We start from the raw sequence: 144179 nt of genomic DNA, 5'->3' as shown, positions 1-144179 counted from the left end.
CTGTCCATGTATTGTGGAGATTCTGCAATTCCGTCCACAACCATGTTGTTCCAACTTGATTGTCCCTCAAGATAGATCAATCAGACTGTCATTGTTATCATGGATTCACACACAGAACTGATGTCCTCTCTCAATGACTTACTGATTGCTGTCATCTTGCCATTCTTCTGTTTCAACTCATCGAGCTGACCCTGGGATAACTGCAAACTGTTATTCAGGTCCTGGACCTCTCTGGTCAGGCCGTCCATTCTTTTATTAGTAGAATCCACAAGAATTTGGACAAAACACTTGAAGCTATTTTATTGTTGTTGTAACAACTTCTTGTTGGTCTCTTTTTGTTCGTTTTAAAAGATCTTTCACGTGTGATAGAGAGACACCACTGTCCTCAATGGTACTCCTGCCCGGCTTGGGTCTTTGCCATGGTAGCTTGCAATGTAGGTTATGCTGTTACTCCTTACAGTTCCAGACAGGGCAGGTCATAGGTTTAATTGAAAACAACAAACAAGCCTCCCGGGTGGCGCAGTGGTTAAGTGCGCTGTACTGCAGCGCCAGCTGTGCCACCAGAGACCCTGGGTTTGCGCCCAGGCTCTGTCGCAACCGGCCGCGACCGGGAGGTCCGTGGGACAACGCACAATTGGCCTAGCGTCGTCCGGGTTAGGGAGGGCTTGGCCTGTTAGGGATATCCTTGTCTCATCGCGCACCAGTGACTCCTGTGGCGGGCTGGGCACAGTGCACGCTAACCAAGGTTGCCAGGTGCATGGTGTTTCCTCCAACACATTGGTGCGGCTGGCTTCTGGGTTGGATGCGCGCTGTGTTAAGAAGCAGTGCGGCTTGGTTGGGTTGTGTATCGGAGGACGCATGACTTTCAACCTTCGTCTCTACCAAGCCTGTACGGGAGTTGTAGCAATGAGACAAGATAGTAGCTACTAAAACAATTGGATACCATGAAATTGGGGAGATAAAGGGGTAAAAAAAAAGAAAACAACAAACAGCGGGGATCTAGACAGCCACAAACCCAGGACAATCCGCGCTCCCAGCCACAATGGCTAACCACGCCACAGGCTACGATCAAGAAAACCCCAATAGCTTGATATGCAGCTAGCTAGCAGCCAGGCTAGCTGTGATGCCAAATAGCTCCTCAGACCCGTCCTCGGCAGGATCACTGGAAAGTGACAAGCAGTCCCAGCAACTGATGCCAACTGCGTCGTGGGATCCAAACTAAGAAGCTAGCTAGCTACCAAGAACTTTCAAGATGCTCTAGTCTTGTTGGAGCTTTGATCATTCAGACCTGGGTATTATTTGTCCTTTTGCCCAATTTGCAATACCTATGATGTAAGTCATATTTTTTAACACAGAAAGGCAACATTGTATAACTGTTTTGTTGCGAAAGAGTGTAATGTTGTCCATAATGTTGTTACACAACATGTATTGGCCTGGGTTTGTCTGCAACCGTCATTGGCACACAGGAGGTTAGCATCCGCTTATGGTAGGTAAATGCATGCAGGCACTATTCAGTTACTATTATTGATTTGGGAATGTCATCAGGCACCAGCACGGTTCAACATCCAATAAAAATTGATTGGCTCATGTAAGGCTGCTACAAACCCTCTTCTTTCTGCTAGTACATGTACAATGAGCTCCAAAAGTTTTGAGACAGTGACACACAAATATCATACCCCCAAGACATGGTAACCTTTCACCATTACAATAACAGGAGAGGTTTTTTTTTGGGGGGGGGGGGGGGTATGATATTTGTGCGTCTAACTTTCTCACTCATCATTATTCACGATTCATTCAGGATTGTCTTTAATCATGGTAGCATCCACATTCATTTGAAAGTGTTTAGAAATATTTTCTTATTTACAATAGAACTCCAAAATTACACAATACATTATTTACCATTCATTTCTATTAGGCACAAAATAATCTGAAAGACAAACAAAACAAACAGCAAATGCATCCAACAAAGTTGTAGTCACAAGCTTGATGTAGTCATTGAGTGCTATAAATATGGGTTCTGTAATTTCTAAACAGTTCACCCGATATGGATGAAAATACCCTCAAATGAATGCTGCCAGTTTGCACTTTAACCTCATTGTCATATCATTTAAAATCCAAAGTACTAGAGTACAGCGCCAAAACAATACTTTTGGAGCTCACTGTACGCCTCAATCCAATTGGACCGCCCATTACCGAGCCTATGACACAACATCAAGTCTCAACATGCTGTTTCTGCTGCAAAGCACAGCAAGCGCAACAGTACAGCCACAGGCCTCAGTGGAAGTTAATGGCATTATTCTCTTGCTGAAAGTCAATGACAGAGAGCACCGTAAAATAAAAAAATTGCTTATCATCTTGCCGTCCGACCATGCTTCCCTCACTCTCTCCCCTCTCTCTTTAATGATATTTCCCAATGCAACATCACTGTATTGGTGTTTACATTCATGGTTTTTAGCATTGATTGGCATCCAGCCATAGTGAATTATTCATAATTAGTGATCTGCTCCTCTGCCACAGTCCATTGGTGGTTGGCTGATTGCACTTTCTCCACCATTGAGCAGCTCATTAATTTGCTCTCGGCTGAAACCCTCTTAAATGTAATCTACATAATCCCCAAAAGTAGTTGTTTATCATGAGTGCCATAAACGATCATTAGTAATGTTTTGCAAGACCGATGCAAATCTCACCTTTCTGGTAAAAATAGTTATACATTTCTGAGATGTAGTCGCGTTTGAGGACAAGCTCAAGTACACAGTACAAATATGAAATATTTTATGATGTAAGGCTTGAAATTACTTTTTTTTCTCAATATAGTATATTCAATGTATTATTGTGGAAAACTTGATCCAAAGATTAGGCAGAGACTAATTTTTAATTATAATCTGTGAATCTTTTAATGCATGCGAGCAGCTGCATAGGTAGACCCCTCTGGTCACAGTCAGGGAAGGTGACTGCAGTCAGAGAGGGATCTACCTTGCAGCTGCTTGTATGTAATTTAAAATATTCACTATTATAATTATATATTAGTCTCTGCCTAATCTTTGGATCGAGTTTTCACTACATTATAAAACAACTAACTATAAGATTAAAACTTCCTTTATATCTGTAAAATACATATTTGTATATTTATTGTTAGAGAAAAATGTAGGTCTCTCTTGATCGAAACCACTCTCGCCTGCTGCGTTATGATATACGGATTACAGGTATGTAGCATTGTTAGTGGCTGTGAGGTAGGGTTCAGCCAGGAGTTGATGGACTGTCGGAAGAGCAAATTAAATTGTAGGAGGGACATTCCAGCTTCAAGCGGTGTCAGATTTCCCATCCCGCTTCACACAGGCAGAAGAGAAAAAACATAGATATTTTTAACTAACCCAAGATAGTTCATCTGCGTCATTTACAGTGGGAGCAAATTAAGCATTTTGGACAGAACAAGGAAGGAGGTGGGCAAAGTCAAGCACGAGCAAGCAAGATCCTATTGGCGCATTGTTGCATGTATTTTTATATTTCCGTTAGGAAATGCCTCCTCTGTGAAGTGCGCTGTGCACTAACTCAATTCGACCTTGCACTCCTTCCAAACAATGTTTTTTTGTGCACTGTGTTCAAAACAGATTCAAGTTTTGGGAAGATGAAACATCTGATCTTAATAAAATGTTATCGATGAGAAAATAAGCAGAATGTCGGCCCAGTTTCACGTAGTTCCATCCTCTCTTCTACCCGCGACTGGACTTCCCTCACTACCATATTTGGTGGTGAGAAAACATACTAAACGGATGCTTCAGTTTTATAGTCCATGTGATGTGTCTGGGTTACCCCTTCTGTCTGTAGAAATGCTCATGTGTCCGTGAGGATTAGGGAAACCTCTCAATGCAAGCCATTTTGATCTACGGTGTCCACAGATCGATTTATTAGAGAAAATGTTGTTCGGGACCGGTACCAGAACCACGATGGTCCCCTAAACAGGGGACTTTACATCGAAGAGTTTTAAGAGAGCGGTGACGCCCCGCGTGACACATCTGCTGCTGATTGAGTGGGATTCAGACGAGTGGAAAGTACACTTCCTGGATATGATTGATGTGTTTGGGTAGGGATGTGTTTTTAAATGTTAGTTTATTCGCCACGTGAACGGGATACAACAAGTGTAAAACTTTGAAGCATTTAATCGTCATTTAAATTCAGTGGGCTATCTTTTTGAAAGACTATCTAGCCCTACTATCTCTAAGAGTGGGCTAAGTACTGATTTGGGAATTTTGCAGATTAACTCGGAAAATGTTAGTTGAGTTTTTGCATTTTGGCAATTCACAAAGAAAAGGCCTCAATGCCTTATAAGGTGGGGAGAACATGTATTTGATACACTGCCGATTTTGCAGGTTTTCCTACTTACAAAGCATGTAGAGGTATGTCATTTTTATCATAGGTACACTTCAACTGTGAGAGACGGAATCTAAAACAAAAATCCAGAAAATCACAAAATCAAATCACTCTCCACAATGGCCAAGACCAGAGCGCTGTGGAAGGACATCAGGGTTAAAATTGTAGACCTGCACAAGGCTGGGACGGGCTACAGGACAATAGGCAAGCAGCTTGGTGAGAAGGCAACAACTGTTGGCACAATTATTAGAAAATGGAAGAAGTTCAAGATGACGGTCAATCATCCTCGGTCTGGGGCTCCATGCAAGATCTCACCTCGTGGGGCATCAATGATCATGAGGAAGGTGAGGGATCAGCCCAGAACTACACGGCAGGACCTGGTCATTGGGGCGGCAGGATAGCCTAGTGGTTAGAGCGTTGGACTAGTAACCGGAAGGTTGCAAGTTCAAACCCCCGAGCTGACAAGGTACAAATCTGTCGTTCTGCCCCTGAACAGGCAGTTAAACCACAGTTCCTAGGCCATCATTGAAAATAAGAATTTGTTCTTAACTGACTTGCCTAGTTAAATAAAGGTATAAAAAAAGAGAGCTGGGACCACAGTCTCAAAGAAAACCATTAGTAACACACTACGCCGTCATGAATTAAAATTCTGCAGCGCACGCAAGGTCCCCCTGCTCAAGCCAGAGCATGTCCAGGCCAGTCTAATGTTTGCCAATGACCATCTGGATGATCCAGAGGAGGAATGGGAGAAGGTCATGTTGAGACAAAAATAGAGCTTTTTGGTCTAAATTCCACTCGCCGTGTTTGGAGGAAGAAGAAGGATGAGTACAACCCCTAGAACAGCATCCCAACCGTGAAGCATGGAGGTGGAAACATCATTCTTTGGGGATGCTTTTCTGCAAAGGGGACAGGACAACTGCATTGTATTGAGGGGAGGATGGATGGGGCCATGTATCGCGAGATCTTGGCCAACAACCTCCTTTTCTCTGTATATATCAATGATGTTGCTCTTGCTGCGGGCGATTCCCTGATCCACCTCTACGCAGACGACACCATTCTATATACTTCCAGCCCGTCCTTGGACACTGTGCTATCTAACCTCCAAACGAGCTTCAATGCCATACAACACTCCATCCGTGGCCTCCAACTGCTCTTAAACGCTAGTAAAACATCATCCTCGGCTAGCTCTTCCACCCACTTAGCCTGAAGCTAGCCCCGCCAGAGCACCTGTGCTACCACCGTAGCATACTCCTGGGCTACAATACCTACCACCGTAGCATACTCCTGGGCTACAATTACCCGGACCCACGACCGGTCTATCGATGTCACCGCATGAAGAGGAATAAACAGACTCACCCCATCGCGACGTCCCCCAAAGGCTAACTCTCTAGCCCTTGCTATCTCCTTGCTTGATATTTCGTCCTGCTAACTGCCAGCTTGTTTAGCCCCGGTCCGCTAACTGCTACCTTGTTTAGCCCCGGCCTACTAACTGTTAGCTTGTTAACCACCTGTTAACCACCTGTTAACCACCACTAACTGTTAACCACCAGGCCTGCTAACCGTCTGAATCGCCTCGTCCCAAACACTCACTGGACCCATATTTACTCTCTTATCTCTTTTCGATTTTTAATTTGTATATACCTTCCGGTAACCTGCCTCACCCAATGTGATACGGAATCGCTATTATTTTTTAATTTTTAGAACACACTCAAGAACCTCCAGAAGCTAACTAGCTACAAGCTATTTAGTCATTGTTATTTTTTTTTACCTTGATAACACTCACTAATCCAGCTTCCCTGCCCCCTGGACACTGATCACTTGGCTACATAGCTGATGCATGCAGGACTGTCCATTAATCACGGTACCTCATTCTGCTTGTTTATGTTTTATCTGTCGGCCCCGTTGCCTAGTCAACGCCATTTTACCTGCTGTTGTTGTGCTAGCTGATTAGCTATTGTTGTCTCACCTACTGTTTTAGCTAGCTTTCCCAATTCAACACCTGTGATTACTGTATGCCTCGCTGTATGTCTCTCTCAAATGTCAATATGCCTTGTATACTGTTGTTCAGGTTAGTTATCATTGTTTTAGTTCACAATGGAGCGCCTAGTTCCACTCTTCATACCCCTGATACCTCCTTTGTCCCACCTCCCACACATGCGGTGACCTCACCCATTACAACTAGCATGTCCAGAGATACAACCTCTCTCATCATCACCCAGTGCCTGGGCTTACCTCCGCTGTACCCGCACCCCACCATACCCCTGTCTGCGCATTATGCCCTGAATATATTCTACCATGCCCAGAAACCTGCTCCTCTTATTCTCTGTCCCCAATGCTCTAGGCGACCAGTTTTGATAGCCTTTAGCCGCACCCTCATACTACTCCTTCTCTGTTCCACGGGTGATGTGGAGGTAAACCCAGGCCCTGCATGTCCCCAGGCACCCTCATTTGTTGACTTCTGTGATCGAAAAAGCCTTGGTTTCATGCATGTCAACATCAGAAGCCTCCTCCCTAAGTTTGTTTTACTCACTGCTTTAGCACACTCTGCTAACCCTGATGTCCTTGCCTTGTCTGAGTCCTGGCTCAGGAAGGCCACCAAAAATTCTGAGATTTCCATACCCAACTATAACATCTTCCGTCAAGATAGAACTGCCAAAGGGGGAGGAGTTAGCCTGCAAAGTAATGTCATACTTTCCAGGTCCATACCCAAACAGTTCGAACTACTAATTTTGAAAATTACTCTCTCCAGAAATAAGTCTCTCACTGTTGCCGCCTGCTACCGACCCCCTCAGCTCCCAGCTGTGCCCTGGACACCATTTGTGAATTGATCGCCCCATCTAGCTTCAGAGTTTGTTCTTTTAGGTGACCTAAACTGGGATATGCTTAACACCCGGCAGTCCTACAATCTAAGCTAGATGCCCTCAATCTCACACAAATCATCAAGGAACCCACCAGGTCCAACCCTAACTCTGTAAACAAGGGCACCCTCATAGACGTCATCCTGACCAACTGGCCCTCCAGATACACCTCCGCTGTCTTCAACCAGGATCTCAGCGATCACTGCCTCATTGCCTGTATCCGCTACGGAGCCGCAGTCAAACGACCACCCCTCATCACTGTCAAACGCTCCCTAAAACACTTCTGTGAGCAGGCCTTCCTAATCGACCTGGCCCGGGTATCCTGGAAGGACATTGACCTCATCCCGTCAGTTGAGGATGCCTGGTCATTCTTTAAAAGTAACTTCCTCACCATTTTAGATAAGCATACTCCGTTCAAAAAATGCAGAACCAAGAACAGATACAGCCCTTGGTTCACTCCAGACCTGACTGCACTCGACCAGCACAAAAACATCCTGTGGCGGACTGCAATAGCATCGAATAGTCCCCGCGATATGCAACTGTTCAGGGAAGTCAGGAACCAATACACGCAGTCAGTCAGGAAAGCTAAGGCCAGCTTCTTCAGGCAGAAGTTTGCATCCTGTAGCTCCAACTCCAAAAGGTTCTGGGACACTGTGAAGTCCATGGAGAACAAGAGCACCTCCTCCTAGCTGCCCACTGCACTGAGGCTAGGTAACACGGTCACCACCGATAAATCCATGATTATCGAAAACTTCAACAAGCATTTCTCAACGGCTGGCCATGCCTTCCGCCTGGCTACTCCAACCTCAGCCAACAGCTCCGCCCCCACCGCAGCTTCTCGCCCAAGCCCTTCCAGGTTCTCCTTTACCCAAATCCAGATAGCAGATGTTCTGAAAGAGCTGCAAAACCTGGACCCGTACAAATCAGCTGGGCTTGACAATCTGGACCCTCTATTCCTGAAACTATCCGCCGCCATTGTCGCAACCCCTATTACCAGCCTGTTCAACCTCTCTTTCATATCGTCTGAGATCCCCAAGGATTGAAAGCTGCCGCAGTCATCCCCCTCTTCAAAGGGGAGACACCCTGGACCCAAACTGTTACAGACCTATATCCATCCTGCCCTGCCTATCTAAGGTCTTCGAAAGCCAAGTCAACAAACAGGTCACTGACCATCTCGAATCCCACCATACCTTCTCCGCTGTGCAATCTGGTTTCCGAGCCGGTCACGGGTGCACCTCAGCCACACTCAAGGTACTAAACGATATCATAACCGCCATCGATAAAAGACAGTACTGTGCAGCCGTCTTCATCGACCTTGCCAAGGCTTTCGACTCTGTCAATCACCATATTCTTATCGGCAGACTCAGTAGCCTCGGTTTTTCGGATGACTGCCTTGCCTGGTTCACCAATTACTTTGCAGACAGAGTTCAGTGTGTCAAATCGGAGGGCATGCTGTCCGGTCCTCTGGCAGTCTCTATGGGGGTGCCACAGGGTTCAATTCTCGGGCCGACTCTTTTCTCTGTATATATCAATGATGTTGCTCTTGCTGCGGGCGATTCCCTGATCCACCTCTACGCAGATGACACCATTCTATATACTTCCGGCCCGTCCTTGGACACTGTGCTATCTAACCTCCAAACGAGCTTCAATGCCATACAACACTCCTTCCGGGGCCTCCAACTGCTCTTAAACGCTAGTAAAACCAAATGCATGCTTTTCAACCGATCGCTGCCTGCACCCGCATGCCCGACGAGCATCACTACCCTGGATGGTTCCGACCTTGAATATGTGGACACCTATAAGTACCTAGGTGTCTGGCTAGACTGTAAACTCTCCTTCCAGACTCATATCAAACATCTCCAATCAAAAATCAAATCAAGAGTCGGCTTTCTATTCCGCAACAAAGCCTCGTTCACTCAACGTCGCCAAACTTACCCTAGTAAAACTGACTATCCTACCAATCCTCGACTTCGGCAATCTACAAAATTGCCTCCAACAGTCTACTCAGCAAACTGGATGCAGTTTATCACAGTGCCATCCGTTTTGTCACTAAAGCACCTTATACCACCCACCACTGCGACTTGTATGCTCTAGTCGGCTGGCCCTCGCTACATATTCGTCGCCAGACCCACTGGCTCCAGGTCATCTACAAGTCCATGCTAGGTAAAGCTCCGCCTTATCTCAGTTCACTGGTCACGATGGCAACACCCATCCGTAGCACGCGCTCCAGCAGGTATATCTCACTGATCATCCCTAAAGCCAACACCTCATTTGGCCGCCTTTCGTTCCAGTACTCTGCTGCCTGTGACTGGAACGAATTGCAAAAATCCCTGAAGTTGGAGACTTTTATCTCCCTCACCAACTTCAAACATGTGCTATCTGAGCAGCTAACCGATCGTTGCAGCTGTACATAGTCTATTGGTAAATAGCCCACAGGTTTTCACCTACCTCATCCCCATACTTTTTTTATTTATTTACTTTTCTGCTCTTTTGCACACCAATATCTCTACCTGTACATGACCATCTGATCATTTATCACTCCAGTGCTAATCTGCAAAATTGTAATTATTCTCCTACCTCCTCATGCCTTTTGCACACAATGTATATAGACTCCCCTTTTTTGTACTGTGTTATTGACTTGTTAATTGTTTACTCCATGTGTAACTCTGTGTTGTCTGTTCACACTGCTAAGCTTTATCTTGGCCAGGTCGCAGTTGCAAATGAGAACTTGTTCTCAACTAGCCTACCTGGTTAAATAAAGGTGAAATAAAAAAAATAAAAAAAAATAAAACCAAATGCATGCTTTTCAACCGTTCGCTGCCTGCACCCGCACACCTGACTAGTATCACCACCCTGGATGGTTCCGACCTTGAATATGTGGACATCTATAAGTACCTAGGTGTCTGGCTAGACTGTAAACTCTCCTTCCAGACTAATATCAAACATCTCCAATTGAAAACTCACTCTGAGAGCCCCCACCTATCCACTTACGCAATGTGAATTTTCTCGCTCATTTTTCAAAATAAAAAAACTGAAACTATGTCTAGACTGTTGACAACTTAGGGAAGCCATAGAAAAAGGAATTGGGTTGATATCCCTTTAAATGGAGGATAAGTATGCATAGGAACAGAGAGGTTTCAAAATAAGAGGCACTTCCTGATTGGATTTTCCTCTGGTTTTCACCTGCAATATCAGTTCTGTTATACTCACAGACAATATTTTGACAGTTTTGGAAACTTTAGAGTGTTTTCTATCCTAATCTGACAATTATATGCATATTGTAGTTTCTGGGGCTGAGAAATAGGCCGTTTCAAATTTTTAGCCAAACATCAAAATACTGCCCCCAACACGCAAAAGGTTAAACAAATCAAAATATATTTTATATTTGAGATTCTTCAAAGTAGCCACTCTTTGCCTTGATGATAGCTTTGCACACTCTTGGCATTCTCTCAACCAGCAATGGACTGATATAGACTGATATAGACGAGAGAACCTTCTGAAAAGCATAGACACTAAATGATCAGCAGGCCAGAATTCATTCAATGATTATTGAAAACTATTAAACTTTTTATTTTTCAGTGTCAAACATTTACATTTAATTTCTTTATAACAGATACCCTCAGTATTGGACTCGCGGGAGCGCCGTAATGCAAGCTAGCGTATTAGCATGATTTGGGCCTACCCCCACACCAAAGCTAGTTAGCGTTGCTAGCTAACGACTCAGAATAATGACCATACTCACCCCTGCATGTGCCAAATGCCAACAACTGACCCAGAAAATCGCTGAATTGGAGGGTAGAGTGTCTATTCTTTATCAGATTAAATAAGATGAACAGCTGATTGACTCTTTGCTTGAGTCCGCCAAAAACATGGTAAACGAAGCCACTTGCCCATGGCTTGTCACCGCGGCCTCGGAAGAGCCTGCAGCTGTGAGACATACTTTGATCCTGCTAGAAGAACCCTGGCCATTACCGGGAGCTATACTCAAGCACCCTTTCTGCTCCACTCCCTCTGCTTCACCTCAGGAGCCATGGATTACTGTACGGAAACCAAAAAACCTTGGCAGGAAACCGCCAAGACAAAGTGATGCCTTGGAACTGGGAAACCGATACCAGGTATTGGAAGAGTCTGAGGTTTCTGCTGCTGGCCCCAATGGAACAAACAACTCTGCCCGGAAGCAAGTGGACCCCTGCCATCTAAACAATTTACAACGAAACAGCCCTACAACTAGCCCCAAACAACTTTCTAGGACGAAGATCACTCAAGAGAGACTCAACTTAAAAATGTTACCAAGCAGCAGTCCCACTGCCCTCATTGTGGGCTCATCCACGATACAAAATGTTTCTATTAGGAAAGCAGAGACCATCTGACATTGACTGTATGTTACCTGTATGTTACCGCTACTCATTAGTGAACACCCTACTGCCTCAGCTATCACTGTCCATGTAGGGTATGATATTAAACTACAGCAATCTGAGCAACTTAAAAAGGACTTTAAATCATTGATTCATACTCTACTTAAATCAGGTAAACAATGCATTATTTCAGGTCCACTCCCGTCTCCACGCTCTACGGATAATACTTTCAGTCGTATACACCAGCTACACATCTGGCTTAAAGGTTATTGTTGTTCAATAAGCATACAATATGTGGACAATTTTCCAGCTTTCATACATCGACCAAATGTATTTCTCCGGGATGGATTACATCTGAATAGGTATGTTACAAGCATTCTCTCCTCAAACCTGGCTCTCACTATAGCCTCATAAAGAGCATTTGAGAACTGACTAAATTTTGCCATGGTGGTTGATTCCCGGAATTGGTCAATTCCCCATCAGACTATACTCATTGCCCCCCCCCCCAGTTTTAAATAGGTCTACAGGTGCTGCTAAAATGGATGAAACTTTTGATGGGCTTTGTTATTGTGACACTACTGTCGAGGTACCGTGTGGCCACTTCCTCACACAGGCAGAAGGGTATTGTTAGAAGTAATCTCGTTTCCATCCAACTCAGGCCTGTCAGTAGCTACACAAGGAAGCTTCGCTCATCTAATATTTTCTTGAATGCGCCAACTGATATGAGCTCTCAACAGTGGCCTTGGAATTATTCATTTGAATGCTAGAAGCTTGATCCAAAAGTTAGATTTGATTGAAATACTGGTCTCACAAACACATGCTGACATATTGATTATATCTGAATCCTGGCTTTGTGTCTCTGTTCCAGACTCAGAGGTTCTGTTCGCTGGGTACAATATCTACAGAGCAGACAGAGTGGGTAGACATGGCGGTATTGCCAAATATGTTAAATGCAACCTAGATGTCACTGTGTCCATTTCAACTTCTGTTCCGAAACAGTATGAATGCTTTGTTCTATATGTGGTCCTAGGTCACCCTCAGCTCTGGTATCTGCTCTATGCAAATTGTTTGAGTTAATGTCTAATTATGCAAACTCTGAATTATTGATTATCGGATATCTCAATCTGGACTGGCCGATGCCAGCGTTGCTTGAATTAAAAGACATTTGTAAAACTAAATCTTACTCAACTAATAACTATACCTACCCGTCCTAATCCAAAATATATGAAAAAAAATCTACATTAAATAGACCTTATCTTAAAAAAATGCACCTCACAAATACAGTGGGGAGAACAATTATTTGATAACCTGCCAAATCGGCAGTGTTTCCTACTTACAAAGCATGTAGAGCTCTGTCATTTTTATCATAGGTACACTTCAACTGTGAGAGACGGAATCTAAAACAAAAATCCAGAAAATCACATTGTATGATTTTTAAGTAATTAATTTGCATTTTATTGCATGACATAAGTATTTGATACATCAGAAAAGCAGAACTTAATATTTGGTACAGAATCCTTTGTTTGCAATTACAGAGATCATACGTTTCCTGAAGTTCTTGACCAGGTTTGCACTGGGCAATACGGACTTTCAGCTCCTTCCAAAGATTTTCTATTGGGTTCAGGTCAGGAGACTGGCTAGGCCACTCCAGGACCTTGAGATGCTTCTTATGGAGCCACTCCTTAGCTGGCTGTGTAAATCCTTGGTTCTCCTGAAAATACTTTTCCTGCAAAAAAAATCAAGTTTCGGCCTTGGTGAGGAAAACTGGTGAAATAGCTGATTGGCTGTGTTTTAGGCAATTGAGAAATAAATGGACCGGAGGAACAAAAATGGCAAAATCTATGTATTTTCTTTCTTAGTGCTATGTCAGTCTGCTGGTGATCCCTCTAAATTCTGGAAAACTGTTAACTCACTTAAATCAGGACACTCATCAACGTCCCTGCCGACGCAAATAACATCAGAATCTGGGATCATCAGGGACCGAACTGAAATTTGTGATGTTTTTAAATAAGCACTGTATTTCTGCTGGTTTTCTTTTTGAAAGAAAAAATGGCCAACATGATCCTGACAGGTCGATTGTTTCAGCCCCTCGGCCTTCAGCTGATTTGGAAAATAGTAAGCCGGTTTTTAATTTCCAAAACGTCACAGAAATCGTTAGGCGCTGAAAAACTGGATCCATATTTACTCAAGTGTGTGGCAGCTTGTCATGTCTTGTTATGTCTGTTCCTGTCCTTTCTCTTCACTCTGTCTCTCTCTGCTGGTCTTTTTAGGTTACCTTCTCTGTCTCTCATTCTTCAGCTGTTCTACATTTCCCCTAACTAGCTCATTCACTCTTTCCCCACCTGTTCTCTCTTCCCCCTCTGATTAGGTCTCTATTTCTCTCTCTGTTCCTGCTACTTTCAGTGTCTGATTCTTGTTTGTGTTTTTGATACTAGAAGCAAGCTGTCGTCCCGTTTGCTTCCACCTTGTCCTATCCTGTCGGAGTCTGCCTGGCAGGTGCTTCCTGCATTATACTACGTTCTTTTGTTCCATTGACTACGTTGGAAGAGGATTTATGCCATTCCTGTTTTTTTATTAAAGAACTCTGTTTTCTGTTAAAACCGCTTTTGGGTCTTCACTCAAGTACATAACAGAAGAATCAGACCAAGAATGGACCCAGCGGCTCCGGACCCTTTTCACTCCGCCGTCGAGATCCAGGGAGCGATGCTAGGCAGACACGAGGAGGAATTGTCTGCTGCTCGACATGCTGTTGAGACCCTGGCCGTCCAAGTCTCCGACCTCACAAGACAGGTTCACCAACTCCGCCTCGATCCACCGCCCACTTCCAGGGTTTCCGAGTCTCCGGAGCCCAGGATCAACAACCCGCCGTGTTACTCTGGGGAGCCCACTGAGTGCCGCTCATTCCTCACTCAGTGTGATGTGGTGTTCTCTCTCCAGCCCAACACTTACTCCAGGAGCGCAGCCCGCATCGCCTACGTCATTTCTCTCCTTACCGGACGGGCGCGTGAGTGGGGCACGGCAATCTGGGAGGCGAGGGCTGAGTGTATTAACCAGTATCAGGACTTTAAGGAGGAGATGATACGGGTTTTTGACCGTTCTGTTTTTGGCGAGGAGGCTTCCAGGGCCCTGTCTTCCCTATGTCAGGGGAATAGATCCATAACGGATTATTCTATTGAGTTTCGCACTCTCGCTGCCTCTAGTGACTGGAACGAGCCGGCTTTGCTCGCTCGTTTTCTGGAGGGTCTCCTCGTCGAGGTTAAGGATGAGATCCTCTCCCGGGAGGTTCCTTCCTGTCTGGACTCCTTAATAGCTCTCGCTATTCGCATAGAGCGACGGTTTGATCTTCGTCGCCGAGCTCGTGGAAAGGAGCTCGCGTTCTCCGTTGCTCCCCTCTCCACATCACTGCCACCCTCCTCCGCCGGCTCGGATGCTGAGCCTATGCAGCTGGGGGGTATCCGCATCTCGGCCAAGGAGAAGGAACGGAGAATCACCAATCGCCTCTGTCTCTACTGCGGCTCCGCTGGTCATTTTGTCACCTCATGTCCAGTAAAAGCCAGAGCTCATCAGTAAAGGGAGGGCTACTGGTGAGCGCAACTACTCAGGCCTCTCCTTCTGGATCACGCACTACCTTTCCGGTCCATCTCCGCTGGCCCGGTTCATCTGCTTCCTGCAGTGCCTTGATAGACTCTGGGGCGGAGGGCTGTTTTATGGACGAGACCTGGGCTCGGGAACATGACATTCCTCTCAGACAGTTAGGGGAGCCCACGGCCTTGTTCGCTTTAGATGGTAGTTCTCTCCCCAAGATTCAGCGTGAGACGCTGCCTTTAACCCTCACTGTCTCTGGTAATCATAGCGAAACCATTTCTTTTTTAATTTTTCGTTCACCTTTTACACCTGTTGTTTTGGGTCATCCCTGGCTAGTGCGCCATAACCCTTCTATTAATTGGTCTAGTAATACTATCCTATCCTGGAATGTTTCTTGTCATGTGACCTGTTTAATGTCTGCTATCCCTCCTGTTTCCTCTGTCTCTTCTTCACAGGAGGAGCCTGGCGATTTGACAGGGGTGCCGGAGGAGTATCACGATCTGCGCACGGTGTTCAGTCGTTCCAAGGCCACTTCTCTCCCTCCACACCGGTCGTATGACTGTAGTATTGATCTCCTTCCGGGAACTACTCCCCCGGGGTAGATTATACTCTCTGTCGGCTCCCGAACGTAAGGCTCTCGAGGATTATTTGTCGGTTTCGCTCAACGCCGGTACCATAGTCTCCTCCTCCTCTCCCGCCGGAGCGGGTTTTTTTTTGTTCAGAAGAAGGACGGGTCCCTGCGCCCATGCGTGGATTATCGAGGGCTGAATGACATAACAGTTAAGAATCGTTATCCGCTTCCTCTTATGTCTTCAGCCTTCGAGATCCTGCAGGGAGCCAGGTTTTTCACCAAATTGGACCTTCGTAACGCCTACCATCTCGTGCGCATCAGGGAGGGGGACGAGTGGAAGACGGCGTTTAACACTCCGTTAGGGCACTTTGAATACCGGGTTCTTCCTTTCGGCCTCGTTAACGCTCCAGCTGTCTTTCAGGCACTAGTTAACGACGTCCTGAGAGACATGCTGAACATTTTTGTTTTCGTTTACATGGACGATATAATGATTTTTTCTCCGTCTCTCTCGATTCATGTTCAGCACGTGCGACGCGTCCTCCAGCGCCTTTTGGAGAACTGTCTTTATGTGAAGGCTGAGAAGTGCATTTTTCATGCCGCCTCTGTCCCTTTTCTCGGTTCCGTTATTTCCGCTGAGGGCATTAAGATGGATCCCGCTAAGGTCCAGGCTGTCATTGATTGGCCCGTTCCTAAGTCACGCGTCGAGCTGCAGCGCTTTCTGGGCTTCGCTAATTTCTATCGTCGTTTCATCCGTAATTTCGGTCAGGTGGCAGCTCCCCTCACAGCCCTTACTTCTGTTAAGACGTGCTTTAAGTGGTCCGTTTCCGCCCAGGGAGCTTTTGATCTTCTTAAGAATCGTTTTACATCCGCTCCTATTCTTGTTACACCTGACATCTCTAGACAGTTTGTTGTTGAGGTTGACGCGTCAGAGGTGGGCGTGGGAGCCATTCTTTCTCAGCGCTCTCTCTCTGACGGCAAGGTCCATCCTTGCGCGTTTTTCTCTCATCGCTTATCGCCGTCAGAACGTAACTATGATGTTGGTAATCGCGAACTGCTCGCCATCCGCTTAGCCCTAGGCGAATGGCGACAGTGGTTGGAGGGGGCGACCGTTCCTTTTGTCGTTTGGACTGACCATAGGAACCTTGAGTACATCCGTTCAGCCAAACGACTTAATGCGCGTCAGGCTCGTTGGGCTCTGTTTTTCGCTCGTTTCGAGTTTGTTATTTCTTATCGTCCGGGCTCAAAAACACCAAGCCTGATGCTTTATCTCGTCTCTTCAGTTCTTCTGAGGTCTCCACCGACCCCGAGGGGATTCTCCCTGACGGGCGTGTTGTCGGGTTGACTGTCTGGGGAATTGAGAGGCAGGTAAAGCAAGCACTCGCTCACACTCCGTCGCCGCGAGCTTGTCCTAGGAACCTTCTGTTCGTTCCCGTTCCTACTCGTCCGGCCGTTCTTCAGTGGGCCCACTCTGCCAAGTTAGCCGGCCACCCCGGCGTTCGGGGTACGCTCGCTTCCATTCGCCAGCGTTTCTGGTGGCCCACTCGGGAACGTGACGCGCGTCGATTTGTCGCCGCTTGTTCGGTCTGCGCGCAGACTAAATCTGGGAACTCTCCTCCTGCCGGCCGTCTCAGACCGCTTCCCATTCCCTCTCGACCGTGGTCTCACATCGCTTTAGATTTTATCACCGGACTGCCTTCATCAGCGGGGAAGACAGTTATTCTTACGGTTGTCGATAGATTCTCTAAGGCGGCTCATTTCATTCCTCTCGATAAGCTCCCTTCTGCTAAGGAGACGGCTCAGATCATTATCGAGAATGTTTTCCGAATTCATGGCCTTCCGTCTGACGTCGTTTCCGACAGAGGCCCGCAGTTCACGTCTCAATTTTGGAGGGAGTTTTGCCGTTTGATTGGGGCTTCCGTCAGTCTCTCGTCCGGCTTTCATCCCCAGTCTAACGGTCAAGCCGAACGGGCCAATCAGACTGTTGGTCGCATTTTACGCAGTCTTTCTTTTCGTAACCCTGCGTCTTGGTCAGAACAGCTCCCTGGGCAGAGTACGCCCACAACTCGCTTCCCTCGTCTGCTACCGGTCTATCCCCTTTTCAGTGTAGCCTCGGGTACCAGCCTCCGCTGTTCTCATCTCAGCTCGCCGAGTCCTGCGTCCCCTCCGCTCAGGCTTTTGTCCAGCGTTGCGAGCGCACCTGGAAGGGGTCAGGTCGGCACTTTGCCGTAATAGGGCGCAGACTGTGAGGGCCGCTAATAAGCGTAGGACCAAGAGTCCTAGATATTGTTGCGGTCAGAGAGTATGGCTCTCCACTCAGAACCTTCCCCTTAAGACAGCTTCTCGCAAGTTGGCCCCGCGGTTCATTGGTCCGTTCCGTATTTCTCAGGTCATTAATCCTGTCGCAGTGCGACTTCTTCTCCGCGCTATCTTCGTCGCGTTCACCCGGTCTTCCATGTCTCCTGTGTTAAGCCCGTTCTTCGCGCCCCCGCTCGTCCCTCCCCCCCCATCCTTGTCGAGGGCGCACCCATCTACAGGGTTCGTAAGATTTTGGACATGCGCCCTCGGGGCCGTGGTCATCAGTACCTAGTGGATTGGGAGGGGTACGGTCCTGAGGAGAGGAGTTGGGTTCCCTCTCGGGACGTGCTGGACCGTTCGCTGATCGATGATTTCCTCCGTTGCCGCCAGGTTTCCTCCTCGAGTGCGCCAGGAGGCGCTCGGTGAGTGGGGGGGGGTACTGTCATGTCTTGTTATGTCTGTTCCTGTCCTTTCTCTTCACTCTGTCTCTCTCTGCTGGTCTTTTTAGGTTACCTTCTCTGTCTCTCATTCTTCAGCTGTTCTACATTTCCCCTAACTAGCTCATTCACTCTTTCCCCACCTGTTCTCTCTTCCCCCTCTGATTAGGTCTCTATTTCTCTCTCTGTTCCTGCTACTTTCAGTGTCTGATTCTTGTTTGTGTTTTTGATACTAGAAGCAAGCTGTCGTCCCGTTTGCTTCCACCTTGTCCTATCCTGTCGGAGTCTGCCTGGCAGGTGCTTCCTGCATTATACTACGTTCTTTTGTTCCATTGACTACGTTGGAAGAGGATTTATGCCATTCCTGTTTTTTTATTAAAGAACTCTGTTTTCTGTTAAAACCGCTTTTGGGTCTTCACTCAAGTACATAACACAGCTATCATTGCTAGTGCAGTGATGCACATCTTCAATCAAGCATTCGTCGAAGGAAAGATTCCTAAAGCTTGGAAAACAGCTTTGTTTTACAACTCCTCAAGGGAGGTGATGGTAGTGAATTGGATAGTTATTGGCCCATCTCTATGCTCTCCTGTTTGGCTAAAATTATAGTCATTGGTGAATAGGCAACCACAATCATTTTTAACTGTTAACAATACTCTTTCTAGCAATCAATATGGCTTCAGACCTAAACACAGTACCACTACGACCACTGTACGTGTTGTAAATTATATTACTATTGCCCCAGATAATAGAAAGTACTGTGCCGCCTTGTTCATAGATTTGTCTGAATCTTTTGATACTGTAGACCATGCGATACTTTTGGGTAAGCTGTCGTTAATCGGACTGGGATCGGAAGCCTGTCGTTAGTCATGAAACCATCTGAAGGACAGAAGTCAGGCTGTTCGAGTCGACGGCATTCAGTTGGTTAAAGGAGTCCCACAAGGTTCTATACTTGGTCCATTACTGTTCACTCTCTACATAAACAATATTGGTGTTGAGGTAAGAGTTGGGTATGGCTGTCTTTTCCTGTTACGCTCCATACTTATGGAATAGCCTGCAGCCAAAACTTCAACTTGAGACTCTTGGTCCCCTTGCCCATTTTAAACCTTTATTGGAGGATTTTTATTTTTGTATTGCTTGCAACTGCTTTGCGTAATGCAAGTTCTTGTGCTATTAGGGGAATAACCTGTGTGTAAATGTGCCAATCTGCTGCTGTATTTTTTTTTGTGTTATCTGTGATAATTTTGTTTGTCTTGTGTAATTTCTTAATCATTGTACCTAAACTGTATGTGTAAACATGTATACGCAGGGCCCAGCTTTAAAAGAGACCTTGGTCTCAGTCTGTGTTCCTTGTTGAAATAAAGGTATAATGATGAGGTAGTCACCTGGAACGCATTTCAATTGACAGGTGTGCCTTGTTAAAAGTCAAATAGTGGAATTGAGCCAATCAGTGACAAGGTAGTGGTGGTATACAGAACATAGCCCTATTTGGTAACATACCAAGTCTACATTATGGCAAGAACAGCTCAAATAAGCAAAGAGAAACAGCAGTCCATCATTACTTTAAGACATGAAGGTCAGTCAATCCAGACATTTCAAGAACTTTGAAAGTTTCTTCAAGTGCAGTCACAAAAACCATCAAGCGCTATGATGAAATTGGCTCTCATGAGGACCGCCACAGGAAAGGAAGACCCAGAGTTACCTCTGCTGCAGAGGTTACGTTCATTAGAGTTAACTGCACCTGAGAAATTGCAGCCCAAATAAATGCTTCACAGAGTTCAAGTCACAAACACATCTCAACATCAACTGTTCAGAGGAGACTGCGTGAATCAGGCCTTCATGGTCAAATTGCTGCAAAGAAACCACCATTTATCCGATCATCAAGAACTTCAAGGAGTGGTTCAATTGTTGTGAAGAAGGCTTCAGGGCACCCAAGAAAGTCCAGCAAGCGCCAGGACCGTCATCACCGCCAGGACCGGCACCACCTGTACAGAGCTTGCTCAGGAATGACAGCAGGAGGTCTTTGACCATTTTTAGAGCCTTCCTCTGACACCGCCTGGTGTAGAGGTCCTGGATGGCAGGCAGCTTTGCCCCAGTGATGTGCCTTGCGGTCGGAGGCCGAGCAATTGCAGTACCAGGCAGTGATGCAACCGGTCAGGATGCTCTCGATGTTACAGCTGTAGAACCTTTTGAGGATCTCAGGACCCATGCCAAATCTTTTTAGTTTCCTGAGGGGGAATAGGCTTTGTCGTGCCCTCTTCACGATTGTCTTGGTGTGTTCGGACGATTCTAGTTTGTTGTTGATGTGGACACCAAGGAATTTGAAGCTCTCAACCTGCTCCACTACAGCCCCATCGATGAAAATGGGGACGTGGTCTGTGCTCCTTTTCCTGTAGTCCACAATCATCTCCTTAGTCTTGGTTACATTAAGGGATAGGTTGTCATTCTGGCACCACCCGGCCAGGTCTCTGACCTCCTCCCTGTAGGCTGTCTCGTCGTTGGCGGTGATCAGGCCTACCACTGTTGTGTCGTCTGCAAACTTAATGATGGTGTTGGAGTCGTGCCTGGCCATACAGTCGTGAGTGAACAGGGAGTACAGGAGGGGACTGAGCACGCACCCCTGGGGAGCTCCAGTGTTGAGGATCAGTGTGGCAGATGTGTTGCTACCTACCCTCACCACCTGGGGGCAGCCTGTCAGGAAGTCCAGAATCCAGTTGTAGAGGGAGGTGTTTAGTCCCAGGATCCTTAGCTTGGTGATGAGCTTTGAGGATACTATGGTGTTGAATGCTGAGCTGAAGCCAATGAACAGCATTTTCACATAGGTGTTCCTTTTGTCCAGGTGGGAAAGGGCAGTGTGGAGTGCAATCGAGATTGCATCATCTGTGGATCTGTTTGGGCGGTATGCAAATTGGAGTGGGTCTAGGGTTTCTGGGATAATGGTGTTGATGTGAGCCATTACCAGCCTTTCAAAGCACTTCATGGCTACGGACGTGAGTGCTATGGGTCTGTAGTAATTTGGGCAGGTTGCCTTTGTGTTCTTAGGCACAGGGAAAGCGAGATCACACAGTCGTCCGGAACAGCTGATGCTCTCATGCATGCCTCAGTGTTGCTTGCCTCGAAGCGAGTATAGAAGTGATTTAGCTTGTCTAGTAGGCTCGTGTCACTGGGCAGCTCGCGGCTGTGCTTCCCTTTTGTAGTCTGTAATAGTTTGCAAGCCCTGCCGCATCTGACGAGCGTCGGAGCCGGTGTAGTATGATTCAATCTTAGCCCTGTATTGACGCTTTGCCTGTTTGATGGTTCGCAGGATTTCTTGTAAACTTCCGGGTTAGAGTCCCACACTTTGAAAGCGGCAGCTCTACCTTTTAGCTCAGTGCGAATGTTGCCTGTAATCCATGGATTTTGGTTGGGGTATGTACATACAGTCACTGTACGTACAACACAGCCATGAGTAAAGAATGACACCAACACATCCTCGGAGAGCAACTTCTCCTAACCATCCAGGAACAGTTTGGTGACGAACAATGCATTTTCCAGCATGATGGAGCACTTTGTCATAAGGCAAAAGTGATAACTAAGGGGCTCGGAACAAAACGTCGATATTTTGGGTCCATGGCCAGGAAACTCCCCAGACCTTAATCCCATTGAGAACTTGTGGTTCAGAAGTTAATTGACAGCATGCCAGGGCGGATTGCAGAGGTCTTGAAAAAGAAGGGTCAACACTGCAAATATTGACTCTTTGCATCAACTTCATGTAATTGTCAATAAAAGCCTTTGACACTTATGAAATGCTTGTAATTATACTTCAGTGTTCCATAGTAGCATCTGACAAAAATATCTAAAGACACTGCAGCAGACTATTTGGAAATTAATATTTGTGTCATTCTCAAAACTTTTGGCCACGGCTGTCCTATACTGAACTCTACTGTAATGTATGTACTAAACTATACTGTTCTGCACAGAACAATGTATTTTTATTTTACTAGGTAAGTTGACTGAGAACACTTTCTCATTTACAGCAACGACCTTGGGAATAGTTACAGGGGAGAGGATGGGGGATGAATGGGCCAGTTGGAAGCTGAGGATAATGTACTGAGCTCTATTGTGCTGTACAATAATGTCCAAACGTGAAACATAGACGTCTATGATTGGTTCAGATTTGGTCATTCAAATAATAACCAGTGTGTAGAATAATACCCAAGTATGCAAAGGAGGATTTTGCATATTTATTCCTTTATGTATTTATTTAGGATACATCCCTATGAAGAGAATAACGTTCATATCCATAATTATGCATTTCTGTGTAGTACAGATCAAGGTCCCATGATGAAATTCAGTTACCGCAATTCCGTTACCAGGTGTAAAAAGAACTTCACTTACTGTAGTTTAATAACCAAAAGTGTTTGTTTTTTTCAAAGTCAATGTGTCATGTCGTAGAAGTCACTCCGTTATTTCTGCATACATCATTGAATCTTAATTTGGAGCAGATATTTAACAGGGCTTTTGGAAAATGTGGACACAAAACATTTAGGGGGATTTTAGTGAAATTCTGTTACCGAACTTTGCATCTGAACAGTTCTTCCAGAGAAATTGCCAGTATAAATTGTTAAAAGTAGTTATTGTGCATAGAGTTGTATGGGTCGTTAAACTTTGAAATCAATGGTGTTTGTTTGGCAATCATTTTAAGTGAAAATTCCGTTACCATGGAATTGCCCCTCTATCCTCATTTCTCTTGCTATTCTACCCATCACTGTGTCTCTATCCACCATGCTTTTCATCAATGTCAACTCCAATTGAAAATTAAGTTAAATAATAATGTCAGCTTTGTCCCGGTTATCATTCTATCCAATTTGCAGACCGCTGTTTTTGGACTCAAACCTGCCACTTAGTCTGTCTCAGTACTCAGTCCAGACATCATGCACTAGTCCCATCTCAGAGAATCTGGGCTTAAGGCAGCCACACTCTCTCTCTCTCACACACACACATGCATGCACACAAACACACTCTATCTCAAACACAAACACGCATCCACACACACATGCCACCACACACACTCTCTCACTGTTTCACACATGCACACACAGCAACACACACAGGCACACACACACACAACCCCTGCTCCCTCCTACCAGGGTGTTCCCTGGGTTGCCACAACTGGCCTTCACCTTGTGATGTCACCACCGCTATGCAGAGACAGAAATCCCAATGGGGGGCAATTCAGATCTATGTTGTGTGAGTAAATGGAACTTAATTCCCTTTTTATGCAGTTTTGATGCATATTCTGACCTTGATCTTAAGCATGGGGAAGACGTGCCAGCCATACGTTTGGGGTGGAGATCACAGAAATCGAGGTGAGGCAGAGTTGTATTCTGAACTTGACTAAATTCCTGCATGATTCCACCACCTTTACACATGAGGGGACTATGAATAAGGTTGAGCTACGTATTTTCTCAGATAAGAATGACACCATTATTCACTAGAATTTATAATTTGATAAGAGCTATTATGTAAATGGTTAGTTCTAATCAGTTTGGCGACAGGGATGATAATACTCAGAAACACTGAGAAAGCATAGCGATATCTTTAGATTATCTTATGATCTTTTTTTTTTACCTTTATCTTTCACATTCATGGAGATGAATGTGAAATCAGTCAAATGGAAGAAAACTGAATATTTTATCAACATGACAGGTAAATATGTTGGCCTCTTTTCCACAGTAAAGTAGGCTATAAATAGCTGTGCTGTTATTCTGAATTGTAATTGTATGGCCTTCTAAATTTGAGGGGATGGAATTTGGAGACCCAAGCTAAATTTGCTACTGTGGAAAGACTTGCGCAATGATCATGCGAACTTACTGAGTTGATTTGTGCGCAGAATGTTTTAATTATATACAGTTGAAGTTGGAAGCTTACATACACCTTAGCCAAATTCCCTGTCTTTGGTAGGCCAACACCTGCGCCAAACATTGTGAAACAGGTAATTCATGTTTACCTAAGTAGTTAGATGGTTTGTCATTAAATGTATCAGATAGACATGCTTCTAATAACCGTACATTATTGACCCGTGACTGACAATTTTGAAGTACATTAGCTAAAACCCTAAAATACATTTGAACTCAGTTTTTCACAATTCCTGACATTTAATCAGAGTAAAAATTCCCTGTCTTAGGTCAGTTAGGATCACCACTTTATTTTAAGAATGTGAAATGTCAGAATAATAGTAGAGAGTGATTTATTTCAGCTTTTATTTCTTTCATCACATTCCCAGTGGGTCAGAAGTTTACATAAACTAATTGAGTGTTTGGTAGCATTGCCTTTAAAATGTTTAACTTGGGTCAAACATTTTGGGTAGCCTTCCACAGGCTTCCCACAATAAATTGGGTGAATTTTGGCCCATTCCTCCTGACAGAGCTGGTGTAACTGAGTCAGGTTGGTCAGACCTCCTTGCTCGCACATGCTTTTTCAGTTCTGACCACAGGTCAGGGCTTTGTGATGGCCACTCCAATACCCTGACATTGTTGTCCCTAATTCAATTCAAATGTATTTATATAGCCCTTTGTACATCAGCTGATATCTCAAAGTGCTGTACAGAAACCCAGCCTAAAACCCCAAACAGCAAGCAATGCAGGTGTAGAAGCACGGTGGCTAGGAAAAACTCCCTAGAAAGGCCAAAACCTAGGAAGAAACCTATAGAGGAACCAGGCTATGTGGGGTGGCCAGTCCTCTTCTGGCTGTGCCGGGTGGAGATGATAACAGAACATGGCCAAGATGTTCAAATGTTCATAAATGACCAGCATGGTCCAATAATAATAAGGCAGAACAGTTGAAATGGGAGCAGCAGCACGGCCAGATGGACTGGGGACAGCAAGGAGTCATCATGTCAGGTAGGCCTGAGGCATGGTCCTAGGGCTCAGGTCCTCCGAGAGGGAGAGAGAATTAGAGAGAGCACACTTAAATTCACACAGGACACCGAATAGGACAGGAGAAGTACTCCAGATATAACAAACTGACCATAGCCCCCCGACACATAAAACGACTGCAGCATAAATAATGGAGGCTGAGACAGGAGGGGTCAGGAGACACTGTGGCCCCACCCGAGGACACCCCCGGACAGGGCCAAACAGGAAGGCCATTTTGTCACAACCCTGAAAGTATGCTTAGGGTCATTGTCCATTTGGAAGACCCATTTGCGACCAAGCTTTAACTTCCTGACTGATGTCTTGAGATGTTGCTTCAATATCCACAATTTTCCTCCCTCATGATGCCTTCTATTTTGTGAAGTGCACCAGTCCCTCCTTCAGCAAAGCACCCCCACAACATGATGCTGCCACCCCCGTGGGATGGTGTTCTTCTGCTTGCAAGCCTCCCCCTTTTTCATCCAAACATAAGGATGGTCATTATTGCCAAACAGTTCTATTTTTGTTTCATCAGATCAGAGGACATTTCTCCAAAAAGTACTATCTTTGTCCACGTGTGCAATGGCAAACCGTAGTCTGGCTTTTTTATGGCAGTTTTGGAGCAGTGGCTTCTTCCTTGCTGAGCGGCCTCTGAGGTTATGTCGATATAGGACTTGTTTTACTGTGGATATAGATACTTTTGTACCTGTTTCCTCCAGCATCTTCACGAGGTCCTTTGCCCTTGTTCTGAGATTGATTTGTACTTTTCGCACCAAAGAACTCATCTCCTTCCTGAGCGGTATAACGGCTGTGTGATCCCAGTGCGTTTATACTTACGTACTATTATGTCAATTAGCCTATCAGAAGCTTCTAAAGCCATGACATAATTTTCTGGAATTTTCCAAGCTGTTTAAAGGCACAGTCAACTTAGTGTATGCAAACTTCTGACCAACTGGAATTGTGATACAGTGAATTATAAGTAAAATAATCTGTCTGTAAACAATTGTTGGAAAAATGACTTGTGGCATGCACAAAGTAGATGTCCTAACCGACTTGCCAAAACTATAGTTTGTTAACAAGAAATTTGTGGAGTGGTTGAAAAACGAGTTTTAATGACTCCAACCTAAGTGTATGTAAACTTCTAACTTCAACTGTATATGCCTGGACTTTTCTTTTGTTTTTTACAATTTGTAGCATGTTTAATATTAGCCACTATTGGTAGCCACCCTCAGAAATACCCACCCACATTTATAACTGTCACTTTAGTGTTGGTTTCTTTCAATTTGTAGCCTACGTTTGTAGCCTGCATTGTTCCATTTCATTTTGTTGAACTTTCTTTCCTTTGACTTGTCCGTGTGGACAAGTCAACCCTTAATAACCCTTAATAATTATTAACCCTTAATAATCTACAATATCAGATAATTTTTTGATCTAACAAAAAAAGGTGAATATGCATATTTTGATGGCTTTCTTTCATTGATCCCTAATATTCAGAACCTGTTCTCTCGATATACTGTAGGCTATTCTTGTGAATTTGTCAAGAAAATTCCAGATGAATAAATACACCGTATTTAAAGGGATGGGTTTAGATGTACTGAAACCCCTATTGAATGAAAACTCCATGAGGAAATCTGTCGGCCAAAAAGTGGGAAGGTTTTCGGAGGTTGAATGACATTTTCTTCAGTGTGCATAAGGGAGCAACACTCAAAGAGTTCATGACGCACCTGTATACTGTAAGTCTGAATACCAAATACTGAGAAGTGCTAAAATCAAAACATGTATAAAAGGAATAGATTTTCTATGTGTGAAGAGGGCACCATAGTCCCTTATGGCTACTACCACTGTACACAGATATGTTGCTTTAAAATGAACCATGACCTTCGTTGAGCTGTTATACAAAAATGTATAATTAGCCAAAATTGAATCGGGAAAATGAATTGCATTTTTTATTAGGATTAGCTCTGAGATTGAAAGCCATAGTCTCTGCTGGTTTATACTGTAAAGACTGATAGATCAAAGAATCAAACCTACTTATTTTTTGTTACAAAGTGTGCTTCTCAATGCACAACCACACTGACACTTTATTTGATTAGATTAGTGGGTGTTAACTGGCATGTTGTCATAGAGTAAGATGTGACATTCAGCTTCACATCCCTTTAGGCAGGTGTGTGCGTGTGTGTGTTGCACTTTGGATGCCAGACCAGGGGGAAATAAAGACTGATACAGTAACCGTTTCAACAGAGTTGTGTAGTGAGGGAAAGGTAGACCACTGAGGGAGTGCCTGTGGGATTCCCTTGACGTCTGTTTCTGCTCTGTATCAATCACTAGGACAAATTAGTTCATAAGAGTTTGGGGAAAAAGTTGAATGTGATTCAGCCTGCAATTTATTTTTCTTCCAACAAGACAGATCCATTACAATCACCAAAGATGTTGGATAAATGAAGATGTCTTACTTATTGAAAGAAATGGTCACAGTTCCTGTCTACTAACTGTAAGGGGTAGCTCTCACACAGACACCAATGCAATAGCAGCTGGTTCTGATCCACTTAGTTAATTGACTGTATATGAACCAGAAAAAGGAGGCCAGTGAGATTTCTTGCTACCTTTTCCATCTCTGATGTGCACCCCTTTGGGGTCCCAAGTTTGGGAAACCCTGGAGGGGATTGTCATATTTAGGAGGCCTTGACAAATGATTGAATAATTTGTACCATGCTGTATCAATTGTTGTGATTTTTTTTCTTCCAAAGCTCTCCGACACATCTTAGAGTAAGAAGAGTTGAATACAAGAAAATCCTTTGGAAACTATAGTTCAATGGTTTTGTACATTTAGGCTGCCTCTTGAGACATAACAGAACAGAACTGGACAATCTGCAATAAAATGCTAATTAATTACATAAAATTCATACAATGTGATTTTCTAGATTTTTGTTTTAGATTCCGTCTCTCACAGTTGAAGTGTATCTATGATAAAAATTACAGACCTCTACATGCTTTGTAAGTAGGAAAACCCGCAAAATCGGCAGTGTATCAAATATTTGTTCTCCCCACTGTATTTCACAGCGGTTTAGATGGTTCAGTTATTCTCTACACTATACTTCCTTGTTTTTACACAAACTTTAATTAGGCAAGCTAGCATTTTAGGATTTTGAATGGGAATTCATTGTGTGTACCCACAAGGATAGTTAAACAAGCCTGTGTGTGTGTGTGTGTGTGTGTGAATGGCTTAAATTGAGAATATATTAATAGTGCAAGTATTCATCCAATTTTTGTCATACTGTAGATCTAGCCAGCACCTGCCTCTATGGTAGATGTTGTCTGGTTGCCAATAGTAACCTAATTCAACCAGGAACAATATCCACTCAGCCCAGTCAATGGAGTAGATGGAGAGGGAAACACAGCAGAGCACTATTCTCTCCGACCTGCACTCTGCATGAAAACGCTTTGTGGCAAATGTTGTTGGTTTCCAAAGAACCCACGGGGCACAGACGTCAAGTCAACATCTATTCCACGTTGGTTCAACGCAATTTCATTGAATTAACGTGGAAACAACGTTGATTCAACCAGTGTGCCCAGTGGGAAACAAAGACCTAAACAAATGCACATAGGCCTATACATTAACACAATGGACCTCGACGATGCACAGATCAATTGATACACCACACTCAAAGAAATTGTATTGAATTTTTATGTTTAAATGTAAAGTATCGATCTGATTTCCTTCAAACCCAAATGCATCATGTACCATGTCTTTTTGAAGGGACATTGATAGACAAATGCAATATCTTTAAACTCATTATATGACGCTATAAATGAGTAAAATTGAGAAGCAACGTTTAGGGTTAGAATTATGGTTAGGTTTTGGATTAAGGATAGGTTTTGGGGTTAATTTTTTGGCATGATACCTCTGTGCATAACAATGTATCACCATCATCGCCCTCTTCTTCTTGTTCTCTTCCTCTTCTTCCCCTTCTTTTTTTAGCATCATACTGAACAAAATTCTCTTCAAGGTCTTATTACGTTACCAACATTTTATTTGATTAATGTAAACAAGCGCAAATGGTGGGCTTTTGGCGCATTACGTAGGCCTATGCATAATTTGCAGTTCAACCAGCATCCAGGGGATGGCGAAAATACGGTTGGGCGGACCGACCGAGAAGGGGCTGGATGAAATCCGTCTGGAGTCTAACAATAATTGGTCGAGTTGATACGCTACATTCTGGAGGATGAACCAGCGGACAGAACGAAGTCCCGCTCCGAGGAATCTCTCAGAAACACAGAGGAAAAGAGAAGCTGTATGCCTATAATATAATAGGCTGCATCGTCGATTAATCAGGTTACATGGACACAAGAGAAGGCTAATTATTTCGGCGGAGGAATATAATTGCATAGCGATAGCCTATTAAGCGGCTTGGAGCTTAAGCGCTACAGCCAGCACCTCTCGTCAAATCTGAACGTAGGCTACCCGTGTAAAGGGATTCGTTTTTACTCAAAGCCTCAACTTGTTATTATCGTGCTTATTGCTGTTGGAATTGCTTGTTTCTGAAGAGGTGATCATTATACGACGTCATTTTGAAGCGATTATATTAGTTTGGAGTCGACGGCTGCGGAGTGCGACTGGATGCATGTCTTGCATCAGGGATTGAAGTGATAGGCTACATCTCAACGGACCAGACTTCAAATTGTGAATTAACAAGACCTTGTCCAGGGCAACGCAACCTCAATCTAAAACCCAATAAATCTGGGCAAACTCAACTTGTATTTCGGCAGCAGAGGGATAAACTAAAAACCTGCAGAATGCCTCTTGCACACCTTGCGGAACCCTGGCCTCAAATGGAGCTAGTTACACTGGACTCCGAGGTAAGGACACTATTGAACAGTTTGTTAAAATTACTATTTTCATTCTGCGTGCCAAAAACATCAGTAGGCTAAACTTTTCCATTCTGATTATTGTTGCTCGTGGAAATACATTTGCCAATGAATGCCCAAAATGCAATATGTTTTTGACGGGCAATTGCAACATACTATTATGACCAGTTGTTCATTAATCTGGTGGTTAAATTGGGGATGGTGTACTTGCTTGCAAAGCCTGTCTCATGGTTCGTAGTATAAACAGTTCGCTCATATATTATGACGACGTTTGTGTTCGGCAAGGTTGTTTGTTTTTTTCCTGTGAGGTTGCACACTACATTTTTGTTGAGACAAGTCGAAGTTCCGAAGTGCCCCGTCGGTGATCGGTCAACAGTACTAGTGGGAGTGAGAACTATGGATGGGATTCTTCAATTAAGTGTTTGTCATTAAACAAGAGATGACTAGTTTAAATGCACATATTTTTTTAAACACTTGAAATACTGCACCAAACATTGCTGAAGACCAAAAACGTCAAATCAAGAAGTCTGTCATGTTCGACTAATTCAGACTTTTGAGGAAGTGTATACTGGCTGTTATGTTATTTTGTCTCGAGGGACAAACAGTAATATTGCTGGGTTTTTTTTCTAGTTTCAAGTGAATATATTTTAAGGGCGTATGCGAGGCACGGACGTTCAGTTCGCCTCGCCGAGTTTTGCTTGGAGCAAACCAAACCTAACATGTGGACGCAGTTATTGCATTCGCTCTGGAGCCGGGTTGCCTATCTGGGTGTGAGCCAGCCAGGTGCCCCGTTTTGGCCGATGGCGCAGTCGGCTAAAGGTGGTGAATAGATGTCTCACTCAGGACTTTAATTGTTTAAAAAAATGGGTGGCTCTCCCATAGCCACCAATGCAGTAACAGCTGGGTCTCATCTGCGTAGTTTATTGGCTGTATATGAACCAGAAAACATGAGGGAGTGGGATGTCTCGCTATCTCTTCCGTCTCTGAATCGCTCCAAAACGAAATGTGACGTAGGTTAAGCACGTGGAATAATAGGATTCTGTGTTCACATGCAAAAGTAATTGCCTTCCAATGGAAACGAGTTACAACATTCAAACATATTTTATGGAAAACAAATGTTGTACATTTCCAAACAAAGCGTAACAGGCTGACCGATGCGCGCTTGCAAAATGTTATTCAATTATTGCACCCACGCTGCGAGCGTCTGCGTTGCCAAGGGCTAAAATAGAAATCAGTTCTATTTCTGAAGCAGATCACGCTGCAAGTCCTGCCTCTCCCATCTCCTCATTGGTTATACCCACTTGGGTGACTGAAAGACGAACCAAGTCAGTGGCGGTAATGCACCTAATTTAAGAAAGTTGCCAATAGCAATATAAAGTCAAGAGAAGGAAGAGGGATGACTTTAAACAATTCGGTTGACTGTTTTATGTGTGGATTAATTGTCGGAGTGGAGGTATTTGTGCATTTCAGGTAAAATAACCACTCAATGTTTATATCCCAGGACAAATTAGCGGCCGGCTGCGACACGGCCCGGGATCGAACCTGGATCTGTAGTGACACCTTAGACCACTGTGCCACTTGGGAGGCCTGATGAATGCCTTCTGAATGTAATTATGTACTATACCACCACAGCATGTCTTCCCTGCACCACGGATCAGGGCAATTTTAAATTAGAGTTTTGCTTTTTTTACAATAAAATCTCTATTTGTGACGTAAATGGAATGGTCCAGACACTTTTTGCTATTTCACCCGTCTTTGAGAAATTTACCCCAACCAGTGATTGACTTAATCATCTTTGTGCATTATGGGGACTCGGGCAAAAACATGATACATTGTGAAAAAACCCCCACCTAAAATATGTCCTTTTTAGAAAGAAAAGAAAAAGCTCTCAGTATAGTGTTGCAGGTATGTTGTACACATGACATTGTAATTCCGAACTTCATCCGCAGCGTTATATTCTATTTGTTTGCGACTTGAGCGATACCGCAGCCATCCATTCTAACAGCAGAAATAGAGAATTGATTAGGGAAAAAACAAAATTCTGCTTTAATTAATACACCTCGCTTAATCCATTTTACAATTGAACCTCCTCCCATGGAGGCTTCCACGGCTATAGATCGTTCAGAAAAAGTCTGCTCCCTTGACAAAGCTGAAATATCTGTTCTATTTCCTCCAACAAAACATGTTTGAATACAATTCGTTTCGGGAGGAGCAGGAATTGTCAATGAGTAGTAATGTAGAGAGAGATGACTGATGTCTTTTGAATGCATCACACTGGGAACTTTCTCATTTTAGCTTGAGGCTGTAAGTCACTGTCACACCACAGCTCTCATCGGCACCTGGCTCCACTCCAACCTTGTAACGATAGGCAGACGAGGACAAGGTAGATTGATTGAGATGTAAAGGGAGAGCTCTGCCCCTGCTAGACAGACAGTCGCGGCTGGGTTTGGAGAGCTGGGGGTTTATTGATTGAACAGTTGTGCTTGGGTTACTTTCTGATGGGATAAGCCAAGGTCAGATTCATGAACAGCTTTATGGCAGGGTTGCCACGGCACTGACTGTCAAAAGTACGAACTCTGTTCAGATTCTACCATTGGTCCTTTGCTATACTATAGCTGATGACTATGTCAGTTGTTTACTGTTGACAACTGATGTCTACACTATACAACTGCAGTTCTAAATAGTAGGATGTTAAATCTGCAAGCCTATTGTTGTGAGTGTTTAATCGGAATAGAAATGTGACAATCACAACATGCACTGAATACATCCACTCGGTGAGAGGAGATACTCTCTATCAGGTAACAGCTGATGAGCTGCTTGTTTCCTGTCAATCTGTGTTTTGAAACCAGAGACTGTGCAACAGCTACAGATTCAGCCCAGGGTTGTCACATAGCAATTGAGGGGCAACATACAGTAAGTGCTATCTCTCTCCCTTCCTGTCTCTCCATTCCATGTGCTGTCACTGGATCACCACCAGGCTTCTTTAGGTCCCCTTCTCATCTTTGGAGCAACGAAAAACATGTACTGTATAATTTCATCTCCATATGCTGTATCTGTGTTCACACTTTCCCAACAACTTGAATATTTTTTACTGTGGAGTCATTTAAACATTAGCAACAAGCTCCTCCCATCCTCTGCAGTACACTGCTAACATGACATAGGGAAATGCGTAGTTCATTAATGGAAATTGACATCTCATGTACAGTACAAGTAATCTAACAATTCCACAACAGCTCTCTAATACACACAAATCTAAAGCGATAATATATATATACACTACCGTCAAAGTTTGGGGTCACTTAGAAATGTCCTTGTTTCTGAAAGAAAAGCTTTTTTCAGACGGGGGCGGGTGGTTAGGCAGACAGGTGCGCAGGAACTTACGTGCAGGAACTTACATGCAGGCAGGCTCACGCACAGACACACATAGACAGATGTTTTGTGGGCTCCACAATCACCCAACCTCAACCCAATTGAGGTGGTTTGGGATGAGTTGGACCGCATAGTGAAGGAAAATCAGCCAACAAGTGCTCAGCATATGTGGGAACTCCTAGAGTGTTGGGAAAAGCATTCCAGGTGAAGCTGGTTGAGAAAATGCCAAGTGCGCAAAGCTGTCATCAAGGCAAAGTGTGGCTTCTTTGAAGATGTGAAATATGTTGATTTGTTTAACACTTTTTTTGGGTTAATGCATGATTCCATATGTGTTATTTCATAGTTTTGATGTCTGCACCCATTTTTTACGATATAGAAAATAGTAAAAATAAAGACAAACCCTTGAATGAGTAGGTGTGTCAACTTTTGACTGGTTGTCAAGATCGAAATCGGGCAGAAATATTTTATATATATATATATATTATTTATTATTATTATTTCGATCTTGTCTCATCGCTGCAACTCCCCAACGGGCTCCGGAGGTGAAGGTCAAGTCATGCGTTCTCCAAAACATGATCCGCCAAACCGCGCCTCTTAACACCCGCCCACTTAACCCGGAAGCCAGCCGTACCAATGTGTCAGAGGCAACACCGTTCAGCTGACAACCGAGGTCAGCCTCCAGGTGCCCTGCCCGCCACAAGGAGTCGCTAGATCGGACCCGGGTCTGTAGTGAAACATTTAGCACTGCGATGCTGTGCCTGAGACCGCTGCGCCACTCGGGAGGTCTGAGTGTATAGTGTTAATGTGCATATGTGTGTGAGCGCTGTGTGTGTTTGCTCTGATTGGAAGCTCAGGGGAGAGCGTGGTTAACTGCCTGGGCAACTTGGATCAGCCATGTGGAGCTAATGAGGCTGAAATTCTAGCTCCAACATCTCCTGAACACCCAGTGAATATTGCTACATTACTGCACACCTCACGGGGAGGGAGGGAAGGAAGGAGAGATGTAGAGGGAAGAAGTGAGAACGAGAGGGAAGTCAACACAGAAGTTAGGGAAATGCATTCTTGAACTGGAAGAGTGCCAAACCAGTAGGCTTCCTCCTCAAGGTGCCGATTGTTTGTGGATAAACCCCTCCTCCGATTAGATTTTTATGTCAGTGTTTCAAAACTACGTTTTGCCTTTCAGTTTTAGTTTTTTAAAGGAATAGTTCACCTTAGGCTTGGACGTTATGCCTTGCATACCGGGGTATTTGGACAAAGCCGCAGGATGGTGTTTCAATACTGTCAACTATTAAGTTTTTCAATGAATGTGAATATTTGTAGCTACTGTTTAACACTTTACACTCCTGGTAATTGACCTGTATGGATAGGGTAAAGTTGAAATGTTTCTTACAGAACTAATATATGAAATGCATAAGCATAACCATGGTAGCAAATGAAAGGGAATATTATTAGACTAAATGTAAATGCCACAACAGTTAACCTGACACGAGGCTGAATCCAAATGTTACGCTGTTGATTTTATGTGTATTTTATTTTTAATGTACTTTTCGCTTCATTTGTTTTATATCGAACTCTGAAAATACTTTGGATTCATTCAGTAACATAAGAGTATTCATGAACACAATCCGGCATCCCCGTCATCACACAATTACTTTTTTCACGTTCGTTTTTTAATTAGGGGGTAGATCAGCTTTAATATTGCAGATGGATTTTGGCTTCCATCACTGTAATTGTCTGCATAATTTTCAATCCCACACTACCGTTTAACAGTTTGGGGTCACTTAGAAATGTCCTTGTTTTAAAAAAATAAAATCAGTTTTTTTGTCCATTTATAAAATTGTTTAGATATCGTTGATGTTGTTAATGACTATTGTAGCTGGAAACAGCTGATTTAAAAAAAATAATAATAATAATTAAAAAGGAATATCTACGTAGGTGTACAGAGGCCCATTATCAGCAACCATCACTCCTGTGTTCCAGTGGCACCTTGTGTTAACTAATCCAAGTTTATTATTTTTAAAAGGCTAAAAATGGCCAGAAACAAATCCCTTTCTTCTGAAAATTGTCAGTCTATTCTTGTTCTGAGAAATGAAGGCTATTCCATGTGAGAAATTGCTGTGTCGTCCTCCCTTCACAGAACAGCGCAAACTGGCCCTAACCAGCTTTTATTTTTTTCATCGCATTCCCAGTGGGTCAGAATTTTACATGCACTCAATTAGTATTTGGTAGCATTGTTTAACTTGAGTCAAATGTTTCAGGTAGACTTCCACAAGCTTCCCACAATGATTTGGGTGAATTTTGGCCCATTCCTCCTGACAGAGCTGGTGTAACTGAGTCAGGTTTGTAGGCCTGCTTGCTCGCACACGCCTTTTCAATTTTATAGGATAGAGGTCCAATGGTGTTTATACTTGCGTGCTATTGTTTGTACAGATGAACGTGGTAGCTTCAGGCGTTTGGAAATTGCTCCCAAGAATGAACCAGACTTGTGGAGGTCTACAATATTTTTTTCTGAGGTCTTGGCTGATTTCTTTGGCTTTTCCCATGGTGTCAAGCAAAGAGGCACGGAGTTTGAAGGTAGGCCTTGAAATACATCCACAGGTACACCTCCAATTGACTCAAATGATGTCAATTAGCCCATCAGAAAGCCATGAAATAATTTTCCAAGCTGTTTAAAGGCACAGTCAACTTAGTGTATGTAAACTTCTGACCCACAGGAATAATGATACAGTGAAATATTCTGTCTGTAAACAATTGTTGGAAAAATGACTTGTGTCATGCACAATGTAGATGTCCTAACCGACTTGCCAAAATTATGGTTTGTGTATAAGAAGGTTATAGAGTGGTTGAAAAACTAGTTTTAATGACTCCAACCTAAATGTTTGTAAACTTTTGACTTCAACTGTATAGATTAATGTGTGTGTGTGCGTGCATGCATTAATAAATAGACTGGGCGGTTTGAGTGCTGATTGGCTGACATGTGGTATATAAGACCGTATACCATAGGTATGACTTTTTTTTACTGCTCTAATTACATTGGTAACCAGTTTATAATAGCAATAAGGCACCTCGGGGGTTTGACCAATGTTTATGTCCTGAGGTGTGGTATATATTTTATTTAACTAGGCAAGTCAGTTGTGAACAAATTCTTATTTACAATGACAACCTACTGTTCCTAGGTCAACTGCCTATGATAGATTTTTACCTTGTCAGCTCGGGATTCGATCTCGCAACACTTCGGTTACTGGCCCAGCGCTCTAACCGCTAGACTGCCTGCCTAATATACCATGACTAAGGGCTGTGTCCAGGCATTCCGCGTTGCGTCTCCGAACAGCCCTTAGCCGTGGTATATTGGCCATATACCTCACCACCTCGGGCCATGAACTTTGACACTGTATATGACATCAGATTTCCATATCCTAAAACTTAAGTGCACATTTGGACTCACTGGTGTTTTTGCTTGCTTGTATGACACAAACTGTATTTATTAGAATCCTCAATGTCTCATCTTTCAAAATACATTGATTCCTCTTAATTTACTGCATTTCCCTCACTCGGACAACCGAAAGTTGCCCAATTTAGCAGGAGGGATGGGGGCAACTGCAATGGCTGACTCTGTAAGATGACACATTTTACGGTGTTTATCTAGTGTATGAAACAAAATGTTTGTTTTATATAAAAAAATAACTTTCTGCGCGAGTTGCTCAAGTTTAGAACGGCTGTCAGTCAAACCCCATACTGACCTGTGAAGCGCAGAGCCTGAGATCTGGCATCATGTACAGCATGCTACTGTCTTCCAATGGAGGTGTTTATTAGTGCCCAATCTGCCATTTTCGACCCGTATACAGGCGTTAAGGGCAAGTTAGCTGAATAAGTGGCTGAATTAATAAGGTGACGGGCGTCATGTAGGGGTAGCTTTCTGCCGTGTTTGAGAAGTCAAATTGCTCTGGATGAGTTACAGGATCTGTACAGCTGCCGCTGCCATCTTGACATCTTTGCCATTTCTTTTTTCCTCCTCTGTTCTCGGCCCCTCTTTCTGCTCCTCACCCGTCTTCGCAGAGCAGGCAGGCCCGTTGCCCTACACAGACACAGCGTGTACGTACACATGCTGCTCCAGAGCCAGTGCTCTTCTTCCTTCAGACAAGCTTTTTGTCAAAACTTTGTTCATTTGCACAATGTCTTTCACTCAGACCCAAAAATAACATTCGGTAGCTTCTACCTATACTTGTATAACTTTTGAGCTGGATTGCCTGTCTTTGCAATTAGTTTACCTTAGGGCTGTCAAATGATTTTAAAATAAATAATCAAGTTAATCGTGATTTTAATCACCATTTTTGAATTTGCTCAAATTTGGCAGAAAGAAAAAATATTTTAAAAAGTAGTGCTTTGAGTAACAGACATACTATGTTTTGAAACACACAATTAGGAACATCAGATTTTTTTAATGGCATTTTCACCATAAACAACAAGTCTCGAACATAAACTATTAATGCTCCCAATGTTTAATTAAGTAAATAATAATCATAGCTCCAGTAATATTGGGCATAACTTTTTGACTAGAGGCACACGGTCTTCAGTGATTGTAAAGGCACAAGCATTGACTGTAGTTGTGTTCAGCGTTGGATTCTGCAATTAAAGGGGGTTTGTGCAGAAACATGCGTGGTGAAGAAATCGAGACGTGATTAACGGCATCAAAAGAATGTACGCCGATAAACGTCCTGCGTTATTAATGTTCACTTTGACAGCCCTGGTTTATTTTCGTTTGAGCTTGTTAACATATTTAGTTAGCAGCCTCTATGGAAATTCTCTTTTTACTTGTGCTATTTTTTGCAGTTTTAGTGTCCCCTAAGACAGTAATACTGTAAATCGCAGGATCAGAAAAGGACGATATGAAATCTGGATGCTGCCCAACCCAAGATCACCTCCACAACCCATTTTGTTAAGGTGATTTATTTATATAAAAAAAAGTTTACTAAACATTTGGAGCAAACAAAAAAATGTCCTACCTCCATGGATGTGAATCTAATGGTGTGAGGCACGTCACATCCTAGAATCTCATTGTCTATATGAAATACATTTGGAGTTGAACTGCACTCAGTGTTTAAAAAAAAAAAGTCTGATAAAATATTGATCTGCCTTCTGCACTAATAAAACCTCAGGCTGGTTTTGAGAAGCTCATTATTGTGTTTCCTAGACTTGATAGCCTAACAAGTTGTCATTTTACTGTAATCCTAGTTCTATCTTGAGCTCCTGATTTATAGCAGAGGCCACAGCAGTAATATCTCACTCTTGGTCCTTTTGGCTGCCATTACACATGCAGCCCAATTCTGATCTTTTGCCCAATTATTGGCAAAAAGAGCTGATTTGATTTGTCAAAGACCAATTCATGGAAAATATCAGAATTGGGCTGCCTGTGTAAACGCAGCCTTTGAGACTGACTCAACAAAACATTTCCATTTTATGTTCATTTATTGTGTAGCCCAACGCACTAATCGATCTGTGAGGAGATGACTATCGTGGACACTTCCCTTGGTCCCTGAGACCAAGGGAAGTGCCTCAGAAAAAACATTTCCCCCTTGCTCTCTTCCCTACTTTATCACCACTCAAGGCCAATCGATGTCCTGGCTGGCGCTGTTGCCTGCCTGCCATTTTTGTGTGTGTTAAAAGAAAATAACTGTGTTTTGTCATCAAGGGAAAAGAGTAGGAGAGGAAGTCTGACTTCAGCATCGCCTCGCTCTCCATTGTGACATGACCGGGAGGAAGGTGGTGGTGGGGGGGGGGGATCTGTTAGTGCTAGTCCAAACCCCTCTCTTTGTGTGTTTGACTGTTCTGTTTTTTTCCAACGCAATATACTGTATAGTAAAGTCAATTCGGTCTGCTAGGGTAAGAGAAAGGTTGTTTAGCAATGCTTCAGAAGAAACAGACACCTCTGAATTTTGTTTTTAGATTGAACATCTCCAGAGATACTCTTTTAATCACCTGTGGCAGTTGGATGTTGCACAACTCTGTACTGTTGCACCATATATTCTGCTAAGGGCAAAACATTTAGTCAATTACACGTCACCATCTCCTGTTCTCACCCCAGCTACCTGAAGTTTTTAAACATGGTTACTATTGTTTATTGGTTATTAGCCTTAATGACAGTGTGATTTCACTAGAAAGTGGCAAGGCTCAAGTAATGGTCTTCAAATGCCTTGGTTCTCTTCTCGTCATGACATTAAAGATTGTCTGCTCTTGTGAAACTACACAGCAATTATCTCATCCGGTGTTTTAGCCTCTGGTCCGTCCTGTGCATTCTGGGAAATAATGTGCAGACTGATAATAATGTGGCTGATAACATGTTTCCTTTAAAGGGCTCTTAGCAATGGTTCCGCTAGATGCATTGTTGGACGATAACAGTGGTTGGCCTTTTCAACAGGCGAAACCCACGGAAAGTGTTTGCAGTAGATTATTGGGTTTGTCAGTTTAGGAGCAAAGTAGCAGTAATGACTATGGATGCTCTAGGTTGCTATTTGTCTCACACACGGCAACCATCTTGGCACTGAAACGGTGTTTTGTCTTGTTTCTTTTCAGAATGGACAAAGCGTCACGGAGGATGGGGTCACACCTGCTGGGCACAAGGTAAGAGGGATCTTCTGATCACATCTTGTACTCACACGCACTCTCGCACATGCCCACCAAATAAACGACGCAGTGCTGGAAAGATGGGGAAGTGCGAACTCAGACTAACGCTTGTCACAAATAATAACTAATCTGCTGATTTCAACAAAACCAGTAAAGAGACAACTCTTGAAGACCACTTTATTTTGGTCATTTATGTTTCTACTTTCCTCACTAGGAATATGTTTTGTGTGCACGTGTATATGTGGATTTGGAAATCCTAAAAGAGGATCAATTGACAATGTGCTGAAGACTAAGTCAGAATGAGGCTGGGTGGGTTGACAGTATTTGGTTGAGGTTAATTAATATAATAGGGTCTCTCAGGGAAATTGAACGTTGCACATTCCATATTCTTTACATGTCAGCCCACTGCTTGATGAATAAACCCTTTTCTGCTTTCCTGCACATTTTGTCTCACTGAAATGTGATAACTCTCAGGCACACCATTCCTCTCCAGTCCTGTACTAGAGGAAAATGTAGCGTTCTGGTTTCTTTGAGTGGTTTCCCTGTTTTTATTCATGCAGAGAAAGAAGCAGAACCGAGCGATTCTTTCATCTCAGGAGAATATGATGGGACTTGTGATTGTGCTGAACTTTGCAATGCCTTTTTGTGAAGTTTCACAGAACTACTGTGGCTTGACAGACTGCAATCTTTTGTCCAAATTCTACTTTTTATCGACAGGGAAACTTGCAGATAATCTGAGCAGTCCTATTACATACGAAACATGCTGCATGAAATAGTGGATTTAATTGATTGCAAGGAATCTTCATATTGACATTATGAAATTAATTTTGCGTTCTTCTAACAGCATGGATTTCATGGCTGACTATGCCACTACAGCCTGCCAAGATGTCATGCAGCAGTGGCTTTCAGGCATTTCCAGTTGTATTGTGAAAATCAGTGCTATGTGTGCAGTATACTAATAAGGATGCAGTAGCCTCACACGTCATCAACTGGCAGCTTCACTAAATAGAACCCGCAAAACACCAGTATCAACGTCAACAGTGAAGAGTCGACTCCGGGATGCTGGCCTTTTAGGCAGAATTGCAAAGAAAAAGCCATATCTCAGACTGGCCAATAAAAATAAAAGTTTAAGATTGGCAAAAGACCACAGACACTGGATAGTGGAACTCTGCCTAGAAGGCCAACATCCCGGAGTCGTCTCTTCACTGTTGACATTGAGACTGGTGTTTTGCGGGTACTATTTGATGAAGCTGCCAGTTGAGGACTTGCGAGACGTCTGTTTCTCAAACTAGACACTAATGTACTTGTCCTCTTGCTCAGTATTGCACCAGGGCCTCCCACTGTTCTTTCTAATCTGGTTAGAGCCAGTTTGTGCTGTTCTGTGAAGGGAGTAGTACACAATGGCCTTCATTTCTCAGAACAAGAATAGACTGATGAATTTCAGAAGAAAGCGCTTAATTTCTGGCCATTTTGAGCCTGTAATGGAACCCACAAATGCTGATGCTCCAGATACTCAACTAGTCTAAAGAAGGCCAGTTTTATTTCTCCTTTCAACAGGATAACAGTTTTGAGCTGTGCTAATATATTTGCCAAAGTTTTTTTTTTAATGATCAATTACAATTATAAACTTGGATTAGCTAACTCAACGTGCCATTGGAACACATGAGTGATGGTTGCTGATACTGGGCCTCTGTACGCCTATGTAGATATTACATAGAAAATCTGCTGTTTCCAGCTACAATAGTCATTTACAACATTAACAATATCGACAATGTGTTTCTGATCAATTTGAGATTATTTTAATGTACAAAAAATGTACATTAAAAAAAGAGTACATTTCTAAGTGACTCCAAACGTTTGAACGGTAGTATACATTGGTAGATTGGGCAGTCAATAGAATTGAGCGATTTTTAATGGAGTATCAATTGACATACAGGTAGAATAGTATTGATTGATTGATATTTCCATGTGAAAGGACCCATGAGCATCAATGTGAAGTTCATAGGTGTATGTCAAATGAAAGCTTATTTTATGTTTTGAGAAATCAAGGCATATATAAATATAGAATAATCAAAGTCCTTACTGAAGAGCTCAGTGAGTTTCAATGTGGCACCATCATAGGATGCCACCTTTCCAACGAGTCAGTTCTACACATTTCTGTCCTGCTGAAGCTGTCCCAGTCAACTATAAGTGCTGTTATTGTGATGTGGAAACGTCTAGGAGCAGCAACCGGCTCAGCAGCGAAGTGGTAAGCCACACAAACTCTCAGAATAGGGCCGCATAGTGCTCAAGCACGCACCGCAAAAAAAATAAACATCCTCAGTTGCAACACTCACTACCGAGTACCAAACTGCCTCTGGAAGCCTCGTCAGCACAATAACTGTTTGTCGGGAGCTTCATGAAATGGGTTTCCGTGGCCGAGCAGCCGCACACAAGCTTAAGATCATCATGCGCAATGCCGAGCGTCTGAAGTGGAAACGCCTTCTCTGGAGTGATGAATCATGCTTCACTATCTGGCAGTCCGGACGGACGAATCTGGGTTTGGCGGATGCCAGGATCATTTATTTTTCATTTAACTTTTTAATAAAAAATAAACTCAAGTCTGTTAAGAACAAATTCTAATTTATGATGACCTACCTGGGCCAATTGTGTGCCGCTCTATGGGACTCCCAATCACGGCCGGATGTGATACAACCTGGAGAATGCTACCTGCCCCGATGTGTAGTGCCAACTGAAGTTTGGTGGCTGAGGAATAGTGGTCTGGGGCTGTTTTTCATTGTACGGTAGACCTACCAATTAGTTAGTGTTTTTACTGAGATCTATTTGGTTTATGAATAAGTGATTAAAACTCAATTGTGTTACCATATTAAACAGAATTTCAGAAAAAAACTAACAATTACTGCAATTGAATGATCTACAATGGGAAATAGTAGTCACAAACCACAGTTGGGTCACCTCCTACAGTCCTCCCTTCCACCTCCATACTGTTATGTTTAGCCCATTACAGTTTTCATACTCTTTTATCTGGTGGTCAAAGCAAGTGTTAAAACATTCTGGACAACCCCTCCCTCCCGCTCTCTCTGCCTCTTCTTCCTTTCTCTCGCTTTCCAGTTAACGTCACTTCTCCCGGCTCTTACTGACACCTACCCATGAGCCCCCTCGCTTTCCATTTACTGTAACCAGCATCCTTACCGATCCCGGACCTCCGTGGACGTTCAAAAGTAGTGGACATTTGGTCAGTCTGCACTGGCCTCGATTTCAACGTCCACAGAAGTTTTTTTGTTATGGTCCGGACCTGCTTTAATTGCAAGGTCCACAGATGTTGATTTGACTGGCCTTGATTTGGCCCAAATATAGATGTTTAGACGGAACCAGATCTTAACCAATCTTACATGTCTATGTGCAGTACAGCAGAGCACAGGTGAGTTCAGTACAGTATACTAAACTCTACTGTACTGTAGTGAACTATATTCTATTGTACTTTACAAAGCACTACTGTGATGTCCAAACTTCTGAAACATAATGTCTATGATTGGCCAGGACTGGACAAAATCTGAACCAATCAAATTTGATCTTGTTTCAGGGCAGAGCTCATTAAAATAGCCAGTTTGTAGAATAATACCCAAGTATGCAAGGGAGGATATTGCCTATTCATACCCTTTTTGTTTACTAATTTTGAATACGTCACCATGACGAGTAATATCCATAATTATGCATTTCTTTTTAGTACAGATTAGGGACCCATGATGAAATTCTGTTACTGCAATTCTGTAACTGGTTGTAAATCCAATTCACTTAGTGTAGTTCAATAACCAAAAAAGAGGAGGTTCCATATTAAGGTTGACTCTCTCTCCGGCAGGATGAAAATGACTACATCAACCATGATATTTTGCTAGTTACGGCATCTTTCACTATGATCCTTTGTGATTTTTTTGTTGTTGGTCCCATTCAGATTAATTCAGCAATATGGCACACTTTAATGTCTGTGGTGTCAGCACAATTCCGTTACCATGGAATTGCCCATATCAAGACGCATGGATGAATATCCAGTCTTGATGTCGGGGACAGATAATCATCCAGACTAAAGGCACCATCCTGTAACGGAAGCTTGGGCGAGATCAATGGGAAACCTGTTAGAATGAACCAGTCCGATAATGCATCCCATTAAGCATACCTGGCTCCCTCATGCCTGGCCCTCCACAGGGACAATATAGGGAATAAATAGCTCTAGATCCAGGAATCCCAGGCAGCTATACTTTTCACAATACTGAGCCAAGCGTAGCTGTACTGGGCTGGCCTGGTTACGCACCCACCATAGTTGCTGGAACCATGCTGGAAAAAACGATATGAAAAGAAATGATCCAAGACAGCCCAGTATTGTTGCGGTTGGCCCTCGTGCGAATTAGGCTTGGGAAAGGAAGACTGGGTAATTATCCCTAGGCCTTGAGTAGTGGTAAGTGAAAGGTCTATAATGACTCGTCTACACTTTCACACCATCACACTTAGCCACACCGTCCCATTTTCATAACTAATTGGCCCTCCGTTGTCTCTCCCACGCCTCCCCAGCCTGTTAGTGGAACAAAGGGCACACAGGAAAGGTGGGCAGCCTTCTGTTGTTGCTCATTGGGCTTAAGAGCATGTTAACATGGATATAGAGCTCTTTGATACCTGAAAGTGAAATGCATGGAAACATGCAAGCTACCATTTTAGATGATAGTTTTGTCATTTAACAGACACAATTATCCATGTGAGGACATGACAGAATCAAGAGACTATGACCAAAACAGAACAAGAGAGAACCTAGTACCGAGCCCTGAGGGACACCTGTAATGAGACCACATGGTGCAGGCAGGGACCCTCTCCATCACCTGGTAGGAGAGTCCTGTCAAGTAGAGCAGTAAACCAAGAGTGCAGACCCTGAGATGCCCAGCCATGAGAGGTTGGTGAGGAGGATATTTTTTTCATGGTGTCAAAGGCAGTGGACAGGAGAGATATATTGTTCTAAAATCACTCCTGTGCTGCCTCACGCCCATGTTGCCAATTTGTTGGTTGGCTAATGATGGGCATAAAACTTTTTTTACTGACCATATTTTGTGACTAGGAGAAACTCATGGCCTAGTCCTTTCCTCTCTATGAGATTTGTGCCAAAGAAGCTTTAGAAGGATTTAAAATGTCTCTCTCTCCTGTAACTTAAAAAGATTTAAGGAGCTTTTATTCTAGTGCAATAGAGGCAATTAAGACATGACATCTGATGGGAGATTGGGAAATGAGCAGTCTGAGGTCTGGGCCACTCAAGTGAAAAGCCCTATCTGAGCAGCAAATTATATTACCTAGCCATTTTCTCTGTAGCAGGACTGAAGAGACAGCATTCTGTTATGACAATGGCTGTGGAATTGTGGCATTTGATGTAAAGTTGGCAAAGCTAATGTATATTGAGTAATATTTTAGGGGATATTTACTACAGATGCTGCTTTTTTAAAATTCAATATAATTGAATGTTTGTAAAAAAACAAACTTGTTTTTCTTCTTTACAATGAAGTGTGATTGCAACAATATGCAACGGCAACAATATCATTCTTTTGAGAAAATACATCTTAACACAGCTGTACTGTGTGTTTAGCTGCAGGGTTGGTCTGTTGCTTGGTATGGCTGGCTTTGTTTTCATGGTATTCAATAAAAGACGGTGCCAATGACAACCCAGGCTGTGCTGAAATAGGCTCATAATTGAATTATTCCGGATTTGATTTGATTGAGTTGTTTAGCAGACACACTTATCCAGAGTGACTTACAGGAGCAATTGGGGTCAAGTTCCCTGCTCATGGGCACATCAACAGATTTTCATCTAGTCGGCTCAAGGATTCAAACCAGTAACCTTTGTAAAACGCTCTCGCACACACACACTTGTGTATTACTATACTTTTTGACGACCAACAATTGATTCCCATTCAAAATCCTATTTTCCCTAAACCCTAACTTCAAATCCTAGTTCTAACCCTAAACATAACCCTAAGCCTAAAATATCCTTTTTTCATTTTTTTAGGTCCAGCCAAACGTCCTCACTTGGCTCCTTGGCTTACTATTTTTTTTGAAGACTTCTGGTCTTCACAAGTGTAGTAAAACGAAAACACACGCCCACTGAGCGAGTCGAGAGGAAATACTTCTCTGTGACAAGGCAGTTTTAAATATGTCACCATGTCTGGCTGGCATTTTGGTGTAAATCCCCTTTGGGGTTTTCATTTTCAAGGTGCTATAAAGAACTGTCGTCTTGTGGGTTCAAAATTAACCCATCGACTGGAATGTGTTTGGATTTGGGATTAGGTATTGTTAGATTTGTTTTTTTGTTTTTTTTTACTTCTAGGGCCAGTTTCCCGGACACAGATTAATCCTAGTCCTGGACTAAAAAGCATCGGTGTGCACGCTTTTAAAATTCAGCACTAAACTTAATCTGTGTCAAGGTGACCTTTTGGGGTTTCCCCTAAGATTTCTACTATTACTACTAAAGTTTCTATCTCACCCCTAAGGTTTCTTTACAGTGGATGAACCCGAGAGAACAGGAAACCTCTTTTGTAAAGATGCGGTTGTATTAATATTTGATCAGGTCTATAAGGGGTCAAGAAGATGGGGGGGGGGGGAGTTCCTTTCTCAGTTGAATAATGCAATGTAGCTGATATTGTGGCTCAGGAACACTAGCATCCTGTTCTATTTTTGAAGGAAAACGAACAACAGGCTGTACTTTACTTCAAGGCTGTTCAACTCGTATAAGACACAAGTTGTTATAGGTTAATTTCTTACCACCTTGTTGGTAGAATCTAAGGACAAATATACCAAGCAGTGTATTTTTATTTGTTTAACCTTCATTTAACTAGGCAAGTCAGTTAAGAACAAATTCTTATTTACAATGACGGCCTACACCGGCCAAATCCTAACCAGGACGACGCTGGGCCAGTTGTGCGCCACCCTATAGGGTCTCTTATGACCGAAAGTAACTTCTAGACATCAGGACTGCGATTACTCACCACGGACTAGCAGAATCCTTTTTTCCTTTCACGACTCTGACGAGCCCGACGCGGAGGAGCCATTAAAAACTAACATCTTATGCTTCACGGTTATACGATGTACTGGCAGGATAGAACAGTGACGTCTGGTAAGATAAGGGGCGGCGGTGCACGATATCTAAGTAAATCTCGAGCTATTGCTCGCCTGAGGATCTCATGATAAGCTGTAGACCACACTACCTACCGAGAGTTTTCATCTGTATTCTTTGTAGCTGTTTACATACCACCACAGTCAGAGGCTGGCACTAAGGCCGCATTTAATGAGCTGTATTCCGATGTAGGCAAACAAACGCTCACTCCTAGTAGCCGGGGACTTTAATGCAGGGAAACTTAAATCCATTTTACTACATTTCTAGCAGCATGTTAAATGTGCAACCAGAGGAAAAAGAACTCTGGACCACCTATACTCCACACACAGAGACTTATACAAAGCTCTCCCTCGCCCTCCATTTGGCATATCTGACCATAATTCTATACTCCTGATTCCTGCTTACAAGCAAAAATGAAAGCAGGAAGCACCAGTGACCTAGATCAATAAAAAAGTGGTCAGAGGAAGCAGATGCTAAGCTACAGGACTGTTTTTCTAGCACAGACTGGAATATGATCCAGGATTCCTCCGATGGCATTGAGGAGTACACCATCAGTCATTGGCTTCGCCAATAAGTGCATTGATGACGTCGTCCCCACAATGACTGTACGTACATACCAGAAGCCATGGATTACAGGCAGCATCCGCACTGAGCTAAAATCTACACCTGACTCTTTCAAGGAGCGCGACTCCAACCTGGAAGCTTATAAGAAATCCCGCTATGCCCTTCGAATCAAACAGGCAAAGCGTCAATACAGGGCTAAGATTGAATCGTACTACACCGGCTCTGATGCTCATTGAATGGGGCAGGGCTTGCAAACCGTTAGACTACAAAGAGAAGCACAGCCGAGAACTGCCCAATGACACGAGCCTACCAGACAAGCTAAACTACTTCTATGCTCGCTTCGAGGCAAATAACGCTGAGACATTCATGAGAGCACCAACTGTACCGGAAGACTGTGTGATCACGCTCTCCGCAGCCAATATGAGTAAGACCTTTTAAACAGGTCAACATTCACAAGGCCACAGGGCCAGACCGATTACCAGGACGTGTATTGCGAGCATGTCCTGACCAACTGGAAAGTGTCTTCACTGACATTTTCAACCTCTCCCTGTCCGAGTCTGTAGTACCAACATTTTTAAGTAAACCACCATAGTGCCTGTGCCCAAGAACACTAAGGTAACCTGCCTAAAATACTACCGACACGTAGCACTTCTGAAATTGGTCAGGTTATTCTTGTTCTGATAAATGAAGGCTATTCTATGCGAGAAATTGCCAAGAAACTGAAGATCTCGTACAACGCTGTGTACTACTCCTTTCACAGAACAGCGCAAACTTACCAGAATAGAAAGAGTGGAAGTCCCCGGTGCACAACTGAGCAAGAGGACAAGTACGTGTGTCTAGTTGAAAAACAGACGCCTCACAAGGCCTCAACTGGGAACTTCATTACATAGTACCTGCAAAACACCATACACAATGTCAACAGTGAAGAGGTGACTCTAGGCAGAGTTGCAAAGAAAAAGCCATATCTCAGACTGGCCAATAAAAGATTAAGATGGGCAAAAGAACAGACACTGGACAGACAAACTCTACCTAGAAGCCAGCATCCTGGAGTCACCTCTTCACTGTTGACATTGATAGACCTGTTGTAATCGGCGCATGTGACTAAAATTGGATTTGATACAGCCCGGGATCAAACCAGGGTCTGTAGTGATGCCTCTAGCACAGCGATACAGTGCCTTAGACCGCTGCGCCACTCGGGAGCCCTTAGTTGCTTAGTAAAAGGTGTATGTGTGTGGGTGCATGTGTGTCTCTGATTTTCAGTCATACCTTTTAGGCGTGGAGGGGGCTTTGGGGTGGTAATGATTTTTCCATTGGTGACAATTAGATTAGTAAAGTTCCTAATGTGGTGTAATGGGTTTTTAGTTTCGATTGGCTCTGCTAGCTGGACCCTGGCTGTGTTTTTAAGGCTTGACTGCCTGCTGCAGTTTAGGAAGAGCCGGGCCTTTTTGATATCACTTTCCGCCCGTCAAGTGAGAGTCCTTTTGAGGTCACACAGCATTTAGAAATGCACGTGGGCCGGGGCGCAGTGCCATACATTTTCTTTCAGCAGCCTGGCCCATTTTGTGGCAGTTTGCTCAGCAGTGTCAACGGGGGGGCCTCTGGAGTGCCTGCCTCTCCACATTGGGATTAGAGTATACAAAACCGAGCAGGTTGTGATCCCACGTTCCGCAGAATTTCCACTGAATTGTCTCCATCAGGATTAGCTTCGCGTCTGTGCGTCCTCGAGTCTGTGTGTGTCTTCCTGGCATGTATAAACATCTTTACAATTTGAAGGCTCCGGAAATCGCTCCCCATATGGGTGTTTTTGCATTGAGACATTCTGTTAGTAATTAAGTATTTACAAGTATGATGGGTTGATTGTGTGTGTGTAGGTGGGGGATTGGAGATTATGATTTTCTCACTGACCTCTGGGTCTCCTGTGGGGGCCATGTGGATGGATGTTAACTCTGGGAATAATCCAGGCCTGCATTCATAATGGGAGTCCCCAGTTAGCAGCTCGTTGTGTGTCACTAAATCAAATCAAATGTTTCACATGCGCAGAATAAAACAACTTTACCATGAAACGCTTACTTAAGAGCCCTTTCCTGACAATGCAGAGCTAGAATTTCTCTAAATTAAAACAGGAAATGGTAACACAATGAAGCTATATACAAAGAGTACCGGTAATGCAGTGGTACGAGGAAATTGAGGTAATATATACATGTAGGTAGGGGTAAAAGTGACTAGGCAATCGGAATATATATAATGAACAGAGTAGCAGCAGCGTATGTGAAAGTGTGTGTGTGTGTGTGGCGTCAATATGCATGTGTTTTGAGTGTCAGCGTAGTATGTGTGAGTGGAGTCCAGTGAGTCAATGCAGATGGTCTGTGTAGCCATTTGATTAACTGTTTATGGCTTGTGGGTAGAAGCTGTTCAGGAGCCTTTCGGTCCCAGACTTGGCACTGCGGTACCGCTTGCCGTGCGGTAGCCGAGAGAACATTCTATGACTTTGTGGCGCTGAAGGGAATAACAGCCGGTTTACGAGCAATTTTAAAATTGTTTTTCCTCTGATCTGAAATTTTTCTGGACATAATGTTTCCGCCGTCGTCTCCGATGAACGAAAAGCTGTCCTAACAACCGTTCCATTGGTGCATGTTCATTAATTGTTTATGGTTCATTGAACAAGCATGGGAAACAGTGCTTAAACCCTTTACAATGAAGATCTGTGAAGTTATTTGGATTTTTATGAATTATCTTTGAAAGACAGGGACCTGAAAAAGGGACGTTGCTTTTTTGCTGAGTTTGTTAGCACAGCTGAAAACTGTAGTGCTGATTTTAAAGAAGCAATATAACTGGCCTTTTGAGTAGTTGAGCATCTGGAGTTCAATTTCAGGCTCAAAATAGACAAACAATCGATCAAATGCATTTATACAGTGAAGCGTCAACTTTGGCATCCTGGCCTTTTCGGCAGAGTTCTTCTGTCCAGTGTCTGTGGTCTTTTGCCCATCTTCATCTTTTATTTTTATTGGCCAGTCTGAGATATGGCTTTTTCTTTGCAACTCTGCCTAGAAGGCCAGCATCCCGGAGTCGCCTCTTCACTGTTGATGTTGAGACTGGTGTTTTGCGGGCACTGTTTATTAATGAAGCTGCCAGTTGAGGACTCTGTTTCTCAAACTAGACACTCTAATGTACTTGTCCTCTTGCTCAGTTGTGCACCGGGGCCTCCCACTCTTTTCTTGTACGGGGTGGACCTTTCTCAACCCCGACTATCAATGAAAACCCAGCAGTGGAGATAAAAACGTGCACTATTAAATTGAACACAATGTGTTTCTAAGGAAAACCGTCCAAAGCATGCACCACACAGAATATTTCTCTGGGGAAGAGCAGCATACTTCTCTTCCCTCAATCTTCCTCCATCACATCTCTCTCTAATCGGATGGTAAATCCCTGCATTTTGCACAGTGTCTGTTTTGTCTAACGTGTTTTGTGTATGTTTTGCATTGGCTGCCTGATTTTTAGCTCTGTCTTTCTCCTGGGCAGCAACTGGCTTGAGTGCCATTTGAAAGCTGGACCTGTAAATTGCACCAGGATTTCACCTCACGCTTTTTAATGGAAGCAAAACCTCAACATCTGCTTCTTGATGTTTTAATCAATAGTTTCTCCTCCAATTAATTTAACTTTGTTAAATTTAGTCTCAAGTGGAAGTTCAACCTCTTGGTTTTGACTCTCACATCTTCAAAGTCTTCTCGTGTGTCGACAGTAGAGGACATTAAGTCCACTAGTTTATCAACAAAACACATCTGTCCCTATGAAACCCCTCGCACTCTATAGGAAAGCAACCAATAACTGCTTAAGTCTTAAGGGACTGCAGTGCCTTGACCTGTCAAGGCAAGCACTCCCTGTTGCTTTAACCTCATTGAATAGAATTTAATTGAATTGAATCGACCCTCCGTGGGAACATTTGTCACAGAGGCTCAAAAGCATTACACGCGTGCACGCCGCTTATTGCGAGTGCTGTTTTTAGTGATCAACTTAAGGTGATCGAATTGGCCTGCGCTGATATGATTACTGTATGGAGAGTGCACTGCACCATGCTTTAGACATGGGTTTTTCTCTTCCCTGGTCACGTGGTGCATCTGATGTCATGCGGCGTAACGGTGAGCCAAAGCTATGTGACCCATGAGTCGGTGTCTGCAAACCTCAGGAAGAGAGAAAGGGAGGGACAGACATTTTCTGGTCTTGGATCAGCTTGGGGACGCACAACCTCTCTCTCCTGATTATGCTGTCTCCATGATCCACACTACGATGGCTTCAGGGGGCGTCAATGTGGAGTGCCTTAATGTGGGTGTGTTTTTGTGTGTCGCTATGAGTAACTTGCTGCTTTTCTCCAGGATCTACGGCTTTGCGCGGAGAGCAACACTTTATTTGAGAAAGCGTGCTTGAGTGTGTGATTTTTAAAAGCTTTTTAGGTTCAGCGAACATCTGCCTGATGGTTGCGATCGCTGGAGGGCAGTTAGAAGAGTGAGAAATGTAGAATCTCTGCTCTCACCCCCTGCTGAGCTCCCTCAGCCTAAATGGTCATGCCAGAGGTGCTGTTTCTTTGGGATGTTCTGTCTGCTCTGTTCATATCAACTCTGCGCTGTCAGTTAGTTAAATCTGCCAAGTATTTGCACCCCTTTCAGCGACGTGACATTCCAGCGGTGTTTAGCTAGTCAAGTTGGCAAGGGACCGGAAATCTGCCTTGCCACAGTGTGCTGCGGTCGAAAGCTATTCCTCTGAGGCCTGGGTCATATTCATTATGGCACACCATAGCATAACATTTTGCAACGGAACTAAAACAAATGATTGTGTTATTGGTCAAATCCAGGTAGTCCTGTTTCAGCCCGTTTTCTTCTGTTTGGTTCCGAGATTAGGTGTGTTGGAAAACACCTTTGGGTGCAAGAGCAGAGGCTAACACCTCCATTCCTTTGTAGTTGAGGGGAGTGGTGGGGGTACAGAATGGGATTCTCTCCAAAAAGAGATTTGAGGAGTGAAACCAGAATGAGATTGCCCTGCGTTCCCCATCTTGGTGTCATCTTTAGCTGTGAACACACACACTTTATCATGCAGATGTTTTCACGGCAGTTTAGAGTGGAGGTCAGGATAGTGATTGTGTGACATTGCATAGCTAGATTAGAATTCCAAGGAATATCCTTGTGAATTCTAGGAAGTTGAATCAGACTCGAGGGACATGTTTGGACAAATAAATCATTCCACAGAATATTTTGCCCTTCGTAGCTGAAACTGAAATACCACATGACAAATACGATAATCTTAGCTTTAGCTCTTTCCTAATCTTAGCTTTAGCTCTGTTACTGCTCACTGTTCAGAATATTTGACTGTTTCTTTTGGCTGTACTTGCATGCTCTAGTATAACTTCTTGAAACTCCCCAACCCGGATCCGGGTTTGTGACTAAAGCCTCAGGCTCATTAGCATAACGCAACGTTAACGATTTCTGAAAATCGCAAATAAAATTAAAATAATGCGTTTGCTCTCAAGCTTAGCCTTTTCTTAACAACACTGTCATCTCAGATTTTCAAAATATGCTTTTGAACCATAGAAATTGACTAATTTGTGTAAGAGTATGCAAAGCTAGCATAGCATTTTGTGTAGCATGTAGCACGCAACATTTTCACAAAAACCAGATAACCAAATAAATAAAATCATTTACCTTTGAAGAGCTTCTGATGTTTTCAATGAGGAGAGTCTCAGTCACATACCAAATGCGCAGTGTTTCCTGAAAGCGTCTGTGTGTAGGAGAAATCGTTCCGTTTTCTACATTGCGTCTGGCTACCGAAACGAACCGAAAATGCAGTCACCTACAACGTGAAACTTTTTCCAGATTAACTACATAATATCGACCGAAACATGGCAAACGTTGTTTGGAATCAATCCTCAAGGTGTTTTTTCACATATCTCTTCATTGACATGCAGTTCGTGGAAGCTTGCTTTCCTCTGTGTCCCATGGAAAAATACTGGCAGGTGACTTTTGCGCACCAATTTCGGCGCAGGACACCCGGGCGGACACGTGGTAAATGTGGTCTCTTATGGTCAATCTTCCAATGATCTGCCCACAAATACGTCACAATGCTGCAGACACCTTGGGGAAACGACAGAAAGGGCAGGCTCGTTCCTCTTGCGTTCACAGCCATATAAGGAGATAATGAAAAACAGAGCCTCAAAAATCCTTGTCATTTCCTGGATGCCATCTCATCTTGGTTTTGCCTGAAGCTCACGTTTTAGGGCACGCACAGAGAAGATCTTTGTATTTCTGGACACGTCAGAGTGTTTTCTTTCGAACGGTAGCAATTATATGCATAGTCGAGCATCTTTTTGTGACAAAATATCTTGTTTAAAACGGGAACGTTTTTCATCCAAAAATGAAATTGCGCCCCCAGAGCATCAACAGGATAAACACTAGGCTGGAACGTAGCCTATGGACAGCTGGAAATTGGGCAGCTTGGCTGATCTAACCTTCCTCGGTTTTCAAACAATATACTAAACCGATGTGAAATACCAGAATTCCAGTCGGAGACTCAATCCGTTAAATAGGCCTTCACTCTAGGTACGCATGTCCTTGGCTGGAAAGCTGGTATTTCTCGTCAGTTTGGATTTAGGGCTTGTTACGGTGACCGTATTACCGCCACACCGGCGGTCACGAGTTATGATGGCTGTCAAATTCCGTGTGACCGTTTAGTCACGGTAATTAGGCTTCTCCAAGCTCTGATGCTTCTGATGGTCATTAGTAGCCAACTGCCTGGTGCCCCCGCACTCTTGTCCCTCTAATCACTCTGACATCAATGCAAATGTAATCGAACACTTCATGAGGGCTCATGTTGCACAACATTTCTATAGGCTATGCAATTGCATGAGAAGACAAAGTGATGGCATCTACTAAAAAGAGGAGGATCCCATCAGCTCTCTATAGGCTAGGCCTACTATATTTATTTCTCAACCTTCCTAATATTAAGCACGTTGCTTCTCTTTACAACAGGAGTATAGCCTACCTGGCTTGCATGAAAATGACTGTTTCGAGACCAATTTCATACATATATTTTATTTAGACTTTAGAAGATTAAATCAAGAATAGTGGGATGGGTGACAATATTAACCTATTCCTTGGGAATGATATATTATCACTTGTGAATGATATTATTTATTGTGAATGATGCCCCGCTCAAGGCAAGAAACGGCGTATGCTTTTTGTTGTTGTGACTGTTTCAAATCATAGTTGCACAACTCATGTAGCCTAGCCCAAAGCCCTATATGTTTTGATAAGGTTTGGGGAAGATGATTTTCACCTTAATGCACCTTTTTAATAAAAGCATTCCATTCATAATTGCATTTGTGGTCACTTTTGAGAATGGTGTTATCCTGCTAATGGAACATTTGCACTTATAGCCTACTGCCGTGTGAGTGTTGCTGCCCTTAAAATGTGAAGAAATAACCTAATAGTTTATCAACATTTTCAGCTAAACGTTCTCATGTTGCATCAGGCTCATTGCTTAACTTTTTTGCTCGTGGTTGTATTTAATTTGGGATCAATGTTTGGAATATGTATTTCTTGCGTAGAATAGGTCATTTGTACTATGGGGGATAGTAGATTGACACAGCCTCGTGCTTTTGCTGTTTGTTAGGTCTTACTCATCAGGTAAATGTGGACAGTTCTTCCAATATCTTCAATATGCACCTCGGGAATTGGATAAGGACGCGCGCAGTTGCGTAGCTTGTAGCCTGTGAGAAAGATGCGATCCCGTCAGCCCAAGGGCACAATGGCCACTGGGTGCAAAAGGCATGGATTTTTTTTTTTTTTGCGGGGATTATGGCCACACAAAGGGGATGCAATGGGGAAATTCAAGGCATTATCAAGTGCTTGTCAAATTGTGAATGAGGGACTGATGAAGTGCGTACAGCCTGCGCAAATAAGCAGAGCTCATGCCTTTCATGCAACTTTTTTCAAATCATCAACGTCGATCATGCAGCCTTAGAATGTATTAAATATGAAAACGTATAGCCCAACATTTGAATCACAACTGAAGTTACATAAATAACTCTAAATTTAAGCATATAGGAGTACCTGTTCCTTTGTTAACCGCTCAACACAGAATAGCCGCATGTGCGCACTCCCTCAAATCATTTGGAGAAAATATCCTTTCTATTTATTCAGCTATGTTCCATTTATATTCTTCATACTATAAAATAATGCCACAGAATTCTAAGCAAATCTTGTCTGCTTGTGTAGCCCACAGCCATATGGCATTGCCAGATCGGGGCCTAACATAAGGGGAAACCCACAGTATGCTATTCTGTTCTTCTGAAATAGACTACATTTTCTTCATATCATGTTTCTTTAGACCTGCTTAAAATAAATAATGGATATATTGTGATGGTGTAGGCTACACTACATGGATTTATTAGACTTTTGTTTTTAGATGTTCCTAAGGTCTGCATCAGTGGCTTGTAGGTCATGCGTGGAAGCCAGTAGATGCTAAATGTGTTTGTGTTTAATTAACGATCAATTACCATGAGATCAGCAGTTATTTGCTTGACAATCACCGGCTGACAAAATGTCATGACCGCCACAGTTGGAGTCCTTGGAAAAGCACTGTAAATCCAAAGTGCTCGTCATTGGGATGGAGCACACCTCATCCACTCATGTTGAGCACCCCATGGGTGTTTGTATTACCTAGTACTGCAGGGAATAAAGACATGGTTACATTCCAATGCAGCTACTCAGGATACAGTAGTGTATTTCTGGAGTGTAGCTACATTATCTCTACTGGTGGATCTTGGCACAGATTTGGTGGCCTGTAAGGCTGTAGTCAGTCATTTTAGCAGTGGTTAGTTTCTCATAGCCAGTCTCATCAATATGTATCTGGGACTGACTCCACTCTGTTTGAAGACCGAGGCCAACATGGACTGGGCTCCAGCTTTCTTCACTGACCATCACCTGGCCTAGCCAAAACTTAGCCTAGCCAAATCCCAACCTGGCCAAGACTAGGTTGCATTCCAAATATGCATATTCTTTACAGGACTGCACAGATTACAAGATCATAATGCAATTTTTATCCACTTCTAGAGACTGTAGGCTATTTTTTTTTTTTACAAAGCCTGGAAACTAATTTTTCTGGCACACACGCCGAGCCACAGAAATACACATGCTAACATCTTCAGTGTAAACAGAGCAGTGAGTAAGCTCTCTAGCTACAGTGGTTCCTCCTTTTTAAAGTTGCGTCATAGCATTCTATGGCATGTTATTTGTCAGGCATTTTTTTAACGTTAATGCAAGTTAGTGCTAGTTTGACCACCAGAGGGCAACTTTGGCATTACATATTGGCATTACTAGAGAATTTAAAACCTTTTTGTAATAACATAGTACATGGGATTGATGTTAAGAAATGTGGCTTAATTAATTTGATTATTATGGTGTTTCTATTCCGAGAAAACAAAACCCTCAGGGTTTCCGTTAGGATGGAATGGAAAATATTGCGCTGTACAATGTGATGGTCGGGAGTAGGCTGCAGCATAAGAAGATTGGACGATTCTAAATTAATTTTTAAGGGGCATAGCATTTAAACACCGTAATTGTAGAGTAACCAATAGTCATTTCGCTTATGGTAGGCCTATATTTTTTTCAATAACTTGACTCTCCGCCAATAATGACATTTAGAGGGTTGGACGATTCTAAATTAATATCTAAGGGGCATTTTCCGTTAGGATCTGCGAGAATATCTAAGGAGCTTTTATAGAATTCTAAATTAATTAAAAATAATAATTTTGTTTAAAAAGTAACAATATTTTGGAATATTAGTTTTCATTTAACCTAGAGTGAGCGAGAATGACAATTCTTGAAATGGGGTGAGACATTGTCACTAATTTGTAAATAAAACCAGGTTGTTATTTAGAACTATTTATTTCTGGAGAAACCAAACTTGATTATTTAGCAGACATCACTTGCGTATATTCAGTCAACACCATATATCTTAACAATATCATGGAATATAATTGAACATTTTCATTTCTCCGTGCTCGTTTCAGAGCGGTGCATAAATAGACGTCCACAGCAGGAAGGCTACATATAACAATATTTTGAGATTATTTTGTTTTAAAAAAAACGACTGAGCGATTTGTAATTTGAATGAAGGCCAAAATAATATTAAGGCAAAAATATAGCCCTGCTAATAGCCATAAAGGCGCTGTACAATGTGACCTGCGTTTGAAAGAGTGTTTTCCAGTAAGCAACAATTAGTTTGCCTTCATTAGACAACTTTGATCCAATATTTCTGTATTTCAGTGATATTTATTCCCATAACTAAATCAACATCTGTATTTTGAAAGAGTATTTTTTCATTATTTTATTAACGAAAGCATAACGATGCTGATGAAGAATTACAGTATTGTACAGTATATGCTTTTACATTTGGATAATGAAGCGTTTTGAAAATGTAAGCCTCCTGCATTTGTTTGTCTATTAGGCTACTGTACAGTCTGACAAGTAACAGCCTACAATACATACTGTAGTAAACATGGTTAAGTGCCTAATTCCTTACATAAGGGAGAGCAGGCCATGTCCAGACTTTCTCGGTGACCTCAAGTACCTTCATTATTGGCTGTACTAGAGAATGTGGGAGATGTGGTTCAAATCCCTGACGGGGAGAAAGGAGTAGGCTGTCCTTGTAAATTAAAATGTGTTCTTAACTGATGCCATATGTATTATTTCATAGTTGTGATGTCTTCACTATTATTCTTCTGTAGAAAATAGTCAAAATATAGAAAAATCCTGGAATGAGAAGGTGTCTAAACTTTTAATACTTGCTTAGTTCATTTGATTGATATCATGGTGTTTCTATTCCAAGAAAATGAAAAAACCCTCTGGGAAAATATGGTGCTGTACAACGTGATGGTCGTCAGTACAGTACTGGGCTATTTAGCTAAAGAATCCCCATGTCATATGGGCAGGGCACGCTGGAGACCATGGTTCAATTCCCGGACGGGAAGGAAGGAGTAGGCTGTCCTTGTAAATAAGAATTTGTTCTTAACCTCTCTGGGATATGTGGGACGCTCGCCAACAGCCAGTGAAATTGCAAGGCGCCAAATTCAAACAAATCTCAATTTTAAATTCCTCAAACATACAAGTATTATACACTATTTTAAAGATGAACTTCTTGTAAATCCAGCCACAGTGTCTGATTTCAAACAGGCTTTACGGCGAAAGCACACCTTGCGATTATGTTTGGTCTTCTGTGGCCAGGCACTGACCTTACAGCCATTTTCCAAAGAAGGAGAGGTGTCACAAAAGACAGAAATAGCGTTAAAATTAATCACTAACCTTTTGATCTTCACTGGATGGCACTCCCAGGACCCCATGTTAGACAAATGTGTGTTTTGTTGGATAAAGTCGATAATTTGTCAAAATACCTCCTTTTTGTTCGCGTTTAGTTCAGAAATTCACAAGGCGCAAGTCAAAACAGTTCCGTTACAGTTCGTCGAAACATGTCAAACGATGTATATAATCAACCTTTAGGATGTTTTTATCATAAATCTTCAATAATATTCCAACAAGACAATTCCTTTTGTCTTTAGAAATGAAAGGGAACGGAGCTCGCTCTCACGGCCGCACGCATGACTAAACTAATGGCATTCTGCCAGACCCCTGAGTCAAATAGCTCTTATTCGCTCCCCCTTCATAGTAGAAGCCTGAAACAACGTTCTAAAGACTGTTGACATCTAGTGGAAGCCTTAGGAAGTGCAATATGACCCCATAGACACTGTATATTGGATAGGCAATCACTTGGAAAAACTACAAACCTCAGATTTCCCACTTCCTGGTTGGATTTTTTTCTCAGGTTTTTGCCTGCCATATGAGTTCTGTTATACTCAGACATCATTCAAACAGTTTTGGAAACTTCAGTGTTTTCTATCCAAATCCACTAATTATATTGCATATTCTGGCATATTCTAGCTTCTGGGCCTGAGTAGCAGGCAGTTTACTCTGGGCACCTTATTCACCCAAGCTACTCAATACTGCACCCCAGTCCCAAAGAAGTTAACTGACTTGCCCAGTTTAATAAAGGTTACACTAAGAGCATAACATTTCTACACCCTGATTTTCTAATTCTATTCTAACCAATACCCAAACGGAGATAGTGAAAATAAAAATCTCATTGATTTATCAAGACCAGTCCAAATGCTTGTCTCAGAGCAGCGCGAAACGGTGCTAAAATAGTTGTAGGCTATTGCTTCTAACTTCAATATACCCTTTAAATAAACCAGCTCTACACCACTTTAAACAGCACATTACTCAACACTAGTGAGACTCATGTCGCCTACGGTAGGCCTACAGTATATTGAAAAATAGGACTTGACTCTCCAGTAATTACATATAGATGATATTTCTGTAATTCAGTGATATCTATTCCCACAGTAATTTGTAATGGATCTATACCTAAATAAAATAGGCACATTGAAAGAGTATTTTTATAATTATTTTATTAATGAAAGCATAATGATGCCATTATTAGTTACCTTGTTTTAGTTTGAATGTGCAGACTGTCTCTAAGAACAGAACAACGGGAACGTTTCCCTAGTCAGTGGCATTTAGTGCAATGTCCCTTAAATGTTTTAGATTTCGTTTTCAAATAACATAAAATGAGCAAGGAAAAAGGCCATTCTTGAACATGGGGTGATGCATTGTTACTAAATTGTAAATAAAGACAGTTTGTTATTTAGAATGATTTATTTCTGAGAAAAACCCAGTCATCTCATGGGTCTCCCAGTCGAGGTCGGCACGGGTATTGAACCAGCATCTGTAGTAACACAGTTTGCACTGCCATGCAACGTCTTAGAGCGTTGTGCCACCCAGGCGCTGAATAACGTGACAGGTCGGGAGTGGCCTACAGTAAGAGCAAAATAATCCTGACAAAATAACAAATAAGAACTTTAACAACAGTTTTAGTAAGTGACACTGAAGTCGTGCACAGTTATCAGTTTCTATTTAGGTTTATGTCGCCCATTCATTGTCAGAGACACAGTAGGACACACAAGCATTTTCAGTGCTCGAACTCTCTCTTGCGCTGGTCTGGAGCAATGAAGTGGTGACGCAAGGTACCGTACTAAACCACAAATGAAGTCTTCAGTCCTGCGGTGTAAGCTCTCAACTTTTCAAGGAGGAACCACTGTAGCTAGCTAGCACAAAGTTTGACATTCTTTTTCTATGCAGTCAGACAGAATTAGACTTTGGTCTGCTCTCTGAACCCAGTGATGGCCTGGAAGGAGCCAACACAGTGAGTGGGCGTGGGTGATGTTTACAATGCGAATGCACACATTAGTCAAACATGACTTTGTTACGGTCACCGCTTCTCATTTGTGGCCTGGTTTAGTACCTTACAATCACATGGTTGAGACACCATTGTAGGTCAGAAGTTCAATTTAATCTAAAAATATAAATGATTTAATATAATTGCATGCTGTATCTCAGCACACTAAAAATGTTCAACTAATGATAATGCGCCACTCATTTAAATAAACATGGCATTTGAATCAGTCTTTCCTCCAACGACTAGAATTGTCACTGATCGCATACATTTTTGTATTTTTCACTGCGTCCGCGTGTGCACGTGCTTTGATACAGGGCTGTACCATATTTTCCGATCTACCGGTATTGTTGCACGGACCCGGTTTGGGTTTTTCCTTGACCTTCTATAAAGGTATTTAAATGTGATGCGTATTTAAATGTTTGGTTTGTTAAATGTGATATGTGTAACATCCCATTTGTTTCATAGTTTACTCCATACCGTTTTCCCACACAGACCTCGCACTGCCCCGTCACTCACGGTGCACATTTGTTGTTCCTCAGCCAGGAGACGCTTGCGTCCAGGTCTCTCTCAAAATATATTAGCTACATGACGTACCTAAGAGAACATTCAATGTAGCCAAAGATTATAGGGTTTGTAATGGCAAATAATGTCCCCCAAGCAAGGTGTCGCCCCCCCCCCTGCATCACAATGGGATTCGATAAACTACTAACATCCTTTGCTATATCGATGGTGTGATGAGCAATTAATATGTAACATTTAGGCTATTTACTGCCTAAATTACATTCTTTTCATCCCCGCTATGGAAACACTTGTCAACATTTTGGTCCCTACCCTGTTACAATAACGCCTCCCTGGCAATCAGGTGCCCACTGTCCCATTAACTATAGAATTAGAATAGTCATTCTATTTTCATGATTCCAACAGTTCACCCAAGTGTTTTACTCTAAATCCCAAGTTGAGTTGCAATTGCAACATTTGGTTAAATTTAAGTTTTAGATTGTTTGCCCATATCGTGTAGCCCTACATGGCAGTGTGGAAATGATCTCAACTGGGTGCAGGAAATGCAAGAATGCTGTTTAAAAATATATATATATATATTAGTATAATAAATTAAATACATTTAATTGAACATAAAACAATCAGAATGGAGAAAGGCCCATTGAAAACACTTAGAATGTATGTGTTGCCACCCTATGGTAACGCACTACTCATGAAGCACATTTTAAACTTTAATTTAAATTTAAAAAAACATAAAATACCGTGATATGATATTCTGAACATATCGCCCAGCCCTACTTTGATACATCTATCACCTCCATAGGAGTTATTACTCCATTCTTTGGCTGTCAGTGCACATTTGAAATCATTAGGCCTACAATGACAAATAGTGTTTGTTTGTCTGTGAGAGAGCAGCAGGGACAGTGAAATGTCAACTTTCACATACCATTTTAAGGAAAAATCGCTTATGGCAGCAAATGCAGCCAACTCTTAGATGTGACTTTGTGTTCCCAATACTCCTTAGGTGGCACTGCCAGCCAGCCAGACTGGCAAACCAAAATGGAGGGGCACGATCAGTCTTGTGATGAGCCTCAGGCTGGCTCTTTATTCAGGAGAGCTGTGCGTTGACTGTCAGTCCTATTCACAGAGTGTTATCTCAAAACAGATGGGGTCGAGTTGTTTGCAACAGGGCCATGAGGGATGGATGCACCACCACAGGCTTTAATACTCACACATGCGTCAGAGCAGAATAGTACATGAGGGTCTGTCTGAGTAAATGTGTGTACAGTAGTGCCTGAATGGAGACTGTGTGTATGTGTGCGAGAGCGCTCTCTCTGCCTGCCTCAGCTAAGCAGATGACTCACAGATAATATGTGTGATAGGATAACCCTTCTCCACTCGGCTTGCTCTGTGTCTTCTGGAGCTTTGGTCTCCTAAATGTTTAATATCTCAAACTGGAGTCGATTACAGAGGAAGGGCCCCAGCATTCAACACACTGCAACATCTGAACCCATGAACTAGACCTCTCTCTCACTCTCACACTCTCACTACTTTTATCATTCACCCTATATTCATATGACCCCAATCATCCCATTACCTGATGAATCACCTCATCTCTCTCCTTCCTTCCCTCTTCTCATCCCTCTCTTCTCCCATTTATAAACCGGTGCTAAGCCCCCTCTACAGGCTTGTCTCAGCAGGCATGGCATTACATAGCATTTCATTTCCTGTGATTAACCAAGCTTGCTGCCAGGACCAAGAGGGTCGGGGCTTTTGGAGTTCCCGCTCACGCTGCACTTGAAAAGCACGCACACCGACGCACATTTTAAAAAGGGGAAGCGGAAGGAGCTGAAGACAGCGGCCCCCTAGGCGGTTATGCTCCAGTTTTCCGGAATATCAGAACATTCCTAAAGCTAGTAAGGGGATATTCCGTTCAGAACAAGACTGAGGGTGTTAAGAGACCCCTGCCTAAGTCTGGGATAAACATGAGATCGGGTTGGCTGAGATTGGACATTGAACCTGAGTATGCTTACCAGTGTGTGTGTCTCTGTCGTGGGAGTGAGTTGCGCGCATGCATCTGTGCTTACTCAACGGCACAGATTTATATTCTTCAAGATGGGTCATGACTTTCCCTCAATGTCGTCATTGCGACAGCTGTGCACTCTTGGCTGACGTTCACACATTACTTGAGTTATGCTCCATTAAACTCCTTGTGCAGTATTTTATTTTGAAGAGCCGCAAAGCGGATATAAATGTTCTTTGCTCGGATCGTGAACTTTTCACCTTGGTCAGACATGCTCTGGGCCGGGCGCTCTGACCTTGTGGTTGAAAATGGCTTTTCATTCTAGTTCTATCCATCCAATGTGAGGTACTGTATATTCAGTCTAAGACTGCCATGGTATAAGTGTTTTCTATTTGTTTGTTACTCCTTTTTCTCCCCAATTTCGTGGTATCCAATTGTCTCATCGCTACAGCTCCCATGCAGACTCGGGAGAGGCGAAGGTCGAGAGCCGTGCGTCCTCTGAAACGCATCCCGACCAAGCCACACTGCTTCTTGACACAATTCCAATTTAACCCGGACGCCAGCCGCACCAACGTTTCGGAGGAAACACCATACACCTTGCGACCGTGTCAGCGTGCACTGCACCCGGCCCGCCATAGGAGTCGCTAGTGCTTTGATGGGACAAGGACACCCCTGCCGGCCAAACCCTCCCCTAACATGGCCGATGCTGGGCCAATTGTGCGTTGGGCCTATTGTGCATCACGCCATGGGTCTCCCGGTTGCGGCCGGCTGCAACGGAGCCTGGACTCGAACCCAGAATCTCTAGTGGCACAGTGTCAGTATTTTCTACAGACGTCAAATCGAGGGGCGTTGTACAAAACAAGTTAGTGATTTTGGATCGTCTTTAACCAATCAGACTTTTAAAGCCAATGACTATTTCCAAAACCACTGCTTTACCCACGTGTACAGGCTCTAACCAACCCATTTGTTTCTGGGACCAATATGAATTAGGGCCGGGATGATATCAGTATCGTGGTAAGGAAACAAAACACGAAGCGGATGAACTTCTTTAGGAAAACAGCCCTAATGTTGGAAACAAACAGTATGTTGTCATCCAGAGGCGCATTTATTTATTTTCCAAGCTATAGCACACAGCAATTTACATACAGCGTGTTTTTAAAGGACCAAAGAGTTGCTTTGTGTGTTTAATTTTTCCATGGATAGAAAAAAAAGGTGGTACTGGTATCGTCATAGCCCGAGATGGAATGTTGTTTGCTTTCAAGTCGTCGTCGGGGGGGAGATCAAATCCAGACTCGGGGACACGAAACGTTAGTGGGCGTGGCGTTTGGCCGGAGCGATGTGGATGAGTTGCCAGGCAAAAGTCTCTGCCCTTGTCGCAGAGAACTCCTTGAGCTGATATGTTCACTGCAGCAACAATGCTAGCGCCTTCTAGTCAAGGACAATGGTCCTCCTTCCACCATTAAATAACTCCTTCATTATCTGCCCTTCGTAAAGACATTGTGATGAATTACACAGCCAGGCTGGAACAGGGGAGGAAGAGATGTAGAGAGTGGGCGGACAAAGAGAGGAGGAGGGAAAGTGATAGACTGGAATGTGAGAGGGAACTAAAAGGGGCTAGCGCAAGGGCATTTTCAAGCACCGGTGCCTTTTCTCATTTGTTGTACGTCCACTGCGGCCTGACGGATGGCGCTTGGCAAGAGCGCTGAGTTAGATTGATAACATGCTCCTGATGTGATTAATAGCCTGCAGCACGCTGCTGCGGGACGAACCGATGGCTTTTTAGTTTGCTTCGGGAGGAACCAATGGCCTTTTAGTGACGTAGCAACAGCGGTGGTGCATTCCTGTGTCACGACACAAGGTTTCCCTCTGCAGTGGGGGTGGGGCGGTATCACAGACTTCCACAGCTGTAGGATGACATCCTGTAACCAATGATGATAAAGATACTTAGACATTTGACCAATGTCCTTCGGTGACGCAACTGGTCATTCATGAGTCACGACATGAGATTTCCACCTCTGCAGCGAGGCTGCTGTCGTATCAGACTGTCATATCTCCTTTCCATTTATGACCAATGACATGACACTTTATCGTCTGCTTGCACCGAAATTTGCCTTGCATCATATGCTCCTATAGCACAAGGATAACAAACTTAATGCATGATGTGACTAATAAGGGACAACTTGGCAGTTGGATGAGTTATAACAATTGTGGGCCTATTCAGTCTGTGACCTCTCAATGATTCTAAAGGATAGGAGACCAGGAAGGCAAGGCCTTTTGGACAGTGGACACATCCAGTGTTAGTTAAGTTACTTTGCTACAGTAACTTCTAATGCTAGCCACTATAGCCACTAATTTGAGTGTCATGTTATATCAAAAATAAATGAGCATTGTTTAAACAACTGTCTAGTAACAGATGACTGTTGAAAGCGATGTAAACATGGGGAAATAATCAGGAATATAATATCTCATGGGCATGCATTCTAATCACTTTATTCCATTTGAGTCCGGTGCGACAGGAGACTGTCATTCAACCCTCGACACGAGTCGGTGTATGTGCGAGACAATTAGCTGAAAGCGATTTTTGCTTTTCAAAACGGGTGTTTATTTGACAGCTCCTCATCACTGTAAAAAATGTTAATGTCAAGATTTCGCTTCAAACGTCCAACATTTTGCTTGTGCAGCAAGTCTTAACCATGGCTGTATGTACAGGCAAGTCATACAGGGAGGGATTGACGATGGGAGAAATTGACAATGGGAGAGAGTGCTAGGTTCAGGGACAGTTACTGCGAAGGCCTGACTTAAGTGGCGCGAAATTCACAGTATATGAATAAAGAGTCAATAAAAGGATGTGGCCATAAACTGAGACTGTAGCTTTTTTCCCCCCAAGAAACGCAACAGGAGTTGACAGGCAAATGTAAATGATCAGAGCAACGATTTGATACAGAAAAAAATTAAACCAAATGCAGGGTTGTATCATTTGGCACCAAATTGAAAGAAGAAGAAAAAAATGGGCTGAAACAAGAAGGGACTACCTGAACTTGTCCAATAAGAAACATGTCTTTGCCTTTTGTTCCCTAATGAACACAACCCATGTTGTTAACTGTTTATGGTTTTCCATGTCTAACTAACCACTGTATAGGGCTCTCACAGCAGCCATTGTGACACAACAAGCTCATTGTCTCCAGTGTATTCACTGCCAACATCATTCATAATATTTAGCCATTCTAATTTATCTATAGTCCCCCAGGAGGAAAGAGTGCCGATGGGCCAATTAAGCGGTGCCACAGGTGAGGAGCTGAATCCCCAAACAAAAGCATATTAACCAAACCAATGGGCCTGTATTCAGACGCGAACACACACACACACATGCAGGCAGGTGCAACGTGCAAACAAATTCCATTGTTGCAGGTAAGCACATGAGCGTGCATGCGCACACACTCTATCCCACGTCTCTCTCCGTTTCTCTCACACACGGGGGCTTTTACATTTTTCGTGGGTGTTACCGGCCGCTTTGCGGATCTCCAAAATGAAATGCAGTACTTGGAGAGTTTATGGAGCATGACTCGAGTATTGTGTGAATGTCAGCCAAGCGCGCAGCCGTTGCAGGAACTCAATTACGGCAATAAGGGAACCTCATGTCCCAGCCTGCCCTGAAGAATATAAATCTCTTCTGCCGAGTAAGCACATGCGTGCACCACACACAGGGGGCTTTCAGGGTTTACAGGTGCCTTCTACTCCTTTTTCCAACGAGTGCATTAGCAAATTATTTTCCTCATCCACTAGTTCTGAGTATTCACGCATACTGAGAAATTGAAGTAGAGTGCTCAATCTGGAGACTTCAGCAGGGTCGAGAGGCATTTGAATTGGTCTCAGCAAATCTCATACATTTTTACTAGGAAGTTGACATTTGGTCAAGGGTTCACTTAATCCATAAAAAAATGTATTCTTGCGACCTATTGTATCTTGAATGTCATTGATGCTAAGCAGGGACACACAGTGTCTAAAATTGTAATATTCTACAAAGGGAAAAGGCACTGTTTTAAGCCTTACATGCTCTCCTGAGACATCAATGTGTGTGTACGGAGATGTATTTGTGTGTGAACACTCAAACTGTGTGCCAACATGTGTTTGGCTTGATTTGGACTGAAATCATACAGCATCAACCACAATACGTGAGTGTGTGTGTGTGCACTTACACTCGTTTGCAACCATGATGGCTATGCACTACCACCACTGTGGACATCAAGAGCAGTGAAATTCCCTTTTATGTTTTTAACTGTGAATGTTATCCCACAGTGAAGCTCATCATGCTTCATAGGACTTCAAACCCCAGAAAATCAGCATGGGAAGGCATTAATGACTGCACCACCACAACTGTCAGGGCTACCACTGGGGACTGCGATATTCCAAATAAATGCATCCTTCTGTCCTCCCTTCCTTGAGGGATCTGTAAGTGAGTGGACAGGTGAAGACATGGTTTCAACTCCCTTGCTTTCATCAATCTTACCATGTTAGATCAGTGGCTTTACCCAAGGAAATAATGAAAGAGGTGACTTTTTAAAGTATTCAGACTGGGCCAGAGACTGACTCAATGCAAGGAATGAATAATACTGTATGTAGTGATAGATGGAACAGTGGAATTAAATTCGGTATGAGTCGTCAGGCAACATCGACTTGGCTTTGAAAATAGTTTGCTAGCGGAGACACATTATACTTTTTCTTTTTTTTCCAGCTAGGACTTTTTTTCATTTTGTTTCAGCTAGTGTAAGCCTTGACGGTACAATGGCTTACTGAATGTGGACAATTGCATTGCTGATGGAAGAACCAGATTGAACTAGAATGCTGATAAAATAACTATTATAAAATAATTATTGGGTGGCTCCTGTTACAGCAAAAACCTTTGCTCTTTAGCTTTTCCCTCTCGCAGTCTAAACATATACTTGTCACGGAAAATACGTCTGCACTTTAGTCTAAAGTAGGGTTGAATGGCGGAAACCCATTTTGCCGAGCTATACCGGGATTTACCGCCCTAAACCAATCCCTTTGCCTGGGATAAATAACTGTGAGAAACCCGGTAAAATATAATTAAATTATTTATATGAACAGCATGGTGTGAGATTGGACTGTTAAATTATATGCCATGTCTAAATCTGGCTTCTCTACGGCCTTTGCATGATGAGTCAACTCTCAGGGTGGGCACAGACAGCCCATCTCAGTATGGAACGCAGTTCACAATGCATGTAAACCTATCATCCCTCATGGTAACTTTTTCTTGTGACATTTGCTGCAGCATAGCCTATGCTATAATAATACAGACACACACACGATAACATAGGCATTATACATACACATGGATTTAGTACTGTAGATATGTGGTAGTGGTGGAGTAGGGGCCTGAGGGCACACAGTGTGTTGTCAAATCTGTGAATGTTTTAAAATTGCATGAACTGCCTTAATTTTGTTGGACCCCAGGAAGAGTAGCTGCTGCTTTCTGTGTCTCCAACTTCATTCAAATTGCATCCAAAATAGATGATCCTGTTCTAGATTGAGATATATAAATATACAATGGGGCAAAAAAGTATTTAGTCAGCCACCAATTGTGCAAGTTCTCCCACTTAAAAAGATGAGAGGCCTGTAATTTTCATCATAGGTACACTTAGGTACACACTTAGGTCATAGGTACACCCCCCCCCCCACCCAATAAGGATCGACTATCACTATGGGGTACAATCGGGCGATGTCGGCTTGTACACAATCACACACACACACCCTCTCTGTTTGTGTTTACAGTAGGCTAACGTATGTCAACGGTTTTAGGAACAGCAGTAACATCAGGCAGGATTTAGGCTACCAACGCCGAGCCAGTTGTAGCTCAATCGTGGGTGCAATGATCACGTTCTCGCGCTGACTGACTGTGTGGAGGCTCATCGATGTAACATTACGTTAACCTACATGCTACTGTCGTGACGTATTAGTTAATGTGGCTACTGTTGCTCATCGAATGATGATTAATGATGATTAATTATGTGATTAACTGAATCAAGCAATTATTAACTCATTAACCTGGGGCACCATGGGAAAACTCGTTTTTGAGTTTCTATTTCCCAAATTAACTCAAAGAATATCAGAATATCGATTTTACAGCCGCCGCTAATTAACCAGTTGCGTCCATCAGTCTCATCTGAACGTCGTATAGCCCTTGAATCTGCACGGACCCAGGTCCCACTAATGAATTTGCACCACACCAATCTTAGTTGAATATTTATTTACTAAAAAGCTAAAATAATGATAAAAGATACACATGATGGGCCAACACACTGTGGCGCGTGTTACCCACAATGGGAATTTCAAAAGAGCGAGAAAAAGAAGTACACGAGAAATATACATTTGGGTGAATTTGTCAGCTATGCTATTCTAACCCTCGCCTTGCCTCAAACTGCCGCTCTTATGGGTCAGAATATAATGATGTAATTACGTGGTGATGATCTCCGGGGATTCTCTGCGTGGACCGTTCCGCTGTTCGATGACGTACTTCTCCTGCGCACCTCCCTGCTCGTCAGTGTCCTTTTAAAAAAAAAACTTTTTTAAACCTTTATTTAACCAGGCAAGTCAGTTAAGAACACATTCTTATTTTCAATAACGGCCTAGGAACAGTGGGTTAACTGCCTGTGCAGGGGCAGAACGACAGATTTGTACCTTGTCAGCTCGGGGGTTTGAACTTGCAACCTTCCGGTTACTAGTCCGGCTTAGGAGTCTGTTCCCTCACCCCTTTCTCTGGAAGGGGTCTTCCGAGGACAGGTGGCTCTATCTCAGAGCTCACAGCATAGGAATGAAACCCTTTAGATTCCACGATTCGATGGGAGATGGAGGCTAGGTGTTTCGACTTGAATTCACCCGCTTAAACACAGCTACTCATCCGTAGCTTGGGTAGAAAATTATTTTTGTCCTCAAACTTCCGTTGCATTCTGGGTTTTTCAGAACCTGCTGCAGCTGGGGTCACATAGTCCTGTTGTAAATTCTATACTCACAGGTTTTATACCCTTGGGTAAGAAGTGGGCGTAGCCGCCTTTAGGGCAATTCTCTGGGCATACCAAGTTAATGAGGCAAGGACTAGATTTATCTCAAATAAATCTAACTTAATATTTCATCTTCCCCAAAACATTCTCTTTGATTTGGATATTTTCCATACAACGTACAATGTATAAACATCAAACATATACTAGGAAAACCCTTCACATTACAATGTTTTCTTAATAACATCATCTATTAACCTTTTAATAACAGAACAAAAATTACATACATTTTCATAGCCCATCTATCGTCATGACCACCATTGTGGCTGACGAAAACCATTGTTCCAAAGTCCCTTTAGTTCATATGTAATGTTCTGAGGCTGGTTCTCTATAGTGACAGAACAAAGGAATTTGTCTGTGGCCTGAGATTTACCAGGGGTGTGGGGGCCATAAACCCCCCCACATCTTCAGACCCCTAGATCTCTCCTCCTCTGTTGGGGTTGAGAGATAATCTGTAGGCTTGTGGTCTCCTGTAACCTGACCTGATCAAGACAGTCATGACACTACACTAGTAAGGCAATAAATTATATAGCTGTCGGCTATATTAGCCACGATTTACCGTTCTTTGTGCAGCTTCAAATGTCGAACAAAGTTGGAAGTTGTTCCGCCTCCGTCTGTCATTGTAGTTTTGCAAGTTGCAATCTGTTTTTTTGTTGATACAGCGTAGTCTTTATGCACACTTTTTTTTTAAATAGCATCATTTTAAATATTTGGGCTTGAAAGGTATCAAGTCAGTTTGTGTCAAAAGGTTCAAGTTAAGTCACGAGTCATTGGTGAAAGTCAAGTTGTAAAGTCGTCGTATTTGTGACTTGAGTCCAAGTAATGTGACTCGAGTCCACACCTCTGCCAGATACTGACTGTTACTCCACGTTATTCCATTTCTGTTAGTCACATGTTTGTGGAACTTGTTCAGTTTGTCTCAGGTGTTGAATTTTGTTATGTTCATATAAATATTTACACATGATAAGTTTGCTGAAAATAAACGCAGTTGACAGTGAGGACGTTTCTTTTTTTGCTGAGTTTATAAATATATATATCAATAGCCCTATATGTAGATGTACGAGTCTACCTAATTTTCAAGCAATACATTCATTGCAGTATTAGCCTTATATTTAGCTCATTAAGGATAGGTTATTCATAATAAGTTTATACCTTATAGCCTCTCACTTGCGCAATACGCAAACACTTGTGCTCCTCTGGCCTCTCCTTAAATGTTCCTGAGGTCTTGGACTCCCATGCAGGAAAACGCTAGACTATAATAGCTTGCTGGGCATTATTGTTTTGAGCATTTCTTATACCAATAGACTACTTGAAGAGGGACGCAAGCTCTTTTCTTTGCTGAAAGTTAAATACAGCCATCAATAGGACTCACGGGCTGTTTGAAAGAACAGTGAACAAGCGATGGCGAAAGGCTAGCAGTTTTTTATTCGTTCAGACCCACAGCCATTCAATCTTCGGGAAGAGAAGTGAAAGACTTCTGTGTCTAATTTCTATAGTATTCAAAAAAAATGTTATTAGAATGAGGAAGATAAGGACAACGAAACATATTTCATTTCACTTTTGAAAGTGAGGAAGGAACTAAGCAACCATCGAGGACGTAGGCTAATTAACATTTGGAAAGTATTCAGACCCCTAGACTTTATCCACATTTTGTTAGGTTACAGCCTTATTTTAAAATTGATTAAATTGTTTTTCCCCCTTATTAATTTTCACACAATACCCCATAATGACAAAGCAAAAACAGGTTTTGCATATATTCAGATCTTTTACTCAGTACTTTGAAGTACCTTTGGCAGCGATTACAGCCTTGAGTCTTCTTGAGTATGATGCCACAAGCATGGCACACCTGTATTAGGGGAGTTTCTCCCATTTTCTCTGCAGATTCCCACAGTCTGTCAGGTTGGATGGGGAGCTTTGCTGCACAGCTATTTTCAGGTATCTCCAGATATGTTAGAACAGGTTCAAGTCGAGGCTCTGGCTGGGTCACTCAAGGACATTCAGAGACTTGTCCCGAAGCACTCCTGCGTTATCTTGGCTGTGTGCTTTGGGTTGTCCTGTTGGAAGGTGAACCTTCGCCCCAGTCTGAGGTCCTGATCACTCTGGAGCAGGTTTTCATCAAGGATCTCTCTGTACTTTGCTCCATTCATCTTTTCCTCGATCCTGACTAGTCTCCCAGTCCCTGCCGCTGAAAAACATCCCCACAGCATGATGCTGCCGCCATGCTTCACCGTAGGGATGGTGTCAGGTTTCCTCCAGATGTGACGCTTGGCATTCAGGCCAAACAGTTGAATCTTGGTTTCATCAGACCAGAGAATCTTGTTTCTCATGGTCTGAGAGTCCTTAAGGTACCTTTTGGCAAACTCCAAGCAGGCTGTCGTGCCTTTTACTGAGGAGAGGTTCCATCTGGCCACTCTACCATAAAGGCCTGATTGGTGTACTGCTGCAGAGATAGTTGTCCTTCTGGAAGGCTCTCCCATCTCCACAGAGGAACTCTAGAACTTGGTCAGTGTGACCATCAATTTTTTTTTTTTTTGCAAACGTTTCGAAAAAACTTCACTTTGTCATTGCTGAGGATTTAAAAAAAAAATGTTATCCATTTTAGAATTAGGCTGTAACTAACAAAATAGGAACAAGTCAAGGAGTCTGAATACTTTGAAGGCACTATGTTATGAAAAGTATTAATGAATCGGCATACTAATTATATGAATGGGTCCTATTCTATTTCAAAATGTACATAAAATTTGCTAGCCTATACTTGTAACTTTTTTCTTAACACAAGGAAGGGGTAACAAAGTATTAGAACATGAAGGACAAACAATACAGCATCACGCGTGTGCATGATAGTGATATAAAATATGTCATTGTTTCCTTTTTCATGATCACAACCTTGTGAAACTCGAACCCTCCAAGATCCCACCCACAGTTCCCCAATAGCTGTCCCTCAACCATTCGAGACCCCACCCCTCCCCCCCCCGGAAAAAAAAGTAATTCCATTCCCCACCCCGACAACTAAGAGAATGAACTAAAGGGAAAAGACAGAAGAGAAAAGAAAAGCAAACAGTGCAATTTATTTTTTATTAATATATTTAAAACAAATTCCATAAAGGACAACTGAAATCATAACAGCAATGCCTACTTTATATGTTTGTGTTCATGTCTGGCACTTACATGTATGTGTGTGTTCTTGTATGTGTTTATTTGAATGAGAGGTGTGTGCGCGTGTGTGTACAAATACCTGCACGGCCTCAGGCAAACTGGCATTAGCTGTAAAAACACTGCCACTTAGTGTCATCCAAATGTACTTTGTGTTTTATTTTTACTTTTTCCCCCTTTATCTTTTGACCATCATTCTCTCTCTCATACAGCAACTCCACTCCCACTTGTCTCCAATTCTACATCCCAACCCTCAGCCCATCCCATCTATCTCTGCCGGCCACCCACTTCGTGTTTCTACGTAACACATATCTTTCTAATATGCTATGATGTTTAACGTACAATTTCAATTTATCTAATTTAATCTACAGATTGCGTGTTGAAGATAAATACTTTTACTAAGAGTATTAGTAATTGACTGACCCGGTCTCTCCAGATCTCCTAACCGTAGACAGAGTACCATTTCTATAGGAGGATTTAAAACAATCTAACAATGGAGCTTTCAATATATAAAAAAATACTTGATATACCTCTACCGGTATGCCATCAAGCTCTGGGGCTTTTCCAGACTGAAAGGATTTAATAGCCTCAAAAAGTTCTTCCTCTGGAATTTGGCCTTCGCACTGATCTTTCTGTACATTTGTTAATTTTCCATTTAGTTATATTATTTGGAAAAAAATCCTTACCGTAATCTTCATTCAGTGGGAGAGGATGAGACGGAAAGGAGAACATCTGTCTAAAATAATTAGCTTCCTCTTTTAAATTATCATTCGGAGAATCATAGATGACTCCGTCTTCAGTAACGAGTTTCTGCAAATTAATTTTGTTAGCGTTCCTGTATTGGAGATTCAGGAATAATGTTGTGCATTTTGCTCTCCATATTCCATCCAGTTTGCTTTATTTTTGTAATAGATTACATTAGATCATTCTTGAATAAGTTCCTCAAGTTCTTTTTGTTTTTCCTCTAACTTATTTTGTATCTCTAGTATTCATGGATTTCCCTTGTTAGTCTTGTTTCTTTAGCCAGAAACTGCTTTTTATATTTTTATTATTGATGAATATTGAATTGAATGACCCCTCAAGGTACATTTTAAAGGTATCCCAAACAATAAGGGGATTTGCTGAACCTATATTATACTGGAAAAATTCAGTTATAAATTATTTTGTCTTAGTTAAAAATAAGTTTAATCGTTTGATTAAATTTCCAATATCCCCGTCCACTTGGAAAATCTACTAGAGTTATGTGAATGCCAATTAGATGATGATCCGATTGCATTCTTTCTCCTATTAAAACTTTTTGAAATCTTTGATGCAAGAGAGAAAGACAAAGTAGTCAAGAGGACTAGCTTGATTACATATCCATGTATATCTCACTAGGTCGGGGTTTTTTAGTCTTCCAAATATCCACTATTTCTATTGTGTCCATAATATTTGTGATTTCCTTAAGGGCACGGTGATTATAGTTTTGTGGAGTGATTACCTTTACGGTCCATGTTTGAAAATATGGAGATTGGTACTCCGTAATGTCTTGGATTTGCCCCCAACACAACACTTTGTATTCAGGACAAAAATTTAATTTCTTTGACACATTTTCTGCAGTTAGTGCCTTGTTGCAAAAAGGATGCATGTTTTGGAATTTTCGTATTCTGTACAGGCTTCCTTTTCACTGTCAATTATGTTAGCATTGTGGAGTTACTTCAATGCTGTTGATCCATCCTAAGTTTTCTCTAAGGTTTCTCCTACCACAGCAATTAAACTCTTAACTGTTTTAAAGTCAACATTGGCCTTGTGTCCCTGAGCGGTTTCCTTCCTCTTCGGCAACTGCGTTAGGAAGGACATCTTTGTAGTGACTGGGTGTATTGATACACCATCCAATAGGTGCTTTTTGAGAGGCAATTGAAAAACTCCCTGGTCTTTGTGGTTGACTTTGTTTGAAATTCACTGTTCGACTAAGGGACCTTACAGATAATATGTGGGGTACAGAGATGCGGTAGTCATTCAAAAAATGTTAACCACTATTATTGCACACATAGTGAGTCAATGAAACGTATGTGATTTGTCAAGCACATTTTTACTTTAGGCTTGTCATAACAAAGGGGTGAATATAGCTTTTCATTTCTTATACATTTTTAAGCATTTCAACAAACATAATTCCACTTTGACATTATAAGGTATTGTGTGTCGGCCAGTGACAAATCTAAATGTAATCCATTTTAATTTCAGGCAGTAACACAACAATGTGGAAAATGTCAAGGTGTGTGAATACTTTCTGACGACACTGTATATGAGGTCAGATGGAGATATCAGCTGGTTCCATCATCTCAGTAATTCTAAATAAATGACCACAAACCACCCATAGGCTTCACCCACTCTCTCTCCACTCTCTCTCCATCCATCTGCTGCGGAGTGATGGTTGTCATGGTTACTGAGTCTATTTCTCAGCACCACAGTTCCCTTCAGTGTTGTTATTATTTTGGACAGAACAGCTGGAAATGTAGAGGGAGACCGATAGTAGGGCCATAGACAGAGGGTGGCAGAGACGGATCTCCAACTCCCGTCGCCAGGGGGCATATGTTTGCCGGAGTCGGGGGCTTAGACAGCTACACTTATGCTGCAAGGTAAAGGAGCTTTCTCTCACACGCGTGTGCACACAAACCAGGGGGCATACAAACCAGGGGGCATACAAGATCAAACCAGGGGGCATATGCAAGATCACACCAACAGACATGGAAGCTCTGCTTCTAGCTCCGAAGCAACTTTGCAGTATTTTTTGGGGGGTTGTTATTTGTTATGTAATTAGCCCAAACATTTTTTGTGTTATTATATACAGCCGGAAATAACTTTTGGGTATTAGAGCGGCAGTAACTCACCAGCATTACGACCAGGGATCCTTTGTTCGTACCCCCCAGGGCAACTGAACTTATTCCAGAGGCTTCTCCAAGACACCACCGGTGTAGAAGAGGTATTCGTAGTGGACTTCTAGTCCGACTCAGGAGGCGTGCACACCGTCCACCGCTTCCGAGTATATTACTTGAGAATGTTTCGCCTTTGGACAATAAAGTAGACAATATCAGGGCGAGGATATCCTTCCAGATAGACGTCAGGGACTGTAACATACTCTGTTTCACGAAATCATGGCTCTCTCCGGATATACTGTCCCCGTCCATACAGCCAGCTGGGTTCTCAGGACATCGCGCAGACAGGAATAAAGAACTCTCTGGAAAGAAGAAAGGCGGTGGTGTATGTTTCATGATTAACTACTCATGGTGTTTTTGTGATGACATACAGAAACTCAAATCCTTTTGTTCACCCGGCCTAGAATACCTCACAATCAAATGATGACCGTATACCCATCCCAAGAGAATTCTCTTCTGTTGTAGTCACAGCAGTGTGTATTTCCCTGAAGGAACTACACTGGACAAACTGGAAACCACATATCCTGAAGCCACATTTAGTGTAGCTGGTAAATGAACAGAACTTAATTTTCCTCAAATTTGCTATATCAACACATTGACTGTAGTACTCGCGCTGCTAAAACACTTGATCACTGCTACTCGGCCAGGGCGGCTACAAGGCCATTCCCCGCCCTCCCTTCAGGCAAATCGGATCACGACTCCATTTTGATCCTCCCTTCCTATAGACAGAAACTCACAGGAAGTACCAGTGCTAAGGTCTATTCAATGCTGATCTGACCAATCAGAATCCATGCTTCAAGTTTTGTTTTGATCATGCGGACTGGGATATGTTCCCGCTAGCCTTCTAAAATAACATTGATATATATACACGGACACGGTGACTGAGTTTGTCAGGAAATGGATAGGTGATGTTGTTCCCACTGTGACTATTAAAACCTACCCAAACCAGAAACAGTGTATAGACGGGAGCATTCACGCAAAACTGAAAGCGCAAACCACCGCATTTAAACATGGCAAGGTGACTGGGAATATTGTTGAATACAAACTGGAGTTATTCCCTCCGTAAGGCAATCAAACAGGCAAAATGTCAGTACAGAGTCAAAGTGGAGTCGCAATTCAACGTCAAAGACACAAGATGTATGTGGCAGGGTCTACTGACAATAATGGATTACAAAGGGAAAACCAGCCATGTTGCGGACACTGACATCTTGCTCCCGGACATTCTAAACAATTTCTTCACCCGCTTTGAAGATAACAGTGCCACCGACATGGCCCGCTCCAAAGGACTGTGGGCTCTCATCCTCCGTGGCCGACGTGAATAAAACATTTGAAGCATGTTAAAACTTGCAAGGCTACCGGCCAAGACGACATCACAAGCAGCGTACTCGGAGCATACGCAGACCAGCGGGCTGGAATATTTATGGACATGGTCAATCTCTCCCTATGCCAGTCGGCTGTCCCCAATTGCTTCAAGAAGTTAACCATTGCTCCTGTACCCAAGAAAGCAATGATAACTGAACTCCATGACTATCGCCTGTAGCACTCTGTCATCATGAAGTGTTTTGAGGCTTGTTAAGGATCATATCACCTCTACCTTACCTGACACCCTAGACCCACATCAATTTGCGTACCGCCCCAATAGATCAACAGATGATGTCATCGCACTGCACACTGCCCTATCCCATCTGGACAAGACTAATACCGACGTCAGAATGCTGTTCATAGACTACAGTGTGGTGAAGAAGGCGCAACAGTGGCTCTTCAACCTCAGGAGCCTGAAGAAATCCGGCTTTGCCCCAAAGACCATCACAAACTTTTACAGATGCACAATTGAGAGCGGCAACTGCATTGCCCGCAACCACAGGGCTCTCCAGAGGGTGGTACACTCTGCCCTCCAGGACATCTACAGCAGTCAATGTCACAGGAAGGCCAAAATAGATAATCAAGGACATCAACCGCTCACATCCAGAAGGCTAGGTCAGTACAGGTGCATCAAAGCTGGGACAGAGAGACTAACAGTCTGATGGCCTTGAGATAGAAGCTGTTTCAAATACCCATCACTAGCCTGCTACCACCCGGTTACTCAACCCTGCACCTTCGAGGCTGCTGCCCGATATACATAGACATGGAATCCCTGGCCAATTTAATAATGGAACACTAGTAACTTTACTTTATATACTGTATTTTCTACTGTATCTTAGTCAATGCTGCTCCGACATTGTTCGTCCTAGCATTTCTATATTTCTTAATTCCATCCTTTTACATTTAGATTTGTGTCTATTGTTGTGTGTTAGATACTACTGCACTGTTGGAACTAGGAACACAAGCATTTCGCTACACCCGCAATAACATCTGCTAAATATGAGTATGTGACCAATACGATTTGATTTGAAACACAGAAACGCCGTCCTGCCCCTCTCCTTCAATACCCATTCACATAAATCCCCCCCCTAGTCTGTTTCATAGGGCTTTCCTACCTCATTCATATATCACCGTCATTTCGTCACACACACACACACACGCTGTCATGATGTCTCGCTGCCCAGCCAAAGGAGGCTAATTATAACACTTGTCACTATTTTAGACACACTTCCTCTCCTCATATCAACACCAACCAACGCATCCATCGTATTACTGTAGTCTGTGGTGACAAAGTAACTGACTGTAGCCTTCTCTGTTGCAAAGAGAAATGTTCTGTGAGAGCCAACAGTTGCCATAGTTTCCTTCTGAAGAGATGCAGGCCAGAATCTTTCCTTTTTGATTTTTTTATCTCCCATTGAGGTCTTCCATACATCTCATCTATTTGGGGGCATTTACTCTCTGCAGTCTCTGGCTGCATCTGAAATTACATTATGTTTCCGATATAGTGCACTACTTTTAGGCTTGCCCCATAGAGCTCTGGTCAAAAGTTGTGTGCATTATGTAGGGTATAGGGTGCCATTTCAGACTTCCTCCTCTGTTAGATGTTTCCCTCTGATCCCTAGTATCATGTGATGGATATTGTCCTTTTTTTTCCTGGGTGATCATTTTCACACCACTGAGCCCAACCTAGCTGATTTGTACTGTTCTGACCCGGGGTTGGTGGAACAGGAAAGGACAATAAATCTGAGCATTTCACACTGCGGTGCAGACCAGAACCAAGTTGTTGGCTCATTTCTTTTCAAAATGTTATTTTCGATTGAAGCAACTGTGGTGGATGCGTAACGAGGCCAACTCAGTACAGCTTGATTTTGTTTTGGTTCGGCTCAGTAGTGTGAAAAGCCCTCAAATGTGTCTTGTCTTCTCTGGGCATCAGGTTGGTGATCTGTGTGCATGGCCTTGAGCTGAAGGCAATGTGCAGCTTGCTCTGAGTGACAGACAACCTGGTTTAGGCCGGAGCCTGGAGGCCATGGTCACAATGCCCACTTCTATTCAAGCTCCTACAGTGTGGTCTGACTCAGCTGGCCTCTGTTCAGCATCTTCACATTTGGTTATGTTGTGGCTGATTTTTTTATTTTTTTTAAAAATGGAGGCCGACTGCATTTGAAATCAGACCTCCCTACAGCTATCGTCCTCTAGTTTATGCCGTCCTCAGGCAATTCCAATTTTCCATGTCGTGTACATGCTGGTGTGGGTTTTTTCTTACAACTGTCCTAGATTTATACGCCAGGGCGTGCCCAACAGCACAGTACACAGACCTTTGACCCAGGTTGCTGTGGCAGCAGCACTATCGTAGGCAGAGAAGCACTAACTAAGGCTAGACACTTTATCTACAACCACCTGTAGTATCCATAATGGGTCTTTTATTGGGTCAATGTACAGATCAGTCACTGGGCGATTCCACGCCAGCGGGGGCACAACTACTTTTGGTATCTCAGATTGTTCTGACAGTTCTCACATGGAAACTTCACTGAGAGGAAGGATGTTTGACATGCTTTTTACATGTTGTATCACAAACCGATTCTTGAGAAAATCATGAGTGGCTATTTTAGGCCCTTTTTTAGACCTATACATGCGCCCTGTAAGACTCTGATCTGTGAACTCTACATGATACAGACAATATCTTGATGTCATTATACTCCTTATAGTGTGCTCGAACATATGGAATATGTCTAGATTCATATACATTTATACAACATAAACAATATATTAAAAATGACCCTTTTTTATTTTAAGACATTGTTTGAAACAAAATAATCTACAATACATGACATTTACAGGATAGGCTCTCTGCAAAGTCTGAATTTCTGATACATTTTAGGAACACCAACACAGTGTATGGTAAATGGATTCAAAGGGAACTCCATCTGCTAGTGAATTGCTGAATATGCAATCTTAAAGGAGGGCTGTGATTGGTTAATGACCCATGTCAATTTACATGTATAAAATGGGTCATATGCGATGTATTGGAAAACTTCCCTGGCCTGTGTGGTTGAATCTGTGTTTGAAATTCCCTGCTTGTCTGAGGGACCTTATAGAGATGAGGTAGTCATTCAAAAATCATGTTAAACACTATTATTGCACACAGAGTGAGTCCATGCAATTTATTATGTGACTGATTTGTTAAGTTCAGGAATAAAAATGTGCTTATTTAAGCTTGCCATAAGGGGGTTGAATAATTATTGACTCAAGACCTTTTAATATTTTTTTTTCTATTAATTTGTGAAACTTAATTCCAGTTTGACATTATGGGATATTGTGTGTAGGCCAGTGACACATCTCAGTTTAAACCATTTTAAGTTGAGCCAGTCACATGACATTTTTCTTTTAAGTAAATGAGTGTGAATAATTTCTGAATGCACTGTAACTTCCCACTAATCTGGGAGGTGAAAGGCACCAGGTAGAACGTTGTACTGGAATGTGTGTGGAGGCAGGGCCAGGTGAGGATTTGGAGAATGGGGAGGAGAGGCACGGTATCAGGGAAGTAGGGATTTGACTCTGGTATGAAGCAGCTGGTCTGGAATCTTTCAGACAGTGGAGATGTGAAATAGTGTTTCTTGGATAGGTGTGTGTGTGTGTGAGAGACTTGGGCTATGGCATTGAAATTGTGTGTATGCGTAAACTGCATATGATGTGCATGAGAGACATGGGACATGTGTGATGAGAATAGCAGTCTGCTGTTTGTATGCATATTCCGTAGTAGTCCTTGTGCTCTGCATAATACAACATTTCTGCAGCATTCAGCTCCTAGCTTTGTGATAATCTCATTGTTTACATTACTGACATCCTCCTCTCCTATCGACCTGTCCTATCCCGCCACTCCAGACATTACACCCTTCTAATGCACCCTTTTAACAATCCCTTCTTCTGGTCTAATGTTACAGCTATATTCCTGCTACCGCTGCTACAATTATTGTGACCGATGCTACTACTTCTGCTAACGCTAATAGCCTACTACTTGCCAAATCGGCATTTCCTGTAACCTAAGGAGATAACGTTAATGGCTAGTAGCTGAATTGCTGCTTTTGTAGTTTTTGCTTTGTCACCATTTGAAATGAACCTACTAGCAGTTAGCCTATGCTAACGGAAACTACTGTTGCTAGCATTAGCATAGCATTGCTCTGTTGTCATTTATGGTGGGTACAACTGACATTTGTGTGCGTCTTCCTCTGCTGGCGGCTGATTGTGTGAGGACCGATGCGGTGGGATATGGGCATTGACCCAGCGAGTGCCAAACTCCTGAGGTTACAGTGCAACAACATGGCTCTGAATCACGCACACTTTCTGCAAAGCCCCTATTTTTTCATATATCTTTCATCTATCTATTGTTGTCTCCATAACCCTATCAGTCTTTGTTGGTTTTTGTCTGTCTCTCTGTGTTGGCCACTATAATCAAATATGTTCCAGTTCTGTCTATGGGATAAACGAGACTTGGAAAGTTCGAGATGGTGGAAAGCACTAAGTAGGAGTGTGGTAAATAACTTGACTATAAAGGTTATACAGTAGTAGTGCTGTTATTCCATTGAGGTGTAGTGGGTGGAGGCAGTGTGCCATTTTTTCCCTCAGTTATTAAAAGGGTGTTTATATTATGTTCTGGACTGAAGACTCTTCTTCCTGTACGCCTACTGAAGGCACTCTCGCCTCAGCCAAAACCTCCCCCCTCTACGATTTTACCTCTCTCTTTCATCCTTCCCACCATTGCTCACCTCTCCACAGTTAGCCTTTGTGCAATACACCTGAAACAGCAGGCCATTTTAACTCGGGACCTGACGATGACTCACCCAGCACCACCAGTGGATTTCATTCAAATCTGTGCTAAACACACAGGTGATGTCAGAGCCTCTCCCTCTCCCCTTTCTCTGCTACTTTACACCCCTGTCAATCGTGTCTCTCACTGCTGGGCCTGGCAGGAGGTAGAGATGATGGAAACAAAGAGAGGGAAAAAAAGGGGTTAGACAGACCAAACCTCTCTGCTTGAACAGTGCTCCACTCTCTCCTGAAGAGCAGGAGGGAGGGAGAGCGATCGGGAGGGCGGTAGAGCGAGTGGAAGATTGCAAGGAGGAGAACAGGAGGGAGAACGAAGGGAGGGAACAAACAAAAAAAGAGACTGAGTGGGAGACTAACCCTGTTCGTCACCTGAGTGATGGGGCTGGGGGGGGCACTGGCCTGCCTACACAGCCTAGGCTATCCAGGAATGCTACTGTACACACACACAATTACACAGACACACACATACATACAACCCACCAGGGCTCTACAGTGCTACCATTTTGGGGACATACAGTATGCTCCCCCTTCCCTTCCTAAATATGTTTCTGTGCTACCTGGAGTTTTTATTTGTGAGCACCAGAAAAATGCCCCTAGAAAAATCACCCAGATAATTGTTCGAGTGATTACTTTGCTGTACAGCAGCCTCTGAATGCCATAGGGAATACATTGATTGCGGATAGCCTATATCTCAATCTTAAAAATCTGTTTTTCTATTGCCACTTAACCCTGTATTTTGTAATTGCTGGCAATTCTTACCATTTAATACGTCAAATATTTTTCATTGTGCATTCAGTACTACCGAACGGTGTTCAACGTTTCAATAAACCGGCAGGGTACCCTAGTGGTTAGAGCGTTGGACTAGTAACCGGAAGGTTGCGAGTTCAAACCCCCGAGCTGACAAGGTACAAATCTGTCGTTCTGCCCCTGAACAGGCAGTTAACCCACTGTTCCCAGGCCGTCATTGAAAATAAGAATTTGTTCTTAACTGACTTGCCTGGTTAAATAAAGGTTAAATTAAAATTTAAAAAACGCATGTTGATTATGGTACTTGTTGATTATGGTTCCCCAGAGGGTGATTGTCTATGGTGTGCTGCATCAGGACTCTTATCACCTGAACGCTGGTTATGTGGATGGGCAACTTCCTCCAAATAGTTAAGAACTAATGGGCCCACCTCTGTGTCCATTTTGTAGTAGCTTGCTGAACCAAGTTTGATGCATGCCTCCACACGGAAGGAGAGTCATCGTTTTCAGCAGCGTTAGCCAGCACTACGAAATGTCTGGCTACCGCTCGCCTGATTGCAGCCATACTACTTGCCAGGAGAACTGGGTTGCTGTAAGCTAAATCCCTCAAGTGTGTGACATTGATCAAATAATGTTGTGTTCGATAAAACAGACATTTTACGGACACTCCCCCCATTATCATATTGCAGGAAAAAATACAGAAATAAACGAATAAATATACAGTACCAGGCAAAAGTTTGGAAACACCTACCGATTCAAGGGTTTTGCTATGGAATCATGTAGTAACCAAAAAAGTGTTTAACAAATCAAAATATACTTATATTTTACATTCTTCAAAGTAGCCACCCTTTGCCTTGATGACAGCTTTGCACACTCTTGGCATTCTCTCAACCAGCTTCATAAGGTAGTCATCTGGAATATTTTAAGTCTTGAAGGAGTTCACACATATGCAGAGCACTTGTTGGCTGCTTTTCCTCTGCGGTCCAACTCATCCCAAACCATCTCAATTGGGTTGCGGTCGTGTGATTGTTGAGGCCAGGTCATCTGATGCAGCACTCCATCACTCTCCCTCTTGGTCAAATAGCCATTACACAGCCTGGAGGTGTGTGTCGGGTCAGTGTCGGGTTGAAAAACAATTGATAGTCCCACTAAATGCAAACCAGATGGGATGGCATATCACTGCCATATGCTTTGGTAGCCATGCTGGTTAAGTGTGCCTTGAATTCTAAATAACTCACTGACAGTGTCACCAGAGAGGCACCATAACACCACCTCCATGCTTCACATTGGGAACAACATGCAGAGATCATCCATTCACCTACTCTGCGTCTCACAAAGACACGGCGGTTGGAACCAAAAATCTCAAATTTGGTCTCATTAGACCAAAGGACAGATTTCCACCGGTCTAATGTCCATTGCTCATGTTTCTTGGCCCAAGAAAGTCTCTTCTTATTATTGGTGTCCTTTTAGTTGTGGTTTCTTTGCAGTGATTTGACCATGAAGGCCTGATTTTGATGTGTCTGTTACTTGAACTGTTGATGTGTCTGTTACTTGAACTCTGTGAAGCATTTATTTAGGCTGCAATCTGAGGGGCAGTTAATTGCCGATTTCTCTAGGCTGGTAACTCTAATGAACTTATCCTCTGCATCAGAGTTAACTCTGGGTCTTCCTTTCCTGTGGCGGTCCTCATGAGAGCCAGTTTTATCAGTGCTTTATGGTTTTTGCAACTGCACTTTTCGGATTGGATGACATTCATGCTTTAGGTAACGATGGACTGTTTCTCTTTTCTTAGCTGTTCTTGCCATAATATGGACTTGGTCTTTTACCAAATGCATTCCAGGTGACTACCTCATGATGCTGGTTGAGAGAATGCCAAGAGTGTGCAAAGCTGTCATCAAGGCAAAGGGTGGCGACTTTGAAGTATTTTTAATATATTTTGATTTTAAAATAAATAAGTGTCAACTTTTGACTGCTACTGTAAATGAATGTGTGGCTAATTTAAATACCACATTTTAAACATAGATATGTGGAGGAAAATGTATGAACTTGCCTGCTGATTTGTATTTATTTGTGTATTCATTTATCTATTTGTGTGCATTTATTTATTTGTCATTATGGCAGGTTTAGTCCTCCAGACACATGTGCTCTTTGTAAAATGTCACCTCTGTAGTGATGCGACACTCATCTAGGGTGTTTGTGTTCTGCACCCAAACGATGAAATCACGAGGCCACACACCTCAAGGTAAAGTAGGCTTATTGTGTGGGGGGTGGGAATCAGAATCAGTTTGATCCATTTTCAACATTACTGAGTGAATTGCCGGTGTTCGCAAGTTTTACTGCTCTCGTCTGAACCAAACGAAGTGAACTCAGTGTTCCGAGGGGTGAGGGAGTTCGTATGGATGTAACAACTGTGATTGTGGCATTTTAATTCAGTAGCAGTCCCATGCATTTAGTGCTGTATAATCACATAATTATCACACAGGCATCAGAAGCTGCTATTAGTTCAACTGTGAAAGCATTACTTTGAAGTATGTGTATGGTATAATTTACTTTGTCTTGCGTGTGCATGCATACACATGTATCAATGTCAGGAAGTATTACACTGAACAAAAAAAAACTTAACATTGAAAGTGTTGGTCCCATGTTTCATGAGCTGAAATAAAAGATCCCAGAAATGTTCCATATGCACAAAAAGCATATTTCTCTCAATTTTGTGCACAAATTTGTTTACATCCCTGTTGGTGAGCATTTCTCCTTTGCCAAGATAATCCATCCACCTGATTAGGTGTGGTATATCAAGAAGCTCATTAAACAGCATAATCATTACACAGGTGCACCTTGTGCTGGGGACAAAAGGCCACTTTAAAATGTGCAGTTATGTCTCAACACAATGCCACTGATGTCTCAAGTTTTGAGGGAGCGTGCAATTGGCATGCTGTCTGCATGCATGGCGTCGTGTGGGTGAGCAGCTTCCTGATGTCAACGTTGTGAACAGAGTGCCCCATGGTGGCGGTGGGGTTATTGTATGAACAGGCATAAGCTACGGACAACGAACAACGTTGCATTTTATACGTTGCATTTTATTGATGGCAATTTGAATGCACAGATACTGTGATGAGATCCTGAAGCCCATTGTTGTGCATTTTTATTCATTATGATCTAAAAGGCGAAACAGAACCTAGATCATCAGACTACTCTGAGAGGCTTTGTGGATACGAGCCCTGGTGTCTTTTACACAGCTTCTCATCTGACACAGCCTCACTCACCAAGATCTCACTTTCCCTTTCACTGTCTCGCACTCTCTCCCTATCACTTTTTCTCCCTTGTGGGATCTCTGTCCTTGGCTCTGTCCTCTCTCTTGCGCTCTCACCCTCACTCTATTCATGTCACTCCCTCTCATTGCCCCACCACACTGAAATAGTTATGTCATAGATATATATGATACTCAGGAGGGGTGCTTTGTTGAGCTGGAACAGTATGAACATGTTTTTTCTTGGCCATAGCTGCACCGTGTAGTCTTTCTGTACTCACCTTGGGTCTCAATAGAGAGTTGTCCTGTTGCTGTGGACAGAGAATAGACCTACACTGCCCCCGTGTGGTCACTACTGCACAATACATCAAAATTGGTCGACATTGATTCACAATGGTGAAACTTGGATTTCTTTGCTGCTTTGGGACTCGAACTAATGCTATGCCACTACCTTTCAAGAAAATCATTTCACTACCGCTAACAGTGATACTTTCACTATGGTTTTGATGTGAACGTGTTTTATTACTGAATGTGGAAGTGATTTTGAAGGGTGTAGTGTCTGTTATAAACACATTAAAGGGCCACCTCAGAGGAAGTTGCTGCACCTATTTCGAGTAATTCCTGTCCTAGAGCAGAAATTCTTGTTTAGGTTCCACCTTGAAGACTGACGCAGGCTGCTAATACAGTGCATTTGTAAAGTTTTCAGACCCCTTCACTTAAAAAAAATGTAAATAAAGGATTTTAAAATAAAGCTACTCCATTTTATTTATTTATTGTCATGGGGTATTGTGTGTAGATTGATGATTAAAAAAAATACTTTTAAATTTTTTTTATATATATATATTTTTCTTAACCCTCATCCATCTACACACAATACCCCATGATGACAAAGCAAAACATTTTTTTTTTTAATTTACATATGTATTCACATATGTATTCAGACCCTTCACTCTACAGCATCTTTTGCAGAGATTACAGCCTCGAGTCTTCTTGGGTATGACGCTACAAGCTTGGAATACCTGTATTTGGAGTTTCTCCCATTCTTCTCTGCAGATCCTCTCAAGCTCTGTCAGGTTGGATGGGGAGTTTTGCTGCACAGCGATTTTCAGGTCTCTCCAGAGATGTCCGGGCTCTGGCTGGGCCACTAAAGGACTTTCAGAGACTTGTCCCGAAGCCACTTCTGCGTTGTCTTGACTGTGTGCTTAGGGTAATTGTCCTGTTGGAAGACTAACCTTCGCCCCAGTCTGAGGTCCTGATTACTCTGGAGCAGGTTTTCATCAAGGATCACTCTGTACTTTGCTCCAGTCATCTTTCCCTCAATCCTGACTAGTCTCCCGGTCTCTGCCACTGAAAAATATCCCCACAGCATGATGTTGCCACCGCCATGCTTCACCATAGGGATGGTATTGGGCAAGTAATGAGCGTTGTCTAATTTCCTCCAAAACTGATGCTTGGCATTCAGGCCAAAGAGTTCAATCTTGGTTTCATCAGACCAGAGAATCTTGTTAATCATGGTCAGAGTCCTTTAGGTGCCTTTTGGCAAACTCCAAGCGGGCTGTCATGTGCCTTTTACTGAGGAGTGGTTACCATCTGGGCACTCTACCATAAAGGCCTGATTGGTGGAGTGCTGCAGAGATTGTTGTCCTTCTGGAAGGTTATCCCATCTCCAAAGAGGATTGATCTCTGGAGCTCTGAAAGAGTGACCATTGTGGTGGAACATTCTATTCAAGTGAGAGAGACTTGGTCATTTCTTCAAACAATCATCTTTATTCAATAGCGATAAATTATTGCAATTATGAAACCGTCGACCCAATAGTCTTGACTGTTGGGTCGAGAGCCTACCCTTTAAAGACCATGCTGTTCCTTATATACCCGATTCCAAGATTTCTCAATCATTGCTGGTTCAACCCCCTCCCATAAGAATTGGGGGCACCATAATCCACTTTGGGTTCATCCTGTGGTCACATGCTTCAGGTGTTGTCTTCCAGATGCCAGGATAATCAAGAATACTGAGGCCTTTGTTCTGTTCCTCCAGGCTATCTGTATCTCGGTGACACCCACCACATCTGATCTCTGGAATGCCAGCTGTAGGTTTTTTTTAATCACCAAGCCATCACTTAATCAGTTGCCAGCCCAAGCTCCATAAAGACTTCTCTCAGTTAACACAGAAAAGGAGAGCGAGAGTCCTAAGAACGTTACTCTATTAAATAAAACAATTTGGTGCATAAATATAACAACTTGTAATCCTGCTCTGCTAACACACCATCGGGTTATTGGTCACCTCCCTGACCAAGGCCCTTCTCCCCCGATTGCTCAGTTTGGCTGGGCGGCCAGCTCTATGAAGATTTTTGATGGTTCCAAACTCCTTGCATTTTAAGAATGATGGAGGCCACTGTGTTCTTTGAGACTTTCAATGCTGCAGAAATCTTTTTGTACCCTTCCCCAGATCTGTGCCTTGACACAATTCTGTCTCGGAGCTCTATGGACAACTCCTTCAACCTCATGGCTTGGTTTTTGCTCTGACATGCACTGTCAACTGTGGGACCTTATATAGACAGGTGTGTGCCTTTCCAAATCATGTCCAACCAATTGAATTTTCCACAGGTGGACTCCAAGTTGTGGAAACATCAAGGATGGTCAATGGAAACAGGATGCACCTCAGCTAAATTTCGAGTCTCATAGCAAAGGGTCTGAATACTTATGTAAATAAGCTGTACTGTTTTTATTTGTAATACTTTTGCAAAAATGTCTAAACCTGTTTTCACTTTGACGTTATGGGGTATTGTCTGTAGATTGATGAGGAACATTTTCATTTAATCAATTTTAGAATAAGGCAGTAACATAACAAAATGTGGAAAAAGTGAATGCACTACATATTCAGGAATTGGGGGTGGGAATGTGTTACTTGTCTGCTACGTGGAAATCAACAACAAATAGGGCACTGACTGACAGCTGTCAGTGTAAGTAGCTAGCATGCTAACCTTAGCCAGCTAATGGAAGTTATGAGCAACATTTCAGTTAAGAGTGGCATACTGTAAGTCAGGTGAAAATAATTTCAGGAAAAGACTACCAAGCCTACCTGTTATGAGTCTCCGCGGTGCCTATACGGGCTGTTGACATGCTGAGGGTTGACGTTTTTCTGACTCTTACCGTTTGATAATTCCAGTGAAACTATTGGATTCCAGACTTCATTAATATTTGGACATGCACACTGACATTGATAAATCGCTATATTTTTTGTTCTCTCTGTTATCATTTCAGCACGCTAACTAGCTATATATCACAATGCATTATCTAAATTACGGCTGCTAATCCGCCATAGAAATAGAAAGAATATAAACTCCGGTAATATGGCTAGCCTAACTATTGAACGGTTTGGAGCTTGTATTGAAGCAATTTTGTTTTGTATGGCCCGGTTCCCCCGAGTGGGTGGAGATTTCTCTTTAGGATCAACGGAATGGTGGAAAAATTTGCAAATGCTTTACACCTGGGGCACCGGGCCATGCAAAAAAATGAATTTGCATAGAACTTTAATAGTCAAAACATCTTGTGGAGACGGGGGAAGCGGGGTTCTAAAAAGCAATTATTTTGTGCAATTTTACCATTTCTAAAAAGGTTTCTTTTTTTATGCAGACTAGTTCAAAAATAAGTGCGATTTGACATGATCTAATGGCTTATGATAATTTACTGGTAAAAAAACTAAGGTTTTTGCACTTCCCCTTTTTTACCAATAAATTATCATAAGCCATACAAAACAGTTCAATAGTTAGGCTAGCCATATTACCAGAGTTGACATTCTTTCTATTTTCTATGGCGGATTAGCGGCCGTAATTTAGATAATGCATTGTGATATATAGCTAGCTAGCGTGCTGAAATGATAACAGAGCGAACAAAAAAATATAGCGATTTGATCATGTCCGTGTGCATGTCCAAATATTAATGATGTCTGGAATGTGTTTGTAGTGTACCGCCCCCACCTACGGCAACCAATCATGTCAATGCGGTGCTATACGGAGCCCTCCGCATTGTTAAAAAAAAATTGCAACGCTCATGGCATCACGCTCTCCCTACAGAGCCTTTGGTCAGCATATCCCGATCAAGCATAAATTGGTGTGAAGAGAAGAAGGCACACATAATCGAAAGACATCAACTGCTTCCTATCCAAGTGGCTGATAGTTGGTATGCCTTGTTTACTTGAAAGAACGACTAAAATCGTGATTTTTGTCAGACAGCAAAGGCAGCAGCCCTATAGAGATGAGATGTTGGTTTGGATTGAAATAATAAAGTCATCAAGTAAAACAAATTTGATTAAAGTTGTGTGAATAAATGATTGTTAGTAAGTGATAAGCAGTACTTTTATTAATTGTTTTATACAGTGTTACAGCATTCAACCCATATATTGCATTGTGTATTTAATGTCAAGAAAAGAATCAAAAACTGTGATACCCTTTTTTATAATCAAACCGAACCGACCTTAAAGCACAAATCGTGGGGTGGCGCACAATTGGCCCAGAGTTGTCCGGGTTAGGGGAGGGTTTGGCCAGCAGAGATGTTTTTTTGTCCCATCTCGCTCTAGCAATGCACGCTGACACGGTCGCTAGGTGTACGGTGTTTCCTCTTATACATTGGTGCAGCTGGCGTCCGCGTTAAGCGGGCATTGTGTCAAGAAGCAGTGCGGCTCGGCCGGGTTGTGCTTCGGAGGACGCACGGCTCTCGACCGTCGCCTCTCCCGAGTCTGTATGGGAGTTGCAGCAATGGGACAAGACTGTAACTACCAATTGGATACCTTTTTTGTTTTAGTTTTAAGCACTATTCGCTCAGTTCATTTTGCTTACAAAAAAAGTGGCCGATGTCTTGCTTCTCCTGCAGATATTCAGTGTTTCCGCCCTGGCTGCACTTGTGGGTCTGACTTTATTATCTCTCTTATTTTCACGTTAGGTTATTGTACAGGGAGCAGACAAAGACTCTGAGTAAAGCTCATAGAGTGCCAATAAGTGGCACTGAGTTCTAAGATGCAATTATGTGGTAAAGGTCCTCAATCAGTTAGTACATGTCTGTTGTCCCTGCCTGCTGCTAGGCAACACAGCACAGTGACTCTAAAGAATCCATCCCTTCCTCTTTTTCACCATGGCTTTCTCAAGTCGAGGCCGTTATGGTCCAACACGATGTAGAAAGAAGTGTCTGCAGTGGCATTTGATAAGTGGTTTGTGGGTACTTTTATACGTGTGTGTGCCTGCGTGCTTATTACACGGCATGTGTTTGTCTCTTTCTGGTCATAACTGAGTTTAGTTTGCTGTGGCTTCCTTAGGAAGTCTCTTAGTTTCCTCCTCAGATTATCTGCAATATATCAGTCTTCTACCGGGGTGACATGCTCTTTTGCATTTCCCCATTTTACATGTGTGTGTAAAATTAGCTTATTGCCCCATTCTGAGTGTCTCACAGTACGTGTCGAAGTCCTAGTCAGTGTGACATGGGAAACTCCGATCGACAAGATGTGGAGGCACATATTTCGCACCAAACGGGGTTTTCGTGTGCCCCAGGCAAGTATCACACCGTGTGTGTGTGTGTGAATTTCTTGGCTGTGTGTATTGCTTGGCTCTGTGTGGTGTATTTTAGGAGCTAAAAAAGGGGTTTCAGTGACCTGAGAGGTAGGCGTAGGAAACGCATCTGGCAGTTGCCTCTGACCTTGACCGAACTACTTCTCCTTCCTGACTGTCACAGTGGAAAGGCAAAGACCAGAGTACAGTCAAAGTAGACTCTCCTAGAACCTCTGACTTGAAATAAGTTGACATTTTGTTATTCGTCGCTTGTGTCTGCGACTTTCTAGAAGACATGAACATGATGACTGAGAAACTATAAATGCTATCATTGTAGCAAGATGTGTTTGTAGTTGTACCATTCTAAAGTCACTGATTTTATATCTTGTATTTTGAGGTGGGAGGGGGGCACTACTTTGAGCAGATTTGCCTTGTCTCTGGGAATCTTACTCGCTCCATCTCTCTACAAAGAACTTGAATTACTTCTAGTCAGCAGTGTGCAAAAGCCTATTGAGTGTTCTGTCAGGTGAAATGAACTACTTTACAACTTGGCTTAGAAAATGGCTTGTAAGCCTTCTCGGAAGAGCAAGAGACTGTGAAACAATAGTATATTTGCTATTAGCTTTATGCGTGCATGTATGTATTTTGTGTGTGTTAATGCAGAAAGTGGGTGGACATGACGCACACTCACTGCCCCTCCACTGTGTCCGTGTGTGTCACTTATTTATCGAGCCCACAACTCCTAGCCTAAAATAATGCCTTTATTGGTGGCTCGCCCAACGTCATGTGGTAACATCATACAAAACCACCATCTTATTTTTCTCCTTCCATCGCCTTGACAACCAACCTTTGCTGTGAACACTGCATGTAACTCTGTCTGTTCACACTGCATGTAACTCTGTTCACACTGCTATGCTTTATCTTGGCCAGGTTGCAGTTGTAAATGAGAACTTGTTCTCAACTAGCCTACCTGGTTAAATAAAATCAAAAAAACAAACCACAAGAAAAAATGTGAGGAGTCTTGTATGGGCCACGTCAATTCCAACCCCAACCCGACCCACCCGCATAGAACTGTTTTCGAGAGCCGATCCGTAACACGACAAATAACATCCATTTATTTCATGTTTTTTTTTATGACTCCAGAGTAGTAGGCTATTATTCTCCTCCCTGTTAACTTGTCTGCGTGTCTTTTCAACATTTGAATAGAAGGAAACTATTCCATGAATTATTAACACAATGAGATGCGGCACATTGAAAGCCTATAGCGACATAATGAAACAAGACCTTTTACGTTCAATATTGTTTAGATAATCAAATAGTTTACTTAACTTTTCAATTAAACTTTTCCAAGAATCGCATATAGGTTGCAAAAGTGTATTTATTTAGAAGACCTCTACTCCAACTTTTACCAGCCACCGGTTTAACATGGATATGGCCTGCGTTTGGTCTAAATGAAGCAAAGCCTGAATTAACATAATGAACCGTTCCACTCGCCAGCTGATTTCTTTGCGGGTCAACTGTGCGGAACCAACGGGTAACTGACCCGATGCAACACTCTGTGACATACAAACCTGAAATCCTTTTCCCTGTGACACCTTCCAATCAGGACCGGTCCCATATTACCTGGGTAGAGAAGGACTTTGCCAATATTAATGCCAAGGTAAGATTATTCCTCATTCATTGGCTTTAGCTCACCGCCAAGTCAGCACACTCTGTTCCTCTATTGCTTTGCTGGGCTAAATCAATACTGTCAACAATGCTAGCATATGCAGCGACTAAATTACTGTCCGTCTGACTCAAATGACTGGAGAGCTCTTGAATTTCCCTCTGTAGTCTGTCCACCTAGGTGTGACTGTCTGAGAAGAGAATGCATTTCTTTAGAAGTATTATGGCACCTTGCTCACATGTTGGCTCTAGAAATGCACTCTTCAACATCCAGTTTGTGGGAAAGCTGTCCAAAATGAGTTGTCTTTCTCACCTCGAGAGCTGAAGACAGTTGATCTGCATTACAGTAGCCGTGATACACTATACAAGTTATAGTAGTGCAATAGAGCACTATTGTATCTCATATGTGATCTTAGGAGGCTGGAAAAGAAAGTGACTTAGCAAGTAGATGGAGACTTTGAGTGAAATAGTGTTCTGTGAAGCTAAGAGGAAGTGTGTATTGACACACAGTAACAGTGTGTTTGTAGGGATGTGGAAGGCCCTGTTCTCACACAAAGACGGCTAGAGACGAGGATGGCAGGAAAGAGGCTGTAAGGGATGCCTGTCATCAGGTTGTAAAAGTGTCCCGGTCTCTCTCCCGTTCTCTCGCTCTCACTATTTTTTTCCCCTGTCTCTCTTGCTGTCTGGGTCGTGGTGTTGGCAGTTAGGGAGGCGACACCTCGTCACTCTACCCGCTCTGTGACCATAGCCAAAGGGTAACGGGGCAGAGCGGCGCATGATGGGACGGGAGGGGCCGCTGACCTGTCAGTTCCAGCAGGAAGGAGAAGATTTATCATCTGTGACATCGACTTCTCAGAGAGGAGGGCTGAGGATGAACTGTGTCTCTCTCACGCTCTCACTCTCTCACTCCCCCCCCCCCCCCCACACACACACACGCACACACACATACACACTCGTTGTGTGGGTTCTGCATACAGGTCTCAGAGCAGACTCTTTGTTCCTTCCTGCCTCTCTCTCTCTCTCTCTCTCTCTCTCCCCCCTCTTTCTCTGTTCAGCAGTAGTCAGAGCTCTGTGCTTTCAGAGGACAGGACACACAGAACTAACGGAGTCGGCTTACATACAGAGAGTACAACTTGCACCCCATCTTACCATGCAGTCTACCAGTCTGGTATGAGAGTGAGGACTCTGTCCAGAGGTAGGGAGGTTGGGACTGGGATGGGGTCTAGGCTGGCAAGGCAATGTTGAGATGGAAAAGGACAGGAGGAAGTTTAAAGTGAGCCGCTTGCTGACCCTCTACCTCTTCAAGAAGCACCATAACAAGGCTTTGGCCAGCATCAGCGAACCACAGACACAGATTGGCCATGGCACCTCTACAGAGAAAAAGACAGGCAATGAGACAGACACCTCCCATGCAGACAGTCTCAACAGGACCCAGTGGAAGGTAATGTGGTCTTCACACTGGGGAGAATGGTCATGCAATTAAGTGAATTTTCGACTTAAGATGGCTTCGCCCCATACAGTATTAGATCTTCGCTTATTGTCATATGATTGTGTGTGGACTATGGAGCAGGAGATGTGCAAAAGGTGTGTGTTAGTCAGGATGTGTTGTCAGTGTTTCTCCTAATTAATTTAGCAGCGGCGGGGTGCTGCTTTTTTTTTCAAAATAATTTTTGGGATGGTGAATAACAAACAATGTAAAGTACGATGAAAAGTTAATGGAGCTACTCAGCATAAAAATAAATGTCTTCTCACTGTCAACTGTGTTTATTTTCAGCAAACTTAACATGTGTAAATGTTTGTATGAACATGAGATTCAGCAACGGAGACATAAACTGAACATAAACAAACACGTGACTAACAGAAATTGAATCAAATGTCCCTGAACAAAGGGGAGGTCAAAATCAAAAGTAACAGTCAGTATCTGGTGTGGCCACCAGCTGCATTAAGTACTGCAGTGCATCTCCTCCTCATGGACTGCACCAGATTTGCCAGTTCTTGCTGTGAGATGTTACCCCACTCTTCCACCAAGGCACCTGCAAGTTCCCGGACATTTCTGGGGGGAATGGCCCTAGCCCTCACCCTCCGATCCAACAGGTCCCAGGCGTGCTCAATGGGATTGAGATCCGGGCTCTTCGATGTCCATGGCAGAACACTGACATTCCTGTCTTGGAGGAAATCACACACAGAACGAACAGTATGGCTGGTGGCATTGTCATGCTGGAGGGTCATGTCAGGATGAGCCTGCAGGAAGGGTACCACATGAGGGAGGAGGATGTCTTCCCTGTAACGCACAGTGTTGAGATTGCCTGCAATGACAACAAGCTCAGTCCGATGATGCTGTGACACACCGCCCCAGACCATGACGGACCCTCCACCTCAAAATTGATCCCACTCCAGAGTACAGGCCTCGGTGTAACGCTCATTCCTTCGTCGATAAACATGAATCCGACCATCACCCCTGGTGAGACAAAACCGTGATTCGTCAGTGAAAAGAGCTTCTTGCCAGTCATGTCTGGTCCAGCGACGACGGGTTTGTGCCCATAGGTGACGTTGTTGCAGGTGATGTCTGGTGAGGACCTGCCTTACAACAGGCCTACAAGCCCTCAGTCCAGCCTCTCTCATCCTATTTTGGACAGTCTGAGCACTGATGGAGGGATTGTGCGTTCCTGTTGTAACTTGGGGAGTTGTCGCCATCCTGTACCTGTCCCCCAGGTGTGATGTTCGGATGTACCGATGCTGTGCAGGTGTTACACGTGGTCTGCCACTGCGAGGACGATCACCCGTCTGTCCTGTCTCCCTGTAGCGCTGTCTTAGGCGTCTCACAGTATGGACATTGCCATTTATTGCCCTGGCCAGATCTGCAGTCCTCATGCCTCCTTGCAGCATGCCTAAGGCACATTTACGCAGATGAGCAGGGACCCTGGGCATCTTTCTTTTGGTGAAGTTATTTGGGTTTTTACAAATTCTTTGAAAGACAGGGTCCTGAAAAAGGGACGTTTCTTTTTTTGCTGAGTTTATGACGAAATGTGTAGATTTGCAGGAAATTAGCTTTTAAAGTAACTGCCCAGTGAAAATGTCACTTTTCAATGTTAATTGCGGGTGTTTATCATTATTACCTTCACAGGTGTTCACCTTGCTAACTGCTTCACCGCATGTTTAGCTATTTGCAACCTAAACAAATATTAATAGTAGGAAAATAAATATTGATAGTAGGAAAATGGAACAATATTAGCGCATGGTTCTTTGTCTTGATTTGTTACTAAGGTACATTATTTTATATTTATTGCAATTAACCATGCTAGTGTTATGAGATGTTATATACAGTGGGTTTGTGAGGGTTCTTACTTTAAAGAGATTAACTTGACACAAGTTAGGCCTCCCGAGATGTTTTCTTGATGAGTGTGTGAATTGGACAATTTTCCTTTCCTGCTAAGCATTCAAAATTGAACGAGTACTTTTGGGTGTCAGGGAACATGTATGGAGTAAAACGTACAGAATTGTATTTAGGAATGGAGTGAAGCAAAAGTAGTCAAACATATAAATCGTAAAGTACAGATACCCTCCAAAAAACTACTTAAGTACTTTCAAGCATTTTTACTTAAGTGCTTTACACCACTGAGTGTTAGCGTCTTGTGTTAGAGTTCCACCCTCAGTAGTAGGACTTTGTCCACTCAAGGTGGTCTTGGTTGGTCCCATAAGGGGCCTGGGGTTGGTTGTTTTTCTTGAGTTATGTCGAACTCTAAGCAAACATGGTATAAAGTACTGTATGAAGGCAATGTATTTGCTCAAGGACACAGACTGCAGATGCAGTTCAACAAAACAAAAGTTGGTCTGTGTGTACTAGGGTTGGGTGGTATCCAGATTTTCATACCGTTTCTGTACCATACATGTACCATAAAGTCTCTGCTGTAACCAAGACGCTTGATCTTGACCGCTATCCACTTAGCTAGCAAGTTAGCAAACCAAATGCCGGATCTAACTTTGACACATCTTCGGTTTCTTATAGTTCTATGCAGTGGCATAGCACAACGCCCCCGTCGATTATTTCTAATACTCCAGTGTACGATATATCGCCCAAGCCTAGTGTGTACTGTGTGACTGTTCCGCTGTTATTGCTGTCTGATACAGCTATTTAAGATGTTTTGGGTAAGGTGAAGTAGGCCTAAGCTCAAAAGCAACCTCTTTGCCACAACGCTGGTGTAAAAATATAGTTATTTCAAGCTGTGGCTATGGTTACCATTCTCAATATCATTGATGGTAAATGGTGCGATCGGTTTGTTTCCAGTGAGACTCATAACACAAACATATACATCAGGGTTGTGAACTTCCCGTGGTTAGTTTTCATAGGGTTTTCTGTCTACTCTCTTGTTTCCTTTATCCATCCGTCTGTGCCCAGATATTGTCTTCGGTAGTTGCGAATGTTGAACTCGTCTTAGGATAAACCCTGTGTGTATTACTGCTATGTGGCCTTCGAAGGAAACACACTAGTGTTGGATAGCACTTGTTGCACCGAGCCATTTCCTTTCTTTCAACTAGCTCTCTTGCTTTCTATACTCTCGTGGCCACACCTCTTGTTTTCTACCCTCTTCCTCTTTTCATGTTGGCTCCTCTGTATCGTTGCTCGAATGTGCACACACTTTGATCAGAACACACCCTTGTGTGAGAAAAGAGTCACCTCCCAGCAACTTTCTAGCGGCCTCCTCCTTTTCCATTCTGAAATATTCTTCATCTTCATGTGCTAAAACGTCTGTCAGTTTCCTCACTGATCCATTTGGAAAGATCCAAGAGAGACCGCTTTGTTTTAAAGGACAGGCGGCTGAAGTTCAAATCAGTGTGTTCAACCTCAAAATACACAGTCACTTGAAAACACGTGTATTGTATCATGGTTAAGATCAGTCTGATGAGCAGACAGACGGTTTCAAATGTTTTTTTGCATTGTGTAGATTATAATCAAGCTTGGATAGGTTTCCTCCGCCTACAATGCTGCGGTACCACGGATAATGTGGTGTCTCCTGGATAATGGACATTCTCCCCCTCTTGTGTCTCTCTAGGAGGATGACGTCATCAAGGAGATTAACATCACCCACGTGGTCAAGGAAGGTTCGGAGAAGGCCGACGCTCGCCAGTTTGAGCTGCTCAAAGTGCTGGGCCAGGGCTCCTTCGGCAAGGTAAAACGTCACCCCTCTAAGGTAGCACACTGCCTTTGTTCAAATACCCCCTCCGTGACAGATCTGAGAAGTGGTTCACATTGCTATACACATGTATACCTCTTGTTTTGAATGCCCGTCTTTTTAGGGGATCAACTCGTGTTGCTAATGACAGCACTTGACCGTTGAAATGTTTATCACTACTGTAAAAATACGTAATAATTCTCCTCTAAATAAGCATGCAAAAAAGGCAAACCGTTTCAGAGGAAACATGTGAAACTGTTTCCAAGATGCAGTGTTCAATCTCCCCAAAGTATTGCTTCTTATTGTGTTTGTGGACAGATCAAAAAAAGCGCGTGCATCGTAATTAAGAGGTTAAAGCCTGTAGATGCAAGAATCCATTTACATTTGTATGGTCATTGGTATGGTTTGAGATTGTTCAGGCGTGCTCCGGTGCCACTGTTAGTAATCCACACCTGGATTAGCCTGAGACGCACACAAAAGCATGTAACCGATGTGAAAAAATGTCTGGCTTTTTATCGGTACGTGCTAGTGGGGTTCAATCGGTGACGTCACTCACTCTGAGACCTTGAAATGGTTGTTTCCCTTGCCGAGTTTTTGTGGATTGATGGGTCACGATGCTTCTTGTGTGACAGTGGACGACGTGTTCAGAGGGTCTTTGGTTTGAGCCCAGGAAGCAACACTGTTCGACACTGACACACACACACCTGTCATTCAGCTCACTGCTTCACCCACTCCTCTAGCATTGTGGCACACGAGGTGGTCTAGATTAACTTTATTAAGACCACGTTAAACACATTATTGACAAATCCATTCAATGTTCATTGTAATTGGTTCAGTTAGTATGTACAGGACCAGTCAAAAGTTGACACACCTACTCATTCAAGGTTTTATCTTTATTTTTACTATTTTCTACATTATAGAATAATAGTGACAACATCAAAACTATGAAATAATGTAGTAGTAACCAAAAAATGTAGTAACCAAAAAAATTGTTAAACACATCAAAATGTGTTTTATATTCTTCAAAGTACCCACCCTTGGCCTTGATGACAGCTTTGCACACTCTTGGCATTCTCTCAACCAACTTCACCTGGAATGCTTTTCCAACAGTCTTGAAGGAGTTCCCACATGAGCTGAGCACTTGTTGGCTGCTTTTCCTTCACTCTGCAGTCCAATTCATCCCAAACCATCTCAATTGGGGCGGCAGGTAGCCTAGTGGTTAGAGCGTTGGACTTGTCAGTTCGGGAGATTCGACCTTCCAGTTACAAGGTAAAAATCTGTAATTCTGCCCCTGAACAAGGCAGTTAACCCAATGTTCCTAGGCCGTCATTGAAAATAAGAATTTGTTCTTAACTGACTTGCCTAGTTAAATGAAGGTAAAATAAATAAATTGGGTTGAGGTTGGGTGATTGTGGAGGCCTGGTCATCTGATGCAGCACTCCATCACTCTCTCTCTTGGTCAAATAGCCCTTACACAGCCTGGGGATGTGTTGGTTCATTGTCCTGTTGAAAAATAAATGATAGTCCCACTAATTGCACACCAAATGTGATGGCGTATCGCTGCAGAATGCTGTGGTAGCCATGCTGGTTAAGTGTGCCTTGAATTCTATATAAATCACAGACAGTGTCACCAGCAAAGCACCATCACACCACCACCTCCATGTTTCACGGTGGGAACCACGCATGAGAAGATCATCCGTTCACCTACTCTGTGTCATACAAAGACCTGGAGGTTGGAACCAAAAATCTCAAATTTGGACTTATCAGACCAAAGAACAGATTTCCACCGGTCGAATGTTTCTTGGCCCAAGCAAGTTTCTTCTTCTTATTGGTGTCCTTTAGTAGTGGTTGTTAGGCAGCCATTCGCCCATAGTCAAAATAAAGAAAAACCCTTGAATGAGTAGGTGTGTCCAAACTTTTGACTGGTACTGTATATGGACAAACCAACTCCATGTTAACTCGTATTCGTTCCATTTAATCTCCCATCAGACTGCAAGATCAGAAATGGCAAAACATTAATTTCTGGTTGAGCTCATTGTTCTTGATGTCTGGTCGTTTCAAAATGGATTGTGAATGTAGTAAATGTATAGATAGGCTTAACTTCCATATTGTTCACTAACTAGCACAATAGATGTTTACCTAGCTGTTTATGGAACATTGTCTAGCATTTTATGGTATTTGCATGTCATTTGCAGTTCATGAAAATCCCCATGGAAAATCAATGACCGAAGTAATTTGTTTATTGAGAAGTACTTCTACCAATTAACATTCCCCTTGTCAGTCCCATAGGTTTGTAGCCTAATGCACTGGATTGACCATAGAAATGTAAATACCTATGTATACATTCAATATGGCTGCCGGTCCCTCCATCACAGAGCATAGACTTGAATTGGAATGTCCCTTCTTGTTCTTCATTTTCTATGGGATTGAGAGTTGGATATTGTCTTGTGTTGCCTGTAGGTTTTCTTGGTGCGGAAGGTAACGCCTCCTGACAACAACGAGCTGTACGCCATGAAGGTCCTGAGAAAGGCCACCCTCAAAGGTACACACACACACACGTTTGTTTTTACTGTCCTGTTTTCCCTAACCCCTAAACCTAACCCTAAAATTGCTTTTTTCCTTGTGGGGACCGGTTAAATGTCCCCAACTGTTCGAATGTTCTTTAAATTTTACTATCCTTGTAAGGACTTCTGGTTAGAATGGCGTCGCAGTAGATGGCTGATGTTTTATGGGCTCCTAACCAATTGTGCTATTTTATTTGCATTATTTGTAACTTATTTTGTACATAATGTTTCTGCCACTGTCTCTTATGACTGAAAGAAGCTTCTGGATATCAGAACAGCGATTTAATCACCTGGACAAAGAATTTTTCTTTAACGAGTCGGACGCAAATGGTTTACTTCAGACACCGGATAAGGCCCACATCTGTCATTCACATGAAGAAGAGACAGAGGTATAGGGGGACGTGGGTTGGGGTGCCTTGTAAAGGATCTGACGGCGACTGGGTAATCTGCCTCTGCCATCAGTCCTATTAGCCAACGGGATTTCCTACATTGTAGATGAATAGTGTAGACATCAAAACTTTGAAATAACACACATAGAATCATGTAGTAACCAAAAGTGTTTGACAAATACAAATATATGTAATATTTTAGATTCTTCAGAGTACCCAGCCTTTGCCTTGATTACAGCTTTATTTTATTTTTGTTCCTTTTTTTTTGTAAATACTTTCTTAACACTTATTTTGTATGTAAGCATTTCACTGTAAGGTTGTATTTGGCGCATGTGACTTAACATTTGATTTGGATTTTTACTATCATGGGAAACGATACTGTAGCTACACATTCACGGGATTGAAAACATGTTGTGAACTCACTGAGGCCTCCCACATCAAAAGGACCCTGCTTCGGAGCAAACACGAGTGGTTATGTTCTTAGGGAGGGCTCGTTCGCACCTCTTTCATGTGCAGACATGTAGTTTTTTGCACTTGCTACTCCACGTGTTCTTTTGCTTTACACTTTGCCCCCACACCCCACACACACACACACACACACACACACACACAGTTTTTGTTTTGATCTTGTTTCAAGGCTTTGATAGTGAAGAAATCAACAATTTTTCAGTTGGTGTGTAGCTGTTCTTGTGTGCTGTGGTCTGCTGCTGTGGGATCTAGTCTACACTCGATGTCAACACCCTGACAGTTTCATAGATTAGCGTTTCACTAATTGTGTGGCTGAAATTGGACAAACTTCGGTTTCACATGGCACTCGACGAGGATATTTTCATTATTTGTTTGTCAGATGAATTGATTTAACAATTCTATGGCCTTCAGATGAGCAGTGATGATTTGGTGTTTTTGTATTGAATATATCCCATTAAAATACCAATGGTGGCCTGTTGGCGTTTTATTCAGGTCCTGTCTCAGCCTTAGGCACCCGGTTCCAAACCCATCTGTCACTGAGCCAAGGCTATAGTCAGGTTTTGAGCTAACCTCATGACAGCGCTGACACTGTTGTGCCCCTCACCTCCCACAGTGAGAGACCGGGTGAGGACCAAGATGGAGAGAGACATCCTGGCAGATGTCAACCACCCCTTTGTGGTCAAACTCCACTACGGTGAGTAACGACCAGAGCTAGGTTCAAGAAGTAAAGTATATTAGAAAAAAAACAGTTCTGGTGATAACGCCACGACACCCTAAAGCTGTTAACTTCGCTCGGTGTCGGCGCTCATCAAGGGCGGTCATTGTTTAATTGAAAGGCAACACCTTTCGGTGTTCTAGGTTTGTCAGACAAATGGACTTTTAGCACTACTCCGGACCACCTGTTTGTGTGTATGTGCATCCAGCATTTCAGACGGAGGGAAAGCTCTATCTGATCCTGGACTTTCTGAGAGGAGGCGATCTCTTCACCAGGCTGTCGAAAGAGGTATGTTCTTAGTCTTGTTCCTGATGGACATTTTTTATGTCTCGTTCTCTCTAATCATAATCCTGTCTAGACTCATGTATGTTTTTTCCTGTCTCTTTGTCTCTCTCTCTGTCTCTGTGTGTATCGTTTCCAGGTGATGTTCACAGAGGAGGACGTGAAATTCTACCTAGCAGAGTTGGCCCTGGGCCTGGACCACCTGCATGGCCTGGGAATCATCTACAGGGACCTCAAACCTGAGAAGTAGGTGGAGCCTCAGCGAAGGGCCGCTAGTCCTAGCCAGCTTAGCGTCGCAGCATCACACATCCTAGCATTGCCTTCCGAATATAATAATAAATGCCATGTAGCAGACAATTTTTATCCAAAGCGACTTAATCATATGTGTGCAAACTGAGCATATATTTTACCTATGGGTGGACCCAGTATTATTGTGATGAAAGTGCCATGCTCTACCAACTGAGCTAGAGAGGACGACTTCCTGAGACCTGAGGTGTATTCACTAGGAACAAAACAAAACCAAACGGAAGCAAATAGAACTAATTCAATTTGTCCAATAGAAACTCTTGTTTTCATAGCAAAACACAACTGATTGCAACTATTTTGGACTAAAGAATACGCCCCTTATATGCTATGCTATTGTAGCCCCGACCCACAAATGTCTTGGTTTTGGTGTTCTTTTCTATAGTGAGAGGGACATTGCGAAGCAGAGGACTGTTATATCTTATAGACTTTTATCCATTATATAGAAACCAGAAAATGTCACTGCGGTGTAATTTAGCCCCATAGTGATAACATAAATGAACCCCCATCAGAACTGAGAGGACTGAATGCACAACAAGAGAGATCATCACATCTGGTCTTGAGCAATGGGATCTTAACATATGAGAGGATGAAAAAGCTAGTATGCACAGGCCGGTTAGACACGTTTTTATCTCTTTTGGCATATACAATTTTGATATCCCCTGAATTCACTGAGAGGGGACATGTTGATTTGGCCAGCCCTTTTGCCATTGCATTAAAAAGAAATGTGAAGATGTGCTACTAAGTACTTTTTTTTTCTTGTCTAGAGTTTTTTTTTTTTTTTTACTCTCAAAGTATTCTAGACTCTTAGTGCCAGGTTATTTGTACCAGTCTGTGGTTGTGACATCATTTTTTGTCTACCTCTTTATCCCAACATGATAGTCCAGCACACTAACACCTCTTCTCATTATATTTTCTAGCATTCTACTGGACGAAGAAGGCCATATCAAACTCACAGGTACACCACACACACACACACTTCCCTCCCCCCACACACTTCCCTCCTCCTGTTGACCTTCCCCATTAGTCAGTGAGTCACCAAAGCCATATCTGTCCCTGTGTAGATAACTTCTCTATGTATGAGCCTGTATATCATTATCTAGAAGTTAATTATGTTTCTCCTGCATCTTATCAAGCCTATAATCACTCTCTCCTCTATCGGCTGTTTACCTTTTGGGAGTTCACACACATACACAAGCATCAAAGGTGACCTTGAATATATGTCACGGTGTGATGTATCAACTTCACATGGGGAATATGAATTATGTGGCCTTTGAATACCTGCATGAGTCATGAAGGCATCAGGAAGTGTTACAGAAAGTTTTCCCTGATAATGGCCCTATATAATACCCCACTATATAGGGAATAGGGTGCCATTGCTGATGCACCCTGGGCCCTAGTTGAAGGCTATAGGCTAGTTATAGGTCAAGTCATATGGTTAGGACCTACTCCTGGCCATATCCATAAAGCATAGTGCAAATAATGTACTCTATTCCTGTACAGGTGTAGGATCCTAATTTGATCATCCTGCTCAACAGGAAACGCATACTTGTGGTGTATTGAAGGTTTCTAAAGTTTGTAATTTCCACTTTAAAATTTGACTTGATTTACTCCAAATAAAAATGTATCGTCCCCTACAGAAATGTTGATTTAATTAAAATCAACACAAAAATTTCCTGTTGCTGCAGGATTATTTTCCTGCTGTGAAAAACTGGTCACATTAAGATCCTACACCTGTATGCCTGCCTGTCCACTGTGTATTCATGATGTGTGTTTTTATAATAGCACCGGTAGTTGAATAGTAACTGACTTGTGGTGTTTTCACCCCAGATTTTGGCCTGTGTAAAGAGGCCGTTGACCATGAGAAGAAAGCCTACTCCTTCTGCGGTACGGTGGAGTACATGGCACCAGAGGTGGTGAACAGGCAGGGCCACATCCACAGTGCAGACTGGTGGTCGTTTGGGGTACTGATGGTGAGTCATCGTATCTCATTTCAAATCCAATGTTATTAGTCACATGCACATACATATACAACACCTTACAGTGAAATACTTACAAGCCCCTAGCCAACAATGCAGTTTTAAAAATACAAATAAGAAATAAAAGTAACAAGTAGTTAAAGAGCAGCAGTAAAATAACAATAGCGAGACTATATACAGGGGATACCGGTACAGAGTCAATGTAGCCTGGGTAGGCATTTGATTAGATGTTTAGGAGTCTTATTTTTATTTCACCTTTATTTAACCAGGTAGGCCAGTTGAGAACAAGTTCTCATTTACAACTGGGACCTGGTCAAGATAAAGCAAAGCAGTGCTACAAAAGCAGCAACAACAGAGTTACACATAAACAACGTACAGTCTATAACACATAGAAAATTCAAAAGGCACTCGCACATCTGACCAATCTTTTTGCAGGTGCATGGTAAGTTGGACAAGATGAGGGGGAAAAGGAAACCGCCCACTGCTCTTGATAGTATCACTGATCTTCAATAAGCTTACAGTTTAAGTCGGAAGTTTACGTACACTTAGGTTGGAGTCATTAACTAGTTTTTCAACCACTCCACAAATGTATTGTTAATAAACTTTGGTTTGGCAAGTTGGTTAGGACATCTACTTTGTGCATGACACAAGTCATTTTTCCAACAATTGTTTACAGACAGATTATTTAACGTATAATTGACTGTATCACAATTCCAGTTGGTCAGAAGTTTACATACACTAAGTTGACTGTGCCTTTAAACAGCTTTGAAAATTCCAGAAAATGATGTCATGGCTTTAGAAGCTTCTGATAGGTTAATTGACATCATTTGAGTCAATTGGTGGTGGACCTGTGGATGTATTTCAAGGCCTACCTTCAAACTCAGTGCCTCTTTGCTTGACATCATGGGAAAATCCAAAGAAATCAGCCAAGACCTCAGAAAAATATTGTAGACCTCCACAAGTCTGGTTCATCCTTGGAAGCAATTTCCAAATGCCTGAAGGTACCATGTTCATCTGTACAAACAATAGTACGCAAGTATAAACACCATGGGACCACACAGCCATCATACCGCTCAGGAAGGAAACGTGTTCTGTTTCTTAGAGATGAACGTACTTTGGTGCAAAAAGAACAAATCAATCTCAGAACAGCAGTAAAGGACCTTGTGAAGATGCTGGAGGAAACAGGAACAAAAGTATCTATATCCACAGTAAAACGAGTCCTATATCGACATAACCTAAAAGTCCGCTCAGCGAGGAAGAAGCCACTGCTCCAAAACCGCCATAAAAAAACCTGACTACGGTTTGCAACTGCACATGGGGACAAAGATTGTACTTTTTGGAGAAATGTCCTCTGGTCTGATGAAACAAAAATAGAACTGTTTGGCCATAATGACCATCTTTATGTTTTGGAGGAAAAAGGGGGAGGCTTACAAGCCGAAAAACACCATCCCATGAAGCACAGGGGTGGCAGCATCATGTTGTGGGGGTTCTTTGCTGCAGGAGTGACTGGTGCATTTCACAAAATAGATGGCATCATGAGGTAGGAAAATGATGTGGATATATTGAAGCAACATCTCAATACCACAGTCAGGAAGTTAAAGCTTGGTCGCAAATGGGTCTTCCAAATGGACAATGACTTCAAGCATACTTAGAAAGTTGTGGCACATTGTCTTAAGGACAACAATGTCAAGGTATTGGAGTGGCCATCAAAGCCCTGACCTCAATCCTATAGAAAATGTGTGGGCAGAAGTGAAAAAGCATGTGCGAGCAAAGAGGCCTACAAACCTGACTCAGTTGCACCAGCTCTGTCAGGGGGAATGTTCAAAATTCACCCAACTTATTGTGGGAAGCTTGTGGAAGGCTACCTGAAACATTTGACCTAAGTTAAACAATTTAAAGGCAACGCTACCAAATACTAATTGAGTGTATGTAAACGTCTGACCCACTGGGAATGTGATGAAAGAAATGAAAGCTGAAATAAATCATTCTCTCTTCTATTATTGTGACATTTCACATTCTTAAAATAAAGTGGTGATCCTAACTGACCTAAGACAGGGAATTTGTATTAGGATTAAATGTCAGAAATTGGAAAAAACTGAGTTTTTAAATGTATTTGCCTAAGTTGTATCTGCCTCACGGCCTTCGTCAGAGCACGATAGAGACGTCTATGTACAGTATGTGCAAATGTAGAAGAGTAGGGAGGTAAGGCAATAAATAGGCCATAGAGGCAAAATTATTACAATTTAGCATTAACACTGGAGTGATAAATGTGCAAATGATGATGTGCAAAAGAGCAAGAGGATAAGTAACAATATGGGGATGAGGTAGTTGGGTGTGTTATTTACAGATTGTCTGTGTACAGGTACAGTAAGCTGCTCTGACAGCTGATGCTTAAAGTTAGAGAGGGAGATATTAGACTCCAGCTTCAGTTATTTTTGCTATTTGTTCCAGAGTTTGGAAGGTGGCCAAAGGAGGTGTTGGCGTTGGGGATGACCAGTGAATTATACCTGCTGGAGTGAAGGAGGCTTTGTTGCGAAGTAGGAAGCCAATTCTAGATTTAATTTTGGATTGGAGATGCTTAATGTGAGTCTGGAAGGAGAGTTTACAGTCTAACCAGACACCTAGGTATTTGTAGTTGTCCACATATTCTAAGTCGGAACCGTCCAGAGTAGTGAGATGCTGGACGGGCGGGCAGGTGGGCATCGATTGGTTGAAGAGCATGCATTTAAATTTAACTTGCATTTAAGAGCAGTTTGAGGCCACGGAAGGAGAGTTGTATGGCATTGAACCTCGTCTGGAGGTTAGTTAACACAGTGTCCAAAGAAGGGCCAGAAGTATACAGAATGGTGTTGTCTGCGTAGAGGTGGATTAGAGAATCACCAGCAGCAAGAGCGACATTATTGATATTTACAGAGAAAAGAGTCAGCCCGTGGATTGAACCTTGTGGCACCCCCATAGAGACTGCCAGAGGCCCGGACAACAGGCCCTCCGATTTAACACACTGAACTCTTATCTGAGAAGTAGTTGGTGAACCAGGCGAGTCATTTGAGAAGCCAAGGCTGTTGAGTCTGCCGAAAATAATGTGTTGATTGACAGTCGAAAGCCTTGGCCAGGTCGATGAATACAGCTGCACAGTATTGTCTCTTATCGATGGCGGTTATGATATTGTTTAGGACCTCGAGCGTGGCTGAGGTGCACCTATGACCAGCTCGGAAACCAGATGGTGGGATTCGAAATGGTCTTGATCTGTTTGTTAACTTGGCTTTCGAATATTTTAGAAAGACAGGGCAGGATGATATAGGTCTATAACAGTTTGGGTCTAGAGTATCTCCCCCTTTGAAGAGGGGGATGACCGTGGAAGCTTTCCGATCTTTGGGGATCTCAGACGATACGAAAGAGGTTGAATAGGCTAGTAATAGGGGTCGCAACAATTTTGGCTGATCATTTTAGAAAGAGAGGGTCCAGATTGTCTAACCCAGCTGATTTGTAGGGATTTAGATTTTGCAGCTCTTTCAGAACATCATTTGTCTGGATTTGGGTGAAGGAGAAGCGTGGGGGAGCTTGGGGAAGTTGCTGCAGGGGGTGCTGAGATGTTGGCCGGAGTAGGGGTAGCCAGGTGAAAAGCATGGCCAGCCGTAGAGAAATGCTTATTTAAATGATCGATTATTGTAGATTTATCGGTGGTGACAGTGTTTCCTATCCTAGCTTGGAGGAGGTGCTCTCATTCTCCATGGACTTTAGTGTTCCAAAACTTTTTGCAATTAGTGCTACAGGATGCAAATTTCTGTTTTGGAAAGCTAAGTCAAGCTTTCTCAAACTGACTGAGTATATTGGTTCCTGACTTCCCTGAAAAGTTGCATATTGCGGGAGCTATTCGATGCAAATGCAGAACGCCACAGGATGGTTTTGTGCTGGTCAAGGGCAGTCAAGTCTGGAGTGAACCAAGGGCTATATCTGTTCTTAATTCTACATTTAAGATGATCAGGAAAGCACTTTTTAAAGAACAACCAGGCATCCTCTACTGACGAGATGAGGTCAATATCCTACCAGGATACCCTCGCCAGGTCGATTAGAAAGGCCTGCTCGCTGAAGTGTTAGAGAGCGTTTGACAGTGATGAGGGGTGGTTGTTTGACAGCAGACCCATTACGCACGCAGGCAATGAGGCAGTGATCGCTGAGATCCTGGTTGAATACCGTAGAGGTGTATTTGGAGGGCAAGTTGGTCAGGATGATATCTAAGAGTGTGCCACTGGTTACGGATTTAGGGTTGTACCTGGTAGTTTCCTTGATAATTTGTGTGCGATTGAGGACATCTAGCTTAGATTGTAGGACAGCTGGGGGCTGAAGGGAGTCTATAGCAAGCCGCAACGGTGTTTCTGGAAAGGTGGATTTTTAAAAGTAGAAGCTTGAATTGTTTGGGCACAGACCTGGATAGTATCATGGCTTGCGGGTAGAAGCTGTTTAGAAGCCTCTTGGACTTGGCGCTCCGGTACCGCTTGCTGTGCGGTAGCAGAGAGAACTATGACTAGGGTGGCTGGAGTCTTAGACTATTTTTAGGGCCTTCCTCTGACACCGCCTGGTATAGAGGTCCTGGATGGCAGGAAGCTTGGCCCCAGTGATTGGGCCGTACGCATTACACCCTCTGTAAGGCCTTGCCGGAGGCCGAGCAGTTGCCATACCAGGCAGTGATGCAACCAGTCAGGATACTCTCGATGGTGCAGCTGTAGAACCTTTTTGAGGATCTGAGGACCCGTGACAAATCTGTTCACTCTCCTGAAGGGGAATAGGTTTTGTCATTTCCTCTTTACGACTGTCTTTTGTGCTTGGACCATGTTCGTTTGTTGATGATGTGGACACCAAGGAACTTGAAGCTCTCAATCTCCTCCACTACAGCCCTGTTGATGAGAATGGGGGTGTACTCGGTCCTCCTTTTCCTGTGGTCCACAATCATCTCCTTTGTCTTGATCACGTTGAGGGAGAGGTTGTCCTGGCACCACATAACGAGGTCTCTGGGGTCATATTCATTAGTCCACAACAGAGTAAAACGCTTTGCAAATGAAAATTATCATTAGTTTGACAACTTCAGGTAGTTCCTTCCTGTATCTGTTTTCTTCCATTTGGACACAACCCTTGTAATGCAGACAATCAAACAAACATGAATATGATGTGTGTGTTTACGTCAGAGCCCTAGAATAGAATTGAATGTCAAAGGCATGGTTTTTTTTTTAAATATGGTGGTTGTATTTGTTTCACAGTTTGAGATGCTGACTGGATCGCTACCGTTCCAAGGAAAGGACCGCAAAGAGACCATGAACCTGATCCTCAAGTAAGTAGACACAATCACAGGCTAGTGTCTGTATGCAGTTAACCCACTCCTCCCCAGACGCCGATGACGTGGATGTCGATTAAGGCAGCCCCCCCCCATACCTCTTTTATTCAGAGGGGTTGAGTTAAATGAGGAAGACACATTTCAGTTGAGTGCATCCATTTGTACAACTGACTAGGTATCCCCCTTTCCCTTTTCCTTAATTATCAGGCCCCGGATCCACCAAGCGTCTGAGTGCTGATCTAGAATCTGTCCATATAATCTTATTCATTATGATCTAAAAGACAAAATCCAGCCTAGATCAGCACTCGTACTCTGAGACACTTTGTGGATATGGGCCCAGAGTTCTACTACATTAAACAAACATATAAACGCAACATGTAAAGTGTTGGTTGTATGAGCTGAAATAAAAAATCCCAGAAATGTTATGTACGCACAAAAAGTGTGTTTCTCTCAATGTTTGCACAAATTTGTTTACAACCATGTTACTGAGCGTTTCTCCTTTGCCAGGATAATCCATTTCAAGAAGCTGATTTAAACAGCATGATCATTACACAGGTGCCCCTTGTGCTGGGGACAATAAAAGGCCACTCTAAAACGTGCAGTTTTGTCAAACAACACAATGCCACAGATGTCTCAAGTTTTTATGGAGTGTGCAATTGGCGTGCTGACTGCAGGAATTTCCACCAGAGCTCTTGCCAGAGATTGAAATTGGAAATTGTTACAGGCTGTATATTTATTTAGCCTGGTTGAACCAGACTGAAAGCTTCGTTCAGGAAAACAATGGTGAACGTTCCGCAGCGTTGAATCTGGATAAGGCAGGCTACTATTTATTAGCCTTTTGGATATAACAATGTCTCCCCCTGCAGGGCAAGATTGGGAATGCCCCAGTTCCTGAGTTCAGAGGCCCAAAGTCTCCTCAGAGCTCTGTTCAAGAGGAACCCCACCAACAGACTGGGTGAGTTGTCCGTAACTATACAGTATGTTTTTACCCACTAGCTAATGACAAGCTAATTACAGTGGTTGTTCCACTAGGAGAGTAATTACTTTGGTATAATAAGGCTTATTTTATGTTAAAAGCATAGAGCTCTTGCGTAGGTTGTATGCAGTAATCCATACAAATGGTGTGATTGGTTGGACAGGGTCGGGGGCGGACGGTGCAGAGGAGATCAAACGCCACGCTTTCTTCTCCACCATAGACTGGAATGTGAGTGGCACCTCTTCCGACACCTCATACTTCAGTTCCATCAGATTATCATTCAATTGGCATTTTAGAAGGAGCCATGTTCTTCAGTAATTCCCAAATCGCCATTACTTTAGCCTGGGGTGAAAGTAAGCCGGTCCGCAACCGAGTACCGGTAAAATAAATAGCGGGGGGAAACGCTGTACCGATAAAACATCAATCACAATAATTTCAAGAAAAATGGCAAGAAAATTGTAGTCTATTGCACCATTTATTATTACCGCCTGTCCGTTCAATGAGACATTGGCAAATGGAGTTGAAACGGGTGGTATACGCTCCAAAATGCAGTGTGGTTCGACGTGAACGCTGAATGAATTTTTGCAAAGACAGAGATGACTCACCAAGACGTGCACAAGCCAGCAAGACGCCTCAATCAGGCCACCAGAATAAGCCTAGTGTGACAATCGCTGAATGTCATTACACTTTTTGGTGTTTTGTGAACAATGTCTCTTTCTATTCTGTAAATGGCAGGTGCACCGTGCACTGTTTGAATGCTGGGATTAGTTTAGAGTGGAGGAACATGCACAGGGAGCCCACTGTTTTAATGCTGGGATTAGTTTAGAGTGGAGGAACATGCACAGGGAGCCCACTGTTTTAATGCTGGGATTAGTTTAGAGTGGAGGAACATGCACAGGGAGCCCACTGTTTGAATGCTGGGATTAGTTTAGAGTGGAGGAACATGCACAGGGAGCCTACTGTTTGAATGCTGGGATTAGTTTAGAGTGGAGGAACATGCACAGGGAGCCCACTGTTTTAATGCTGGGATTAGTTTAGAGTGGAGGAACATGCACAGGGAGCCCACTGTTTGAATGCTGGGATTAGTTTAGAGTGGAGGAACATGCACAGGGAGCCTACTGTTTGAATGCTGGGATTAGTTTAGAGTGGAGGAACATGCACAGGGAGCCCACTGTTTGAAGTGATTTGTTTGACAATCAGATGAAAAGCATCATGACTGGTGGTGCTTATACCACATTAGGTAATGCTGCACATTTTTACAGTTAAAAAGGACATTTATCCTATTAGACCCATAAAATAGCTTGTGCACAAAGGTCCCGTACCTGTTAGAAATGAAGTCTACAGTACTTTCACCCCAGGTTTGAACCTCTTCAGAAACTATTTGAACCCTTTCAGAAACTGTTCCGGCGAGAAATCCATCCCCCGTTCAAGCCGGCGGTAGCCCGACCGGACGACACCTTCTACTTTGACTCAGAGTTCACCTCCCGCACACCCAAAGGTACGAGGTTACCGTTGACGAGAGTAACTTGTCCTAGCATGACAACAGACCAGGTCTGACTGAATCAGACCACACTCTATCATATCAATGGTAACGAGATGTGAAAGCGGTAGCAATCCTAAAATGGTTGCTATTTGTACGTTGCTTACATTGCCTTGGAGCAAGGCAGTCTATCATGAAGTGTGTGTGTGTGCCTGTGTATAAGACCTTGTGCTCTCTCTGACCTCTCCCCAGACTCCCCAGGCGTTCCACCCAGTGCCGGAGCTCACCAGCTCTTCCGGGGCTTCAGCTTTGTCGCCCCGGCGATGCTGGAGGAGGAGGGATCATTGGAGCCTGCCAAGCCTGCACCACACCCAGTGGTTCAGGTCAGCTGTCAGTCACAGATGGGGCAAAGCCACTCAGCCCCTCCCATATCTCCTATAAGAATAATAGAAGGTTACATATATATTCCCACAATTTGTTTCAAACCGAATACAAGAAAGAATCCAGAGAGCTCTCCCACACACAGCCAGATTTTGGGGCCAGTTTCCCTGTTCCGATTAAGCCTTAGACTGGACTAACAATCTATGTCAACAGAGTTTTTCCATTGTGCAAGCTTTTCAAATCAAATTTTATTTGTCACATGCGCCGGATACAACAGGTGTAGATCTTACCCGCGAAATGCTTACTTACAAAAATAGTTAATAAAATATTCACTAAATAAACTAAAGTTTTTAAATAATCTAATCAATCAAAAAGTAACAAATGTACATAACAATAACGAGACTATATACAGGAAGTACCGGTACCGAGTCAATGTGTGGGGGTACAGGTCAGTTGAGGTAATTTGTAAAGGGACTATGCATAGATAATAAACAGCAAGTAGTAGCAGTGTAATAACAAGAGGGGAGTCAATGTAAATAGTCCGGGTGGCCATTAGATTAGTTTAGTTGTTCAGCAGTCGTATGGCTTGGGGGTAGAAGCTGTTTAGAAGCCTCTTGGACCTAGACTTGGCACTCTGGTACGGCTTGCCGTGTGGTAGCAGAGAGTCTATGACTTGTGTGGCCTGGAGTCTTTGACCATTTTTGGGGCATTCCTCTGACACAGCCTAGAATATAGGTCCTGGATGTCAGGAGGCTTGGCCCCAGTGACGTACTGGGCCGTACGCACTACCCTCTGTAGCGCCTTGCGGTCAGATGCAGAGCAGTTGCCATACCAGGCAGTGATGCAACCGGTCAGGATGCTCTCGATGTTGCAGCTGTAGAACCTTATGAGGATACTAGGACCCATGCCAAATCTTTTCACTCTCCTGAGGGGAAAAGGGTGTCGCGCCCTCTTCACGACTGTCTTGGTGTGTTTGGACTATAATAGTTTGTTGATGTGGACACCAAGGAACTTAACGCCACTTCAGTCCTGTTGATGTTAATGGGGGTCTGTTCGGCCCTCCTTTTCATGTAGTCCACGATCAGCTCCTTTGTCTTACTCACATTGAGAGGTTGCCAGGTCTCTGACCTCCTCCCTCTAGGCTGTCTCATCGTTGTTGTTGATCAGGCCTACCACTTGTGTCGCAGCAAACTTAATTTTGGTGTTGGTGTTGTGCTTGGCCACGCAGTCATGGGTGAAGAGGGAGTACAGGATTGGACTGGGCACACACCCCTGAGGGGCCCCAGTGTTAAGGATCAGCGTGGCAGATGTGTTGTTACCTACCCTTATCAACTGGGGCGGCAAGTCGGGAAGTCCAGGGTCCAGTTGCAGAGGTAGGTGTTTAGTCTTAGGGTCCTTAGCTTAGTGCCCACAAAGCTCATCACTATGGTGTTGAACGCTGAGCTGTAGTCAATGAAAAGCATTCTCACGTAGGTGTTTCTTTTGTCCAGGTGGGACAGGGCAGTGTGGAGTGCAATCGAGATTGCGTCATCTGTGGATCTGTAGGGGGCGGTATGTGATTTTTTTTTTTTTGGAGTGGGTCTAGGGATTCTGGCATGATGGTGTTGATGTGAGCCATGACCAGCCTTTCAAACCACTTCATGGCTACTGTTGTGAGTGCTATGGGGTGGTAATCATTTAGGCAGGTTACCTTTGCTTTCTTGGGTACAGGGATTATGGTGGTCTGTTTGAAACATGTTGGTATTACAGACTCGGCCATAGAGAGGTTGACAAAGTCAGTGAAATCACTTGCCAGTTGGTCTGTGCATGCTTTGAGTACACATCCTGGTAATCTGTCTGTCCGCGGCTTGTTAACCTGTTTAAAGGTCTTTCTCACATCTGCTACGGAGAGTGTGATCACACAGTCGTCCGGAACCGCTGGTGCTCTCATGCATGCTTCGGTGTTGCTTGCCTATAAGCGAGCGTAAAAAGCATTTAGCTCGTCTGGTAGGCTCGTGTCACTAGACAGCTCGCGGCTGGGTTTCCCGTTGTAGTCTAATAGTTATCAAGCCCTGCCACATCCGATGAGCGTCCGAGCCGGTGTAGTAGGATTCATTCTTAGTCTTGTTTTGACACTTTGCCTGTTTGATGGTTCGTCGGAGGGCATAGCGGGATTTCTTATATTCAACCGGATTAGTGTTCTGCTCCTTGAAAGTGGCATGCTCTAGCTTTTAGCTCAGTGTGGTAGTTGCCTGTAATCCATGGCTTCTGGTTGGGAAATGTTTGTACGGTCACTTTGGGGACGACGAAGTCGATGCACTTATTGATCACGCCGATGATACATATGGAATCATACATCATTCCATATGTATTATTTCATAGTTTTGATAGTCTTCACCACTATTCTACAATGTAAAAATAAAGAAAAACCCTGGAATGAGTAGGTATTCAAATGTGTTCAGGACAAATCCAATTAACCTAAATAGCACTGTAACAGTAATCAAAATGCAATCTATACGCATGTACACTGGAAGAATTTCAGACAAGATATACTAAGAATGATATGTAGGGCAGTAGATATTACATTGAGCCATGTCAAGTGTATATTTGTGTGTGTGTGTATGTATAAATATGTGGGGTGTATAAACAGTGGTGGTGCGTGGGTAAAATCACTGGGGAAGCCAAGCCAGGAAAAAATTGCCATATTACAAACCATGTGTTGTGATAATAGTGTTGTTTGCACAACAATCTGTTCATTCATATACCTTGCCACCATGATATATAGGCCTAAAGGCCAAGACAAGAAGACCCAGTGGCAGTAATAAATACAACCACACCTTTGTTTCATCACAAAACCGGAGAGCAACCTCTATCCAGTGTTGTCCACAAAGCATGTAACAAACAGTTACATGACCTACAGCATGGTCAAGCAAGTTAAAGTTTTCAACATTTTTGGACCGCTAAACAACTATTGATGTAGAACCACGGAGAGTTACCGCAAGTCTCAAAGAAAACAGGAGCTGCCTCCACTATTCCAGCACCATTTCAACTTCAACATTTCTTCATCAATGCTTAGTCAACTAAAAGAGACCAGAAACTATTTAGTCCAATCAACATAAGATAGTGTGCTCCAAAAGTATTGGGACAGTGACACTTTTTTTTTTGTTGCTCTGTACTTCAGCACTTTGGATTTGAAATTATACAATGACTATGTAGTTACAGTGCAGACTGTCAGCTTTAATTTGAGGGTATTTTCAACCATATCTTGTGTGCCAGGACCATTCAGTTGCGCTCACTCAGTTTAGCTCAACGCTGATTGGCTACTGTTTTATATATTTTTTTTAAATGATTAAGGGAGGACATATGCTTGATGGCATTCAATGCTGCGGGCGGCAAAAATATCATACTCGTTTTGACCAGACAGCATTAGATAGATGGGCTACACATACTGAGACGGGGATGGGCTACACATACTGAGACGGGGGTGCTGTTTCGCTTGCTTTTTCCGTGAGATACATTCAGCCTCTTGCAAACTGAAGGAAAATTATGAAACCGATAGACGAGAGAGACATTTTATTGATTTTTGTCCATTTTTGGGGCAAGCCTGGCTTCCCTTTGGCATCCATGAATACAGTATAACTAAATACAAAGAAGAAATATTATAATGAGTTATGTCTTGAATGCAGTATTTACAGTAAACACTCAGTGTGAAATGGTAAGTGTCCAGTGGTTCAATGTCTCTATGACATGGGACAGTAGCGTTGGCTATGTGCGTGTGTGTGTGCGTGCATCACCTGGTAGATAGCTAGTGATGGCTGTTCAACAGTCTGATGCCTGGTAATAGAAGCTGTTTTTTTTTCTTCTCTCAGTCTTGGCACTGATGCACCTGTACTGTGTCTGTCTGCCAGACGGTAGCCGAGTGAACAGTCCGTAGCTCGGTTGACTGAGGTCCTTAATGGAATGGGGTGTGGCTGTGTGGGCGAATATTAAATACAACAGTTGTAGTCTTGCTACGCCATGATGTCCTGTGTATAAATCGTGTATATATATATTTTTTTTATTTTCTTTGCATATATTTTTGTTTTTCTTAACTTCAACATTACTCTCCTCCAATCTGCCACACCCAATGTGGTATGGATCTGCTATTTTCTTCACATTTAGACCCGAAAACCCCCCAACAGAAGCTAGCCAGCTAACTAGCTTATTAGTCATCTAGCCACGGCTAGCGGTCATCAGCTACCTTTAGCCCAGACAACTCTTGCCAGTTTGCACAGCTCAACTCAAAGCAGAGCAAATCGGACGTATTTTTCTCCATATCTCCGGATTCCTACCGCAAGCTCTGAACCTTTTTCACCTGGATCATCGCAGCTAGCTGCTATCAGAGTGGCCATTCCTGGCTAACGTCTCTGTCCCGAAGCAAGAACCAACTAGGCTGGAGCTAGCCGTTGCTAGGTCCATCTCCCGGCTAGCCGAAGAGGTCCATCAGCCAGTCCTTGGGCTACAATACCCATTTTGCCAATTGCCCTGGACCCCCGCCTACTCATCATGACTCGACTACCGACGTAATTCGCCCAAGGGTTTTTTTTCCAACTGGCTCCTCCGACGCGACGTCTCCTGAATGCCCATCTGCTAGCCGTGGCCCGCTAGCTGTCTAGAGCATATCGGACTGTTAGCTTAAGAGGCCCATCGGACAATTTCTTAGCCCACTATACCTATTTTGCCAATTGGCCTGGACCCTTTTACTACACGGAGCCCTGCTGATCCACGACGACACAGCACGAGGGGGCAACAACTGACTTATTCTGTCACGACGTTCCTCTAACGCCCTTCTGCTAGCTTGCTAGCCCCGGCCCGTTAACATTTAACATTACATTTAAGTCATTTAGCAGACGCTCTTATCCAGAGCGACTTACAAATTGGTGAATTCACCTTCTGACATCCAGTGGAACAGCCACTTTACAATAGTGCATCTAAATCATTAAGGGGGGTGGTGAGAAGGATTACTTATCCTATCCTAGGTATTCCTTGAAGAGGTGGGGTTTCAGGTGTCTCCGGAAGGTGGTGATTGACTCCGCTGTCCTGGCGTCGTGAGGGAGTTTGTTCCACCATTGGGGGGCCAGAGCAGCGAACAGTTTTGACTGGGCTGAGCGGGAACTGTACTTCCTCAATGGTAGGGAGGCGAGCAGGCCAGAGGTGGATGAACGCAGTGCCCTTGCTTGGGTGTAGGGCCTGATCAGAGCCTGGAGGTACTGCGGTGCCGTTCCCCTCACAGCTCCGTAGGCAAGCACCATGGTCTTGTAGCGGATGCGAGCTTCAACTGGAAGCCAGTGGAGAGAGCGGAGGAGCGGGGTGACGTGAGAGAACTTGGGAAGGTTGAACACCAGACGGGCTGCGGCGTTCTGGATGAGTTGTAGGGGTTTAATGGCACAGGCAGGGAGCCCAGCCAACAGCGAGTTGCAGTAATCCAGACGGGAGATGACAAGTGCCTGGATTAGGACCTGCGCCGCTTCCTGTGTGAGGCAGGGTCGTACTCTGCGGATGTTGTAGAGCATGAACCTACAGGAACGGGCCACCGCCATGATGTTGGTTGAGAACGACAGGGTGTTGTCCAGGATCACGCCAAGGTTCTTAGCGCTCTGGGAGGAGGACACAATGGAGTTGTCAACCGTGATGGCGAGATCATGGAACGGGCAGTCCTTCCCGGGAGGAAGAGCAGCTCCGTCTTGCCGAGGTTCAGCTTGAGGTGGTGATCCGTCATCCACACTGATATGTCTGCCAGACATGCAGAGATGCGATTCGCCACCTGGTCATCAGAAGGGGGAAAGGAGAAGATTAATTGTGTGTCGTCTGCATAGCAATGATAGGAGAGACCATGTGAGGTTATGACAGAGCCAAGTGACTTGGTGTATAGCGAGAATAGAAGAGGGCCTAGAACAGAGCCCTGGGGGACACCAGAGGTGAGAGCGCGTGGCGAGAAGACAGATTCTCGCCACGCCACCTGGTAGGAGCGACCTGTCAGGTAGGACGCAATCCAAGCGTGGGCCGCGCCGGAGATGCCCAACTCGGAGAGGGTGGAGAGGAGGATCTGATGGTTCACAGTATCGAAGGCAGCCGATAGGTCTAGAAGGATGAGAGCAGAGGAGAGAGAGTTAGCTTTAGCAGTGCGGAGCGCCTCCGTGATGCAGAGAAGAGCAGTCTCAGTTGAATGACTAGTCTTGTAACCTGACTGATTTGGATCAAGAAGGTCATTCTGAGAGAGATAGCGGGAGAGCTGGCCAAGGACGGCACGTTCAAGAGTTTTGGAGAGAAAAGAAAGAAGGGATACTGGTCTGTAGTTGTTGACATCGGAGGGATCGAGTGTAGGTTTTTTCAGAAGGGGTGCAACTCTCGCTCTCTTGAAGACGGAAGGGACGTAGCCAGCGGTCAGGGATGAGTTGATGAGCGAGGTGAGGTAAGGGAGAAGGTCCCCGGAAATGGTCTGGAGAAGAGAGGAGGGGATAGGGTCAAGCGGGCAGGTTGTTGGGCGGCCGGCCGTCACAAGAAGCGAGATTTCATCTGGAGAGAGAGGGGAGAAAGAGGTCAGAGCACAGGGTAGGGCAGTGTGAGCAGAACCAGCGGTGTCGTTTGACTTAGCAAACGAGGATCGGATGTCGTCGACCTTCTTTTCAAAATGGTTGACGAAGTCATCTGCAGAGAGGGAGGAGGGGGGAGGGGGAGGAGGATTCAGGAGGGAGGAGAAGGTGGCAAAGAGCTTCCTAGGGTTAGAGGCAGATGCTTGGAATTTAGAGTGGTAGAAAGTGGCTTTAGCAGCAGAGACAGAGGAGGAAAATGTAGAGAGGAGGGAGTGAAAGGATGCCAGGTCCGCAGGGAGGCGAGTTTTCCTCCATTTCCGCTCGGCTGCCCGGAGCTCTGTTCTGTGAGCTCGCAATGTGTCGTCGAGCCACGGAGCGGGAGGGGTGGACCGAGCCGGCCTGGAGGATAGGGGACATAGAGAGTCAAAGGATGCAGAAAGGGAAGAGAGGAGGGTTGAGGAGGCAGAATCAGGAGAAAGGTTGGAGAAGGTATGAGCAGAGGGAAGAGATGATAGGATGGAAGAGGAGAGAGTAGCGGGGGAGAGAGAGCGAAGGTTGGGACGGCGCGATACCATCCGAGTAGGGGAAGTGTTGGATGAGAGCGAGAGGGAAAAGGATACAAGGTAGTGGTCGGAGACTTGGAGGGGAGTTGCAATGAGGTTAGTGGAAGAACAGCATCTAGTAAAGATGAGGTCGAGCGTATTGCCTGCCTTGTGAGTAGGGGGGGAGGTGAGAGGGTGAGGTCAAAAGAGGAGAGGAGTGGAAAGAAGGAGGCAGAGAGGAATGAGTCAAAGGTAGACGTGGGGAGGTTAAAGTCGCCCAGGACTGTGAGAGGTGAGCCGTCCTCAGGAAAGGAGCTTATCAAGGCATCAAGCTCATTGATGAACTCTCCGAGGGAACCTGGAGGGCGATAAATGATAAGGATGTTAAGCTTGAAAGGGCTGGTAACTGTGACAGCATGGAATTCAAAGGAGGCGATAGATAGATGGGTAAGGGGAGAGAGCGAGAATGACCACTTGGGAGAGATGAGGATCCCGGTGCCACCACCCCGCTGACCGGAAGCTCTCGGGGTGTGCGAGAACACGTGGGCGGACGAAGAGAGAGCAGTAGGAGTAGCAGTGTTATCTGTGGTGATCCATGTTTCCGTCAGTGCCAGGAAGTCGAGGGACTGGAGAGAGGCATAGGCTGAGATGAACTCTGCCTTGTTGGCCGCAGATCGGCAGTTCCAGAGGCTACCGGAGACCAGGAACTCCACGTGGGTCGTGCGCGCTGGGACCACCAGATTAGGGTGGCCGCGGCCACGCGGTGTGGAGCGTTTGTATGGTCTGTGCAGAGAGGAGAGAACAGGGATAGATAGACACATAGTTGACAGGGTACAGAAGAGGCTACGCTAATGCAAAGGAGATTGGAATGACAAGTGGACTACACGTCTCGAATGTTCAGAAAGTTAAGCTTACGTAGCAAGAATCTTATTGACTAAAATGATTGAAATGATACAGTACTGCTGGAGTAGGCTAGCTGGTAGTGGCTGCGATGTTGACACTACACTAATCAAGTCGTTCCGTCGAGTGTAATAGTTTCTACAGTGCTGCTATTTGGGGGCTAGCTGGCTAGCTAGCAGGTTGATTGCATTACGTTACCTTAAAAGAACGACAATAGCTGGCTAGCTAACCTAAAAAATCGCTCTAGGCTACACAATTGTCTTAGATACAAAGACGGCTATGTAGCTAGCTAGCTACGATCAAACAAAACAAACCGTTGTACTGTAATAGTTACTACAGTGCTGCTATTCGGGGGCTAGCTGGCTAGCTACGTTAAAAGAACGACAATAGCTGGCCAGCTAACCTAGAAAATCGCTCTAGACTACACAATTGTCTTAGATACAAAGACGGCTATGTAGCTGGCTAGCTACGATCAAACAAATCAAACCGTTGTACTGTAATGAAGTGAAATGAAAATGTGATACTACCTGTGGAGCGACGCGGAATGTTGACCGGGTAGTTGGAGTTCAATTCGGTAGAGGTTGGCTAGCTGTTGGCTAGCTAGCTAGCAGCATTTCCTACGTTAAGGACGACAAATAGCTGGCTAGCTAACCTCGGTAAATTAAGATAATCACTCTAAGTCTACACACTCTAAACTGCACAATTATCTTGGATACAAAGACAGCGAAGACAACTATGTAGCTAGCTGACACTACGCTAATCGAGTCGTTCAGTTGAGTGTAATAGTTTCTACAGTGCTAGTGGACAGTGGATGTTAGCTAGCTGCTTAGCTAGCTGCTGGGCAGATACGTTAGGACGACGAAATACGATGATTATGCAATTGTCGTTGATACAAAGACGGCTATGTAGCTAGCTAAGAAGAAATTGCTAAGATTAGACAAATCAAACCGTTGTACTATAACGAAATGTAATGAAAAGTTATACTACCTGCGGACCGAAGTGTAGATGCGACCGCTCGCTCCAACCGGAACCGGAAGATGCCTGAATCGCTGTGTCCCCGGCCCGCCAAGCCACTCAATGGACCCCTATGATCACTCGGCTATGCATGCCTCTCCCTAATGTCAATATGCCTTGTCCATTGCTGTTTTGGTTAGTAATTATTGCCTTATTTCACTGTAGGTGAAAATAGTTTTAAATGTGGTTTAAACCTCACCTGGTTTAAATGTCTCTAGAGACAATATCTCTCATCGTCACTCAATACCTAGGTTTACCTCAACTCTATTCACATCCTACCCTACCTTTGTCTGTACATTATGCCTTGAATCTATTGTACCGTGCCCAGAAACCTGCTCCTTTTACTCTCTGTTCCGAACGTACTAGACGACCAGTTCTTATAGCCTTTAGCCGTACCCTTATCCTACTCCTCCTCTGGTGATGTAGAGGTTAATCCAGGCCCTGCAGTGCCTAGCTCCACTCCCATTCCCCAGGCGCTCTCATTTGTTGACTTCTGTAACTCTAAAAGCTTTGGTTTTAATGCATTTTAACATTAGAAGCCTCCACCCTAAGTTTGTTTTATTCACTGCCTTGCCACACTCTGCCAACCCGTGTCTGAATCCTGGCTTAGGAAGACCACCAAAAAAAACAATGTCCATCCCCAACTATAACATTTTTTGACAAGATAGAACTGGCAAAGGGGGCGGAGTTGCAATCTACTGCAAAGACATCCTGCAGAGTTGTCTTACTATCCATGTCTGTGCCCAAACAATTTGAGCTTCTAAAATCCACCTTTCCAGAAAGTCTCTCACTGTTGTGGCTTGCTATAGAGCACCTTCTGCCCCAGCTGTGCCCTGTACACCATATGTGAATTGATTTTCCCCATCTATCTTCAGAGCTCGTGCTGTTAGATGACCTAAACTGGGACATGCTTAACACACCGGCCATTCTACAATCTAAGCTTGATGCCCTTGGTGCCCTCAAGGTACAACCCCAAATCTGTAAACACGGGCACCCTCATAGATATCATCCTAACCAAACTGCCCTCCAAATACTCCTCTGCTGTATTTAGGATCTCAGTGATCATTGCCTGCGTCCATAATGGGTCTGCGGTCAAACAACCACCCCTCATCACTGTCAAACGCTCCCTAAAACACTTCAGCGAGCAGGCCTTTCTAATCAACCTGGCCCGGGTATCCTGGAAGGATATTCAAATCAAATCAAATTTATTTATATAGCCCTTTGTACATCAGCTGATATCTCAAAGTGCTCTACAGAAACACAGCCTAAAACCCCAAACAGCAAGCAATGCAGGTGTAGAAGCAATGCAGGTGTAGACCTCATTCCATCAGTAGAGGATGCTTGGTTATTCTTTAAAAGTGCTTTCCTCACCATCTTAAATAAGCATGCCCCATTCTCAAAATGTAGAACCAGGAACAGATGTAGCCCTTGGTTCACTCCAGACCTGACTGCCCTTGACCAGCACAAAAACATGCTGTGGCGTACTGCATTAGCATCGAATAGCCCCTGCAATATGCAACATTTCAGGGATGTTAGGAACCAATATACACAGGCAGTTAGGAAAGCAAAGGCTAGCTTTTTCAAAAATAAATTTGCATCCTGTAGCACGAGCTCCAAAAACGTCTGGGACACTAAAGTCCATGGAGATTAAGAGTACCCCTTCCCAGCTGCCCACTTCACTGAGGCGAGGAAACACTGTCACCACCAATAAATCCGCGATAATTGAGAATTTCAATAAGCATTATTCTACGGCTGGCCATGCTTTCCACCTGGCTACCCCTATCCCGGTCAACAGCCCTGCGCCCCCTGCAGCAACTTGCCCAAGCCTCTCACATTTCTCCTTCACCCAAATCCAGATGGCTGATGTTCTGAAAGAGCTGCAAAATCTGGACCCCTACAAATCAGCAGGTCTAGACAATCTGGACCCTCTCTTCCTAAAATTATCCTCCAAAATTATTGCAACCCCTATTACTAGCCTGTTCAACCTCTTTCGAATTGTCTGAGATCCCCAAAGATTGGAAAGCTGCCGCGGTCATCCCCCTCTTCAAAGGGGGTGACACTCTAGACCCAAACTGCTACAGGCCTATATGTATTCATCGACCTGGCCAAGGCTTTCGACTCTGTCCATCACCACATTCTTATCGGCACACTCAACAGCCTTGGTTTCTCAAATTACTGCCTCGACTGGTTCACCAACTACTTCTCAGACAGAGTTCAGTATGTCAAATCGGAGGGCCTGTTGTCTGGACCTCTGGCTGTCTCTATGGGGGTGCCACAGGGTTCAATCCACGGGCCGACTCTTTTCTCTGTATATTTCAATGGTGTCGCTCTTGCTGCTGGTGATTCTCTGATCCACTTCTACGCAGATGACACCATTCTGTATACTTCTGGCCCTTCTTTTGGACACTGTGTTAACTAACCTCCAGGCGAGGTTCAATGTCATACAACTCTCCTTCCGTGGCCTCCAACTGCACTTAAATGCATGCTCTTCAACCAATCGATGCCCACCTGCCCGCCCGTCCAGCATCTCACTACTCTGGACAATTCTGACTTAGCATATGTGGACAACTACAAATACCTAGGTGTCTGGTTAGACTGTAAACTCTCCTTCCAGACTCACATCAAACACCTCCAATCCAAAGTTAAATCTAGAATTGACTTCCTATTTCGCTACAAAGCATCCTCACTCATGCTGCCAAACATACCCTTGTAAAACTGACCATCCTACCAATCCTCGACTTCGGCGATGTCATTTACAAAATAGCCTCCAATACCCTACTCAATAAATTGGATGCAGTCTATCACAGTGCCATCTGTTTTGTCACCAAAGCCCCATATACTACCCACCACTGCGACCTGTATGCTCTCGTTGGCTGGCCCTCACTTCATATTCATCGCCAAACCTACTGGCTCCAGGTCATCTATAAGTCTTTGCTAGGTAAAGCCACGCCTTATCTCAGCTCGCTGGTCACCATAACAGCACCCACCCTTAGCACGCGCTCCCACAGGTATATTTCACTGGACACCCCAAAGCCAATTCCTAATTTGGCCACCTTTCCTTCCAGTTCTCTGCTGCCAATGACTGGAACGAACTGCAAAAATCACTGAAGCTGGAGACTCATATCTCCCTCACCAGCTTTAAGCACCAGCTGTCAGAGCACTGCACCTGTACATAGCTCATCTGTAAATAGCCCATCCATCTTCATACTGTTATTTATTTATTTTGCTCCTTTGCATCCCGGTATCTCTACTTGCACGCTCATCTTCTGCACATATCACTCCAATGTTTAATTGCTATATTGTAATTATTTCACCTGTATGGCCTATTTATTGCCTTACCTCCCTTATCCTACCTCATTTGCACACACTGTATATAGACTTTTTCTCTTGTATTATTGACTGTATGTTTGTTTATTCCATGTGTAACTCTGTGTTGTTGTTTGTGTCGCACTGCTTTGCTTTATCTTGGCCAGGTCGCAGTTGTGAGAACTTGTTCTCAACTAGCCTACCTGGTTAAATAAAGGTGAAATAATAAAATATGAAAAAATAAACTGTGTGTGATGCTGTAACCCTATACAGTAGCACTCATTTCCCTATGTTTTCTGCTTGCTGCAGCAACTCCATGGGAAGAACCTGTTGTTCAGCGATGGCTACGTGCTGAAGGAAGACATCGGAATGGGCTCCTTCTCTGTCTGCAAGCGCTGCGTCCACAAAGCCACCAACACCGAGTATGCCGCTAAGGTCAGAACAGACACAGACACACACACTGTCTGCAAGACCTGCGTCCCCAAAGCCACCAACACAGAGTACCCCGCCCATGGTACCAAATCATACGCTGTAGCCTCCCTCTCTCTGGGTGTATATCCTGAAATATCAAGCAAGTCACTCTCCCCAATCCCCCAAGTTTTATTCGTCCATCTTGTGGGGTGCTTAATCATTGCTAATACAGCAATTGGACATAACTCTCTGAAAGATACATTTGAACAATTTATGTTGAGTAAGTTATTCAGATCTGTCTTTTGGAGAGTGCTGTTCTAATCCTTTCCTAGCTCTTGTCTCGCACCAACTCAATCATAACGGTTTCCTAATGGGGTATTTATAATGGCATCTGTGGTATTCTTGTGCACTACCAGGTGATTGACAAGACCATGACAGACCCCTCCGAGGAGATCGAGATCCTGCTGCGATACGGCCAGCACCCCAACATCATCACCCTGAAGGATGTGAGCACGTACACACACACACAATCATCACCCTGAAGGATGTGAACACGTACACACACACACACACACACACACACACACACACACAATCATCACCCTGAAGGATGTGAGTACACACACACACACACACAATCATCACCCTGAAGGATGTGAGTACACACACACACACACACAATCATCACCCTGAAGGATGTGAGTACACACACACACACACAATCATCACCCTGAAGGATGTGAGTACACACACACAATCATCACCCTGAAGGATGTGAGTACACACACACACACACAATCATCACCCTGAAGGATGTGAGTACACACACACACACACAATCATCACCCTGAAGGATGTGAGCACGCACACACACACACCTGCACAGACTGCATCATCCTTCATCATCCTTCATGTGTTCTTTCCTTCCATCAGGTGTATGACAATGGGAAGCAGGTGTATCTGGTGACAGAGCTGATGCGAGGCGGGGAGCTGCTGGACCGGATCCTGAAACAGAAGTTCTTCTCCGAGCGTGAGGCCAGCTCCGTGCTCCACACCATCACCAAGACTGTAGAATACCTCCACGCACAGGGGGTGAGACGACTCTCTACGCACACACTGTAACACACTGCTGAATATGGACATGAATGAACTTTGTCTTAACAAGAGTTTCTAGATATTCCTGTATCCTTTTTCCTGTGTTCTAATATTCTTACTTTCAAAAAAAATATATGTCACAGTATTAACACTCAAGGCAACTACTGGGCAAATAATGTACAACCAACATCGTATCTCCAAAAAGTCCATTGGAAGTCAAGTGTCGAAGTAACAGTTGAAGGTTTTATTTTTGTGTTAACAATTGACCCTTGCCAAGTTGTCTTTCAATCCCCTCTCTCCTTCTCCCGCTTCACTTCTACCTCTCCTCCCCCTCTGTTCCTCATTTCTCCACCTCCGTTCCTCATTTCTCCACCTCCCTTCTCCCCAGGTGGTTCACAGGGACCTGAAGCCGAGTAACATCCTGTATGTAGATGAGTTGGGGAACCCCGAGTCCATCAGGATCTGTGACTTTGGTTTCGCCAAGCAGCTGAGAGCTGACAACGGCCTACTCATGACCCCCTGCTATACTGCTAACTTCGTAGCCCCGGAGGTAAGGCACGGGACTGTGTGTGAGTGTGTGATGAGGATTATGATAAATACCTGTATATACACTGAGAATACCACACATTAGGAACACCTTCCTAAAATTGAGTTGCACCCCCTTTTGCCCTCAGAACAGCCTCAATTTGTCGAGGCATTGATGCTGGCCTTGTTAACTCCAATGCTTCCCACAGTTGTCGATTTGGCTGGATGTCCTTGGGGCAGTGGACCAGTCTTGATATACACAGGAAACTGTTGTGTGAAAAAGCCTGGCTGTGGCGGTCACAACATTTTGTCAGCCGGTTATTGTCATGCAAAAGTCTGCCGGTCTCACGGTAATTTACCGTTAATGCACATAAACACCTTTAGAGTCTCTAGGCTGATGCATGCCTTTGGAACATCTACATTTAAAAAAACAAAAAGTCTAATAAATCAATTGAACATACTCCATCACCATCACAATAAATCCATTTATTTTAGGCAGGTCTAAAGAAATATTATTAAGAGAATGTATTTTATTCAAAGAGCTTAGGAGTTGGCCAACTATGTTATCAGGCTTGTTAATTTAGCCTTCAAGTTATGCCATTATTTTATATTAAGAAGAATTTAATTGAAGTTAGTTGAATAAAATAGCAAGGGTATTTTTCCCAGTCTGGATTGAGAGTGCGCATATGAGGTGGTTATGTTGAGCGTAAAAGTAATCATTTCAAATGGGTCCTATAGCCTACACTAGATTTAGAGTTGCTTGGCAACTTTAGTTGTGAATGATACAAACCATAGAAATCAAAAGATACTTTTGTATGTGGACACCCCTTCACATTAGTGAATTTGGCTGTTTCAGCCATACCTGTTGCTGACAGGTGTATAAAAATTGATCACACAGCCATGCAATCTCCATACACAAACATTGGCAGTAGAATGGCCTTACTGAAGAGCTCAGTGACTTTCGATGTGGGACCGTCATAGGATGCTACCTTTCCAACAAGTCAGTTCGTCAAATTTCTGCCGTGCTAGAGCTGCCCCGGTCAACTGTGATGTTACTGTGAAGTGGAAACGTCTAGGAGCAACAATGGCTCAGTCACGAAGTGGTAGGCCACACAAACTCACAGAACGGGACAGCCAAGTGCTGAAGCACGTACCGCGTACAAATCGGCTGTCCTCTTATGCAACACACTCTACGGAGTTCCAAACTGCCTCTGGAAGCAATGTCAGCACCAGAACTGTTTGTCGGGAGCTTCATGAAATGGGTTTCCATGGCCGATCACCATGCGCAATGCCATGCGTTGGCTGGAGTGGTGTAAAGCTCACTGCCATTGGACTCTGGAGCAGTGGAAATGCGTTTTCAACATCTGGCAGTCTGATGGATGAATCTGGGTTTGACGGATGCCATGAGAAAGCTACCTGCCTCAATGCATAGTGCCAACTGTAAAGTTTGGTGGAGGAGGAACAATGGTCTGATTTTCATAGTTTGGGCTAGGCCTCTTAGTTCCAGTAAAGGGAAATCAACGTTACAGCATACAATGACATTCTAGACGGTTTGAGGAGGCAACAGTTTGAGGAAGGCCCTTTCCTGTTTCAGCATGACATGCACCCGTGCACAAAGCGAGGTCCATACAGAAATGGTTTGTCGAGATCGGTGTGGAAGAACTTGACTGGCCTGCACAGAGCTCAACGCCATAGAACACCTTTGGGATGAATTGGAACGCCAACTGTGAGCCAGCCCCAATCGACCAGCACCAGTGCCCGACCTCGGTAATGCTCTTGTGGCTGAATGGAAGCAGGTCCCTGCAGCAATGTTCCAACATCTAGTGGAAAGCCTTCCATGGGAAACCAAGTGAAATCTGTTTGGGTACATCTATAGTAACATGTTTTCACAACAGAACCTATTTCATTAAACTGACAGCCTCTCTCTCTGCGCACTGGAGAAAGGAATGAAGGGGGAGATGAGAACGCAAAGTGATGAGCTATTCTGTAGCTAAAGGTAATGTGTCAGCCTATTAATTCTGAAAATAAATTCATTATAATTCATTATAATTGTAGGCTAACTCTGAATTTGTTTAATTTAGGATAGACCAATTATGTATCAAAGATATCTTAAAATCTGTATATATTTATATTTTTACCCTGTAATATAAGTTAGGCTATGTATCGTATAATGGTACAATCATTATTTTAATTTTTTTTTTTAATTTTTTTTTGCGGGCCTGGTCTCAAATCAAATGAAATGTCATTGTATTTGTCACATGCGGCGAGTACAACAGGTGTAGACCTTAGGGAAATGCTTACGTCCAAGCCCTTAACCAACAATGCAGTTAAGAAAATACTTTTTTTTTAAATAAGCGTTAAGAATAACAGATAATTAAAGAGCAGCAGTAAATAACAATAGTGGGGCTATATACAGGGGGTACCGGTACAATGTGCAGGCGCACCAGTGTTGATGTAATTGAGGTAATATGTACATGTCGGTTGAATTATTAAAGTGACTATGCATAGATAACAACAGAGTAGCAGCAGCATAGTTGAGGGGGGCAATGCAAATAGTCTGGGTAGCAATGAAAATAGTCTGGGTAGCCATTTGATTAGATGTTGATTATATGTATATATGCCTCTGCGGTGCTGGACTTGGGCAGGCGCTCACCAGAGATGAGTTTTATACTGCTTATAGAATATTAGCTCAAAAGTATTGTGGAGCTCCTCCATCCAAAATTAGTACCTGCACCTATTTCAGTCCAAGTCGAGCACTGGGCCTACGCATAATCTCTCATATTCATGTGGGTGTTTTGAATTAATCATCACCTTAGAAAGCACTGTCCATTTTGTTGTGTTGGTTGTTGTGGATGTTGTTTTAAAGACAATGTTTTCCTCTGTTTCAATCTGTCTCAATTTATTTCTTCAAATTGATCAATCACAGTGAGTTGAGGTTTTTTAAAGCCCATACTGTTTTTATGGTTTCAGTGATGTTCGATTGCATTTGCATTGATGCCAGAGTGCTTAGAGGGACAACAGAGCCCTGAGTACCGCGACATTAGCGACCTGATGATCATTAGCTAGTTTGGTCATACTAACACATGTCCAGAGTGCATAAGAGGAGATTACCTTGACTCAACGGTTGTGACTCATGACTGCCGGCAGTGGCGCTAATACAGTCACCGCAACAGCCCATGTCTGGCATCTACTACCATACCCTGTTCAAAGGCAATCTTTTTTGTCTTGCCCGTTCACCCTCTGAATGGCAATACATACACAATCCATGCCTCAATTGTCTCCAGGCTTAAAACCCGTCCTTTAACCTGTCTCCTCCCCTTCATCTACGCCAATTTGAGGTTACATTAATAAGGGATCACGTCTTTCACCTGGTCAGTCTGTCACGGAAAGAGCAGGTGTTCTTAATGTTTTGTAATGCTCAAAAGTAGCGTCCTTGGCAAATTCTAGGGAGTATAGCCTTTGGGCGTATAGCTGGACCACGGTGATGCACGATAGCCAATATTGTGACTCATTGCTCGGTCCTGTGTTCCAGGTGTTGAAGCGTCAGGGCTATGATGAGGGCTGTGATGTTTGGAGTCTGGGTGTCTTGCTGTACACCACGCTGGCTGGGTGAGGAACACACACACACACACACACACCCCGCTCACACATCTGTGCACTATATTCCACTCCATAGGGCATCTAGATCCAACAAGATGTCATTTTGTCACTCGCGTTCGTACGCACTCTCCCATTTGACTTGTCCCATGTGCTCCCTCCCTCCCCCTTCAGCTTCACTCCATTTGCCAATGGGCCCGAGGACACTCCAGATGAGATCCTGAGCAGGATAGGAAGCGGTCACTTCACCCTGACCGGAGGCAACTGGGACGGCGTGTCGGACGCAGCCAAGGTACAGTACGACTGACGAGGACTTGCTGGGAAACTTGAAGTGAAACAATAGTTGTTTAGTTTGGATTTCAAGGATAGAGGTGTACAGTATATAATATGACAAAAACCCATCAAACTGGCCTGCTGAGTGGCGCAGCAGTCTAAGGCACTGCTGAGGCGTCACTTCTGACCCAGGTTTGATCCCAGGCTGTGTCACAGCTGGCCATGACCGGGAGACCCATACGGCGTTGCACAATTGGCCCAGCGTCGTCCTGGTTAGGGGAGCGTTTGGCCTTCTGGGTTTTCCTTGTCCCATCGCGCTCTAGCGATAGTGGCGGGCCGGGTGCCTGCTAGCTGACTTTGGTTGCAAGCTGGATGGTGTTTTCTCCGACACATTGGTGCGGCTGGCTTCCCTAAGAGCGGGCAGCGTTTCAAGAAGCAGTGCGGCTTGGCATGGCCGTGTTTCGGAGGACGCATGGCTCACAAAATTCGCCTCTCCCGAGTACGTAGGGGATTTGCAGCGGTGGAACAAGACTAACTACCAATTGGACGTCACATAATTGGGGAGAAAAGGGGGTGAAAGTACAACAACAAAAACATCAAATGATTAATATCTTCCTTCCTGCTGTGTGTGTTCTTTCTCTATAGGACCTGGTGTCTAAGATGCTCCACGTGGACCCCCACCAGCGGCTGACGGCCATGCAGGTCCTCAAGCACCCCTGGATTGTTCAGAGGGACAAGCTGCCCAACAGCCAGCTGCAGCACCAGGACGCCCAGCTGGTCAAGGTACTGGATTGATACTATAATGTACACTATGCTGTGCGCACCGGGAAATCCAGGGTTGGGAGTCAACTCCGTTCTTGTTCACATGGTACATTTCTATTTCTATTGGACACAGCAGACAATGCCATTACAGTCCCGAAAAGTACATTCCAGAATAAAGCAATGTGGCCAAACGTTTTATTTTCAGAGGTATATTTTGGGGAATTTGATGCTTTATTGGATCGAGGAGAGACAGTGGGGAAGATGGATAGAGTGTGTGCTGAAGTGGCAGTGGGCCGGATTCGAACCCGTGCTGCAGCGGTATATGTGATCCGGAGGCAGCGGTTTAGTCCGTTAGACCACCCTAGGCCATGTGACATTGAGTAGAATAGAGGTACTTACAGAATTTGCACACATGGGTAAAAAAATAAATATTGTAGCCTTTTATAAAAACATTTCATGTAATTTTACGTAACTGGAGACTTTAGTGAAATATTTTTTGAATACCACACAAATTATCGAAATGACAGGCTACTTTGACACTGACCAAGCAATACAAAACAGCCTCGTCTTGAATGCAACAACGAGCGGAGGCTAAATATTGTACAATATGAGGAGGAAATTATAGTCCTAATCAAGTTCCAGTGTCACTCACCAGTGATGCTGTTAGCTCAATAGGGCTACAGTTGAAGTCGGAAGTTTACATACACTTAGGTTGGAGTCATTAAAACTCGTTTTCCAACCACTCCACAAATTTCTTGTTTAACAAACTATAGTTTTTGCAAGTCGGTTAGGACAAGGACATCTACTTTGTGCATGACACAGGTAATTTTTCCAAAAATTGTTTACAGGCAGATTATTTCACTTATAACTCACTGTGTCACAATTCCTGTGGGTCAGAAGTTTACATACACTAAGTTGACAGTGCCTTTAAACAGCATGGAAAATTCCAGAAAGGATGTCATGGCTTTAGAAGCTTATGATAGGCTAATTGACATAATTTGAGTGAATTGGAGGTGTACCTGTGGATGTATTTTAAGGCCTACCTTCAAACTCAGTGTCTCTTTGCTTGACATCATGGGAAAATTAAAAGAAATCAGCCAAGACCTCAGAAAATAACCTCCAATTCTGGTTCGTCCTTGGGAGCAATTTCCAAATGCCTGAAGGTACCACGTTCATCTGTACAAACAATAGTATGCAAGTATAAACACAATGGGACCACGCAGCCGTCATACCGCTCAGGAAGGAGATGCGTTCTGTCTCCTAGAGATGAATGTACGTCGGTGCAAAAAGTGCAAATCAATCCCAGAACAATTTTTTATTTTTTACCTTTATTTTACTAGGCAAGTCAGTTAAGAACAAATTCTTATTTTCAATGACTGCCTAGGAACAGTGGGTTAACTGCCTGTTCAGGGGCAGAACGATAGATTTGTACCTTGTCAGCTCGGAGATTTGAACTTTCAACCTTTCGGTTACTAGTCCAACGCTCTAACCACTAGGCTACCCTGCCGCCCAGGGTAGCCAGCAAAGGACCTTGTGAAGATGCTTGGAGGAAGCCGGTATAAAAGTATCTATAACCACAGTAAAACGAGTCCTATATCGACATAACCTGAAAGGCCACTGCTCCAAAACCACCATTAAAAAAGCCAGACTCATACTTTTTGGAGAAATGTCCTCTGGTCTGATGAAACAAAAATAGAACTGTTTGGCCATAATGCCCATCGTTATGTTTGGAGAAAAAAGGGGGAGACTTGCAAGCCGAAGAACACCATCCCAACCGTGAAGCACGGGGGTGGCAGCATCATGTTGTGGGGGTACTTTGCTGTAGGAGGCACTGGTGCACTTCACAAAATAGATAGCATCATGAGGTAGGAAAATTGTGGCTATATTGAAGCAACATCTCAAGACATCAGTCAAGAAGTTAAAGCTCAAAGTCACAAATTGGTCTTCCAAATGGACAATGACCCCAAGCATACTTCCAAAGATGTGGCAAAATGGCTTAAGGAAAACAAAGTCAAGGTATTGGAGTGGCCATCACAAAGCCCTACCCTCAATCCTATAGAAAATGTGTGGTCAGAACTGAAAACGCGTGTGCGAGCAAGGAGGCCTACAAACCTGACTCAGTTACACCAGTTCTGTCAGGAGGAATGGGCAAAAATTCACCCAACTTATTGTGGGAGGCTTCCCGAAACATTTGACCCAAGTTAAACAATTTAAAGGCAATGCTACCAAATACACTCAATTAGTATGTAAACTTCTGACCCACAGGGAGTGTAATGAAAGAAATGAAAGCTGAAATCATTCTCTCTACTATTATTCTGACATTTCACATAAAATAAAGTGGTGATCCTACCTGACCTAAGACAGGGAATTGTTACTAATATTAAATGTCAGGAACTGTTAGCCAAATACATTTAAATTCAGTGTAAGGTTTATGTAAACTTCTGACTTCAACTGCATTTGGGAATATATAAAATATGTTGGAGCCTACAGACATATGTCTAATTTTCAGCAGGAGCCATTTGCTTTCCAACCTGTGCTTTTCCCACAATTGTATTCAAAATATTGCGAAAGGCCTGTTCAGCTGTTCAGACAACTACAACTCAACAATCAGTTGATTGATAGCCTATTTGCAGCGTGTTACCGACTGTAGGCTATGCCTTGTGATTGGTCTACATTTTACAATCCACAGCTATTTATTTCTAGCAATGTCTATCAGAGCAGAGAGTGATCATAGAAATGTAATTTCATTCTAGTTCTATGAGAGATATACAGGCGCGTTTCTCTCTCACAAAACCAACGGCCACGCATTGGTCTCTAGACTTAAATGTTGCACAAACTTTATCCCTGGCCTGGCCCAACCGTAATCATTTCTCAGAATATCAGGCGCGGGCTGGAAATATGTTTTCCCATGACATTTGGGCAGGATAATTAACGAGGAGGTGTCTTAATAAACTCTGATTGCTTTTATTCAAATTGCCTTCTCTTTCAAGTTAAAGCTGCAGTATGTAGCTTTTTGGGAGACCTGACCAAATTCACACACATGTGAGTTATAGATCTGTCATTCTCATTTCAAGCGAGTCCAGTTGAGGCAAGAAGCAGTAGATATATTCTATGTGGGCTATTTCTATGATTCCCAATCTTAAATTTAGTTATTTTTGTCTTTATTTTCAGTTTTGAACACCAGCTTCAAACAGCTAAAAATACAATATTTTGGTTTCTGAAAAATAGATTTCACATCGGTTTAGATGGCAAAATGATTCTCCTACGCTGTACTTGCTACACTATTAGAATTTTAGAAACCAGGAAATGGCAGAGCCATTTCTGCATAGTGCACCTAAATTCTTTCATGCCACAAGATGTACCGGATCTGGTCAGAGGTTCCGGAATGCAACGGTCTTAAAGAGGTGCCAGATCCTGTGTGACTGGAACTGTTTGTCCTCCAAACTGATATCTTGACATTGCACTACCTCTTCTCTTCTGACAGGGGGCGATGGCGGCCACCTACTCTGCCTTGAAGAGCTCCCAGCCCACGCCGGAGCTGAAGCCCATCGAGTCTTCGTTCCTGGCCCAGCGACGTGTCAAGAAGCTCCCCTCCACCTCTCTGTAGAACCATGATGACCCCCAGACTCTAGCTAGAACACCCCCCAGTCAGTCAGTACAGCAGTAAGTCACGGGACTGAAGAGACAACCTCCGTTTAACCAGCCAAAGACCACTGACTGTACTCTGCTGTAGTCACCTCCCCCCTGCCGGTGATATCAGTCGTCTCAGTTTCCTCCTCAATAGGTGTGGTCACTGGCTGTCAATCACACCTGGACTAGTGACAGGACATGACTGGGGATAAGGAGGCAGGGGGGTAGCAGCAGGTGTTGACAAATGTGTTAGCAGTATATTTTGGATAATGAGCTGTGTGTGTGAGTCTTGAGTTTGCGAGACAACCTGCTACCACAGAGGACGTTGATGACCGCTGTTGATGTTTCGGTAGTGTTTCTGTTCTGCTGTCGTTTTGATTGGCTCTCCCCTCAGCATCACTGTGATTGGCTGCCGCTCAGCTCTCTGCACGTCTGTCTTTTGGTGTGTCGTTCTCTCTCCAGTTGATTAGCTTTACGTAGTAGTAGGCTACTGCCAAATCGATTTGTTTCTTGTTTTTGCTGGTTTTCCATTAGGAAAGCTTGAAGGGACTATGGAACAAAATGAGATCAGTCCATTGCTATCATTCTCCTATTTTGTAATGACCATTAAAGTAAAAAATATATATTTTGCCATAAATGAGACTGTACCAGAAGTAGCAATTCTGGGTAATGTAGCCACTGCTAATGTTTTTTTCCAAGCTGAGTGTCTCCCTGTCCATTTGCATGACTTACGGTGAGTCCAGTCCTAGGGAAAGTTGCAAGAAGTTGTTCGCATGGTCTGGTGCAGTGTGGCGTCATGTTGCTTTTTCCTTTTCTTATCTACACTTGGTGACCTTGCTGATTCTGAGAAGAAAAAAAAGATTGGAGAGATGTCCAAATATTTTTATTGTAAAAAAAATAAATCAAAATGAATAAGAGTATCTGTAATGCCCTAAACAAGTTGGAATGTTGAAATCTATATTCTGTTTTTTTCCCCCATTGTGTTTTCTTGGATATGCATATTTTGAATGCTGTCTGTCTTGTGTTATCTTCTGTTGTTTCCTGTTTTATGTTTTGTTGTTCGGTCCAAAGAAAGTGGTGATTACGTTTTGTAAAAGGTCGAGCACACGCTGTTGGAGTGTCCATGAGGGACTCTCCCACAATCCTCCTCTGTTTCGATGTTAAGTATGGTGTGATTGATTGTCGAAGCGATTGTACTGAGCACGCAAATGCACTCTCCTAAAGTCACTGTAAAGCATTGGTTTTCTTCTTTTACTCAAACAATATTGTTTGGGCTTTTCTGTTTTGAAATTGCCTCTCGGCTGGTTTTTCACTTATAAGTGAATGTCCGCAGGTTATTTTTTGTCTCCTGTTCAGTTTGACTCTACTACCCGGGTAAAGGTCTTTAAACACTATTGTGCCAACCTGAACCAAGCTGCGCCGGCTCTGCTATTTTAACCAGTACAGCTTGGTTTGGTTCGGCAGTGAGAGAAGCCCTGGACTTCCATCAAGTTCTTTCTCTATTTCTACTTAATCATAGGTCATAATAACTTCTATACTAAATGATCATTGTATTATTTGCTGTATTGGGATAGGACACATTTGTGGCTAAGTTTTAAGTAGCTTGTAAAGGTAACTTGACCTACAGCATACTTTTAGATCCTGTAAGCGTCTTTAGGCTTGACCCTTGACGTCTAGATATCTGAAGCATATCTGTCGAAAGGAGGTCGGTGGGTCAGGATGGGGTACAGAGGGTACGTCACCCTCTTCTGCCATTGCAGCAGTGGAGATTTGGGCCTGTAGGGTGTTAAAATGAGATTCCTTTCTATTAAAAAAAAAAAGATCTGCGCTGATCAGACTGCTTTGTCTCTGCTTTTATCTCTTATTGTCTGCATGTATGCGTACACTAATAATAATAATAATATAATACAAAATAACAGGGTTGCACTCCATTCAGGAATTGAACATGTTCCTACATTAGTCTGTCAGTGTCTTGTGTTCATACACTTTATTGACCACCTTTAAGTGTACTGTGTCCTAGACCCTGTGATGGATGTGTGTTTTCCTTTAAAACACCCCAGGGAACTGTGTTACGCAAGCAGAAAAACACTGTACATCTCACTGCAGCACACACACACACACACACACACACACACACACAGAGCAGGGGGTACACTTTCATTGTACTTCCCAAACGTCCTCCAATGCACTGACTTGCTCCTGTGATGGACCTCTGCTGCAGGCGCACACACACACACGCACTCTTGCATTTACATTTAAGTCATTTAGCAGACGGTCTTATCCAGAGCGACTTACAAATTGGTGAATTCACCTTCTGACATCAGTGGAACAGCCACTTTACAATAGTAGGCAGCTTTTAACATGGTAACACTTCTCTTCTATGTCAAACCATTCTGTTCTATAACACATTTGTGTACTGACCACACGCTCCTTGAAACGGACTACCATCCACTCATTAAAATACGCAAACTCTTACTTGCGTACAGTACTTCCACATACATTGCCTAATTCCTACCTCCTTCAGTGGCATGCAAAACCCTACATAAAAGCAAATAAAATTCTGTTCAGCATCAAATGGGAAAGCCAATTCATTCTAAACACAACTTGTTCTCTGGCAAATAGAATTAACTGACTTTTAGGATGCATATAGAGAAGGGTACTCAAATTGTACTTCACCTGACTTGTGATTGGTTAAAAGAAATGGATCTGATAGTTGGAGCTGTATTGTTGAACATGAATTGTTCTTGAAAGAACTATTTATCCTATAAAACCCAGCGAGTGTTCAATGGAAGCTACTCTAACTACTTCCACATTTTGTTACGGTACTACCTCGGCAATCTACACACAATACCCTATAATGACAAAGCGAAAACAGGTTTTTAGAAAAGCATGTAAATAAGGTATTTCTAAGTATTCAGACCGTTTGCTCGGAGTCTCGACATTGAGCTCAGGTGCATCCTATTTCCATTGATCATCCTTAATGTTTCTAAAACTTGATTGGAGTCCACCTGTGGTAAACTCAGTTGATTGGACATTATTTGGAAAGGCACACACCTGTCTATATAAGGTCCCACAGTTGACAGTGCATGTCAGCAAAAACCAAGCCATGAGGTCGAAATAATTGTCCGTAGCGCTACAAAACAGAATTGTCGAGGCACAGATCTGGGGAAGGGTACCAAAACATTTCTGCAGCATTGAAGGTCCCCAAGAATACAGTGGCCTCCATTCTTAAATGGAAGAAGTTTGGAACCACCAAGACTCTTCCTAGAGTTGGCCTCCCGGCCAAACTGAACAATCGGGGGAGAAGGGACTTGGTCAGGGAGGTGACCATTAACCCGATAGTCACTGACAGCTCTGGAGTTCCTCTGTGGAGATTTGTTGTCCTTCTGAAATGTTCTCCCGGCCAAACTGAACAATCGGGGGAGAAGGGACTTGGTCAGGGAGGTGACCATTAACCCGATAGTCACTGACAGCTCTGGAGTTCCTCTGTGGAGATTTGTTGTCCTTCTGAAATGTTCTCCCATCTCTGCAGCACTCCACCAATCAGGCCTTTATGGTAGAGTGGCCAAACAGAAGCCACTCCTCAGTAAAAAGCATGGCAGCCCACTTGGAGTTTGCCAAAAGGCACCTAAAGACTCTCAGATCATGATTAACAAGATTCTCTGGTCTGATGAAACCGAGATTGAACTCTTTGGCTTGAATGCCAAGCATCACGCCTGGAGGAAACCTGGCACCATCCTTATGGTGAAGCATGGTGGTGGCAACATCATGCTGTGGGGGTGTTTTTCAGCGGCAGAGACTGGGAGACTAGTCAGGATCGAGGGAAAGATGAATGAAGCAAAGTTCAGAGCTCCTTGATGAAAACCTGCTCCAGAGCACTGAGGACCTCAGACTGGGGTGAAGGTTAATCTTCCAACAGGACAACAACCCTAAGCATACAGCTAAGACAACGCAGGAGTTGCTTCGGGACAAGTCTCTGAATGTCCTTGAGTGGCCCAGCCAGAGCCCGGAATTGAACCCGATCGAACGCCTGGAGAGACCTGAATGTTGCTGTGCAGCAACGCTCCCCATCCAACCTGACAGAGCTTGAGATGATCTGGTGAGAAGGGGGAGAAAATCTCCAAATACAGGTGTGCCAAGCTTGTAGCATCATACCCAGGAAGACTCAAGGCTGTAATCGTTACGGAGTACTGAGTAAAGGGTCTGAATACTTTATAAATTTGCAACAAAAACAAACAAAATGAGGTATCGTGTGTAGATTGAGGAAAAACAATTTATATCAATTTTAGAATAAGGCTGTGTAAACTAACAAAATGTGGAAAAAGTGAAGAGGTTTGAATAATTTCAGAAGGCACTATCTACAGTGCATTGTCCCTCTGGGTAGTTGTCTTGGGCCGTTACTCTTCTCTATTTTTACAAATGATTTGTGACTGGTCTTACGCAAAGCTAAAATGACTATGCGGATGATCCCACACCCTACATGTCAGCACCCGAAGCAAGTGAGCTGACTGAGATTTTTAACGAGTTAGTATCAGAATGGGTGATTTTAATAATAAACTGGTCCTAAATACATTTTAAAACTAAAAGCATTGTAATTGGTTCTATACATTCCTAAACCTCGACTGGAGTTGGACATGAAGGATGTGACCATTTGAGGAATGGATGGTCAAGTCACATTGGCAAAGTTGTGAAGACGGGGAATGTCTGATTTGACACAAATCAACTGTACTAGTTGTTCAGGCTCTGGTCTTGTCCCAACTTGATTACTGTCTGGTAATATGGTCAAGAGTAGTGAAGAAAGGCTTATAGCGGAGCAACATGCCTTGCCCTTAAATGCACGTAACTAACATAAACATGCATGCCAGTCTTTCCTGGTTGAGAGTTGATGAAACATTAACTGCTTTTCCTCTAGTTATGAGTTTTATTACTGCGATGATACATTCCAGATTATCTGCATATATATATATATATAAAACCCATAAGACATGCCACCAGAGGTCTCTTCAGTCTCCAAGTCTCTCAAATTCACGGCAATGCAAAATTTTATACAGAGCCAAGATCGTATGGAACTCCCTTCCATCTCCAAATCCTCAAGCAAACAGAAATTACCTTTAAGAAAATTATTATACAACTCATGGAATGGTGGGGACTGTGAGGGGACACACACAATTTTTGTTGTATTGTTTGTATGTTTAAGTGTGTGTGATTGTCCTTGTCCATTAGTCTATTAGTGCTTTGTTACTTGTTATTGTTTGTGTGGCTACTGCTTCTGTAAAACGAGTAAATAAGCAAATAAACAAACACTCGCTCTACCTCTGTTCATCACCCTCACTCTGTGCTCTTACCTTGATGTCAGTGTACAGGCAATTCACACTGCAGTAAATAAACCCTAATAATAAACAGCCACACCCATACCAACACAGACTTTTTCTAGGTTCCTGGTAATTAATTACAGTACTGTATCTAGCATCTTTCCATGGCTCTCATTACATTGGCTCTCATTACCCTGGTCTCCTCCATCTGAAAGCAACTCGTCAAAAGTAGTGCAATATAGGGAATATGGTGCCATTTGGGACAAACCCTGGAAGATGCTGCATTGCCTCATTTCATCTGCGGTTGTAATGGCGGGCAGGTCTGTTCATTAGGGCAAACCGTAGCGACACGTTTTAAACAGAACAAGAAACAAGCATTTCTTATTGGACCGGTATAGATAGTACTTCCCCGTTTCACTCCATTTCTTAACGTCTTCTGTTTGTGCCTACTGAACACAAGTCTGTTTGATTTGGAGGCAGCACTAGATTGATGCTCCTGCTTCTATGTGTCTGATGGTCGTAAAACGCAGAGTGAAGGCTGCCTTTGACTCTTCCTCTGTCTCTGCGTGGGTGGCAGACCTTGGAAATGCTCTGATAAGAAAGAGGCAGAGCGTGTTAACACCTCTCACTCCAAAACCGTGAAGTTGAACCTATGAGCGCAAGACATTGAACAGCTGTCTTTTTGGTTGAAAATATGTAAAAAGAATATATATATATATATATATATATATATATATGTATTTTCAACATGTGTTCACTGGGATATTTGATAATAGTATGAACATCTACTGAACAACCTGATGTAATGGGTGTTTTATGCAGTTGGTTTTTACCCTTACGAAAAAAGATTGCAGTCAGAGTGCAGTAGAATTGTAGTTAGAAGGCAGTATAACTGCAGTATGCTGCAAATACTGTGTCTAAAATACCACTGTCGACTGCAGTTACAAAAAATGATTGCAGTTTTAAAAATGCAGTAAGGGTAGTTCTCATTATGGCTGAGAGCTCAATTTTGATTGTGCCTCTAGAAAGATTTTGTTAGCGCTGTGGTAGTGCGCACACAAAAAAACAAACAAAGATTGACTATTCTCTCTCTTTCAGCAGGTATCTCAGTTTCCAGCTCCTCTGCAGCACAGCCCACTAAAGTAAAAGTAGACCATATTCCCTCTGTAACTATGCTATGCCTATGAGCAGAAGACGTTGAAAAGACGTATAAAAAAAATACTTATTTTTGGTTGCACCCTGCAAATGAGTCCCCTGTCCCCTGCCTTACCCGTGGCTCTCTCCCCCTAATCCCCAGTCAGACCTCATGGTGATGTAATTGACCCTTCGCTAAGCCCCGCCCCCCTTGGGTACTGTTGCAAGCTTGGACAACATTTTCACGGGAAGCTCAATTTCCCCCCATTCTAACCACTGGTGAAATCCCCTCACAATGATCTCAAACTTTTTTTTTTTTTTTATACTAAATGAAATTAAACACAGACCCCCCCTTTCTCATCAGGAGACTCTCGGTTATGTTGTGTTGTACTGTCATTACAGTTGCTTTAAGGGAACCTGGTCAAATGAAGGTTGTAGCCACTGGATGGCTCTGAATGCACTGTCATCATGCAGCCAAAGTTACGAACCAATTTAAGAGCCAACTAGTGTTCTCTCCAATTATAATTTGGGATTTGAAAAATACTCCCCAAGACTCTGCATTTCAGGATTTGCAGTAGCAAGTTCTCTTGGTGCACTGTTAAATTATTGAGCCATTTAAAAAATAAAGAAAGTGTTTCAAACGTGAGCTTGTCCAAGATGTTGGACTCGACGACGGTTGCTATCCATTGGACCGCTGCGATTGGTTGCCCATAATTCTGTGCAGGGGTCAATCCCCTTTATCCAGCAACTGACACATCACTCCCTCCCCCTAGCACAAACATAACATA

General features: G+C 43.4%; 1 protein-coding gene across 4 annotated transcripts; it reads left to right on the top strand.

The window, feature by feature from the left end:
* The first annotated feature begins 29564 nt into the window (after nt 1-29564).
* On the top strand, nt 29565-138782 carry LOC135526092 (ribosomal protein S6 kinase 2 alpha). Of its 4 annotated transcripts, none has more exons than XM_064954187.1 (22): nt 29565-30216; nt 40165-40212; nt 99354-99470; nt 101934-102015; nt 103508-103588; nt 103818-103897; nt 104031-104137; nt 105115-105152; nt 106025-106167; nt 111429-111499; nt 112369-112457; nt 112642-112706; nt 113874-113976; nt 114211-114341; nt 126962-127087; nt 127480-127569; nt 127997-128155; nt 128547-128708; nt 132216-132292; nt 132455-132572; nt 133199-133336; nt 136800-138782. In XM_064954187.1, exons 1-22 carry the CDS (start codon nt 30154-30156, stop codon nt 136920-136922), a joined length of 2211 nt encoding a protein of 736 aa, XP_064810259.1. In that variant the 5' UTR covers nt 29565-30153; the 3' UTR covers nt 136923-138782. The 4 variants fall into 4 exon arrangements, with proteins under 4 accessions (XP_064810259.1, XP_064810261.1, XP_064810260.1 ...); XM_064954188.1 differs by lacking the exons at nt 29565-30216; nt 40165-40212 and adding exons at nt 92511-92640; nt 94244-94297; XM_064954189.1 differs by lacking the exons at nt 29565-30216; nt 40165-40212 and adding an exon at nt 92510-92640.
* The last annotated feature ends 5397 nt before the right edge of the window (nt 138783-144179 follow it).

This window comes from Oncorhynchus masou, chromosome 32, assembly GCF_036934945.1.
Source record: "Oncorhynchus masou masou isolate Uvic2021 chromosome 32, UVic_Omas_1.1, whole genome shotgun sequence".
Classification (NCBI taxonomy): domain Eukaryota; kingdom Metazoa; phylum Chordata; class Actinopteri; order Salmoniformes; family Salmonidae; genus Oncorhynchus; species Oncorhynchus masou.
The sequence above is the reverse complement of the archived record's forward strand: the minus strand, read 5'-3'. Positions and strand labels throughout refer to the sequence as shown.

Coding starts and splice junctions, on each gene's coding strand:
- LOC135526092 (XM_064954186.1), top strand. CDS start 95,549: ATGGAAAAGGACAGGAGGAAGTTTAAAGTGAGCCGCTTGCTGACCCTC. Junction 103,589..103,817: donor TGTGGTCAAACTCCACTACG/GTGAGTAACGAC, acceptor ATGTGCATCCAG/CATTTCAGACGGAGGGAAAG. Junction 103,898..104,030: donor TCACCAGGCTGTCGAAAGAG/GTATGTTCTTAG, acceptor TATCGTTTCCAG/GTGATGTTCACAGAGGAGGA.